This window comes from Lycorma delicatula, chromosome 6, assembly GCF_047948215.1.
Source record: "Lycorma delicatula isolate Av1 chromosome 6, ASM4794821v1, whole genome shotgun sequence".
Classification (NCBI taxonomy): domain Eukaryota; kingdom Metazoa; phylum Arthropoda; class Insecta; order Hemiptera; family Fulgoridae; genus Lycorma; species Lycorma delicatula.
The window spans coordinates 2,193,308-2,294,577 of NC_134460.1; the positions used below are offsets into that span (position 1 = coordinate 2,193,308).

Sequence of the window (101,270 nt, forward strand, 5' to 3'; positions counted from 1 at the left end):
TAGTACTTTTATTGATAAGCAAAATGAAAAACCATTTAAATATTTTTGAACAATTTAAAACAAAACAATTTTCTCTAAATACATTTCATCAGGACTAATGAAAGATCTGCATAATGCCCCAGAAAGGCTTATTTACATAATGTCCCAGAAAGGTTTTTTAAAGTATTTCTATAAAAGATTTTTTGAAGTATTAGTAGTTGTATTTTTTTATTTTCCTGGCAGTTATTACTACATAGTATACACTATAACAAGGAAAAAGTAAAATACTTCATGCCAAAAATTACCTTCCCCATTTTTTGGTTTTTTGATCTCAGGAGGCCATGAAATGAAATAAGTCTGTCTCTTCTTTTAACTATATTTTCAAAATTCTTCTTTCTACATAAATTTTCCACAACACGTCTCCATTTATCATTTTATCCACCCATCTGATTTTTAACATTCTCCTATAGAACCATATTTCAAAAGTTTTTAATCTTTTCTTCTCAGGTACTCCGATCGTCCAAGTTTCACTTACGCTTCAAATAAATACTTTCAAAAATGTTTTCTTGATGTTTAAATTAATTTTTTATGTAAGCAAATTATATTTCTGACTTTGCTTGTGTTATTTGGAATTTTATATTGCTCCTGCTTCATCTATCTTTAGTAATTCTACTACTTCGCAAAAACAAAATTCTTCTACCTCCGTAATCTTTTTGTCTCTTCCTATTTTTAAATTCAGCAGTCCATCAACAAATTTTTACTACATTTCATTTTGTTCTTGTTTATTTTCATGCAGTAGTTCTTGCGTAGGACTTCATCAATGCCATTCATTGTTTCTTCTAAATATTTTTTATTTTCAGCTAGCTTCTCAGCTTTTTTATTCTTTTATATCATCAGCAAATCATAGCATATTTATCTTTTCACCTTGTACTGTTACTTTGGATATAAATTGTTCTTTAACATTATTAACTGCTAGTTCTATATAAAAATTAAAAAGTAACAGGGATAGGGAACATCCTTGCCAGACTTCCATTTTTACTATGGCTTCTTTATGTTCTTCAATTACTACTGTTGCTGTTTGGTTCCTGTACATGTTAGCAATTTTTCTTCTATCTCTGTATTTGAACCCTAATTTTTTTTAAATGGTGACCATTTTATTCCAGTCTACGTTATCGAATGCCTTTTCTAGGTCTATAAACGCCAAGTATGTTGGTTTTTTTTTCTTTAATCTTCCTTCTACTGTTAATCTGAGGCCTAAAATTGCTTCCCTTCTCCCTATACTTTTCCTGAAACCAAATTGGTCTTCTCCTAACACTTCTTCCACTCTCCTCTCAATTCTTCTGTATAGAATTCTAGTTAAGATTTTTGATGCATGACTAGTTAAACTAATTGTTCTGTATTCTTCACATTTATCTGCCCCTTCTTTCTTTGGTATCACGACTATAACACTTTTTTTGAAGTCTGACGGAAATTCCCCTTTTTCATAAATATTGCACACCAGTTTGTATAATCTATCAATCGCTTCCTCACCTGCACTGCGCAGTAATTCTACAGGTATTCCGTCTATTCCAGGAGCCTTTCTGCCATTTAAATCTTTTAATGCTCTCTTAAATTCAGATCTCAGTATTGTTTCTCCCATTTCATCCTCCTCAAATTCCTCTTCTTCCTCTATAACACCATTTTCTAATTCATTTCCTCCATATAACTCTTCAATATATTCCACCCATCTATCGACTTTACCTTTCGTATTATATATTGGTGTACCATCTTTGTTTAACACATTATTAGATTTTAATTTATGTACCCCAAAATTTTCCTTAACTTTTCTGTATTCTCAGTCTATTTTACCAATGTTCATTTCTCTTTCCACTTCTGAACACTTTTCTTTAATCCACTCTTCTTTCGCCAGTTTGCATTTCCTGTTTATAGCATTTCTTAATTGCCGATAGTTCCTTTTACTTTCTTCATCACTAGCATTCTTGTATTTTCTACGTTCATCCATCAGCTGCAATATATCGTCTGAAACCCAAGGTTTTCTGCCGGTTCTCTTTATTCCGCCTAAGTTTGCTTCTGCTGATTTAAGAATTTCCTTTTTTAACATTCTCCCATTCTTCTTCTACATTTTCTATCTTATCTTTTTTACTCATACCTCTTGCGATGTCCTCCTCAAAAATCTTCTTTACCTCCTCTTCCTCAAGCTTCTCTAAATTCTACCGATTCATCTGACACCTTTTCTTCAGGCTTTTAAACCCCAATCTACATTTCATTATCACCAAATTATGGTCGCTATCAATGTCTGCTCCAGGGTAAGTTTTGCTGTCAACAAGTTGATTTCTAAATCTTTGCTTAACCATGATATATAATCTATCTGATACCTTGCAGTATCGCCTGGCTTTTTCCAAGTGTATATTCTTCTATTATGATTTTTAAATTGGGTGTTGGCAATTACTAAATTATACGTCGTACAAAACTATAAGTCGGTTCCCTCTTTCACTCCTTTTGCCCAGCCCACATTTACCCACAATATTTCCTTCCTTGACTTTTCCAATGCTTGCATTTCAATCTCCAACTATTATTAAATTTTCATCCCCTTTTATGTTTTTAATTGCTTTGTCAATTTCTTTGTATACACACTCTACCTCTTCATCATCGTCGGCACTTGCATGTTAACAATCGTTGTCAGCTTAGATTTTGATTTTATTATTATTACAATAATCCTGCCGCTATACATTTTGAAATACTCTACTCGCTTCCCTATCTTCTTGTTCATTATGAAACCTACTCCTGCCTGCTCTTTTTTTGAAGCTGTGTTAATTATTCTAAATCTCCTGACCAAAAGTCACTTTTCTCTTCCCACCAAACCTTGCTAATTCCTACTACAATCTACATTTAATCTATCCATTTTCCTCTTTAAATTTTCTAACCTACCATCTGTTTTTAGACTTCTAACATTCCACGCTCTGACTCGTAGAATGTTATTTTTAAATTTTCTGGTGACCAATTCTTAGTAGTCCCCACCTGGAGATCTGAACGGAGGACTAGTTTACCTCCGGAATATTTTACCAAGGAACCTCCATCTTTGTTAAATGAATATGCAGAGATTTACATTTTCTTGGAAAAAAAGTAGCTGTAGTTTTCCATTGCTTTCAGCTGCACTGCACTCAGAAGATTTGAGTGATGTTGATATGGCCGTTTACCTATGTCCCTCACAACTACTGAAAAAGCTGCTGCCCTCTTTCAGGAATTATTCCTCTGTCTGGCTCTCAATAGATACCTCTCTTATATGGTTGCACCTTCGGTCCAGCTATACTGTATCACTGAGCACTCAAGCCCCCTAATTATCGGCAAGGTCTCATGAATCATAGAGGGAGTATCAATAATAAACATAATAAAATAAAAAATCACTTGCAACTTATTCTTTTTAAAATTCATATTAGCACTTTTGCAGTGCATACTGGTTTATCAGATGTATTAAAAGTTTTAAAAGAAAAAAAATTTAAAAAAAGATTGTTAAATGTTCTTTTTTAATTACAGCCAAATTATTCATGTTATTACTAATTATTTCTTCACTGCTGAATTTTCATTATTATGGAAGTGGTTTTTCAAATTAAATAGATATGTCATCAAAATGTGATCAATAAATGTATGTGATTTCATTTAGAAAATTGGTGTTGTGTATTTGTGAGCATACTAGCCAAATTTTTTAATTTTTTTACCATTAGGAATTTATAGCTTGTGGTTATGAACTTTTGATCTATTCCAATGAGTGCTTGTAAAATGTCAGGCCTAAGTTAATTGGTTTGCTTGGCATTTCTCCTGCCACCACCCCATTCGGTCGCTCTAAAGCATAAGACCGAATGTCTGTGCCACAAACAGCTACTGAGCCTTGAAACAGTTTGGCAACCAGTGTCCTAACTAGTTCTACAGCTAACCTAAAACGCGAGTGGAATAAGCATTGTACCATACACCACTCGCTTGCGTGTCCCACCTCCCACTTGTCATACATCACTAAAATGGGTAGGCGCACCTCATCGAATATTAAAAAGTACTACTATCAATAATTAAATATATGTCATCAAAAATAAATATATGACAGCAATTTGCAGCCACACCTAGGCCGCTGAATGCTAGCAAGTTCCTTCCCACCATTAAAACGCTTGGAGTGTTAATCTGGCTGGTAGCCAACCATATCTCTCGGTTAGCTTCCCACAGCAGTGAGGTAGGAGTCTTTTCCCTGGGTAAACTAAGGTTGAACAAAACAACCGCACAGCTCATCAGCTGCCAGGCGGAACCGAAACAAATATAGGTTTAAATTTACATGGTTGAAGAGCACTCAGACTCCCGTTGCCTTTAAAAACAAAGGAGAGGCATACCATCCCCCAAATCCTGTATAAACATATACAAGGATCTTCCCTTAGTCGTGGCGTGCCATTCTTGACGCCATGCTTCCATCGCAAGGCTGTAAAGCCTCCTCTGCAGGCGGGAGATGGGCAACTGTTTGAAATTTAGATCCGGTGCACTGAGATCACAGTTCCACTCTGGTACAGGCCTGGCTCAAAACCTATGCTTGTGCATCACAGAGACTGCTTCTACCACTACTTGCCTAATGTGGTTGCTAAAAAACAACTTCTCATCAAACAAAACACCCAGATACTCATGAACTCTAACTCAGCTGATTACACAGCCTTTATACTTAATACGGGGATTACGACTGTATGATAATTTGTCTGCACCCTTGAGAAGCATAAACTTCATCTTGGGCACAGAAATCTTTAAATTTTGAATGTCCATCCAGCCTTCTGCGGTTGACAAAGCCGCCTGCGCTCGGTCTTCCGACTGTAGTCGTGAGTTACCATGAACTAACTGGAGACAGTCATCAGTGAAATCCTGGACCATGACCTCTTCCAAGAATAAAAAATCAGTCAAATACCAGGTTCCACAGTAAGGGACCAAGAACGGAGCCCTGCAGTCTTCGCCTGGTGATAGACTTTTCCACAACTAGGTGCACGTCCTTAAACAGAGCTGTGCGATCAGACAAGTAGTCATGTACTAAAGCCTGCAAGGCTACAGGAACATTGCGGCGTTCCTACTCATAGAGGACAGAACTCCAACACAAGGAAGGAAATGCTGCCTCTACGTCAATAAAAACTGACAGGTCTATGTTAGTAGGTTCTTAGCTTTGCAGGAGTTATACTGAACAGTATTTAAAAATAAACAACAAAAAAACAGTTTCATTTTCATAGCAGTAATTTCCAGAATGCTTTATTAAGCAGAGTAACAATATAAGATCCAAGGCTGTTACAATTCTGAGTTGTATATATTGTGGAGGTCTGAACCCAAAAATACCTGGGTCTCAGATGGGCTTTTTTACAACCACTGGCTAGAAAACAGAGTCCCCCAGATAAATTCATAGTCGGAACCATTACCACCAAACCATACAAATGATGAGAATGTTATAGTCCGAATTCATAACTTTAGCAAATATCCACTACGAGTCTACCTAAAACCCACAGAACATAGCGATGTTTCAGTTGTTCTATGGGTTTTTAGGATTCTTTATCTCTTCATCAGGGATCAAGGGATCAAAGATGAAGGTAAAATTTAAAAGGTAAAATCTCTATACATACTGAAACTATAAATCATCCTGATTAATCTTATCTAAAGAAGGGCTTCAAGGCTATCTCCAGCAGATTGAACCTATCCTGTCCAAGTTTCTTTAGTAGATCTCAGCATTTTACAAAGAATAAGAACAGCATATTATTATTAGTGGTTGATGAGATCATATAAATTTTATTTATTTTATTTATATATATATATATATATATATATATATATATACATATAATCTAATAATGTGTAGGAAAATTTGATTATTTTTTGGAATGTAATATTGACATATTAAATATAAATATTGAAATATTATATTTTCTTAATATTTCTGGGGAAATTCTGCTAGTCTTGGGTACCTAACTAGCAATGAGCCAGAAGAACAAGTGTAACAGTTGGTATTCATTCATCAGCCCTGTGTCAATTGAATTTGTTTTTTTAAGAAAATTTTAAATTAACATAAGAAAAGATTATTTTCTTTCTACGTTAGAAGTTAAAGATCATCAGATATTTTAACTGGTTCTTTATTTTTTTTATTTTCTGTAAAAATAAAATAAAATTTTCTGTAATGTTTTTGGTTTTTTAGGTCTGTAATTCCATGAGGTGACTCATGTCAGGTCAGGTTGTCTGCAACCTGAACAGAATGATTCAACATAGAGTTGTCAACATTGTTATTTTCAGTGGAAGGAACTTAGACTGATGCCTTTTATACACCAGATGATTTACCAACTTCACAGTCTTGATAAAGACTGGGTGCAGGTAGGGTAAAACAACAAAATAATATATTTAATTTTTGTGGTAAGATGATGCATTCTCATTGTTTTAGCTCAATAAAGATATAATTAATTTATGAAAATGAATGAATAATCATTATAAAATGATTTAGTATTTAATCATTATTGATTATTTAGATAAGTAATCATTATTTAACGGTTAAATTATTTTTATAAAATAAATAAACTAGGAGAGGAAAAAATAAGCCTCCTAATTTAAGGTAAGAAATTAATTATACAATTGTACAGATTTGATTTTATTAATGTTCTCTTGGCATAAAAAACCAGCAGACTTTGAAGTTGCAAAATAATGGAAAGTACAAATTTTTCATTATAGTTAATGAACAGTTAATCTAGTTATATTTTTTTAATGCGGTTTGTGTTTACATTTTTCATAAAATTTGATTACAGAGGTTTAAAACTTGCATTACATGTGAAATTACAGGAATCTCATGATATCTATATCATAGATTTAAATGTTTTTGTAATCAATTATACACTGATATGTGGTGGCTTAAATGACATCAAAAGTAGGATTCAGATATATTCATTAAAGCTAAGGAACTCAGCTGTCTTTTGCAATTTATTTCAGGTTCCTTACTAGAAAGCATCTTTGTTTTCAATTCACATATCTCATATTGTCTAATGCTTTCATGAAGTGCTATTTTTTATAATATAGTAACATTTTCATGATATATTGTCAACTGTATGAGGGTTTTTACTTTCATTATATGTTGAGTAAATTATGATTTATTACAGTTGAGAATATTATGGAATACTTTTGACATTAAGCATTGTTAGCAGTTCATATGCCTCAAAATACATTAGGTAGTGATGCATCACTCAACAGATCAAGTAATTGTGTTATCATTGTTTAAGGCAATGAAATTTGAGTCATTTGCACACTACTAAACTGTAGTTTTATTTTTCTGTTTATTATCAAAGCCCTAAATCCTTAATTAATAAATTTCAATAATTATTTTTCATAGAGCTGTTATAAACATTCTATAATAAGATTCAAGATTTTAATTAATGATATATTTATGATATACTTGTGATGATAGTAATAAAAATGCCATAAAATTAAGACTGTACTGATGATATAAATTTACTTGCTGATTTTATATGAAAACAAGAAAATCTTTCTTCAATAATAATGCAACACTGTAGTTTTACTAGGGGAATATTTACAGAATAATCGATGCTAATTTGTTAGCAATCAACATAAAATAATTAATAACCCAAATATTATGACTACTGCCATAAGATATCCTTAACTGTCGTGTACAATATTCTCAGCTACAGTATGCATTATGCATTAGCTGCTCACATATAATTTTTTTTATAATTTGCATCCACTTCAACATTTATAACATGACAGCTATAATACTATGCCCAATTACAGCTATCCTACTCTTTTTTTTTTTTTTTAAGAAACATACTGTAGCAGGGAAACATGCCAATCCTGATCAGAATTCGAATCCAGAAATTCTGGATGAGATATAGAAATGTTACTCAGAGATTGGTGTTCATACATATTATTAAATTAGTCCAGATAAATACTGTTTATTTATGTCTTCTGCACTATTTATTCTGATATATCTACTTCAAAATCTAACGTTTTTTTTTTATTAATATTTGTCCAAATTTGTGACAGGATTGAACATATTCTACTGAACAGTTTTCTCCATTTAGTCTTTCTTATTAAAACACACAAATGAAGCACGTAACAAGAATACATTAATATTTTTTTATATTTTAAAAATGGATTACATTTTTTAAAATATTAAACATATTAATAATTCTGTGGTTTTACTTTTTTTATTAATATTCAGCGTTTAAGAAAGTAATAAAATCCTTCATGTAATAAAACTATAAAATAAGAATTCCTTACATTTTTTTCTTTTAGATCCAAGTGAAGTTCCTAAAATTAAACTGATGCTGATTTATTAAATAATTTTAAAATTTACCATATGACTTTAATAAAAGAGCATAATTCAATGCCAAGGGTGTATTTTATATCATTAAAAAATTAATAGATAGTCATAATTCTTGTTATCTAAATTATGATTGTTTTATTTTATTCATGTAACAGTGTCAATATAGTAGTGTATTCCATTAGCTGATTGTAGATCAGTTAATCATCACTTTTTAGATATTACATTTTAACAGTTACTGAAGATCAGTATATTTCTTTATCTGTTTATGATCATTCTACAGAGACAGTTTTATCCTTCTAATCTTTCTTATTAAAATACAAAGCATAAATAAACAATAACATGTTTACCAAACAGAATAGTAATATCAGATAAAACTGTTTAACTTAAAAACAAGTTTTATATTTATATTATGAATTTTGTGTGTGCGCATGCGTGCGTGCATGTTTACTGATATTAATCTTTTTAAGATTCATCTTATTCCTCTTTACTGGTAAATTATAATTAAATTCTATTAGAATAAACCATCTAGTACAGAATGTTGAGATAAGATGTATCAGTTGCTTTTGTTGTTGAGTCAAGTATGCGTGTTACGTAAACGCATCTAAAATAGTGTGCAGTGATTGAATTTTTAACAATGGAGAAATGAATAACAGTGAACTTCATAATTTTTAAAAGCCATTTTAAAGTGATGAAACTTTTTATTAAATTACATGAGTAGCTGGGCTACAAAAATTCTGTACTGTAAGTTCAGAAATTGGTAAAGCAAATATTGAGGATGAACCTTGTGGTGATTGACCAGTTTCTCTAACTGATGAGAAGCACAAAAGGAGGTGGATGAATGTTCAAAATGACAGTACAATTACACAACATATCATATCTGAATATCCAAATTGAAAGAATGAAAAGAATGAATTATTGCAAGACTGGATTACTGTAAAATTTGTTTATGATGGATGTGAGCGAGTAGAAACAAACAACAATGAAAGGAATGTTTTGAATAGCTTCTGAAATATTGACAAGGATGATGATTTCCTTTTCAATATTTTGATCAAAGATGAAGCTGGATGCACCATTTAAGATCCAGAAGAAAACAGCAGCCATAGAATTTTGGCACTATGGTTTACCACAATAAAATAGAATTTATACAAATTCAAAACCTCTGCAAAAAAATTCACTTAACATTTTTCTGGGATTTCCAAACATTGTACATGATTGAGTATCTGGAAGATGGGTCAACTATAAGTTCTGTGTACTACATATAGTTGTTAAAATACGATGGGAGATGTGTTTTATATTTGACAAGCCACGAAAATAATTCTGCAATATGATAATGCTTGGTGAACACATCTTGTGCAATTGTGGTTCTTGTGAAGTTAAAATTTATATCTATTCACAACACCCTTCATACTCACCAGATCTGGTATTTGCAACAAGAGTATTCATTTTGCCATAGATGATGAACTGTAAGGATGCAGTGAGATGTGAATCAAGGAAAGACCATCAGTAAACTTCATTGATGGAATGAGAAAATTGGTTCACTGTTGGAAGAAATGCATATTGGTAAATGGTGGTGACTACATAGAGAAATTTTTATAAATTTTACTTTTTTTTATCTTCAGTCAAAAGTTCTGTCATATACATGGTGTTTCTAAAATAGTAGGCTGACTATACTTTTTCGGATTCTACTTATAAAACTAAACAAAAAATATCCTTAGGAAAAATGATGATTTCTCCTTCGTTCTCCCACTGTCCGCCATTTTGTTATTTATATATTCAAATTTATATCTCAAGTTCGAATAGGCAAATTACATTAATATTTTGTAAGCGTCTTTGTAATAGTTTTAAAATTAGAAAAAAATCAGGAATTAAATACTTTTGCAAATTACAAAATGGTGGCCATGTTTATTTTTCAATCAATATATCTTCATAAATATTAATTTTATCAAAATTTATTTTATTTGATAAAATATTAAGCATTTTATTTTGAACAAAATGACATTTTATTTTTTTAAATCTGTTAACAAATAGCCAACTTATGACGGAAAATTGATGTAATTTTGTGTGTTTTCATGTCTACTTTGCGTTAATTCAGTTAAGTATTGTTTTTATTTATTGTTAATTATAGTATTGTAGATTAGTATCAAATTAAGTAATAATTTTCTCATAATAAGATTTAATATTAAATAATAAAACAACTGATATTAATTTTTCACTTTTGAATAATTGTACACAGCGACTATTACTGTTGATCATGTTAACAATGTAGAAATGAAACTTCCTTCAACAGGAATGGTGTTCAAAACTATTACAACCAGCGTATCTGGAGCATCAAGAATCCTTATCGTACCTTCCAAAGTAGCCATCAATAAAGATTTTCCCTGGATATATGGGTAGGTATTTTTAATGACTATCTTTTGGGTCCTGTCATTCTACCAAATCGTTTAAATGGAGAAAATTAGATAATTTTCTCCAATGAGCAATATTGCTCATTTAACCGAAAATCTTCAAAATTTTTGTAAAACCTACCTCTTTAATTAAGAGGAAATATGTGATTTCACCATGATATGGAGCCAGCACATTTCGGTCAGTTGGTATCAGATTTCCTGCATGATACTTTCCATGAAAAATTGATAGGCCACAGAGGGCCAGTGCCCTGGCCTGCCCAATCATCTGACTTAAATCCTCTTGACTTCTATCTGTGGGACTATTTGAAACATATTATTGTTTATTCAACTCAGCATTGAGGATCTTCAACAAAGGATCCAAAATTAATTTCAAGAAATCAGGAATACTCCCGGAATTTTTGAACTGTTAAGATAATGTCTCTGAAGACTGGAGACTTATATAATTTGTAATGGTGGTCACTTTGAACATCTCTGATAACTTTTAACAATTGTTAACTGTTTAATTACACTTAGTGTTCTACAATAATTAATGTAAGAATATCACAGGTAGTTGTTTTATTATTTTTTTTAATTAAGTGTATTATTGTGAAAAAATTAAGTAATTTGATACTAATTTACAATACTAGAATTAACAATAAATAAAAACAGTTAATATTTAATCAAATTGTACGTAAAAAGTGGATGACGAAAACAAACACAAAATTACATCAATTTTCTGTCATAACTCAGCTATTTAACAGATTTAAAAAAATGTCATTTTGTACAAAATAAAATGATTAATATTTTAGCAAATAAAATAAATTTTGATAAAATTAATATTCACGGACATATAACAGATTGAAAAATAAACATGGCTGCCATTTTGTAATTTGTGGGGGTATTTAATTCCTGATTTTTTTCTAATTTTAAAACTTTTACCAAAACGCTTACCAAATATTAATGTAATTCGTTTATCTGAACTTGAGATATACATTTTTAAATAAAATAGCAGACAAAAAGTATAGCCAGTCTATTTATAAGCTCAAAGCTAAAATTTTCAGACATAATTAATTGCTAAAAATATTTTTCAAAGGTAAAGTAATATATAATATATGTAATATATAATTTATATTATAAACTTAATAATTAATAACTTTTTTAATTTTATGCTATAAATAATGTTAAAGATACTCCTTTTGTTGTGTTTTGTCAGCATTCTTTTTATTTGATAATTAATATTTATTATATTATTATCATTTCTATCATTCACTTATCTTTTATTTTTTTTACACATTAATTATCCTCTCCTATCGCTGATGATCGATCAGTAATGAAAATTGCCATCCAGTATTATACTTTTTGTGACTATATGATTATACTTTTTCAACATTCAAGGGGAAAATCACTGTTTCCAGGATAATTACTTCTTTTGCGTTTATTTTACATATATGTAACATTATTAGACCATAACAGATCTGTGTGATTATGCTATTACTTTTTTTTTAATTAATATATTTTTGTAAAATCATAATATTTAATTAATATACTTTTATTAAAAAAAAAAAAAAAATTGTTTCATTTTCTCATAATATTAATTATGTAATATATGTTTTGTATATATATTCAAAATAGATTACATCATTCCAATACTGAACAGCAAAATCTACTTATATGCATGGTCATTATATTGTTCAACATATAAAAACAATTTAAAATAAAATAAATTATATATAATAATGTAATGATACATTATTACCAGTAAAATAATACTGGTAATACCAACTGAAGATGTGGGATACCATGACTTTTGGTTGTTTATATTTCATACAATAATATATATATATAAACTTCAATGTGTAGGTGGTGAGGACTTTGTTTATTTATGTAGCTCAGAATTTATTAAAAATGTTAAACACAAGCATATTGAGGCCCTTTCTCATAAGCTGAAATATTGCATTGAGTTAAAAGAAAACAGTTTCATTGTCTGGTTTTGTAAAGGTGGATTTTATTTTTTTTGGGGAATAACTTACCATCCTTTTTTTGCAAAGACTGCAATTCATAAATATAAACAACATTAAAGTTAACACTTTTAATTTTCTAAATAGAGGTCTACACAACTAATATTTATGGTGTCAGATAATGCCGATTTTTGTCTTAAAAACTCGTTCTGATTTTTGTGGGAGCCCCAAGAGTTACTAAACTTTAAAAGGGAATATAAATAAGCATAATAAATATTTAATTTTGATGACAAGCTTAGCATTCTAATAAAATACCCAGAAATTTTGCTTTTTGGGCAATAGAAATACTTTTGTTATTAATGGGGATTCTATCCGTGCGATGAACAATGTTCTACCTACTAGAGACTTGCAGTGCAATGAATTTTCCATATTTAAAGTTAACACCATCCAATGAATTCTGAACTGCTAATGAGGGATTTTCAAGCCCTTTTAAATAAATTACCTTCAGATATAGATATAGTTGTCTACGAAGAGGGTAACAAAGAATGACTCAAAATTTTGAGGCAGGTCATTAATAAAAATTAAAAAAATAGGTACTGATAATATTCCCTTATTTTATGCAAAATGCAGAATAAAAAAAAATAACTTTAAATCTTCATTAAATATAGGTGAATGGATAAACATGTACTTTTTCCTGCTCAATGCGACTGAACAGACTTATCTTCATCTTCATTTGTTTATATTTTCTTCTTCCTCTGACAACTAGAAGCAACATATGTTTTAGAACAGTGATTCCCAAACTGTATGCCACGGCACCCTGGTGAGCCATGGCCTCTTCACAGGGGCGCCATGAAATATTGTTAAAGCTTCATAATTAATTGAACCAAGACATTTACATTTGGCCTAACTAAACAAAAAACAAAGTGAAAAGCTAAAAATAGCTAGATGGTTTTGTGTGTTTTTTTTTAGAAACATATTCTGTGCCGGCACAGAATATTCTAGCGAACGCGAACCAGCAATGCACCTTCTTGATCGCACCATATAATCGTGCTAGACACATAGAGGTGCGTAAACCGTCTGTGACAGATTTGGACTATTCTGGAAGATCTTGTGAAAGGCATGTAAGCAAACGTTGCTGGTTCGATTTATAATGTCAGTCTGTTATATATAATTAGACTGTGAAGAAACGAAAATATCGTAAATATGATGACGGTTATTTAGAGTTTGGTTTTACGTCAACAGAGATTAATGGTGAAAAGAGACCACAATGTGTATTAGTATGAAAGTTTTGGCAGTGGAATGTATGCTTCCAAGTAAATTGAAGCGCCATTTAGAAGCTAATCACCACAGCATGGTTGGCAAGCCTCATCACTTTTTTGCCAGGCAGTAAGAAGAACTGAAACATGAAAAAAAATACATTTTTTAACTGTGTCAATACCAACCAAATAATGCTTTGCTAGCATCTTACAAGGTGGCTTACAGAATCTCAAAATGCAAGAAGCCTCATACCATTGCAGAACTTATTCTATAGGCTGCTGTAGATATGGTAAACATCATGGTTAGCGAGTCTGCTGGAAAGCTGCTTTAAAAGTGCCTTTGTCCAACCAATAACACAGTTACTCGGAGAATACAAAATATGGTGGAGGATATCAATGATCAGTTAATTGAAAAAAATTAAAGGAGTGGAATTTGGATTTCAGCTAGATGAGGCTATGGATAATGATAAGGATGCTCATTTGATATACTATGTACAGCTATGTTGCAGATGGTAATAATATTAAAGAAAACCTTCTGTTTTGTAAAAATATCATTGCAGGAGCGAAGGCTCAGGACCTGTTCGAGATTCATTCATATCTGAAAATAATTTGAATTGGCCAAAAGTACTGGTGTCTGTACTGATGGAGCTCACTCCATGTCTGGCTGTTATGGAGGATTTCAGGCACTTATTCAAAGAAAATCACAAAATGCACTGTAGATCCATTGCATTATTCGTAGAGAAGCGCTAGCGTCAAAGCATCTGAGTCTTGCACTGAATCAGGTGTTAGAATTTGTGGTGAATGTGGTGATGTATGATGAAAATCTGTGTGATAATATGGGAGCCGAACACTCGTCTTTGTTGTACTATAACAGTGCACAATGGCTCTCTCATAGTAATTTTTCTTTTGAATTGTGGCAAGAAATAATTTTTATTTTCCTTAAAGAGGAAGGATACAAAGATGCAGAAGATTTTGTTAATGCTGATTTTTTAATAAAACTAGTATATTTATGCAACATTTTTGAAAAGCTGAATTCCCTTAATCTCTCTCTGCAGGAAAAAACACGCACACTTTGAAGTCAATGGAAAAAATATCGACTTTTATAAAAACCTCAAAATACAGAGAAGAAATTTGAATTAAGATAAAGGCAAAGATTGTTTTTTAATAGTGCAGTAATTTTTGACGTCAAATGAACTTTTGACTTTTTTTATATCTTTTTTTATATAATTCCAAGATTCTTAATTTATATCTTTCCAAGATATAAAAAATATGTTTGAAGGGCACTTCTCACAGCTAATTATATGGTTTGAGAAATTCTTTAAAAATGAAAATTTTGATAATTTGCATGCATTCAAAATCCATTTGACTCTAATGCTTCGTCTGAATTTACATCTGTGGAAGAAGAGAATGCTATTGAGTTATCTTGTGACAACAGTTTGAAAGCAAAATTAGGTAGCATGGAATTGACAGAATTTTGGATTTCAATAAAAAACGAATATCCCCTTCTAAGTGATAAGGCTCAGTAGATTTTAATTCCATTTTCATATTTCTGCGAAGCTGGGTTTTCGGTGGTCGCTGTAATAAAAAGCAAGTATTGAGGAAAAATCAATGTGGAAAAGGAAATAAGAGGGTGGCCATGTCCAGTTTAATTCCACGATTTCAGAAAATGGGCAATGATTTGCAGGCTCATCATCACATTAATTTAATGTTAATAAAGTAAAAAAAATTTACAAAATAAGTAGTAAAAATATAATGAAGATACACAAGTTTTATTTATTTTTATTTCTTACTTATGTGTAGTCAGTCATACTTTTACTTATAGGGTGCCATGAAAAAAGTTTAATTGAAAAAGGGGGCTGTGACTCAGAAACGTTCAGGAACTACTGTTTTATAAGCTCAAAACTTTTCAGACATAAGTAATCGCTAAAAATATTTTTCAAAGGTAAATAGTGCCATAAAAAAAATTGGGTGTTTTCTATTATGCGCCTCACACTCTTCTGCACGTATTATTTATGAATTGTTTTTATATAGTTAACCATAACAATGCTTTTTCAACAGCAGTTTTTCGGAGTATTGTTACAGAGAAAATAACAAAACATTGCCTTAACTTCACAAAGAAACATACAATAGTGTAGAATATTAACAAAATGCAAACTTTAACTAAGAAAAACATTTTGTATTAGGTCATCCAAAAGTAGACCTTGCCATACATAAGAAGAAAAGTAATCCTATATTGTACTTTTAAAAACTATTTTACATAACTCACACATTTAACATATTCTAATCACTTAATTAAAACTAATCTAAATAATTCTTTGAATAACAGAAAATTATTACCCAGGCACATTAGTTTTTGAGCACAGAATAACAAGATAATTAAACATTACCTACGGATAGACAATACCATATCACTATCTTAACTGTAAGTTGAATAGGCCACCGCAGGTAACAGTTTAACAAAATTATTTGTCTATGACATTATTTAATAATTTAGTATGATTTTAATTAAATTATATAATTGTATAAAAATCCGCAAGAAAAAAAGTTTGCAGGATGCATAAGAGAAAAGGCAAACAAATTGTTTTAGTAGTTACTGTGCTATGATGCAATTGATTGTTTAATATATAAAACAATACTGTGATAGATTGTGGTTTTTTTTTTTTATTATTTTCTCTTTTTTTAATAAATAAAATGATTAATAAACATTTGGTAAACTGATTTTGTAATTTTCCATGAAAATTATTTTTTAGAAAATATTACAAAAAGATTATTGTACATATTTATTAACTGTGACAGAAAATGTAAGAAAGCATTATTTTCTTATAATTCATGATTGTAATTCTATTTTTAGTAAAAACTTTTATACATCTGTAAAATCTTACATGATAGAAAAACAAAATTTTTATGAGCACCCATAGCGACCTTTGTACCATTCATTGATTAATACTGTTTTAGATATAATGGTGATGTGTGAACTCAACATAGTTTAATGCCATCGGAAATAGTATACAGAAACTAAGGCAAGTATAACTTCCTAACACTAGAAATCAGATACAAAACAAGGCCCCTAGAAGATTCTTTCAATACAGCAGCATAGCCACAATTTGTAGTTTTTCTTTTACAGAAATATTTATTTCTTTTATCAGATTTTTGGTTAAGTTCCGACTGGAACTTATTTGCTCCGATATATTAACTGTACAGAATGCGTACACAACGTTGAGGTCGTGTATGGTGATTCTGTAATCCAACAACGTATGGTTTAGTAAGCAGTAAACAGCTTAAAAATTTCCTGCCATTTGATCAGCTGTTCGTCATAAACACTGGTTGTGATTGATGTAAAAATTCGGCACTCTGTTACTGATAATTTAATTATTCGAAATCATATTAAAAAATTACTTTCCAAAATAAATAGTTTCGACAGTTTGTACAACAAAATAACGGGTTGAAAAGATTGATTACAATATTTAAAAATTATTCGTTATTAAAGTAACACATAGTAAAGGTTTAAAATATTTTTTCTTAAATTTGAAGGTAAAAATAAGAGTAAGCGTTGTTAAATTACAAATATATTAAATTAATTTCTGTATTGGAAGATGGGAACACTGAAATAGGCCGGAAGGAAACATGTTTACCAGCATTTTACATGGGGGATAACATGTCTTCTACTGTGCGAGTTATGGCTTAAGTTAAATTTAATTTGCCATGGATTCTTCTATACAGGTAAACTATCTTCAAGAGTAGTTAGTAATTGTAGTAATTTTTGTATGAATTTTAACGGTTATTACTGTAGGACTAAGTGACGTTTATTTTTGCGACAAAGTTATTAAGCCGCATCATGTGCATGATTTGCTGTTTTCTCTTCAAGATGTCCTGAGCTACGTAAACTTCAATGCCCTTTACGCGTGGTATTTGAAATCGGGAATGAAACATTTTATACTGTCAGTATTTAATCTCTTCGTTTTTTCTTTTAAAATCCATCAGTTTTTATTGTTCAGTTGAAATAACCAGTGATAATTGTGTGTTATATTCTAAAGTAGGCTGAGGCCTAGGTTGTGTTTTAAATATAGCCGCAAGATTTAAGGAATGTATGGTGTTTTGAATAACTAATCTTATTTCTCTTGTTACGCATGAACAAAGGCAGTTCTCTTTTGTTTACTACTCAGATTTTAATCTAATGTTGGTATGAGTAAATTTTACTCTTGTTTTGCTCTGTTTTAATACTATAATTCAGTTTATACAATTTTCTAAAGATTACTGGTTAAAAAAAAATTGCATTTGTTGCCAATTTTTTAAAATGAGTGACAAACGTTTGTAATATAATATCTACTTCTGCAGGAAAGTACTTGTATATCGGTTAATGGTAACTTTGTTTTGTATTAAGTTAATTTTTCCTAAAAAGAAGTGTTATAGAGCATTCATTTATGATGAGGGATGGTTGAGTTTTCTGTTGCTCAATTATTAAATTTGTTATTCTTGATTGATGTGATATATTTTGGCTTTAAATTTTTTTTATATTTTTTTTTTAACATTTCATTCTTTTTACTGCCTGAATTTGAGTTTTATTGTTTTATTTTGTAGTTAAATATTCTTTGCATATATTATCTAAAATCTATTTTAGGAATTATCTGATGAATGATTTATTAACTGCCACAGCTTTGTTTATGTATCATGTCTTAATTTATACTCTATCCAGCCGTGAATGTTTTGTGGTTTATTTAATGATTAAGCTTCAGGAATAAGGCTGTTATTAGGATAAATGCATTGCCTGTACACGATGTAGTTTACAATATTTTACTGGATTTATGATTAATTCATTTTAATATAAAAATAATTTTTTTTTTGTTCTAATTTAGTTGCTGATAATCAAACTTTTAATGATAATGTACTGTTTGTATATGATAAGCATTTTTTGTGATCAATTTTGTTGGTTTTATAAACTGTATGCTGAAACGTAGTTTGTAGGCAGATTCATACTTGCGCATTTTATTCTAGGCTATTAATTATTGTTGGGCAGCATTTCTGTATTTTAAATCTGATATGTAAATATTATTCACAATAAAATTAATATTATTTAACCTATTGATAATTTAGTGTTTTGACAATCCAATTTTTTTAAAAATTAATTTTGTAGATTTTATTTAAAATAAAAAAATGTGTATTTGTAAAAGTATAATTAAAAGATGTTTAACTAAATTTAATAATTTTAATTTTTATTTGCCATTAAATATCTTGGTTTATTTGTGTTTTATGTGATAAAAAAACAGTAGCAGTAACTTAAAGTGAACTGATTTTTTTTTAACCATTTTGAAGCACATACAAACATAAGAAAACCTCATTTTATGTTAATTTTAATAATAGTGATTAAGAATATTTTTTTAATGCGAACAGCAGTGGTAAGTTTTAAAAAATTTTATACAACTTCATTTTTCCACCTTAAAATGTTTATTTATATGTGTCTGCAATATTGCCCATTAGCTGTGTTTCAGGTATTATATCTATTTGGTAGAGTGAATTGGCAATTAGAATTTTTCCTTTAAATTTGATATAAATCCAGTAATTTGAATAATTTTATTAGAATCGAAAATCTCAAATTTTACAATTCCCCACTTTTTAAGGTCAGAAAAACTGAAATTTTATTAGCAAATAATCATAGTTACTATTAAAATGTTATTTAGCTGATGAAATTTAGATTAAATCATACAATTTTTTAAATTGTTGTTGTACGTGTTTTAATTTTTTGAAAGGTCCCTTTAGCTACATTACTTTGTCAGTAGTTGATTTTAATAATTATTAATCAATTTTTGTTTGAGTAAGTTCATATAAATGTACTATATTGGATAAAATTGCACAAAATGATTAGGGTTTTGCACAGTTCTTTGTTAATTTTGGTTTCTGTTTTGTATATGTATAAAGTGCTTTTAGATGTAATTTACATGATATGAATCATTTCTTTAGTCAGAACATTGGAATTAATGTATTGTTTTTGTTACTGTCCTGTTGCCATAATCCTTGATAAATAACGACATATTAATTAGACACCAGTTATTATGAGTCATGTATAAGAAAATGTGCGCTATACAAAGATAAGTAAAACAGTTGTTTTAAAAATTTGATATGACTAATGTTTTGTTTATATTTGATTTTCATTATGTTTTTTATTGTATGCAACGTTTTAACAAAACATACATATTTGACAAATATTCAAAATAAGAATTTTCTTGAATATTGTATATGCTGGAAGTTTCCATAAATATAACAGTTTTTTGTTCCTGCATTAACTAGTTTATGAATCTGGACCACATCTAGTCCTGCCTAACTTAGATATTTGCGGTTCTCTTTTTCTTTTTAATTCAATGGAACATGTCCCAATAAGCTAACAAAATAGTTTGAAGTAGATTCAGTTTATAAATAATTTTTTGATTACACTAAACTGGTTTAAAGTATCTGAATTGCAGAGATTAAATGATATCTTAAAGATGTAGTAATATTTTGTTAAATTATTTATTAAAGTAGGAAAAAGGAGGTTAGGGATGCTTATAAAAGGATAGGAATTAATTGTTTTGAATTTAATAAACGATGCACAGTTATGCTGCAAATGATATAAGTATGGTATGTAGATGTCTAGAAGAGACCTTTTGAGTGGTTTTAGGATAGATAAAATGTAGAAAACTGTGATCTATGCTGTCATAACTTAGTTTTTTTTCAGTGCTTTGCTGAAGCAAATAATAAATCAGAATGGTATGTATTCTTACCAGATATTTACCCATTCAAGTTAAAAATTGGGAACTGTGTAGAGTACATCACAATAACAGAAACCAAAAATTATTGTCAGTATATTTTAAATATCTAAATTTATTGATTCAACAGTTACGTATTTTTAGCATGAATATTCTAGTATTTTCAACATGTTAAAAATAATATATATTATATAATAATTATATGCAATTATGGACTTTGCTCTTACATTTTTATATTAATATGCTACTAAAAATAGTTTTGCAATAGTATAACAAGACTGGACCTGAGTAACGAATTCCTGCTAATTAAGAAGAAAGTAGTAGAAAATATAGTAATGGGAGAAATCCAGAAAGAGACTAAAAGAAACAATCGTCTTTTGTAATACTGCCCATTGACACAATAAATCATTGTTTGTTCTGTAAGAAGAGTTATCTGGCCATTTTATGGAATGCATGGGAATGAAAGGGCTCGGTTGATTGTTCTCACACTTTGGGCTGGGTCTGGTCCGGCAGGTAAAGAAGACAGGAGTATAAATACTCTGGGGAAGACCAGTTAAAAGCGCAGATCTGTGAACCAGTCTTGAGACTTTACGAAGTCAGTCCAGCAAGGAGAATCTGTGAGATGTCAGTCAGCGAGAGAATTCTGCAAAGACAACAGTGAAGAAGTGAATTTCCAGTGTAAATTAAGTTTGTACGATTAAGGTGACGACCATGAGTAATTCCAGTAAACAAGAAATACTATCTGTGAGTTATACTGTAAGACTATAAGTGAAAGAGACGTATGTACTAAATTTCATTCATAAACTGTTGGGGTAGTGTTATTTGTGAACAGCAAAGGTATTTGTGTGAAAAAACGTATACTTATATTATCTATTGTACTATTAATACAAGGCTAATGGTTAAGTGTTTACGGTTCTGGTTTTCACTTTATTTATATATCTGTAATTAAATCCTGACAATACTTGGAATTTTTTTGTATGTAATCTCTGTTTATTGACATTTATGATTGTTTGTTATTGACATGTAATATTATTGTTTACTGTTGATATTATTGTGCTTGTGATTTATTGATTATTTATTATTTTTCATTAATTGTTTTGTTATTGTAGCTTATTATTATTACTATTGTCATTATTATTGATATCTTGTTTTATGCTTTTAAACCAATAAACTGTAATTATATAAAATAATCATTCTAAATTGTCAATCTCTCAATATCCTGATTGAGCTGCAAAGATGCGACAATATTTTAAAGAATTGAAAGAGATATTTAAACTAAAGAGTTGGGAATATGAAAAAAGCATTCATTTTCCCTCAAAAGTAGTCTTTGAAAGTGTCACTATTCTGGTAGTTGAGGGTCATTGTCAGGTGTTTCTGGATGTTCATCATTTTATAGCTTGACGGTAACTTTCAACAAAGCATGAAGCCTTGATTTATATTCAGGATGCAACCTGCAAAAGTTGAGTTGAGCAGTATGACAATTTGTTGCCATATATTTAGTAAAAATTACCTAAAATTAATTCACAACTATTACACACAAAATCATTACATGATACCATTTACAATTCAAATAAGTAACAATTCCATGTACTGAACTTAATACAATATCGGCAAACATAATGTATTTCTGCTTTAACTTTCGCTAGTTAACTTCAGTTATTAAATTGGCTGATTCTTTACATTTTTGATCTTTGATAGCTGTTTCACAAAACTGACAGCATAATCTTTCTGATAATAAAAATTAAGAACTGTGATTTATTTTTGACAAAATGTTATTCTAAACCAAACATTTATAATATTACAAAAAAGTAATGGTGGCAAACTTTTGTTAAAAACTTTTGAAATCTTTCATTATGTTGATGTTTCAAAATGTAGATAGCTGTCAACTGCTTGAAGCAAGAATTATAAGTCTTTTCTGTTAAGTGGCAACACCTGAATAAATTATCCTTCATATTTTTTATTATTCTGTATTATAGCTTTACAATATTCTTAGTTCCTTATTTTATTTTTTATTTTTTGATATATTTTACATATGTACAGCGCGTATGTTAAAATACCCATTTGTAAAAAGATAATCTTAAAATTTAAAGAAAATAACATTGTAATTAATTGAATACTGAATCATTATTATTGCTTTTGTTAATAAACTGGTGCTGCCTGTGGCCAGCAGGCCGGTTACTATGGTGGATATCAGCAATATGCAACAATTACGTCATTCCAGCCTATAACCAGGCGTGTTCACATTATTCCCAACAAAAACGTAAATCTTTTACAAAATTTACTTAAATGAGAAAATAAAATTTACGTCCATCGTAAATTGCATCAAAAAATAATCAGAAGCCATAATATTTATAAAGTTTGTTTTTAATAAATTAGATAATTATTTTGTAAAATTTTCTGATCATTACCTATCGTTCACTAAACACGTGTTATGTATTTTTAATTAATAGGTAGTCTTTTAAGTTTTACTATTCTACCGTAATTTCTTTTTGAATTATAATATTACTAAATAATGAAAGAGTAGTTAATGCGATTTTGGAGAAAAGCAGAGTAAAATATAAATATTGAAAAATATTAATAGAAAACAATATTGTTGCTAGTAACTAAATCTGTTACCTTCACTTTTTAGTTTAGAAAATGAACTGTTAATATAATTTTTTAAATAATATGTATATATTTTCTTTTTACTAAAGGGCTTGGAGTTCCTGGACTTGACGGGAGCCAGTGAACATGAGGTTGGAGAATTGAATAATGTCTTGTATGGAGGAGGAGCTTCTGCTGCGTGTGCAGTTATACTGCCCTGGACACCTCCTCCAGCTCATTGGACCGATCATGTTGTACATCAGCCCTATCCTGGTATGTTTTTAATTTATTTGTTCTAAAATGTAACATAGTAAATAAAAATTGTACATTGATGCTATGATTCTTAGTAATTAGGAGTTGAAATATTATTTGTAGGTGACTGAACTGATATGAAAAATTGGGTTTTATAAAGTTGTATGTGCTAATAACAAAAATTTATTTTGCTAAAAGTGTGTTTTACATACACCGGTATGTTTTATTTTTTGTCTTATTAAATAAACCACAGAGGAATAATATGAATCTTAAAAATATTAATTTCAATAATATCATTTTAATCCAGTATACTTGTATTTTTTAGAATTTCTTTTAATAGTTATAACTACAGCATCTGTTTAATGTAAACAGTAAAAATTGAACACAAGTTAATGAATCTGTTGCAGCTAAATTATTACAATTTTGTAATGATGCAGGTAAAAACTGTGAAAAGAGCTGTGTTGTTGAAATGTTATAAAGCCATTATGTATTATCTGTATAATATAACACATTGTGTATCTGTTTTGGATTTGTGGAATAAACAGTATAATCATGTACCAGAAAATGAAAATAGGAACTACATAATAACTTATATTTCGTTATATTTTTCATTATTGTCCATTACTATGGAAAATATATTAAACAGTTGTATCTTAAAACAGAATTTTTGTATCTTAATGATTAAAATACTTTTAAGATTAAGATGTATACTTAAGATACTATCTTATTTTATACTTAGAAGTAATAAGATAGTATTACTTTAAGATAGTATCATTTTAAATAATAAGATTATTAGTGCTTTATAATTTGTTTATAAAAAATACGTAATCTTTAAAGCCCCTCCTTGTTTCTCTACAGACTTGATATTAGTATGATTCCCTTTGTTAACAACTCTTTAGATCAGTTTTGATGCTACTTCATTCTAATTATTTAAGTTTTGTGTACTTTTAGGTAAGATTATAAGGCCCAGTTTTCCTTAATGGGGACCTCAGTGTAGGTTTATTGTACTTCCATTTAATGGAAGGGATATATATTCGCAAAGGATTTTGTTTGTACAGGTCCACACTTCATCACAAATCTGAAAATTTATCTCTTGTAATTATGTTTTAATTTTTTTAAGTCTGTGTAGGAAGAATTTTGGATGTGTTATTAAAGAGCTTTTTATTTATATGAAAAATACTTATTTTTGGAGTCTCATGGACCTCAGCAAATTGAGGCTGCATTTAAATAAAACAGAATGTTTTTGCCTATTTAAGACAGTGCTGAGTCGATTTGCTTGCAAACTGGTCCTTGTAAAACAAGTAAAGACATGGTCATCTAGTTTTTCATGAATAGCTTATGCTTTATTATTAGCAATATTGTTCATTATTATAATATAAATATGTATATTTATTACACAGTCTGGCTGTGCCCAACGTGTCTAGCCAGGGGGCTCTGCCCTCTGGGTCCCTGGAGCCCAGGTTGGCTCAAGCGAACCCTAAGGACACCCCAGCCAACTATATGGTTTATCTTGGTAACAAGGATATATAAAATGATTTTGTAAAAAGATTTAGGTGTACAGGTGGCTGCTGAACAGAAAGTTTTACGCGTTTAGCAATCTGTAAATGTAAATCTTCAGTTACAAAGCAACATATCTTCGGTAGAAATTTTAATTGTGATCATCCAAGTGTCAATATTCATCGATGGCAAAATCAGTTTGAAACGACTGATTTCTGTGTAAATTGAAGAGTATGGGACAACTGAAGTGCCTGAAGAAAATGTTAAATCTGTCAGGGAGTCTACTGTATGTAGTCCTAAAAAGTATGTTAGGAGGGCCAGCTAAAAATTTGCAATTTCACAGAGAGGTATGTTTTAAGGAAACTCTTTTTTATGCATTCATACTATTTTCTTTCTTTTTCCTTTTTAGCCTCCGGTAACTACCGTTTAGATAATTCTTCAGAGGATGTTTTAAGAAGTTGCTTATTTGTATATTCTGTGTAAATGGCTCTTTTCTCAACTGCAAGAGACCAGAGAATTTTTTTTATTTGGCTACAAGATATGCACTTCCCCATTAAGATAACTACCTGATTAGTTGATTTTTTCCTCACCCATTGGATCAGTCAGCATGGACCTAACCTCACAACAGCTTTATTTATGGTGGCTTCCAAGGTCACCTGATTTGATTCCATGTGATTTTTTCCCTCGGGGTTAAAGTATCTTGTGTATGTGCTTCTGCTATCTATCAATTTGAGACACATAATTGCGCCTCAAATCAATCAATAGATAAGAGAATTTAAATTCTGTATGACTAAAAGTGCCCATATTGATCATTTCTAGAGGAAAACTAACTCATGTTATTTAAGTCAAAGTTAAGAGATATTAATTACCTTCAAAATCCTGATATTCCTTGTATGCGTATATTAAATAGAATAAGGAAAAATTAATGATGGCAAGAATCTCGATTTATGCAATTACTCAGTTCTTTTTGTTAACTGAACTGAATATTTTTTTATGCTAATAGTTTATTTCTCATGTGATTAAAGTTAATTTCTTTGTAAACTATTATTTTTTTAAATTTCATTTATTCCTTTATATTTTTTACAATGTAAATATAAAATAAAAAGACATACAATGTAATGTCTTGAAAGTTTTACGATTCAGATTTGTCTCTATACAGTGCACTGTATTTATCTACAATGATTTTCTCCACTTTAATTTCAGTAACTATTTACAGCGGTGAACAAATTAATCTGAACACAGTATTTTTAACAGAAAATTTTATTTTTAAAAAAAAGAAAAAAATGTTTATAATCATACTTTACTCAAATTTATTAGTTTGTGTCCTGTTTTTTTTTAATTTCATTAATTTTCTTTGACATTTATTCCACTAAGGTAGAACAATGATTTTTGATTTCTTCATCTTGAAACCAAACCTGTATCGCTGAACTAAGGTCATTTCTTGTGCTAAATTTATTTTCTCTTTAGTATGGCCCATAAATTTTCAATGGGATTTAGGTTAGGGGAGTTGCTTGCCTGGCCACGAGAGCACTTCAATTTTTTGGTTTTTTTTTGAAGAACTTTTGCTTTGTTTGACATGTGACATGGTGTAAGGTTCTGTTGGAAAATGAGTTCTGCATAAGCGGGACTATTTTTCTTTGGCATTTGTTAATGTATCGGTCCGATTTCATAATCTCATCTGAAGGTGTAAGTGCTCCTGGCGTAAGGTGTGTGCTGGCGTAAGTGACTTTCTCCCCTTGGACAAAGAAATGAATCTTGTCTGAAAAAAAAACTTTTTTCCACATCTCAAAATCCATTCTTTACGTTCCTTTGCCCAGGTCTCCAAACAATCCTTCCCCAATGCCTACATTCTTCTTCAAACTGTCATCAGAAACATTAGTCCCACTGGCTCTCATCTTGGATTAATTTTGTTTTTGCTTTTTAGTAATCGATATTGTGTAGGCATGGTTTTCTTTTCTTTTTGGAGAGACGGAACCAGTTTTCCTTAAACCTTTTCACGGTTTTATTTACAGTACCTAACCCCGTACTACACTCATTGGCAATCTGCCTGAGTCAGTTGTGTTGGGACAGAGCAACAATTTTCGACCACTTTCGTGGTTGTATTCATTGTATTAACTAGGAATAAATAAGACTTATAACGGAAACTAACAAGGTCAACAAAAACTAATTGACAATGAATTATAAAAGCACAAAAACCACTAATTCTGTTTGTATATGTACTAACAACATAACCTGAAACACCAAACAGCAAGCAGTCTGCCACAGAACAAAAATTCCATTTGTGCAGATTAATTTGTTCGCCACTGTATATTTAATTTTTTATCTATTAAAAATTAATAACAAAAATGTCTTGTGTGTGTAGCGGCAGTTCCTCCAATGGTTGCTGGTGTGCAGCCCCCGCCACCTCCATTGGGTCATGCTGGCCCTCCGTGGGTTACATTGCCACCTAATTCAGGTATTTTTTTTTTTTTTATGTTTTCAGTTAGTATTTTTGCTTTTCTCTTTTAGTTTTTGGTAACTTGAAAAATTTATCACTGCTTCTGTATCTATCTGTTGCGCTTAATTGTTTGTATTATTAAAAATAAACTGTGTTTACTTGTGTTACTGTTATTATATATTTTTTAATTAAATTTTTTCCATATCTAAACTAATGTTCATTTTTGTTCTAACCTTGTATTGTGAATTGTGTTATTTATATGTAAAAGCATGTATTATGCAAAACGCCATGGAGGCGCTTTAATTTATTGATAATATATATAAAGTGTCTGTATAATTGATATAGAATTGATAGAAAGTTGATTCAACATAAAATGTTGAGGTTTATAAAGTTAAGAAGTGGCAAAATTTTATTTATTATTATCTAATTAGCATTTAAATAAATATTAACAGGCTTAATTATATGTGTAAGTAAATTTGGTTTTCATACAGGAATACATCTGATACATTATGATATATTTTAACTACATGTAGGTAATTTTTTATTTATATGTTTTAAACAATAAAATAAGAGTATGAAAATTACTGCTATTCAGTGGTTGTTTTATAAAATCCTATTTATATTGGCACTGTAGAGGTGTTTCCTCATATTTAATTATGTTTTGTTATGTGCTAATTTTTATGTAATCATTTTTTTTTTCATATGGTCTTTTCCCATCCAAGAGTAAAACCCACATTCTCTGAAAAGTAACTAGACTACAGTTTGGCAAATGAAAAAAATGCACCTACTTGTGCAGTATTAGAATTTTTTAATGAATTGTAAAAAAATGCAATTTGTACCAAACCACGGCTTGCCTTCCTTTCTATAGTAGGTTATAAAGAACTTATTGAAATGACAATTTTTGACAAGACACATGAAGTGTCTTTTTCTAGTTTAGATCTTGATGATTTATAAAAATAACACTAACCTAAGTTCAAAGTTAAATCTAATGGAAATGGGTAAAGGGCTTGTAATAAATGTAAAAAAAAATAAATGCATGAGGGGTGGTAGTGGAGGAGTGATTTGGAAGGTTGGTGATTGAAAAAAAAAATTTCCAATACAAAAGTTGTAGAACATGCAAAAATTTACAACTTTTGTAGAGGTCACTTATAAAAACTTAACCTCAAAATTTCTGAGAAAAATGCAAAAAAAAATTTTTTCGTTTTATAATTTTTCATTTCTGCAAAAATATAATTTTGATGAAACTTTGTAAAAGTATACTTTTCTGTGTTTTAAATAACCACAAATTTTTTTAATGTCAACTTTCACCGGATATTACAATAATACCATTTTTCTTTTACCCCTTTTTAACCCTCCACCACCCCTGCTCGTGCATTTTTTTTCCGCTTATAAAAAGTCCAGGTAACAATTTTCTTTTTCCTTCTAAATGAGTTATTTTGATCTGTCTAACAAGACACTTCATTTACATTCATGCATATCATCCTCTGAAATAATACTTAAGGTGATTCTGGAGATGAAACAGAAAATAAAAAAGTTACCTAATATTAAGCATTGATTACAGCAAAAAAAAAAAACAAATTTCATTTAGACTATGTACTTTTTTTACAATTTTGTGATTAAGATAGTTTGAGAAACTTAAAAGTGAGATCTGCTGTTTTGCATAAAATTCGAAAATAAAATTCTTAGATTCAATCAAAGAAGATTTTTTTTACATTCATATGTAAAAAAAAAATAAATAAAAAATTGGTTGATTTAGAACCTTTTCCCCTTTGTTGAAATCAGTTGAAAGTATCTAATAAAAGGTTAAGACACAATGACTTTTTAAAAAGATTAAATTTTTATTTTTCATAATTATAAATCCACTAGTATTATAATACTTGTTGCAGTGTGTACTGTGTTAGATTAAATTTTATATTTTGTATTTATTCGTTGCACACCCAGTAATCATTAATAATTAAAATAAATATTCACAGGATAACATAAAAATTTTGTACTATAAGTGTAAAATTTATCAGCTCCAAGGACTGCCTTATGATAATAAAAAGATTTGGATAACTTTGAAAAATTCTTAATATCTTTAATAACATTTTTAATTATAAATAAATTGGTTACCGGTTAACTCAATGTGAATTGAGAATATCTGAGCTTCCATATTCTAATATGCAGATTGGTAAGGAGCCACAGTAGCAAATGATGTCGCCATTTCAAAAATATGATAGAAAATTTAATGTGATCTGGATTATATTAAGAAAAAAAAATCATCAGCTACAAAAGTGCACTAATTATATTAGGCTAATTAATAAACTCAACAAAGTAAATTAGAATAAGAATGAGCCACGTGTTCTACATAAACTGTTTTTTGTTTTGAGAGTAAAAAAAACATCTAATTTTGAGCAGATTGTTGGGTAAAGTTAACAAAAATAAAAGAAAACGCAGCTCGTATTTGCCAAAAGAAATTGGACTTTAATTGGAAAGAAAACAAATGATTTTAACTTAAATGATAACCTTAAAAAATAAAAAAAAATTATGAAACTAACATAACTTAATGATACTTAATAAATATCAGCTGAATTAACATATGAACAATGATATTAAAAAAGAAAATACATGAATATACATTTTTCAAATACATATTTTGAAAATCTACAATTTAACAAAGCCTGAAAACAAGAGAACATAAAGCAACGTATTTACAATTATAAACTTAGAAAAACATAACATCAATAAACATAGTATGACTGGAAAACTATTGCATTACTGACATATACTGTAATATTGAAAAAATTAGCAATGTAATTAACTTAGAAAAATAAATTACAGTAAATCTTAATTGGCACTGGCCTTATCTAATTTATGAACATCATCAAACTTAGCATTAAATAATTAAAACTAACAATAATATTCTAGTACAAAAAAAGTTAATTACAATAATCAAATTGAAATAAGTAAACTTATAAGTAGAGTTCATATTAGTAAACAAGCTTTCTTGAAAATATAAAATTACAAAGAAGTCCTAAAACATAACTGCACATCTGGAGTAATTTGCTTTAGGTTAATTTAAGAGAAGTAATATGAATACAGTTCATGAGTAGAAAAGAAATAATCTCGGCGATTAACAAGTTACAAGATTAAATTAAGAGTTAATTACAATAACAAAAAATGATAATAATTAAGCACGTAAAATAGGTTGCAGGTGAACAATGACCCAACCTTATATAAGTCACCTGTCGTGACTGTACTTAAGTGAGTAAATGGTTTTTTAAACTAAACTTGAAATTGAAATTGAAACTTGAAAGGCATAAGGTATGATGAACTGAATGTTCCACAAATTTTAATGATAAAATAACTGTTTAACGTAATAAATAATGAAAATTGAACTTGCCTATAGCACACAAATATTAGCAAGAGACGAACTCGTGAATGAAGGTAAATGAATACATACAGTAATCCTGGGCGTAGTCCGCAGTGGTGTATCAGGAATGCAGGAGTGAGATGTGGTTTAGAGGTAGAATAATATGTAGCATCTCAGATATGTAGCAACGAGTTTGGAGGGATTCTTCATCGATGAAAATGTAATCAGCAGCTCGAGAAGATTCGGCGTCAATAGAATTGGCAGTATGTAGTGATTGAAACACTTTCGACAGAGACGTAATATAGTGAATTTGAAGAATAACTTAACAAAGAAACAACGAGGCTGGACGAACATAGAAAACTGTGAAATCACGAAAAACTGATGAGTAGAACTAGAGAATATTATGACAGAGAAATACCGCAACGTTTATGAAGACGAAGAAAGTATTAACATTATACGAGGGCGTGGTGAGAAGTAGGGGAGGCGAACAAAGCAATGGACAGAAGAGTGTGTGTGTTAACAAGAGTAGTGTCTTAGTGTTAGTATGAGAACGATTAGAGAAAACGTGCGGAATTCGGGAACGAAGACAAAACAAAAATAATGTACAAGCAAGCAGACCACTAAAGAATTACGTAAGAGTGATAAAATAATTTCTGAATATGCAAGTTGAAGAAATGACATCAGGGCAAACAAAGAGAAATAGACTTCTAGGAACTATGACAATATTGAAATTGGTTGAGAATAAAAAAACACTTAAGAATAATATATATTAAGACTAAACAGCAATAAAATAATGCGTAATAGAAATAAGCTAACACCAATATGATGATGCAACAGTCAGTCAAGCTGGAGCCTGAGAGAAATGATATCGAAAACAAACCCAAACAATCTATTTTAAAAATACACGTAGATAAGCCTTACAAAAATGCAAAATAAAATTACCAAGCCTGTAAACTGCAAGACTCTACCATAACCTTGAATTCATTGGAATAAAACGACTTTACGCAAACTGCGTAAACACAGATAGTAAATATTTTTCTTTTTTGAATATTGTTTGAAGGTTTTATCTTAGTGTTATTATGTGAGATAAGTTGGAATGATTTTATAAGATGAAATTTCTTTTTCTAGTTTAGATCTTGATTTATAAAAATAAACACTAATCTAAGTTCAAAATTAAATCTAATCTAATATCAAATTGTAGTTCATGTTGTAGATTACCGTATATGAGTGTTATTTTTTTTCAAAGTCCGATCAGTCACGAAATTAAAACCACAGTGAAAATAAAAATTTTTTTATTTGTAACAAGTACTTAAATAGTTATGCTATTTCTCTACGTAGTCACCACTCCGATTTAGACATTTGTCATAGCATGGTACCAACTTTCCAATACCCTCGTCATAGAACGAAGCCGCCTGTGGTTTCAGCCATGTTTCTACGCTGGTCTGCAGCTCGATGTCTGTGCCAAAATGTTGTCCTCCTAGCCAGCGTTTCATGTGAGCAAAGAGGTAAAAATTGGATGGAGCCAAGTCCGGTTGTAGTGTGCGGCCGAGCATTGTCATGGAGAAAGATAATGCCTGATGACAACATTCCTCTCCGTTTATTCTGAATTGCCCTTTGTAGATGTTGAAGAGTCACACAGTATGAGGCTGCAGTGATGGTTGTGCCATGTTTAATGAATTCCACCAAGAGAACTCCATTTTGCTCTCCCAGAACACAGCCGTACACTTTCTGTTAGAGAAGGTTCGCTTGAACTGCTTTGGTTTACTGTGAGAATGAGAATGCATCCGCTGTTTGGATTGTCATTTTGTTTCTTCAGTTTCGAAATGGACCCATGTCTCGTCCCCTGTGACAATTTTGTTCAAAAAATCTTCTCCTTCATTGTGGTAGCGCTGGAGAAACGTTAGGGAGGTGTCCATTCTCATTGTTTGCGGTCATTTTCTCAATCTTGCACACAGTTTGCGGTACTGAAGTGTCTTACTCACATTGGTGTAGAGAACTGACCTTGAAATTTCAGGAAACAAATCGCTCTATACAGAAATTGTGAACCGACAATTTTCTCGAATCGCTTCGCAACACATATGCGCAAAGGTTCATCTAATTTTTGCGTGGGTTTTTATTTCACAACTGATCAGACCTTGAAAAAAAATAACCCTTGCAATATTGTTGAAGATTGCTACTTGTTATATATAGTAACGTTACTATACTTGGCAGCTTTAATCTTTATAACAGGAACATAATCTTGTTTTCAAGTTTTAGTACTGCTGTGATTCTCTTTTGTTCTTAATTCTTTACAACTTGTATTAGTTTTTTATTTATTACTGTTTATGGAATAATGGTATCTAGTAATGTACTTACTGTAGTAATAAATTATTTACTACAGTAAGTACATTATAAGTCAATAAGATTGAGAAAATCTTTGTGAGTATGGAATCTTTGTAACAAGATGAAATGTTGCTGTTACATTATTTTATAATAAGATTTTATTTCTTTTGAAAGTTTTTTTTTTTCTATAATTTATGTAATTTCTATACATCGATAGATATAATTTTTTTTTCTTTTTGTGTATACCAGGAGAGGAACCAGTTAATGGTGGATCAGAAGAGCCTGTAGATGGTGTACAAATGATACGTCCTACTGTGTCTACAGCATTACCACCTATATATCCACTTATACACCAGCCTAGTGTGATTGTTAGCAATGTGACAGCCAACGTTAATGTACATAGCTTTCAACCTATGACTTATCCAACAATGTATTCTAATACAGCTGAACCACCTCCTGACTCTCAGAGTAATGCACCACGTAGACAGCGAACAAATAAAGTGGCAAAGAGACCTGAAACTCAAGTACGGAGAAATGTAGATTCACCACAAGGAAATTTTACGAGTCAGTTTTCTCCTAATGCCCAACCATATATCCCTCCCCAGGCATCTTATCCTTATTATCAGCATCAGTCTGCTGCTGGAATTCCATCACCTCAGGCGATGGCTGGAAGTCCACTGTATTTGCACCCACCACCTATGCAGTTTGCAGCACCATTAATGATAGGTCCTTATCCTCCTGGCGCTGTCTATTCCACACCACCGCGGCCGATTGAACAGCAAGACGTCAAGGAAACAGTGCCTTATCCTCCACAACAATCACAGGATCATCAAGATCTTGCAGTTGCTGTAACACTGCCCGCCTCTGTAGTACCGATCATACGTCCTTCTCTACCAGCAGCTGTTGATTTGTCTGTATCAACTACAGTCAGTCAACAAAATAAAGAAGAGGAGGATGAAGATGCCCCGGTTGTAAGTGCAGTAATAGAAAACAGTAAGATGGCCCAGTCAGCTGCTGTTGTGGAGAAAGTTAAAAATGAAGAACCGGTAAAAGATAAATCTCCTGCTCCGGTTCTGGGAAGTGGAGTAAAACCTGTAGTGACATCGATATCTTCTCTAAAACCACCATTTCAATCAAATAAGGAACGAAAACCATCTGCCAGTGAGGAACCTGCACCGGTTTCAGAAACACCGCCTTCTGCTCAAAATCAAACTTGGGCTGCTCTTCTATTTGGTTCACAGGCACCAGATAATGAGCCAAAACCAACTGCAGCTATAAAACCGACGATGCAAAATTCTATTCCACTAGCTACTACTTTGAATAATATCAGCGGTAGTCCTTCTGTTACTGTTAGTACTAGAAGTCCTAATGTGAGTAATGTTGTTACTCCTTCGAGGAAGTCTATGCCCAACATCAATGCAAGTGGCAACAAAAGTCTTCCATCACCTTGCATTTCAGATGATCCTCGTCTTCTTGAACTCGGTAGTAAGTATTTTACTCGTATCTGCATTTAATCTTTGTTTAAACTGTGTTTGGTTATGAAACTATTTTTTTATATATATAAAATTATAAATATTGTTTTTAATTAAAAAGAGTGCGCACGCGTAAAATACTTATAAATATATATGTATTTACATATATAGTATATTTATATATATTTATAAATATATATATATTTATTTATATGTTTTTTCATTTTTATTTAATTTATAAAGTATTTTGCATATTTAAAGCTGTATATTCTCTGTACTCTTAAAAAAAGAATTACTTTTCTTTTACAACAAAGTAGTTTCATAACCAAACATGTGTCTAATATATATATATATATATATATATATTAAATAAAAAATAAATTTCATTTCTTTTCTTTTCTGTTGTGGCTACACTGCTTGACCACACCCATTCATGCCTGTGCAATGTGAAGTTATTGTTCTTTGATTATTTGGCAATTGTGCTATAAATAGTGTTTTGTGAAAGTTAGTTTCATTTTTTAATGAAAAAATCATATTTCCATACTTTGTTCTGTGTGTCACAAATATATAATTGACATAACTCAGAGAAAGTGTTTGAAAATTGTTTCTTTTTCTGAACATACCAGTATAACATCAACAGATAGCTTCTGAGTGTAATGTTGAAATAGGGACAGTAAATAACTATATAGTTTTTATTTTCAAGTACTTTTCTAGTAAAAGGACTTGAGATTTAAGATATTAGATTTTTGACCCGTTGTGTCAGATTTGTTGACAACATAAAAACCGGAGAGGAAAGAAAAGCTACAGATAATCTCGCTGCTTTGAGGAGTTTTCTTGATATCATTATCTTAAATTGTAATGAATATTTATTTCACTCTTTTAGTTTAGATGAAATGCTAATCTTTTACTGAGGGCGATGCAGATTCAGGATGTACATCCTAAATAAAATAAGCTTGCAAAATATGGGTTAAAGGTTTACATTTTAGCTTGTTTTAAGACTTATTATGTGAAGTATTTGGAAATATATGCAGGTGTTCAGCCGGTCAGATCCTTCGTAGTCTGTAATAGTCGATAAAGGACCCTGTAAAAGGCTTAGATAATATCTGACAATCGGTTGGTTTAATTCCTATAATATTGAAAAATGACAAGTCTCACTGTTGTAGAGATGTTAACATCAATCTGCCAGAATTTTTAATAAAAAAAATCAAAAGAACACTATTTTACAGTTTGATTTTTAGGAAAACCTCACATTAGTTTCACATGTACCAAAATGCAAAAATGTGTGTTACTTTTCTCATTAGTGTATGATGATAATGAAAGTCAAGCATGACTACTTATCACAACAAAACTAAAGGTGGCGTTGACATTGTTCATGCTATGTGTGCTGAATATATGGTAGTACAGGGAACGAAACTGTGTCCTTTTTGTTTTTCTTTGCGTTTTGAATATTATTGCACTAAATAGTTAGTTATACATTGTACTCTGTTCAAACTTTGAGACTAAAAGGAGAAGAAAATATTTCAAAACCTTGAGAATAAAGCCTTACGTGGTGATGCGCACAACAGAATCTCCCAAGTGAATTTTAACATATTGCTTTCAAGCCTTTTTGGTGTAGAAGAAGAATAGCTTATATGCAACAAGGCTTATTTATGTGAAAATTGCAAGGTGTGTTTGTATTTGACATATGGAAATGGTGTGTGGAGACTGCTTTGAAAAATAAAGAATTTACTATTAAGTATCTTGTTTATTTATCATGCATTTCTGTTCTAATTATGTCAAATCAAACCTTTCATTGTTATCTTTGTAAACGAGAATTAGCAGCCAGTGGAACATATTTACATGTGGCAACTTTAGATTTTGACTTACTGCAGCTGAACAGAAAGCTCATCAGCCAGCTAAAAAGCAGCTTTTAACACCTATAATATGTAAAAAAAAGATTCTTAAGACCAAAGCACAAGTTAACTGGACCAAAGAATTAAAGAAGACTGGAAAAATTATGTAACATTTAAAGAGCAAAGGGTTCAATATGTTGGAATCAGATGGTAATACCACACTGGCTTATATCCAACAATCAATTAAACATCCCCAGAAAAAGAATGAATTTGGGGTTGTTTCACATTTAAAAAGCCCTTGTTCATTACTTTCCAGTAGGTGGTATGTTGAAAAATGATTGATATCAAGATTCTGAAGGAAAGTGCTCAGCAAAACAAATTTTCACAAGACAATGGAACGTTCTAACAACATCTGGTGCCTTGTCATACTGCCAAAAAGTTTTCAAAAAATGAAACAGTTCCCTTGTGGCTAGGTAATTTCTCAGACTTAAACCAAACTGAATGTATTTAGGCAATAGTCAAAAACGACTTTTAATAATGAATTTTAAAATAAATGTTAATCTTAAAATATAATGTTATCATAAATATGGACATTATTTATATGGCATTTTTCATGACATTTATATGGACAAATCATGGCATTTTTCATATGCTACAAAATTCCATTTCCATATCACGTCCACAAACTTGAACTTTGTGCTGATATCAAGAGAAAAAAATTTTTTGCCAAAAAATTGACCTCATTAAAGCAATAATATCTGTATGTTTTATGATGAAATCAAAATTGAATCTATGTCAAATCATACAAAATGATTAATCTGAACATGTGTTCGGATTAATTTACAGTGCACGTGTATGTGTGTGTATGTTTACAAACACAACAAATCTTTGCTATCTGTATCATATGCATTTTCTGATGTTAATAAACATTAACCTGAAATTGTTTTGGTATTTGAAAAATGGCAATCGCTTCAATTTTGAAATCTTTAAGAACTTGTAAATAAATTAGAATTAATAAAGTAGATTAAAAGAACAATTTAGTGTAGAACTTAAAACTTAAATAGTCACTCAAATTTGCTCTAAATTTGATAATTACAAAAAAAATTAAAAATATTTATAGAAAAGGAGTTGTTTAAGAAACTCATGACAATCAGAAAAATCACAAAAACTATAAAATGGACCCAAACCATTAAATACTGTTTCGTACAGATAGTTAATGGCCATATAATATAATATAATGATTTACTAAATAAAACTGAATTGCTTAAGCCAAATTCCAAGTGAAATGTTAAGCAAAATGTGTCTGGTAAAAATAAAGATTTTACTAAAACAATTGAGAAAGAACAACTTCAAATGTTTCTACATTATTTGTTATTAACTCTTTAAATATCAGGTTTCATTTCCATGATTGGGTAATTTTTAATCTTTGTTAATGATAATCTGTCTGACAATGTTTGATTTTTGTTTATACATCAAACAGCTAATGAATACCTGTCTAAAACTCGCTAGTATCATATCACATTGTAATTGTAAAACAGTTACTAACACTTTTATTCAAAATTGCATGTGTGCAGTGAAGCAGAAAAATGCAATTGCTAACTTGGTTCGGCTTATTCCAATCAGTCACTGAAAACAAGTATCTCAGATTTGGTAGTCAACAAAGTTAATATATTAAATGATTTCCATATAACCAGAAAGCTAATTTAAATTTCAAATACAATTCCAGTAAACCTTTTGGGCAGGATAAAGCAAATTCATGTACAACTTCAATAATTTCCGTAATGATGATGAACAGGTTGGGAATAGCAGTTGTAAGCTATTAAACAGCATTTTATAATCGCAAAGTGAAATAGTTTGGCAAATTCAGCTTTAGCAACTATTAGGAAATCGAAAAATATCATTTGATATAGTAATAGGAAAAAATGAAAGTAGATTTAAAAGTTTAATAGATAAAAATTTGTTACAAAATATTGTAAAAGTTCATACAAGTCAGAATAAAAAAAAGTCTAAAAAAATCATTGTCGAATAAATTGAATTTATAGTGGCTTTTTAAAGGTGAGCTGTTTCCAAAATTGTGGTGTTTGTTGATCACGGTTTGAAACTGAAAGATATAATTCAATATTAAAACTTACTGCTGCAGAGACATATTTAAAAGTGGAGGTTATCATAAAGAAGGAAATTGCGTTAATTTTGTGAGTAAATGTTTGTAATTCTAATGAGTTCTTAGAAAAGTACAAGATAGTAAGGCAGTATTTAGGGGCTATATTATTCTCTATATAATAACAGATAGGTTTTTATAATGTTATAAGATAGACGAGCTGTAAAATATACTATACTAGTAGTAGTTGTAATTAATTCTGTGCTGTATAATATTGCTAATGTATATAAGACCAGAACTTTGGACTGATGTGATGAAATTGTCATAGTTTTAAATTGTGTCTGCAATTTCCTTGATTATTTAAACAAATGTAATAATACAAAATTTGAAGCACTTGCAGTTTTCAACACTAACTAGTATATATTTATATTAACTACTTTATATTTTACGGTAACAAATTTATAACATTCTAATAGTTATACCAGATGTGTAAATTTGAAACTGACATTTGCCCATAGATGGCCCTGGCTATCTGGTAAATACTGGTAAATACTGTCAAACCGCATCGTTGGTACAATTTTCTTTCTTTAACAGCCGGCAAAGATTTTCAACTCACAACAATACAAGTTTCATACAACAGCATAGTTTCAATAAGTGTTGAACATGTCAAGTTTTGTAACCTACAAACTACGATTTGCAGACTGCATTGATTTTTTTGTAATCATTTAAAAAAACTGCTGTAGAATTGCATTGAATGCTTGTCGAAGTTTACAGTGAGCATGCTCTTGGTAAATCACAGTGATTTGAGTGGTTTAAAAAATTCAAAAGTGGCAATTTTGATGTGAGAAACGAAGAATGTGAAAGACCACAGAAAAAGTTTGAAGACAGCAAATTGCAAGTGTTTTTGGATGAGGATGATGCCGAAACGCAACAACTTGTGGATCAATTAAATGTAACATGAGAAGCCGTCTCCATATGTTTGAAAGCCATGGGAAAGATTCAGAAGATGGGAAAATGGATTCCACATGAACTGAATGAAAGACAGCTTAAATGAAAACCTAAAAACCACTTGTGAAATGCTGCTCGCCAGATACAAAAGAAATCCATTTCTCCATCGAATTGTGACGTGGTGAAAAGTGGATATATTTTGAGAATCCTAAACTCCAGGCGAACCATTATCAATTTCAAGGCCAAATCGCTATGGAAAGAAGATAGTGTGCTCAGTGATTGGTGGGATCAGAAGGGTTTGATCTATTATGAGCTGCTAAAACCTGGCGAAACCGTTAATACTGAACACTACTGACAACAAATGATAGATTTGAATCTAGCATTGGGTGAAAAACGACCAAAATATCAAAAAAGGCAACACAAAGTTATTTTGCTTTATGATAATGCACAATCACACACAGTAAAACCAGTCAAGGGAATGATTGAGGCATTCAGAGTTGGGAAATACTTTTGTATGTGGCTTACTCACCAAACTTTGTTCCATCCGACTACTATTTATTTACATCAATGGGACACGCACTTGCTGAGCAGTGCTTCACTTATGAAATTGTACGAAAATGGTTCGATGACTGGTTTGCCTCAAAAGAGTAACATTTTTGCATTCATAAATTGTCAGAGAGATGGGAAAAAACGCATAGCTAGTGATAGACAATATTTTGAATAAAATATTTTTTATCATTTTCATACAATAAATGTGTATTTTGTATACAAAGATTACGGTTTCATATTTACAAGTCTGGTATTTTAAAATCCTTTTTTTCTTCCTAAATTTGATATGAAGTTATGATTTGATAAAGTTGAATTTATTGATGCAGTAGAATATGATTTTTGATTGAATACTTTTTAATGATTTATTATTTATAAAAGTCATTGCTGTGTAAATAATTTTCTACATCATAGTTTTATTTTGCATTATAATTAAGTAAATTAACATTTGCTGTTTTTAATTGTGCATAAATTAAAGGGCACAAAGTTTAATAATATGTGTGAACACTTTTATTATTCATATTATTGTTTGTAATCTTTTTGATTAGTTATTATAATTTTTTTAATCTACTTTCTGATTGCAGTTTTGAAATTTTAATTGGTCAACACTAGCCGATAAAAAAAACTTATATGAAACATATTTGTAAGTTTCATTATATGCTTTTCATGACTTAAATACATCCGTCTCTATACATTGACGATTAATTTGAAAAAATTCTAAAAATTTCAAAGAAAAAGAAAATTTCTAAAACAATTTTTAGAAATTTGTGGAATATATAAAAATTTTAATTTTCTTTAAAAGATTTCTCCAGTTTGTTTTATCTGAAGCAGATGATGTTTATTAAAACTGAAAAAATATGAAAACTTATAGAATTAATGACCAGTATATTTCAGTCATTATCCTTTTTATACAGCCAGGGATAGAAAACTATGATAGTGTTGGGTGGGTATACAGTACAAAAGTTGAACCCCCAACATTGCATCAAGAATGTGCTGAATGTAGGTTCTTGATAGCTTCGTTATTAACCTAGCAGGGTCAGATTTAACACCCGCAGAATAAAATTATGCAGAGGGGTTCCTTGTAAGAATAAGGAAAGGGAAAGGGAATAAGGATAAGGTCATTCTACCTTCGTGGAACACTTGTAAAAGACAAAAAAAATCCCACCTGAAGAAAAGTTCTTTATCCGAGCAATGGATGCACTCCCTCCTGAAACCTCTTTTAACCAGGCAAAAAGCATCACATATTTTAAGAGTTGTGTAACAATTGGATTGCCATTTATTAACTGTTCAGCTACACTCCACCGCAAGTTGTGCAGTTAACCTATATTTTCTTAGTACCTACCCAAATTTATGTAAGTTTTTTATATTAATCACGGTTAGGTTTTGTTAAGTTAGCTAAAGATGATCTTGTGAAATAGCTCTTTAGTTAAACCCAAGGTAACAAAAAACGTGATGAGACGCTTTGCTTTTAACAGCCTATGTATCCAAATTAAGTTTGGAACCTCCTGAAAAAAAAAAGAAAAGCCGATTCATTTCTGGTTATGTGGCAACTCTGATGGCGACTGTCTTTCTTTGGCCAAGAAACAAGAATGGTGGCTCAACCGATTTTCATAATTCTCTTAACTCTTTGCTGGTCTTAGGTGGAATATTTTGATGTAGCTGACGTGCACGATTTAGGGCCTTTGTTGAATATTCAGATACAAACATTTTGTCTTGTTTTATTTCGTTCTCTACATAATATTTCGCAATTTCATGTAATTTTTTTTTTAGTAGTATTCTGAAATGATAATGCTAGTTGTTAGTTTTAATATAGTGTAATGCGAGGGATTTTCATGTGTATGGTAAGTTGTTTATTTATGGTGTTGTGTATAGTTGGACTGTGAGCACTTTATTTCTTATTACATCGTGAAATTCTTTAAAATATAATAATATATAAATTTATAATTATGTAAATTTTTTATGTGGGTAAAATAAAGCTAATTGTGTAAGTATTTTGTATATATGTGTGACTGAAAGTCTGCAAATATTAAATGTGTGCGTGCATGTGCAGATATATTAAACAGAAAAAATAAAGTAAGATAACATTCATTTCTGTAAAAAAAGAAACCAGTTTTAAGAAAAGATAAATGATTATGGAAGTAGGAAGAGTAGAGAAGGTGAAGCATGTCACAAGGTATTTGGTTGCAATAGTACTTGGTTGCAATTTCTGTAAGATTTTTATCTGTTATTTAATCCAAGTAATTAATGCAACATTTTTCTTTTCAGATTTCTTGGTACACTATCAGTTGGAGCATAAACCGGCTGCTCTTCAACCTCGAGGTTTAACAAACCGCAGCAACTATTGTTATATTAATGCAACGCTCCAAGCTTTGTTGGCCTGTCCTCCATTGTACAATTTGATGAAGGCAGTAGCTACATTTAGGGGGAATAGTATTAATAATAATAAAGGAAAATCATTTACTCCAATTATTGACAGCATGTAAGTGTTAAATTATTCAGTAAATTATTTTTTGTGAATTAAAAGATTTTTTTATTTTATTTTAACAATAGTTCATTATTTATTTCTTAGTGTGGCAAAAATTATTTATTGACATCAGTTGCTTCAGGATTTTTTCAGTGTATCCAGAAGCTGGCCATTTTAATTTTTATTGTTAAAAAGTGTGCTTCTGGTGGGAACAGTAAATCAGGTGTGTGTAAGGCCCTATGCAATTAATGTATGGAGACTAACTGGTTATCTTGAGTATATATATATATATATATATATATATATATATATATATGTAAGGTCTGTAAATGAAGTAATGAGACTAGTTTTTTTTGGGAGCCAAGTGACAACACTGTGAAGTTATAGTAAACATAGGGTTATATAAATAGCTGATTTATATTGCATATTAATATTTTTAGTCTACTGTTGCCATGTAAAAACAAACTTTTTGTAAAATGAGTTTTTGTTGAGCGTTAACAAAAATGAGTGATACTAATTATGAGCAACTTTGTGCAATCAAGTTTTGTGTTAAGAATGCTACTGAAACTTTTTCAAAATTGAAAAGTGCATATAGAGATGACGTTCTATCACAAGCCCAAGTTTTTACGTAGTTAAAAGCATTTTCAGATGGCTGGGAATCAATTGCGGACAATCCACGCTCTGGAAGATCGTTAATGTCAGAAAGTGATGATAATGTTGAACAAATCAGAGACTTTATATGGTACGACTGACGATTAACATTCAGAATGATTACATAATAATTAAATTTGAACCATTTGACAGTCCATCAAATTTTGATAAATTAATTGGATATGAAACAATTTTATGTAAAATTGGTCCCGCGATCTTCTCAGGCGAATTGAAACTTATCCTGATTTTCTAAAAAAAATGTTATTACTGGTGATGAATCTTTGATATTTGAGTAAGACTCAGAAACAAAACGCCAGAGCAAGGAGTGGCACACTTCAAACTCACTACATCTCAAAAAAGGAAAAAATGAGCAAATCAAAAATCAAAACCGTGCTAATTTGTTTCCTCAACAGTAATTGCATTGTCCATAAGCAGTTTTGTTTTTGTCTACAGGACAGACTGTGTAAATCGATATGCTTACTGAAAAATTCTTGAAAGAATGCAGAAAAGAGTTTCCCGCATGAGACCAGCAATCAAAGACAACTGGTTGCTGCATCATGGCAATTTGTCACACTGCACTGTCAGTTAAAGAGTTTTTGGTAAAGAAAAACATTTATGTAGTTCCTCAACCACCTTATTCACCTGACTCTAGTCGCTCCGAATTTTTCCTGTTTCCAACTTTAAAAAACACTTCAAAGAAGGACACCATTTTGGAACAGTAGAAAACATTAAAAAAATGTAACCGATCATCTGAAGGATATTCCGGTTTCTGAGTTCCAACACTGCTATGAAGAGTGGGAAAACCATTTGAAGCGTTGCATGGCTTCCCAAGGGAATTGTTTTGAAGGTGATAAGTCAATAATAATTGGATTGTAAAAAAAATTTTTTCTGAACCAGTCTTATTACTTTATTTACAGACTGTGTGTGTGCATGTGCATGCATGCGTGTGTGTATGTTTGGTAATAATACTTTCTTTAAAATTATCTTAGTTTTTTATTCTTTGTTATTAACATTGTTGAAAATTCATTTGTTAATATAAGCATTTTACTTTTGTGCATAATAGCAAAAATATAACTACTAAAAAAATAATTTTAACTGAATACTATAATCTGTTGTACTGTAATGAATGAGCCGTTGAGGTATTCAGTTAGTATGTTGCTTCGTTACTAAAGCACGAAAAAAGTAAATTGTTTTTCAATCATATTTGTGAAACTTGAGAATTTATTACAAATGTTCTTTTACTGTATTGTATCTTGCTGAAGTTGTATTTGTGAAGTACAAAGCTTTTACTACTATGTGTCCACTTTGTTACTTCGTTATTACATTAATTGTTATGGTTATCCTTAATCAATAATTACTGGTAATGGCAAACATGAAACCTACACCTGGAATTATTTAGATTTGGTGATTATTGCAATCATTTATATTTGACATTTACATGTATTTTTTTTTGTCTGAAACTAATTGATAGACCCCACTTTAATAAGCCGGCCATTTTAACGTTCTAGTGTTAAAAAGGTGTGCTTGTGGTGGGAACATTAAATCAAGTGTGTGTATGGCCCCATATTATTATTTTATGGAGACCAAAGGGTTTATCTTGAACATGTAGAGTTCTTTACTGATTCAACTTCAGTTGATTTAACAGCACTTGCATAAACTGTCAGTCTACGCTGTATGTAACAGCTTTTACAGATTATTACAATGTTTGTCAATATATTCCCTGTGTAGTGATGTATTTAATAATTTTCTGAGGAAAGAAGTATATAAATTTTTAAATTATAAATTATTAAAAATTATAAATTTTTTATAAATTAAAAATTATAAATTATTAAATTTATATTTTTTTAATATGTTTTTTTTTTGTTTGAAACTAATTGATAGACCCCACTTTAATAAGCCGGCCATTTTAACGTTCTAGTGTTAAAAAGGTGTGCTTGTGGTGGGAACATTAAATCAAGTGTGTGTATGGCCTCATATTATTATTTTATGGAGACCAAAGGGTTATCTTGAACATGTAGAGTTCTTTACTGATTCAACTTCAGTTGATTTAACAGCACTTGCATAAACTATCAGTCTTAAGCTGTATGTAACAGCTTTTACAGATTGTTACAATGTTAGTCAATATATTCCCTGTGTAGTGATGTATTTAATAATTTTCTGAGGAAAGAAGTATATAAATTATTAAAAATTATAAATTTTTTATAAATTAAAAATTATAAATTATTAAATTTATATTTTTTTAATATGTTTTTTTTTTGTTTGAAACTAATTGATAGACCCCACTTTAATAAGCCGGCCATTTTAACGTTCTAGTGTTAAAAAGGTGTGCTTGTGGTGGGAACATTAAATCAAGTGTGTGTATGGCCCCATATTATTATTTTATGGAGACCAAAGGGTTTATCTTGAACATGTAGAGTTCTTTACTGATTCAACTTCAGTTGATTTAACAGCACTTGCATAAACTGTCAGTCTTACGCTGTATGTAACAGCTTTTACAGATTATTACAATGTTTGTCAATATATTCCCTGTGTAGTGATGTATTTAATAATTTTCTGAGGAAAGAAGTCTATAAATCTCCCCTCCCGCTTTAATTAGTTTATTTTGTGCTAAACAGCAAAACTGATAAAGTTTGTATGTGGCCTGAATGTTATAGTGCAGTGTGGTGTATGTTGAATAAGGTTAGTTGCTTTTTGTATTTTTATGGAAGTTTTATGTGAAGTAAGATTTTACAGTGTTATGATGGGAGTGTTTAGTAACTATAGTTTTTATTTAAATATTGATGGAAGCTTCAATGAATTAAGAAGAATTGCTTATTGTATTAACTCTGAATATCTTTCACAATCAGTATTTTTCAGTTTACTCTGTTAACTAACAAGCTAATTAATGTTTTCAGTGGGTTTATCATCTACTGAAGTAGACAAGATGATGGGTTTTTGTGTGACTTGTAAGATTGTCTTAATTATGATTAATTAGTTTTACGCCCACCTTGAAGTTTTTCTATCACAACTTCTGCTCCGTTCATTTTCTTCACTGGGTCAATCCATTTGAAGTGATCCAAGGGTGGTTGCATGAACAATTAAAAAAAAAATTGAAATTTACCTCTTGTTTCCTACATGTCTCAGGCCATTTTTGTTATGGTGCGCACACCTATTTTTGTGATTGTGAGGGTTTATGGAAAACGTTATAACTAAAAGACTTGATCCTGGAAGGATAAAACAAAAGCACTTTCTTAATATTTTCTCAAGGTAAAAGATTGGTCTATTAGTTTATTTACCTATCCCTCTCCTTTCTGTGAGAAAATTACCGATAAAGTTGAACATGAAAAACTGTGAAATTTCACTAAAGTAATTTTTTCAAGAGGCAAGGACAGTTTGAATTATTGTTATATGTAGGTATATGTTAGTAATTTTTCCATTAATAATACTAAGGATGATCTTACACCTAAATTTTTATGTATTTTTGAAAGCAATAAAAATGAATTTTTGAAAAAAAGATATGTAGGCTACTTATTGAAATTTCAGTTTGGGTAAGTTTTACAAGCATTTTTTTAAAATTTAAATTTTGGCTTCAAATGACTCTTGGGGCTGGTGAAGAAATCTCAAATTTGCACAACTTAGTGTTTTTATAGGTGTTTATGGCAAATAAAAATGTTTCTTGTGTATTGTACTAATAAAAAAGGTATAACCTCTCAAAAATCATGAAAAACCTGTTAAAAGCAATGCCATATTGACTCATTAAATAAGTACTTCCAAGGGGTTTTTTGTCTTCTTGGAACTTGTATTATTATAGTTGAAGTAGACTTGTTTGAACCATTAACTGCAGTGTTCATGTTATAACAGGTGCTTGAAGTCATTTCCAGTTATCAGGAAAATTCATGTTACAAAATACTCATTTACAATCTGACAATCTGATATTAGTCAGTTACCTGTTCACATCTGTCTGAGTTTCTCGAATTTCATCCTGTATTTGGAAGTGTTTATTAAATAAATAAGTTTTACTTAATAAGATTATATTTACAAATTTTAAAATCAGTTAAATTTTTTAATTATTTTAAATAATTTCACTTAAAACGATGGAAGAACAGTGTTCCATAGAATTTTGTATGAATGTATTCATTTTGTAATCAAAAGATGAAATACATAAAGTATTTTTTGATTAAATCAGATAAATAGCTAAGCTTTCAGAAACTAAAAAACCATTTTGAATGCTGTGTAAGAGTTGTTGGTACTGGAAGCTACCACAATTATGTTCCTCTGTCAGAAGGCAATATAAGAGTTAGTTTACTTCAGACTCCAAGGACTATGAAGACCATCCTGTGTCAAGTATTGTACCACTTTGAAAAAGACTATTATTGCTTGAGTGTATGACAATCAGTGGCGAAATAGAAGCGGTGGTAGATATTAGCCTCAAAAACGACGATGTGCAGGTTCATTTTTCCACCCAGCTGGAGCTACGGTACATCATTTTTCAAAAGTGTCAACAAGCAAAGTCCTGAGAAAGTTGAGATCACTAGGACTAACTACAGTGATTGGTCGTTTTCTCACAATTTCAAGAAAATTATTAGAAATAACAGCTGTTTGTTAACCACACTAAATAATAAACGGTCATTGCTACAAAACAGGCTATTTCATTTAAGAATAATTGAAATTTTGCTACAATTTATTTTTTCTTCAAAGTGTTAACAGAAATAAACCAATATAGAGATAAAAATGAATTCTTGAAAAAAGATGTAGGCTACATATTGAAATTTCAGTTTGGGTAAGTTTTACAAGCATTTTGAATCAAAATTGTGTTAGGTATTGGTTAAGTTATCATTAAATTATGACCTATCATTAATTTAAAAAAGCTATTTTAAAAATATTGAAAACATTAATTTCAACAACATAGGGGGTAAAATATAAAAAATGTAAAGTAGACAAAACCCTCTTGGAGCACTTATTTAGTGAGTCAAAATGATATTGCTTTTAATAGGTTTTTCATATTGCTTTTTAATAGGTTTTTGATTTTTGAGAGGTTATTACTTGTTAGTAATTAGTTAAAAATAATTAGTACAATACACAAGAAATGTTTTTATATACTGTAAGTGCAAATTTGAGATTTTTATCACCAGGCCCATCAGAGTTATTTGAAGCCAAAATTTGAATTTTTAAAAACAAATTAATTCAAATAGTGTATGCCATACTCACTTGTATTCAATGAGTTGTCACACACACTTAAAAACTCATGTGACACTTCCCTTGGACCTGACAACATTGGCCTTGGTATGGTGTCACACCTTCCTAATTCAATGCTACAACATCTATTGGACATTTATAATGGTTTATCTCCAAAGAAGTCTTCCTACCCGGCTGGTTAGAAGCCATTGTTATACTGGTACTTAAACCTTTCTTTTCCTGTTTAGCCTCCGTTACTACCGTTTAGATAATTCTTCAGAGGATGATATGTATAAGTGTAAATGAAGTGTAGTCTTGTACATTCTCAGTTGGACCATTCCTGAGATGTGTGGTTAATTGAAACCCGACCACCAAAGAACATCGGTATCCACGATCTAGTATTCAAATCCGTGTAAAAATAGCTGGCTTTACTAGGACTTGAACGCTGTCACTCTCGACTTCCAAATCAGCTGATTTGGGAAGACGCATTAACCACTAGACCAACCTGGTGGGTTACCGGTACTTAAACCTGGTAAAGACAAAGCAAACGCCTCAAGCTTTACAGCCTTCTTTGCTTAACAAGTGTTTTATGAAAAATAATGGAGAGAATGGTGAACCTGATCCCATCATGGTGTGGCATTACCAAGTCACGATCAGGACTGCCACCAGCGGAGGGAAGCCATGCCCCCGGTCACACAGGCTACCATACCCGGCAGCGCAGCCACCCCCGCCAGCACGAGCCCCCAAATCGAATCGCAAACAATACCAATATAACCATGGCATGATGCCAGTGCACCTACCTCCAACCAATCCAATGCCTAAGCCGTAACCCTAGTCACCTGGGATCCTCCTACCTTGATCAAGTACCTCAATCAAACTCCTTCTGCAGACCTATACATCGCAAGGGCGCAAAGAAAATCAGCCACTATAGACCATTCCTTGTGGATCATCTGGTTGGTAGAGAGATCCAGAAAGGAATGTATTCTTTCAAGTTCCCTAACAGCTTGTGAACATTCGACCTTGTATCAGGGACAGTCGTAGAGGACGTGGTCCACTGAATCATCAGTTCCACAGTCCGGGCATTGACTTGAATCCACCAAATGAAACCTAACCAAACTCGCCCAAAAGGCACCATTCCCAGAGAGAAACCGTGTGATATACTGATCAGGGGAGACCTGTCTAATCGCACCTAAATTAGACTATAGGAAATATACCATGCATGTAACGACCTGTGGGGGATTCGTCACACCTGATCTGCCAAGACGCAAAGCCCCGGTCTTCAATCTCCTGCCATTGTTCTGACATCAATAAGTTATTTACCTTGGAAATGTAACATTCCTTGCACTCATTAGCCAAGATATCTATTGGTGTGACTCCGGCTATAACACAGACTGCCTCCCACAAGACTGTTCTCTAACTGCCTATAACAGTCAGCAAGAGGAGTCGCTAGGCCCGCAGCAAAATGTCAGTGCAATACCTAAAAGCCGTGCAGTAGCCCAGAGAGGCGCAGCATACAGCGTAAATGCATCTGCGGCTTGCCACAGGTGCATTTAGATCATGCCCAGTTGCAAGCTTATTGGTTGTATGTGTTGAGCTGTCAATTTGGGATAGACGGGTCCAGCTTTTAGCCTTTTTTTCTCCTCTTATTTTCTCCTGCTCAAAGGAGAGCCAACTCATCCGAAGTTTTACTCAATAACTTGGGAATCCTAATTTACAAAGGTATAAGGACTATCCATGTTGTACTGCAGCTGTAGATGTTTGTACCTGATGTCTACTGCATCTTATAAATGTCAACACCTATTTTTCCAACATATCCATGCTCATATCCTCCATGGAGAATCAACCCTACAAATTTTATGTTTGACCTTATGATGTACAATAAAGGATCAACACCACCTACTGTCTTCCAGCAAATGTTTCACTATGTTCTCTTCACGATAAACCCCCCAGACACAGTAGTAAACACTGATGGATCGAATTGGAAGAATTCTGTTGGTTGTGCATTTGTTGTCAATGATATAGAACTTGCATGTTTGGTCTACCTGGTATTAAGAATGTGTTAAGTACCAAAATATCCTTATTTGCAGCGACTTGTGTAGTGCACTCCAAGCTTTAGATGATTTCTACTCCAGACTTTCTTTGGTCTCTGAAATCTATAATGCAATCATTGAGTTGAACCATCGCAACACACAAGTGAGTCTGTTGGTTTCCTAGCCATGTGGGAATTCCCGGTAATGAATGTGCAGATTCCGCTGCTAAAAATGCATGTAGTCAACCTCTTTTCACCACTCGTGTTGCTACTTCTGACTTTATCAATTTTATAAAACAGTCTCTTTGTGCAAACTGGCAAGGTGACTGGAACGGGATAACAAACTCTGGCATATAAAGATTCTGTGTTGTCATTGGACTCCTCATGCAGAAAGTGTGAGGAAGTGTTCCTCTGTCGATTGCGATTAGGTTGAGTCACACACTAGTATCTGATTTCAGCAGGACATGCACCCTTATGTGCATGATGCAACTGCCGCATGACTGTGGGCCACGTACTTGTGGATTGAATATGTTATGCGACGTTACATTGTAAATTTAAATTACATAAAAGCATTTACCAAATTTTGGGCAATAATAAGGAAATTTTAGACAGGGTGTTACTATTTTTATGAAGAGTTAAAATTTTACACAAAATTTAAAATAATAAATTATTTTTTATTCTAGTGCTGAATTATTTTAACGTTTTTGTTTTCTGTTCATTTAATTGATTTTTTTTTTACTCTGCTTCTCGTTTACACCCCTTTTGGACTTAAACTTATTGAGTTTTATAAATTTTCTATATTTCTTTGTTTGTTTCTCTTTAAATAAATGTTACCTTATTAAGTTTTCTACTGTGATATTAGTTTATACCTTTTTATTCATTGTTTTTATCTTGTTATTAGTTGTAAGTTTTAGCTTTTTAAATATTTCAGTTTTTAACCCAGATTTAGTTTGTTAATTTTTTTTAGTCTTTTCATTATCTGAGTTGGGGCTCTTTACACCCACCCCTCTTGGACTTTTAAATTCTTTTTATTTTTAGTTTTAAACTTATTTTTACATCTGTGATATTATTTTTGTGTTTTAAAAAATGTGTTAAGTGTTTTTAAAAATAAATTTTTAGCTGTGCTATTAGTTACAACATTTTTTAATTTTCATGACTTTTCTTCAAGAATTTTCTTTTATACATTTTTTTTTATCAAAGTGTTTTTCGTCCACCAAAAAATAAAAAAAAATAAATTTTTAGGAGGTGATTGATTGAATTTGTGACAGTATTGAAGGGTTATGTGAAAGTAAAATTTAAGTTTATGGAAGGCTAAATTCTTGAATTTTAATTATTAATTTTAAGGCTTTTTTTGTTATTGGTGTTTATACAAATGCAGAGAGCATTATGTGAAGGTGGGACATGTGTAGATGCAAGGGTGGATTAGGGTTCTAGATACATGTGGTTTGTTTAATAGTATAACATTGACGTAAGAGTTCTCCAATATAACAAAAACTAGGAAATATGAAAGAAGGGTAGGGGAACAAGTATTAGTTCCCCATCAGTAGTGCCTGGCCATAGTTTCTTTTTTATTATCTGTGTAAGTATAAAGTGTATTCTATTTACATTTTGTTTGTTATATCTTATTATTTCACTGTCAGGGTGTATGTTTGGGTGTTAAACGATTAGCTAGCCAAATAATGAAAGATATCATTTATACACCTTTATGGGCATATAAGGTTGATCAATTAAGTAAACTAACAAACTAGCACCCTATATAAAATAAATAACAAATAAACTACCAGATTTATATTAGTATGATGAAGTGAAATTTTTCATTTTGAATGACAAGGAATTCTGTAATGATTAGATGCTCTTGAAAGTGTACTTTGTTAATTTATAAAGAATTTTTAATCAGTCGGTTGAAATGCAAGATAATTTTGCTCTGGCTATTTTTGTTAATTATATGCGATAAGATATTATTCTCTGCTTGGTTTTTGTTATTTGTAGCGAAGTTATTTATACGGAAAACATTTTTGTAATTGTGAAGGTAGTACTTACAGGTAAAATATTTTCCTGAATAGTAAATCGCTCTATCGGCTTGGTTAATGACTTCAGCCAAGACTAGTAATGAGTAGCTACTACAAAAATATGCACCTGTGTGAATTTTCTATTAAGAGAAAAGAAATTGAATGGAACCTGTTTAAATATTATAATTGTTTTTCTGTTGTAAATTTTAAGTTTTTTTTATTATTAAGTCTGTTCCTTACTTGAAATATATTAAACCTGTTTTTTTTATTAATTTTATAGGGTAAAGTTTATGAATGAATTTGAAGAGATGAGCAGCTCTGGAAATCTTGTAAAAAGTCGACGTGAAAAAGCACAGGCAAGGAAAGAGGAACAGAGTCCAGGTGGAGGAGGTGGCATTGAAGTTGTAACTGGTGCAGCGTTTGAGCCCACTTATGTATATAAAATGTTAAATGTTATACGAAATGATACTGCATTTCCTGTTGAAGGTCGTCAAGAAGACGCTGAAGAATTTCTTTCTTGTTTATTAAATGGTCTTAATGATGAGATGTTGGAAGTAAGTTTATTTTGTTTGAGAAACTTATTTTGTGTGTATTCTAATTAATCAGTTTATAATGATTTTGAAAGAGTATTTATATTATAGACGTAGTAAAAATACCATATGTAATACCATAAGTAAAAATACCATATGCCAGAACTTTACGATAAAGACTAAACTAACAGAGTATAAAAAAAGTATGATGAAGTGCAATTTTTCATTTTGAATAACAAGGAATTGTGTAATGATTAGAGGCTCTTGAATAAATTTATTAATTTTTTTATTAATTAAGTTTTTAATTAGTAAAGTGTTTTTTTATATATTATTATGACGTTTTGGAACATAGTGGCATATTTATATGTAGTTAAACTTTTAAGTTAGGACTTAGTCATTCCCTTCTGTATTGTGATTTGTGCAAGATAGAATACTAAACAAGAAGTAATGTGTAGTATATGTATTAGTTTTCAATCCTGTTAGTTCTCAAATACCTTCTGCTCTATAAATAGTGATCTCGACTACACATTTATAAATAGTAAGCTATTTATTTAGACTGCAAATAAAATAGTAAGTAATACAGTAATAAAATAATATAAAATATATATTATATAATAATATAATACAGTAAGGATATTAAATAGACAACATATTTATATAAAAAATGAATGGTTAGGGTTGTGAAATTAAGGAATTGTAGATATGTTTATAGAAAATATTAACCTGACTAGGATTTGAGGAGTTAGTCATGAGATTTTAGTATAATTATTTCCTTTTTATGAAACTAGCTTATGAATTATTGTTAGGCATTTAAATATTAAAAATTTGCTGTTTTTTTATCATAGAAAGTCTTATTATTTCTACTTTGTGTATCTCTTATTTTAAATGTATTTAGTGCATTATGTAGAAGAATCATGCCTTTTGATATTCATTCAGTCCTGCTAAGGATAAAATGAATAGTAATTATATTTATCTTGACCTTAATTCTTTTGAAACCTTTTAATAAAAATTGATCATCATTATTATGTTTGTTACTTGACTTAGCCCTGTGGTTTGTCAGCGAGTGATTATCATTATAATTGATTTGGCAACTGTTCTGTAACAATACAGAACCCTGGTTCGATTCTACATAAAGCTACAGTTACTTTGATTACATTTTTTTTGTTATTGCTGTTTTTTATTCCAGTTGTTAATGTTATCATAGGAATGGTCATCTTTAAACCGGATGAAACCAGCTTTTATTATGCATACAATCTTTTTAAGGCCTGTAATACTTATCATATTGTTGTAATCAACTGTTTAATTATGTTCAACACATACAGTATTCTAATCGATTCTATTGATCACTGCAGTTTTTTTAATGTATTTTTGTATGAAGAAATGAAGAGTATCAATAAACAAGAAACTAATAGAGTTGGAGAAATTGATTGCAAGATCTCAATTATATCAGGCAGTTTTTAGCTAACTGGGCTATCAAACTTATTAAAATACTGTTTCGCAGTTTAATTTTGATGTGCATTGTTTTTCAGCCATGTTTGTAAAATGAATTGCTAATACAATTTGGTTTATTCATCTCTTGTTTTGAATCTGGTTATTTGAGAATGCTGTAGTGTTATAGTTGGTTGTTTTCAACGAGAGGGAAAGTTTAAAAAGCAAAAAACTTTGACTCACTTGCAAATGAGTATCCAACTAGATTTATTACAGCATTGACTGTGTGGTTACAAGCCAATGATTGATGCTAAAATAGCATGTAGTGAAAATGCAATCAGCATAGTTAAATTAAGGTGATTATTTGAACTAAATTTTCAAAGAATGTCTCCAATTTTGTAGAATGTGTCCCACATCTCAGTAAAAAATGGAGAAATTTAAGAATAAAAAAAAATGGATATTCAATGTTACTAATTAGATATTAATGGCTTATGAGCACAGTGTGAAATTTGTGAGCATTTCATCATATTTAGTTTATTTACTTAGGAAATAAAATGGAAACTCTAATAGTTTTTTAAGGTTGTATGCTATTTTACTGTTCATTTATGAAGATAAAAAAAGTTAACTTAGTATTTGTGGGCCATTTCCAAATAATCACTTTATAAACAATTCGTTCAAGAAAAAATACTATTTTTGGATTTTTATTCTTAAATTGTCGACAAAGATATTTGTTATATTCTAAATCATGTTTAAAAAATATTGTAAAACAATATACAGCAAAATTATTTATAGCAAATGAGCAAAATTTCATTAATTTGTTAGATAGTAAATTTAATCATGCTGAGGTTTTAACAAAAGTAGAAACTTGTGAAAAATCCTAATTTCTTTCTTTAATTTATTTTATACAAGTAAGAATTTTAATGCTTAATTTCTTTATTTTTTACAAGTAAGAATTTAATGCTTACATAAACAAATACAGTACATATAGAAAATGACATAAAACCAAAATGTTTGACATTATGATATACCAGTATGCAGCAGTATTATTGTGAGAAACTGCTTTTCAAAACTATGCGACATGATGGTGTTTGTGAATGTTCTGTCTATTCAAAAGTTTGATTACATAATGACCCTGTATCCTTCGTTTATAAGGTCCATGTTATAATATAGGTACCTACATGAAATTTAAAGCATACTAGTGAAGCAGTGGTGTATGATGCTGCTGACCCGTCGTATCAACCAGTATGGTTCCCTCATTCTTCATTGAACAATATATTATTGCTAATTTATTTTACAATAATTGTATGCAGTAGTACTTAATGCAGTAATTTTATTATTAAAAGTATTTAAATTATAATTTAATTAAATCTTAAAATTAAAAATTAAATGACAATGCGGTTTAATACTTTTTAGAAATTCACATACTTATATTTGTATCATAGATAAATTTTATATAGAATAGTTAGGCAAATTTTCAGTTCATCAAGAAGTCTTCATATTTTTAATTTGACAATGAGTCGCAACAAGTTCAATTAACAGAACTTTCAATTTTTTTTTGTCTTCAGTCATTTGACTACCCTCTACATCCTACATCCCTAACAATTTGTTTTACATATTCCAAACGTGGCCTGCCTACACAATTTTTTCCTTCTACCTGTCCTTCCAATATTAAAGCGACTATTCCAGGATGCCTTAGTATGTGGCCTATAAGTCTGTCTCTTCTTTTAACATTTTACCAATGTTCATTTCTCTTTCCACTTCTGAACACTTTTCTTTAATCCACTCTTCTTTCGCCAGTTTGCATTTCCTGTTTATAGCATTTCTTAATTTCCGATAGTTCCTTTTACTTTCTTCATCACTAGCATTCTTATATTTTCTACGTTCATCCATCAGCTGCAATTTATCGTCTGAAACCCAAGGTTTTCTACCGGTTCTCTTTATTCCGCCTAAGTTTGCTTCTGCTGATTTAAGAATTTCCTTTTTAACATTCTCCCATTCTTCTTCTACATTTTCTACCTTATCTTTTTTACTCATACCTCTTGCGATGTCCTCCTCAAAAATCTTCTTTACCTCCTCTTCCTCAAGCTTCTCTAAATTCCACCGATTCATTTGACACCTTTTCTTCAGGCTTTTAAACCCCAATCTACATTTCATTATCACCAAATTATGGTCGCTATCAATGTCTGCTCCAGGGTAAGTTTTGCAGTCAACGAGTTGATTTCTAAATCTTTGCTTAACCATGATTTAATCTATCTGATACCTTGCAGTATCGCCTGGCTTTTTCCAAGTGTATATTCTTCTATTATGATTTTTAAATTGGGTGTTGGCAATTACTAAATTATACTTCGTTCAAAACTCTATAAGTCGGTCCCCTCTTTCATTCCTTTTGCCCAGCCCGTATTCACCCATTATATTTCCTTCCTTGCCTTTTCCAATGCTTGCATTCCAATCTCCAACTATTATTAAATTTTCATCTCCTTTTACGTGTTTAATTGCTTCATCAATCTCTTCGTATACACACACTACCTCATCATCATCATGGGCGCTTGTAGGCATATAGATGTTAACAATCGTCTGTTTAGGTTTTGATTTTATCCTAATTACAATGATTCTATCTCGATGCGTTTTGAAATACTCTATTCTCTTCCCTGTCTTCTTGTTCATTATGAAACCTACTCCTGCCTGCCAATTATTTGAAGCTGAGTTAATTATTCTAAAATCACCAGACCAAAAGTCGCCTTCCTCTTCCCACCGAAGCTCACTAATTCCTACTACATCCACATTTATCCTATATATTTCCCTTTTTCAATTTTCTAGCCTACCAACCTTTTTTAAACTTCTAACATTCCACGCTCCGACTCGTAGAATGTTATTTTTTAATTTTCTGGTGACCCCTTCCTTAGTAGTCCCCACTTGGAGATCCGAACGGGGGACTAGTTTACCTCCGGAATATTTTACCAAGGAAGGCGCCTCCATCATTGCTATATGAAAATGCAGAGAGCCACATTTTCTTGGGAAAAAAGCAGCTGTAGTTTTCCATTGCTTTCAGCTGCGCAGTACTCAAGAGGACTGAGTGATGTTGGTATGGCCGTTTGTCATTGTGACTCACGCCCCTAACAACTACTGAAAGAGCTGCTGCCCTCTTTCAGGAATCATTCCTTAGTCTGAACAACTACTGAAAGAGCTGCTGCCCTCTTTCAGGAATCATTCCTTAGTCTGGCTCTCAACAGATAACTCTCCAATATGGTTGCACCTTCGGTCCAGCTACTCTGTATCCCTGAGCACTCAACCCCCCTCACCAACGGCAAGGTCTCATGATTCATAGAGGAGGAACTTTCGATTAGGATTTAGAAAAATAAAACACCACATTTTACAAAAATAGAAGCAAACAAAGTTCACTAAGATATCTACAATAGAAAATGTTGACATCCATATTGGCAAAGTCTGAGTTTGCTGTATCATTACTTTTCGCTTTGTTATATAATCTTTGAAAGCAGTTATAAAAGAAACTATTACATTATCAATTATGTATTACTGTCAAATGTATTCATCTTCCACTTTTCTTCGTTTTCCAATTAGGTTTTCCAGTGCGATGCATCCATTTCAGAAATGTTTCGTATATGTGTTTAAAGTATTGTCTGTCAGTGTCAAAAGTGATGTTGTGGCTGTCAACATCATCTTTTACTTTAGACCACATTATTTAAATGGGACTGTAATTTCAATGAGTCACAGCATAGTATGGGAGTAATCATAATTCATGTCCATATTTCTTTGCAGGTTTTTCAAACAAATACTTGTACTTCTCTTTATTTTCCTTAATTGTAATGTTGAAGTTTTACCACAGCGGAAAAGAATGATTAGTGTTTTCATTCTGGTCCTGCATTTTGTATTTTCTTTAATTGAGTGAAGTAATTTTTCTTTTCATGTATTGATATGTGTTTTCTGAAATTACCAAATTTTTATTTTTCTTCCCATTTTAAGTAATTTGCTGAATATTCATAATCATGATAGTCACCGCATTTTGCATTTGCTTTTCAGTGTCTGTAGAAATTGGGAGTTTAATTAGTCTGTTACCTGAACCATCGCTCAATGATTTAGTAGATATATGATTTGCTAAAATGTACATATCATTGTATCTGTTGTCAGTTCTGAATTTTATCATCAATAAGCCTATTTTTTGTAGGTGTAGGGGAAATAACAAAGAAAATTTTACTATTAAATATCCTCCAAGGTGAAACCACACTCTCTGAGAAAAACTCTTGATTTAAAATGTCAGTGTTGCCCTCTACTGAAGTTGGTGAACCCTTTTAGCATAATCAGCATTAGTTAGCTCATGGAAAACCTGAATTCTGTATGGATAAAATTTCAGCATTCTTCGTCACTGCAGTGTGTGGGGGCTTTTAGTGAAATGTTTTTTCCTGGCCTGGTCTTCATAAAGATTTACGAGATGTAACTACTGCTTTTATGTCTTGTACAACCTGCATCATTTGACGTTTGTGTGCGGTATGTTTCTGGTGTAACATTGAATTTTTTTCATGGAATTTTTTAACACTGAATAATACTTTTCACTGATACCTCCTTTAAAAATTTTTCCCTGTTCATGATGCACAACATGAGATTTCATCTGAATAAGTTTGCATCACATATACACATTCTTCAACAGTTGAACTGCATTTTAACAATCTTTTTATGCTTTACACAGACTGGAAATACTCAAAATGTTCAGAAAATAAACAGTTCTCTTTCCATTGCAGCTCCAGTCTTACAAACATCTTCCATATTATGTTTCCTGTTTTGCAGTATTATCTGCATTTTAACAAAAGCAATCTATTATAAACTATTTACTGATGTGGCTTCTTTTAAGTTTGAACACCCTGTTATGTATTATATATGTTGTGTGTATGTATGTCTGTCTGTTGAAATTTACTTACGGTCCTTATTATGTCCATACAAAAATGTTTAGCTGTGGGATGGTTTTTATGATTTACATGCTTTCTGGGTGTACTGAATGATAGTTTCCGGTTTGGTATAAATGTAATTTAACTTTTAAGTATTTTTACTCGCTGAAGCTATGATTGGGAAGCCATATTTTTTCTTAATTTGAAATAATGTGCCAGTCGTCTTTTTCTAATTTTCCAAATTATCTGTTGGTTTTTCTTTTTAAGTTCATTCATTTTCCATGAAACTAAAATAAAAAGAATTTAGAAAAATAAACCGTCATTAGTAATAACTTATCCTATACAAGGTACACTATTGCCGATGAAATAAAACAAGCAGCAGGAGCGCCAGAAGAAATGAATACTATGCACAAGCAATAACTTATATTTCATATAAAAGGGAAGTACTTCACAGGAAATATTCACTTATTATGTAATTCTGTCGCAATGCCTGCACATGGACTACAGAGGTTGACAGTTATTTTTTGGGTTATAAATAAATTAATAGTGTTTACACATATGAAGAAATAAGTTAATTGAATTATTTCAATAAATTATTGAAATTATTATTTCAAAGAAATGAATCGGTTTTGTGGATCGGGTTAAATGATGTTACATGATCATTCTTGCTTAGATTTGAGATTGTAAGAGTTTATACTAATTGACTTCATGTATAAAAGTAGTTTGTAGACCCCACTTCAAAAAGCCGGCCATTTTAATGTCTTAGTGTTAAAAAGGTGTGCTTCTGGTGGGAACATTAAATAAAGTGTGTGTATGGTCCCATATTAATTAATGTATGGAGACCAAAGGGTTATCTTGAACATATATAGAATGAAGTTGTTTAACTGTCACTTAGTATATTTTTGTGTTTGCTAGATTTCATTGTTTTTGTTTACAGCTTCAAAAATTAGCAAACAATAATATGAGCAATGGTGAAGTTACAACAAATGGTGAATTATATCAGGAGCATGATGGTGAAAATGAGTGGAAGGTAAGTAATGTAAAATATATAATTTTTAATCCTGAAAATTATTTGTTAACAATAAAACTTTATTAACTGCAAAATAAAACAAAAATAACAGTGATCAGTTTAAATGTAAAATGTAAATTATAATGAATGTCCTAAATTTTAATTTATTGAAACATCAATTTAAGAACGTACTTGAAGACATGTGTAATAATGTGGAAACATAAAAAAAATGGTCTGTAATTGATGGAAACGTAAAATAATGGAAAAGATTGTTGTGTATTTTTAAGAATCCAAACGAGCTTTTATAAAGTAATGGTGGGAAAATATAATCTATTATAGAAGGAGTTTTACAACATTTTTTAAGAATGAGTGTTCTTTTGAGCCACCGAGGTTAAGCGATGGTGTGAATGAGCCATTCATGAATAATATAGAACAATTAATAATAAAAACATTATAATTTTCTATGTTTTTTTGTCATATGGTAATATATAAAACGCAGGTTTCATAAATTTGCTGCATATGTAATTGTGTAGTTTTATTCTAAATTTTGTATTGATGTGGTCTAGGTCTTCTTCCTATTGTATAGCAATTAATAATAGAATCATTCATCATACATGACTTCAACACAACATGCAATTCTGAGAATTTAATTTACTTATTTTTAATCTACTCTAATCGTTGTGCTGTGAAAAATCATATGTCACACATCACTTGTAATTATGTTTTAGAAGTGGTTATTACAGAAACACTCATTGTGTGACTTGTTTTTAAATCAGTCATTTAAATTTTTAATATTTCAATAAAGTTATTCTCTTTTAAAATGCCCAATAGGAGGAAAAGGTATAGTAGTTCATAAGGCGAGGGAAATTGTATTCAGTTATAAGATTTCTTTTTAAAAAAAAAAGTGCTGGAACTAGAATTGTTAGGAAAACCGAAGTGCTTAATATGGTTGTTCAAGCAACAAAAATATCAAAACAAACCGTCCAAAAAATTGTAGCAGGAAGAATTGCCACAGTTACTGTGTGCAAACTAGATTTGTTTGACACGGTTGCTTTGTCATTTATTAAATAAGTTTTATGTAATCGAAAAATGAGTCTACTGTGAAGAGAATTAAACAAAAAGCACGCAAGTGAAATTAATTTCAAAGGGAGTGAAAGATCTTTAAGGAGAATATTATGTGAAATGGGATTTATGAAAAAAAAAACAGAAGACAACCGGAAAATACAGTTAGAATGGTATGACATTAGAATGCAAAGAATGAAATTCAACGACAAATTTCCCTGTTTCACTAAGGAATAGTCATGAGACACCAAAATTGTGGATAGACACAACAAACTTCATGGGGGACTGAAAACACCAGTATCCAAGGCCTCGCTATTAATAATTGTTCATGCTGGCCGGCTGTAATAAAGGATTCATTAACAGTGCTTTATTTATGTATGAGTCAAATAAGAAAAGAGATTATCACAAATCGATGGATTCTGAAAAATACAAGAAATGGTTATGGGAGAAGTGAAATTTCCAACTTGCCACTTTGTACTAGATAACACATTGTTTCACAACGTTCTGCTACAAAAGTAGTCAAATTCTAACTCTTTGAAAAGGGGTATGATAAAATAATTATAATAAGTTTATTTAAAAATATATAATTATTAAAAAAACAAAGCATGGTTTAGCTGTTTAATGGTTAGCCGAACAACGAATTAACTGTTCTCCTGCTTATGACAAAGACTGACTTATAATAGAAAAAATAATTAAGACTGACTACCTACAATATTAATTGGGGTATTAAACTAATTTTAATTAAATAGCATTGTATGTATTTCTGGTTATAATTATATAATGTTTTCAGTCGGCCTAGTACTGTGCCAAATGTTTGCTGAATGTTAGTAGTTTTTTGTGCCAACTTATGTGCCGATTGTTATAATTGAGTTTACAAACTGTATTTCTGAAAAATTATTTTGAAACTGTGTGTTTGATTATAAAATGCTTTAATGCTTTTTCTATAACAGTTACATTTTTTTGAAGAATGTAGTTTAGGTTAAATTTTTATTAACTGTAGATGGATTATAATGTTAAAATTTTGTATTACAAGCATTTGGTTTATGATAATAAAATATAGGAAGTCACAAATGCTAGGAATCGGCCATCAGTTACTAGAAGAACAGAAGTTGCACATACACCGTTATCGCAAATATTCCAAGGTCAATTACGATCAAGTGTACAGAGGGTTGGAAATGAATCAACAGATAGTATACAGCCATTCTTTACTCTACCACTGGATATTGAGGTAGTTACATTTTCACTTCTATTTTTAGTTATATTTTTAAGGTGTATAAAAGAATTGAAAATTAAGTTTTTATAATTCCTCTGATTTAATAATTAATTCAAAAAAATAAATTAAAACTGTATTAACTGAAATACAGTTTTCATTTATTTTTTTGAAGAGATGGACTTATTATTTTTAATAATTGAGAGAAATTATTTTTTACTTTATTGTGGATTTTAAATTATTGTAATTTTTAAAACTTTCTTTTTTTCAAAATCTGTGCTATTATATTTGATATATATTGGTGTTTGACAAAATGTTTTGCTAAAACATGAATGGCTTCTTTGTAGTCTGTTTAAATACTGTATGACTAAATTCTGAGTATGTTGATTGATGTACTTTCATCATTTAGGCTCTCATTTTAGGTAAAAACATGTTTATTGAATAATATATACTATTACTTCTTGTTTTAATTGCAGAAATGTGATTCTATGACATCGAACTTCCAGCATAGATAAATACATTTTTGCTTCGTTTTACATACAGTTAAATTTTTAGTAATAATTAGTAATCGCCTAGAATGGTTAAAAAAAGTTATTACCAGTACAAGATTAGATTTGATGGAGTAGTAAGCTAAATGAGTGCATGTAGAAATGAATGTGCGTGCACGTATGCACACAAGGGGTGTTCAGGTCAATGTGGGACTACTAATTTTTAACAAATGTAGAAACACACATATGATAGTAAAAAATATACTTTTATTTCTCTATGTAATCCCTTGCTACACATTTATCCCAGTGTTTCACAAGTGCCTGGATACCTGCAGTGTAGAAAGATTTGTTGTCAGAACCAAGATAGGATTGACTGCTTAACCTCATTATTGCTGTTGAAATGCTGGCCTCCAATTTCAAGGGCCTGAACAGGTGAAAATCGCTGGGAGCAAGGACCAGATTGTAGGGTGGGGGTGGCAATATCTCTCAGCCAAGATGTTGCATGCATGTCGTGCAGTGGGCTGTATGCAGTCGTGCATTGTCCTGCAGAAATTGAATACCTTTGGTGATTGTACTAGGCCATTTTTTTTATACAGATCATATTGTGCACATTGTTAAGAACATTGCAGTAGTACTCAATAATGACTCTATGGGGAAAAGAAAATGACGTGAATGATCCCATTTTTATTCCAAGAAACTGAGACCATAACTTTGGTGACTTCGAACCACCTCAGTCGGAATCTAAAGAAGAACCTACTTCAATAAAAAGCACCAGAAAAATGGGCATTGATGGATTGTGCCCAACAAACTTGTGTATAAATAGTTAGAAGCCATCACTGGTACCATGCGTAAGAGGAGACTAGGATTTTTGGGGACATATCATGAGGATGAAAGATTCAAAACTTCTGAAACAGCTAGTACAGTACAATTTTGACTTGAAAAACACCAAGACAGATGGTTCAAATTTAGCAGATGGATCAGAGAAATTAAGAGGATTTGAAAGAAATTGGTTTTACACCATTAGACACCACAGATAACATAAAATTAAACAAGAAAATCAAGAACAAAAACACTCGCTTCACACTCAAAAGAAAAAACTCTCTGCACAAAGATCGAATATATGAAAAAGTACTAGGACTGCAAGTCCAAACAGTCTCATCAAAGAGACTTTGATAATGGACTGACTGAAGTGATACTATGCGGTCATAAAAGATAATAAATAAAACATGTACTTATTTTAAATACCGTTGATACAAAAAATGTAATTCTATAAAGATAATAAGAATGTTAAATAAAATAAACTGTGCAGATAATATAATATTTATTACAGTAATGTAACAAACAATACACCATGTACGTGGTTTATTTTAGTATTAATAATATCTTTATATACACAGCTTAATTAAATGAATTCAATCATGACAGAGGATGCTGAATCCCGCAAAAGTACTTTCATGTTAAAAAGATATTAAGCTCAGTAAATAGTAGATAATTAAATAATATTAACAATCATTAAAACCCACCTTACCAGCACATTAAAATATCCTCTAGATCTTTCGACTTACTTGAAAGCCATCATCAAGAGTTAAAATATCAAATCAAAGTCAAAAATTTTAAATAAGTTAAAATGTGTAAACAGTCATACTGTCCGTTCCTAGCAGTATACTCACAAGACTTCGGACTGGCGGAGTATACTTTGCAAGACTATACTGTTAGGACTGGACAGTCATGACTTACCACTCTGTTAGTCTAGTGATAAACTCAACTTCGCAAATCAGCTGATTTTGAAGTCAAGAGTTCCAATGTTCAAATCCTAGTAAAGGCACCGGTGTTCTTTGGTGGTTGGGTTTCAATTAACCACATATCTCAGAAATGGTCGACCTGAGACTGTACAAGAATACACTTCATCCTATGTATACATACATTTTTTTTTTTTTTGTCTTCAGTCATTTGACTGGTTTGATGCAGCTCTCCAAGATTCCCTATCTAGTGCTAGTCGTTTCATTTCAGTATACCCTCTACATCCTACATCCCCAACAATTTGTTTTACATACTCCAAACGTGGCCTGCCTACACAATTTTTCCCTTCTACCTGTCCTTCCAATATTAAAGCGACTATTCCAGGATGCCTTAGTATGTGGCCTATAAGTCTGTCTCTTCTTTTAACTATATTTTTCCAAATGCTTCTTTCTTCATCTATTTGCCGCAATACCTCTTCATTTGTCACTTTATCCACCCATCTGATTTTTAACATTCTCCTACAGCACCACATTTCAAAAGCTTCTAATCTATTCTTCTCAGATACTCCGATTGTCCAAGTTTCACTTCCATATAAAGCGACACTCCAAACATACACTTTCAAAAATCTTTTCCTGACATTTAAATTAATTTTTCATGTAAACAAATTATATTTCTTACTGAAGGCTCGTTTAGCTTGTGCTATTCGGCATTTTATATCGCTCCTGCTTCGTCCATCATTAGTAATTTTACTTCCCAAATAACAAAATTCTTCTACCTCCATAATCTTTTCTCCTCCTATTTTCACATTCAGCGGTCCATCTTTGTTATTTCTACTACATTTCATTACTTTTGTTTTGTTCTTGTTTATTTTCATGCGATAGTTCTTGCGTAGGACTTCATCTATGCCGTTCATTGTTTCTTCTAAATCCTTTTTACTCTCGGCTAGAATTACTATATCATCAGCAAATCGTAGCATCTTTATCTTTTCACCTTGTACTGTTACTCCGAATCTAAATTGTTCTTTAACATCATTAACTGCTAGTTCCATGTAAGATTAAAAAGTAACGGAGATAGAGAACATCCTTGTCGGACTCCCTTTCTTATTAGGGCTTCTTTCTTATGTTCTTCAATTGTTATTGTTGCTGTTTGGTTCCTGTACATGTTAGCAATTGTTCTTCTATCTCTGTATTTGAACCCTAATTTTTTTAAAATGCTGAACATTTTATTCCAGTCTACGTTATCGAAAGCCTTTTCTAGGTCTATAAACGCCAAGTATGTTGGTTTGTTTTTCTTTAATCTTCCTTCTACTATTAATCTGAGGCCTAAAATTGCTTCCCTTGTCCCTATACTTTTCCTGAAACCAAATTGGTCTTCTCCTAACACTTCTTCCACTCTCCTCTTAATTCTTCTGTATAAAATTCTAGTTAAGATTTTTGATGCAAGACGAGTTAAACTAATTGTTCTGTATTCTTCACATTTATCTGCCCCTGCTTTCTTTGGTATCATAACTATAACACTTTTTTTGAAGTCTGATGGAAATTCCCCATTTTCATAAATATTACACACCAGTTTGTATAATCTATCAATCGCTTCCTTACCTGCACTGCGCAGTAATTCTACAGGTATTCCGTCTATTCCAGGAGCCTTTCTGCCATTTAAATCTTTTAATGCTCTCTTAAATTCAGATCTCAGTATTGTTTCTCCCATTTCATCCTCCTCAACTTCCTCTTCTTCCTCTATAACACCATTTTCTAATTCATTTCCTCCGTATAACTCTTCAATCTATTCCACCCATCTATCGACTTTACCTTTCGTATTATATATTGGTGTACCATCTTTGTTTAACACATTATTAGATTTTAATTTATGTACCCCAAAATTTTCCTTAACTTTCCTGTATGCTCCGTCTATTTTACCAATGTTCATTTCTCTTTCCACTTCTGAACACTTTTCTTTAATCCACTCTTCTTTCACCAGTTTTCACTTCCTGTTTATAGCATTTCTTAATTTCCGATAGTTCCTTTTACTTTCTTCATCACTAGCATTCTTATATTTTCTACGTTCATCCATCAGCTGCAATTTATCGTCTGAAACCCAAGGTTTTCTGCCGGTTCTCTTTATTCCGCCTAAGTTTGCTTCTGCTGATTTAAGAATTTCCTTTTTAACATTCTCCCATTCTTCTTCTACATTTTCTACCTTATCTTTTTTACTCAGACCTCTTGCGATGTCCTCCTCAAAAATCTTCTTTACCTCCTCTTCCTCAAGCTTCTCTAAATTCCACCGATTCATCTGACACCTTTTCTTCAGGTTTTTAAACCCCAATCTACATTTCATTATCACCAAATTATGGTCGCTATCAATGTCTGCTCCAGGGTAAGTTTTGCAGTCAACGAGTTGATTTCTAAATCTTTGCTTAACCATGATACAATCTATCTGATACCTTCCAATATCGCCTGGCTTTTTCCAAGTGTATATTCTTCTATTATGATTTTTAAATTGGGTGTTGGCAATTACTAAATTATACTTCGTGCAAAATTCTATAAGTTGGTCCCCTCTTTCATTCCTTTTGCCCAGCCCGTATTCACCCACTATATTTCCTTCCTTGCCTTTTCCAATGCTTTCATTCCAATCTCCAACTATTATTAAATTTTCATCTCCTTTTATGTGCTTAATTGCTTCATCAATCTCTTCGTATACACACTCTACCTCATCATCATCATGGGCGCTTGTAGGCATATAGACGTTAACAATCGTTGTCGGTTTAGGTTTTGATTTTATCCTTATTACAATGATTCTATCGCTATGCGTTTTGAAATACTCCACTCTCCTCCCTATCTTCTTGTTCATCACGAAACCTACTCCTGCCTGCCCATTATTTGACGCTGAGTTAATTACTCTAAAATCACCTGACCAAAAGTCGCCTTCCTCTTCCCACCGAACCTCACTAATTCCTACTATATCCACATTTGTCCTACCCATTTCCCTTTTTAAATTCTCTAGCCTACCAACCTTTTTCAAGCTTCTAACATTCCACGCTCCGACTCGTAGAATGTTATTTTTTAATTTTGTGGTGACCCCTTCCTTAGTAGTCCCCACCTGGAGATCCGAACGGGGGACTATTTTACCTCCGGAATATTTTACCAAGGAAGGCGCCTCCATTATTGCTATGTGAAAATTCAGAGAGCCACATTTTCTTGGAAAAAAAGCAGCTGTAGTTTTCCATTGCTTTCAGCTGCGCAGTACTCAGAGGACTGAGTGATGTTGATACGGCCGTTTAAGTCGTCCTGACTCACGCCCCTAACAACTACTGAAAGAGCTGCTGCCCTCTTTCAGGAATCATTCCTTAGTCTGGCTCTCAACAGATACCTCTCCGATATGGTTGCACCTTCGGTCCAGCTACTCTGTATCACTGAGCACTCAAGCCCCCTCACCAACGGCAAGGTCTCATGATTCATAGAGGAGGGTATTCATACATATCATCCTCATTCAACCTTTGATGTAATACCTGACGGTGATTCCCAGAGGGTAAACAGAAAAAAAAATCATGACTGTTTACACATTTAAACTTATGATTTTTAATTTTTGACTTCAATTTGATATTTTAACTCCTGATGATGACTTTCAAGTAAGCTAAAAGATCTAGAGGATATTTCAATGTGCTGGCAAGGTGGGTTTTAATAATTGTAAATATTATTTAATTAACATATCAGCGGTACCATGTTTGAGAAAATAATAAATAAATAAATATATTTTTATATTCTATCATAACCACCTAGTACAGAATATTGAGTTAAGATATATATCTTGCCTAATTTTATCATGAAAGTACTTTCACAGGATCCCGCATCCTCAATCGTGATTGAAATAATTCCATTTCAATATATATGTATGTAGAATGTGTGGTGTGAGTGTTGTAATTGTCTTAGGTATCTATTAAATTAGTTTGTTTACATATACTAATCAATATCTTGTAAAACATATATGTTAAATGATGTTTACTATTAACTCTCAAATTTGTGCACTGTACATCTTCCTTTTTAACTCCTTTATCAGAGCTGTTATTTATATGCTTAGTTTGCATTAATGCATTTTCAGCTCATGAGTACAAACTATTTTACTTAAAAACTTGCTTCTTATCTTGGATGAGGGAGCATAACTGGTGTGAACTTGAACATTTATTACTGTACAAAATTGCTAAATGAGGTTTAAGATAATTTAATTGTCCAAGATATAGAAAGATTTTTAACATCTTTGATTTAACACACTTGAAAAAATTTATATATATAATTTAGAAAGCTTTATTAAAGCTTATATATCTCAATTTGAGGAAGCTTGCTGCTGTTGAGAATAAGTGACTTAGCAGCACCAAGCTTACTTGACAATTCAACAGTTTACAGTAAAAACAGTAACAGCATCAACTTCCTGCTACCAAAAATCAACGTACTATGAATGTGACATCAAAAATAAAAAAAATTGTTTTTTGTTAATTACTTTCAAATATTAATGTAGTTTGCCAAAACATTGATTCTAAAATTAATAATTCATAAAAGAATTATTTTAATTTTTATGGGTATAAGTAAGTATACATGAACTTATTTAAATCAAAAATATAGGAAACAAATTTTCCGACTTTGTAATGCTTAACAAAGCGAACTCAAATTTTAAAAATTCACATTGAGATCCTTCTAATTAAACAAGACATTACAATATGTACTGAAACTTTGTTTCTACAATATTATAACTTTTTCCAATTAGAAAATTTTAACGTGTGTTGAAACAGATTTGAAATGTTGCACTAAAATAGAAGAAATATCTTAAAATAATAAATAATATTGTACGAACAAAAATAAAAAAACTATCTACATCTCAGGACTGCACAGATGTCGTGAAATAACTAAAAAGGCCTGTAAAAATAAATAAAAAAATACATAGATAAAAATAAAAGTATAAAAAACAATTACATTGCAGAGATTAATATTGATATTACCCAATCGGATAATATGAACCAAGACTTTTGATAACTTTCTTGAAGGTGATACTTGTCATTATAAGCCTTAATTTTAAGAAAATAACTAAATCTTCAAATGATTCTGTAACAGAAGAATCTTGCTATGATAATTTCTACAGTAAATCAATTACATGTAATATCAATTTTTTTAAATATGCATATGCTTTTCCCTGATCATTATCCACTTTTAATATTGCCTGAAGCTCAAATGTTAAATGAAAATAGAAAATCTGTTGAAATTTCTGTTAACTATAAAGTCTTAGAATTCAAACCAAATAAAGAAACCTGGATTGTGTTCTTTACGGATAACCCTGAAAAAGTTGCAAATAGTTCATTAAAAAGTTAAATGTATGACAATGTTATCGACGGGCGTAAGGAGGAAGGATATAATAATGAATAAAATAAGCCTAAAAATGGATTACATCAGGTTTAATCTTCTTTACACTCTACGAATATAATAGTTCCAACACTTTCTTCAAGATGTTGGATCAATTTAGGCAAATAAAATAACTATAGCAAAAGATGCAAAACTAGTTACCTACCGTATTCAAAAAAATTCAAAATAAAGCTTGTGGCATCTATATAAATGTAAACATTTTAAAAAGTAGCTTTATAAATATACCGCATGAACATATTTTCATTCAGTCTATGGATAGGAAAATTTATTTGGCCTTCTACTTTGAAAGCAGAAGTTAAGTATTTAAGTTAAGGCAGAAATTTTATCTGTAGAAAAACTGTCACAAACTACAAACTGACATCTTTAATATATACCACATATAAAAAATATTAGAAAAGTTATTCATAATGAATTTTCAATTAGTAGTAGTATTATTTTGACAAGTCAATATTGTTTTGTTAAAAACAAGGTCACAAAGGATGTTCTAGGTTTTATTACTAATTTTATTTATGAAAAATTGAACTTAGGAAAACCGGTAATACCTTTTTGGAGTAAATCATAAAATTACAGCATTCTTCCGGCTGTGGCATTAGATGTAATTATAAGTTACTTGTTGAATAGAAAACAAATATCAAATATTAACAGCTCTGAAAATTACAGCATTCTTCCGGCTGTGGCATTAGATGTAGTTATAAGTTACTTGTCGAATAGAAAACAAATATCAAATATTAACAGCTCTGAAAATAACTGGTGTAACCCAGGTACTTTGCTTGGACCTGATTTTTTTTCTATTATGTATTAATGTTATTTTGGACATCTGATAGGAAAATTACTGTCATATCAGGCGTGATATTGCAGTTTGAATACCGGTAAAACATGGAAATTAGCTACATTAAATATGAATAAAAACCTAAACTGAAAATATTGACAAAAAAGAGAATAAGTTTCCACTACCATTAAATATTAGCAAACCTTTCAATTAGAATCCCATAAAAATATCACTACAATGAACTGAAAAATCAATATTTGCAATCGACTAGGGGAATAAGAAAGAAGAATATTACACTTAAAATGGTAAACAGAGCATATATAAAAGAAAAATAGTAAAATTATCTTTTCAAAATATGTAATAAATTGTCAAATAACCAAAAAGCTTTAGATATTAGCAAAAATATGAATGGATGCAAAATTAAGAAATTGCTTATATGAATACCTTTTACTTTATTTTTTACATTATTCTCCAGTCCCATGAACAGGTAATATGTTTACCCTATACAGGTAACATGTTTTAAGTACTATTTGATGTATAGTACTTAAAAATGTATAATTTGTCACTGGAAGTAATAAATTATTATTCAGGGACATATTGATCATTCACAAGAAAAGAATACCCCGTCACACATTATAGGCCTTAATTTAAATTGTGTTTGCAGAAGTGGCATATTTTTAAGATAATGTTTTAAAATTTTAATTCATTTTTGCGCTTTTTAATGTCGGTTTGGAAATTTCCAGAAGGCACAATCTGTAAAAGAAGCATTGGATAGAATGGTCGGAAAAGATGTCCTAGAAGGGGTAACGTGTACTAAAACAAACCAGGAAGTTGAAGCGTGGCAGCAAGTAACTTTGGAACAGCTTCCTCTTGTGCTGTTGCTGCATCTCAAGTGTTTTGACTATAAGCTACATACGTGTTCAAAAATCATCAAGACTGTTGAATTCCCAATTGATCTTAAAATTGAACAGAGTGAGTTTAAAAATTCAGTCTTTTTTTATTATTATTATTAAATAGAGTTGTAGTAATGATAAACATTTTGAATTGAATAATTGAAAAATATGCTTCAGTTTGTTGTAGTCTAGTCTCATCTACATTGTTTTTGAATTAAAGGTTTTCATTTTTTAATTCATGATCATAGATTTTTACTAGAATTTTGTTCATAGATTTTGTTTTTGATTCATATATATATATATATGAAAATTTTGTATTATGATAAATTAGATATTTTTGTCTTTAAGTTTTATTTTTCTTAAATTAGAATAAATTTTTGCAGAGTTGATGTCTACTGTTGTCAAGAGTAAGAACAAGAAGACATCAGGAAATACTGGAAAAGATAGGCAGTATAAATTATTTGCAGGTAATTTTGAGTTGTGTATCTTATTTTACTGTTGATATTGATTCTTTAACATAACCATCTTGGCTTATGGCAAAGCTTCTCTGCCAGTTCTGCATTCTTCAATTTTTTGTTTGTGGTCTTGTTATATATATTTGCTGCTTACTTGATGAGTTTGAATTATACGAAGGCTATTCAGAAAGTAAGGAACATTTTCACCTGACGCCGCCAGGCGCATGCCAATCACATATATATTGGTGTGCTCGTGCTCGGCGCCTCATTAAGCGTCCAGCTGTGACAACGGGAATATCTCCGCACTGCCCATTTTTTTTTAAATACAAATTTGAAATGTGTGCCGCAATTGAAAATCCTGCCAGTTGTGAGGTACGGTCTGTGATTCGTTTTTTGTTGGCAAAAAACTTAAAACCAATAGAAATTCATCGGGAACTGTGTGAAGTGTATTAGAACAACGTAATGAGTGAAAGTCCTGTCAGGAAGTGGTGCATTCAGTTTAAAAATGGCCGAACAAACATTCACGATAAAGAGTGGACGTCCGAGCATTGTGACTGACGATCTGGTCTCAAAGTTGACAAAAAGATTAGTGAAAACCGCCGTTTCACAATAACTGATCTTTCTCTATGTTTCCCACAAGTTTCATGGACTTTATTGTTTAAAATTGTTTCACAGAAGCTAGGCTACCACAAATTTTGTGCAAGATGGGTGTGTCGCTGAGTGGTTGAGATCACAGGCGGCAGAATTCTATGACACAGGAATTTCAAAGCTTGTCCACCGCTATGATAAGTGCCTGAATTTGTATGGTGATTATGTTGAAAAGTAGCATTTTAATCCCTCTTTCACATGTATATGTTTTTCTTGTACTTGGTTTTTTAAAATTCCAAAACGTTCCTTACTGTCTGAATAGCCCTCGTATTTTTAATTTCTAACCCTCTGTATCGTAGAAGTGGTGCGCTAAAAATTGTTCATGCCAGAAATTAATATTTTTCATCATATTTAATGGCCATAATTCTGATGGTTTTATTGGTTAAAAAATTGTTTTAAGTTTTTCACAAGATAAATTGAATATAATAAAAATAAATAAATTTGTACTGGTCACAAAGATGAATAGCCTAACATTCAAAATTCTCCCAGTATTCAAGTGATAAACTACAAATAGGAAAGGGGGAGTGGTTTTTGTTTCTCCACAATCCGATTAGTAAAATTGTATTACCTGTCTAAGGTGATGTAATTAATAAAGTCTACTGTAACCACAATTATGTAACAGAATTGTCAAGCATTGAAATCAGTAATGTGTATGTGTAAAAAAAATGGAAAAGAATTTCTTCATAAAATTCTCTAATTTGTTTTTGAGATTGTCTCAAGGTAAAAATTAAAATTATCAATAAATCTAAGAAGCTTATTCCTGAGATAGGAGTGCAACTGGGGGAGGAAGTATGGTGATGTGAGGTATTACCTGTCACAATTCCTCTCTGGTCACAGAGGATTTGGTGTATACATACACAGGTTTAAAAGAAGGGAGCTCCCAAATAGTGTGTACTGCACTCAAGAGGACACTCCGTCCATCACACCTGTTTTAAATGTGCACGTTATGAGGATCTAAAAGCAAGATAGCACACGAGATTACCCTAGAAATTACAACAAAGTATATGTTGAGAGGTAAAGAGGAATGGCTGACAGTAGAGAGATTTGTGGTTGAGGTTATTCGAGCAAAAGTGGATTACGAAAAGTGGGAGGAGTTACTTTAAGAAGAAAAAAAAGACTAAGCTGCTAAAAAAAAGACCAGCTGCTAGGGCAGGGCTCGGGAACAGCAGGGCTCGGGCACCAGCATAGGCCTGGTGTCTCTGGCCTTAGCGGTTAGGGGCAGAGGCAAGATGGAAATAAGGAAATGGTCTGGAACTGGTGAGTGATCTGCCATGCTGGATGTACTGCCAGTAGGGGGGGAGCTACATAAGAGTCGCAAAGACACCCTTGGGCTGAGTAATACTAGATTATTGAGCGGGCCCAGGGGAGTGTGAGAACAAACACAAAAAAAAAGTGAGTTGTACGTAAGTTTTGAAAAGCATGAACAGTCTGATTGGCTTTCAACCACTAAAAATGAAAGCAGATCATATTTCTACATCCTGCTGTGCTGCAAAATTGCTAAAACGTTAAACATTATCCAAAGACTGATTTCAGTTCAGTAGTTGATTATTAATGATGTTTTTGGAATAAGATCAGAACAGGTCCATGTAACTCTAGTGCTTATGACCGGTTGTGTAAAAAAAAAATAAATAAAATGTAAGTTAAGTGTGAAAAATGTAAATTTATCTATCAACACAGTTGTCGGGTGTGAATTATGGAGATAAAGTCCAATTTTCACATGGAAAGACCCTGTATTCTGCCAGACCCAAAATCTACATAAGGGAATTATACATCATGAATACCATTCAGCTGATCAAACTGTTTTCTCCCTCTGCATTTAAAGACTAGCATTGCATGCGAGTGGTGAATGTATTCTTTCAACAAATTTGATGTTACATCTTAACCGTGTACAACAGTTTCATGCAAAGCATAAAATTCTATAGGTCAGAGAAAAATGAATCCCATCTACCAGACTCGGTCCTTGTTACTTTCTTTTTCTTCGTAAAAGTAAAAAGTAGGTTTTTTCGGACATAATAATTGAAGTGAACACGTCACTGAAAGTAAACTGGAGGAGCAAGGAGCATATGACTTGGTGCATGCATGGTATGTTCCTACAACTTCTGTCCAGCAGAATTGCTCAGTTGTTTTGATCAAATCTCATTGTTAACGTTAAAAAAATTATGTTGCTTAGATTAATGAATAAACTGCTAACTACGATAATAGAACAGAACTTGTTAGCTGAAAGATGTCTTTTAATCCTTTGATGATCTTCAATTTTGGTTACAATTTGTTACTTAGTAATAACTTTTTTTTCTTATAAAAATATCTTCTGTATCTGATGATCAACTGTTAAGATATTTATTGTCAAGTATAATTTAATATAGAAATGTTGTTTTATTTTCTTCAGTGGTTTACCATGATGGCAAAGAAGCAACTAAGGGACATTATATCACAGATGTGTTCCACGTTGGATATGGTGTTTGGGTTCGTTATGATGATGCTACTGTAAGGTCAGTTTCAGAAAACCAGGTATTGCACCCTAAGAGTCCACGTGTTCCCTACTTATTATATTACAGACGACAAGACACAATAAACATCTCTCAATCTGCCAGGTAATGAAATAATAATATATTTTTTTTTTCTAGTTCCCTGTTTCTAGGGATTTTTTTTAAAGGCAAGGATTAGGTTAGATAAAAAATGTGTAATAAAAAATACTGCAACTAATCTGTACTTCAGTCACAAAGCATAATGCTGAACACTAATATGATGCTTAAAAACTTCTGGGTGTCAGTCCCAGTTAAAATAGGTGCATAATGAGAGTGCCAGTGCTTGTTTTCCTCTCACATTTATTTGCCGATGGTGCTTACAGCCTTCCACAGTTTCTGTTAACTAAATTTCAAAATGCAAGTTTGCTTTGTCAATCGTAGAAGGTCTGTAAGGATTACTTGCTTTTAAACTTGTACAGCATTTTTTTCCTAAGCGTTCAAGTTTTCTCCTAAGGTCTGTGATAGGTTTGTTTGCTATGTTTTCCAAGACTAAAATGGGTGTGCTATTAAGGTATGAAAGGAGAAAATGCTAACTGGTTTTACCCTATCGATACATTTACTTTACCAAAGTGGAAAATGTATTTAGTATTATTAATATCTGTAATCTGTGGTCATCGGTTAGTTAAACATAAGCTTCGATTTGTGGGTTTTCTTCAAGTTATTGCTTGAGACATCATTTGTGAAACAGTCAGGTTGTAAGAGATGTTTACATTCCTTAGATCTGATTGTTTTTTGTTTTGAATTAAAGAATTTTTAAACTGTTGATTTCTTTAAATATGTATAAATTTTAGAATTATGTTGCTGTTCAAGATGAATGATAGACATGTGCTAAGCTAGTACCATCAGGTACTATTATTAAATCTTCTATCGTAGTACAATTTTTTTACACATATAAATTTATATAGACAGTGTGAAAATTAGTACAAAATACTTAATCTGTATATTTTTTATCCCTGTATATTTTTTTGGCAGGGCTTTTCAGTTTGTCTTAAATTAAATGAAGCTTTTAACTATTAAATAACATTGTCTGATAATGATTTTTTTTTATCAAATGCTTAGTCTAGATTCTCCTTCCATAGGTATCTATTGATTTTCTAATTTAACAATAACCAATAATATTCACGGTGAAAAATTTTGCCTTTAATAAAAATTTGTTTTATTTTACATTTTTTTCATAGTACCCAATAAATAGCTTAAAATGGGTAAAAAGATAAATGACTTTAGAAATAAAGTATGCCTTGGCATAACTGATAAACGTGTTTAAATCTCGATGATATTTTACTCGTTAGGTTTTATTATTTTAAACATCTCAGAGATGGTCTTAACTCTAAAACCTACTTTACCTTAAAAAAATTACCTTGCCTTTTTTTCAGTAGTTCAAATTTTATTAAGAAATTTTTTAGTACTGCTTTTAATCAACATGTTTAATCGTTGAAAAAATTCATGTAACGTGAAACAATTTTGATTTAATATATACTTATTTAATATATATTTCATTTTTCTTAATGTATTCTAACAGAATACATTATCACGGATGATATTTAAAAATATGATACTGCAATAGTTTGTAAATTATTCATAGAAATAAATACAACGGTAAAGTATGACCGATGCACAGCCATAATCTTATGAAAATAATTTTCTGTAGTATACTGTGTTCAGCATAAGAGCTATCCTAGCTGTTGTTTGTAGTTGTGAGATTTTACTGCGTGCGTGTGATATTAGTGCAGTAGTAATGAAAGTCCACCGGGTCGGTCTAGTGGTGAATGCGTCTTCCCAAATCTGCTGATTTGGAAGTTATTTTTACATGGATTTGAATACTAGATCATGGATACCGGTGTTCTTTGGCGGTTGGGTTTTCAATTAACCACACATCTCAGGAACGGTCGAACTGAGAATGTACAAGACTACACACTCATTCACACTCATACACATCATCCTCTGAAGTATTATCTAAACGGTAGTTACCGGAGGCTAAACAGGAAAGAAAGAAGAAAGAAGGAAAGAAAGTAGTAATGAATATACCAAGCGACTCGATTTGTTAGTCCTCACCAGTATTTGTATATTGTGTTTTTGTCAACAGCGATATAACTTTAAATACAGCTACCGATGTAACGATTAAATAATGTAAAAATCAAGTAATTCTTCACGGTTTCCATTCGGTGTCTCTCACTTCATCATATGCTAACAAGATGGAAGCGTTATCATTAAACATAAGCGATTCAGTCGGTCGAGTTAAATGTTCCATTTGCATTCAATGAGTTGTTACACGCACTTAAAAACTCACGCGACACCTCCCTTAGACTTCACAGTGTTCTCACATCTTCCTAATTTGGCGCTACAACACCTATTGTGTATCTATAATGATTTATTCTCCACACAAGACTTCTCACCGGTCTAGTCAGAAGCCATGATCGTATCGGTACTCGGTAGTGCTGGAAAAAGATCAGCACTTGAAAGACAAAGCATATACCCCTTTAGCTACCACCCTATCTCCTTAACGAGCGTTTTACGTATGCAAAGTGAAGGACAGAATGATGAACTGCAGGCTTACGAGAGACATGTGGTTTCCACCAAGAAAGATCTTTCATTGACAATTTAGCGGCACTGGAAGCAGCTATTCAAAATGCTTTCCTACTTTGCCAGTACCTCATCCTGCTACTTTCTTTGATATCAAAGATGGTATTCTAAATACTCAAGGGCAATATGCCTACTTTATTAGGGGAAGCATAGTTTGCTTGCTGTAGCCATCAACAGTATACTTATATGTTCCTCATTTGTTGATGATTTTGCTATATATACTACATTCCATTCAACAGCCGCAGCAGAGAGACCTACTCTACAGTACTCTATATCTCGCATTGAAGCTTGGTCCAAGGTTATCGGCTTCACCTTGTCACCTGAGGAAACAAAATGTCTTCTTGCCTGCGAGACCCTTTCATTCTGCAAATTTTCCTCAATGGAGCGTGAATTTTTATTTTTCCTGATGTTTTAAGATTTTTTTGTTTATTTTTTGATAGGCGCCTTCAAACAAAACATGTTCTAAACTTCTAGATACTGTTTGTGCAGTGCTGTCCAAGCTTTAGAAGATTTGTATTCTAATTATCATCCTCTTCTTACCTAGATGTATAATACGGTCGCCGAGTTGAACCACCACAACGCATGGGAGTTTCTGCTGGATCCCTAGCCGTGCAGGAATTCTGGGTGATGAACATATACACTCTGCTGGTAAAGACACTTGTAGTCAACTGTCCTTCACTGCTCGTATTATTAAATCTGACTTTATTAATCGCGTAAAATATAATTTCTTTCTTTTTCCTTAGCCTCCGGTAACTACCGTTTAGATAATTCTTCAGAGGATAATATGTATAAGTTAAATGAAGTGTAGTTTTGTACGTTCTCAGTAAGACCGTTCCTGAGATGTGTGGTTAATTGAAACCCGACCGCCAAAGAACACCGGTATCCACGATCTAGTATTGAAATCCGTGTAAAAATAACTGGCTTTACTAGGACTTGAACGCTGTAACTCTCGACTTCAAAATCGGCTGATTTGGGAAGACGCGTTAACTGCTAGACCAACCCGGTGGGTTACGCATAAAATATACTATTCTTGCAAAGCGGCACGGTGATCGGATTACTACAGTTAATCGTAGTAAACTAAATTTTTTGCGCGAGGAAATTTGGCCAAGAGGAAGCGGTCCCTGCAGATCTGCAGATTGTGTTCGGGTCATAGACGAGTTACTCATGCCTTTTGATGTTGGGAGAAACACACCATTACGCATATGATGCAACAGCTGCTTGACTGTGCGCCTTAACCTTGTGGATTGCATAAGTTTTCACAGCCTTGTGTCTTATAAGTATAGATTGCCCAGAAACATTCGGTGAATCCTGGGCAACAGTAAGGAAATTTTAGACCGGGTATTATTTTTCCTTAAGGTTGTCTGTTTATACTCGACTATTTGATTTACTGTAGTGTGTATCGGCTCTTCATACTAGTTGCTGTGTACAGTTGGAAGTTTTGTTCTGATTAGAAGTAAAATGTAATAACTATTTGTTTATTGCACAAAATGTGTCCAGGTGATGATAATGGTGAAGCATTTTTCACCCGGTAAAACAAAAAAAATTCAGTCTGTGTAAGATGAAAACATCAAAATATATAATTTGTTCATATAACTTTTGAAATCGGTTACAATCTGTTTTATGAATAGGTTGAAATCGAAATGGATTGTTAAATAGCGATTGTCTGTTTTAAGCAGTCAGATTTAAAATTTGGTGATATTCTGTCAAGGATTTAAATTTTTCTTCTTGATTAATTTTTTTAATTTGTCCTGGAGGTAGAATTAGGCAAATTTCTTTGGTCAAAATAATTACTCTTTTTTCTGTTAACATTAAGTTAAATATTACATCGATAAATGGGATAACCAAATAATAATAATAATATGATTTGTAGCCTTAAGAAGTTTAAAATTTTGGTTTATTTTTTCAGGTCACAGAAGTCTGAATCATAGTGATTGTACCAACATAGATAATGAGATATCCGTCATTTTTTTTTTTTGATTAAGTAAACTAATTTTTTAAATGATTCATAGTAATTTAAAAAAAGTAATTGTGTATTCTGTATTTAAGTCATAAATATTTATAAATATGTGTATTATATAGTATATGTTAATAACATGAAAATGTTTTAAATTAATTGTAAATGGATTGTATATAAAATAATAACAATGATTTTTTTTAGATAATAACTATATAAAAATGCTATTTGTATTGTGTAGGATTAAATTACTTAGTTTATATATATAATTTTTTTTTTGTACACTTATCATTTTTTTTTTATGTAAATAAACATCAATGATTTAATATTTTGAATTAGATATTAGATTTTCTTAAGAGAAAATAACTACGGTTTGCTTTTGTTTGTTTTTCAGAAGTAAATTTTTTAAATTGTTTATAATGTACTGTTATACTGACATTAAAATCTGGGAGTATTTTGTCTGCTTTAATTTATTATATTTCACTGTTGAAAATAAAATATTTTTATAAAATTATTAGTTACATCAATAAATAAATAAAAAAATGACTACTACTTTATATTTCTTATAGACTAGTCAAATTAATAATAAAATGTTATAAATTTAACTTAACTAATATTTTATCATATTATTATTATAAAATATGTTAAAATGAGAAGAGTATTTTGTAAATATTGTATTTTATTATGTATTATAGGAAAAATAATTATTGCATTTATGTGAATTAATATTTTTACCGTGCATATATATATAATATATATATGTGTGGTGTGTATTAGTATTTTTGCTGTTATTTTTATTGTACAATTTTTTTTTTGAAATGTTTGCTGCTATGTATTACTTTTTTAAGATAACAAACTGGTAAGTGGTATAAACACAGAAATTCAGGTTATATTTTCTTAAGGTCTGTTTTATTAAATGGATATATTCTTGTTAGTAATTTGTTTGTAGGAAAATTAAATTTGACTCTGAAAATGTTCGACATAAGCTGTATGTTTTTGTGAATTCAATTTTTTTTTCATTATTCAATGTTTGTGTTTTATATAGGTAATTATTTATTTTATATCAGTTACTCTAATAATCATTTATTTTAGTTTTATATTTTTCCGTTTTTCATAAATGTAAGACTGATGTTTGTACAATTTCAGATTTTTAAAAGATGTATTATTAATTATTTTTAAACTATGGTACATTTATAAGAAAATTTTTAATGATTATTAGCTTAAAATAAAAATTTTATTTATTAATAATATCTTGTGTGAAATTTTTCTTGTTTTAAATTACCATATATTTTTATGTCTTATTTTTTGTCTTATGAATAATAAATAATTTTTGCCTAAATTAACTGGTCAGATGATAGATTGTAGGATTAAAAAATGTGAGTACGGTAACTTATATTCTTTACATCCAATGAAGGTTTCACATCTTGTCTTCCATAGTCTGTTTTATAATATTATCGTCCTCCATACTTTTCTTGTCTTGTATTTTAATATTGAAATTAATTTTACGTATTAAAATATTAATAAATTAAATATTTCTTTAATGCTTGCATTCCAGAATTTTTGCACAGTATATTTTGTTTCTTTAAAAAGAATTATTGCTTCACCTAAGCTGCTTTCCAATTATTAAATTGCTTTAATTTATAATAATTTGTCTGCTGATGTTTCACTACCTGCAGATATATGTCCTACTTAATTTCTATATAAGTACATCCTCCTAGAACATTTTAACTTTTCGTGAAAATGAGGACATAATATTGTAAAGTTGCATCCAATTTATAGTGCTAGTAAGTTTTTCTAATCTGTTTAACCTTGATATTAACAGTGGAACTCCATTTGTGCCGATTAATTGGAGGGAAAAACACTGATTCATGTTTATAAATGACAACATTTGGATCTGATAAAAGTAAAAAAAATCCATAAGCCTATCACCTAAAGCGCATTTTAAACTGGAAAATTAAATTAAAAAACAGGTGAGTTAAAAGAAATTTAATTCAAATTGTACAAAATCTACGAACCTATTTAGTTTTATTAAATTTTCAAGGAAAATGCTACATTACACAACTTCATTATCTGGACTGATGCGATTAAATAAAAGTATTTTCCATATATATATACACTTAGGTACGTGAAAGTTTCTTTTATATAAACCAAAATAAAAAGTATATGTATGATAACAATAATTAAGACGGGTCACCCGAATTACAAATAATTATTTACATATTATTATTTACATATACTTTTTATTTTGGTTTATATAAAAGAAACTTTCACGTACCTAAGTGTATATATATGAAAAATACTTTTTAATCGCATCAGTCCAGATAATGAAGTTGTGTAATGTAGCATTTTCCTTGAAAATTTAATAAAACTAAATAGATTCGTAGAAATTCTACCTAAATTAAATTTAAAGGATTAAATTATTTTAATTGCTCAGTTATGCATTTAATTTGTTAATTTATAATAGTTTTTATTTGAAAGCAAATATTTTTTTTACATTTTTAATGGGTTTTCCTTTCATATCGGTTTTTGTTCATATTTAGTAAATGATTAATTTTACTTAAGGTGTGAAATATGCTGTCATAGTACAATGTCCAAAGATTGGCATGGGAGACCTGCAACATATAATATAAATGATCCTCTCCCAATGTTTGTTCTATATACTGAATGTGTGGGAAAAAAATGTTTTAGCTAGGTTGTTAGAGTTAATTTACCAATGTTATTATTAATTTACAGTACTCTTAAAAAAATATTAATAGGAAGATTAATAAAAGCGTTATTACATTAAAAAGGATTTATTGGGTACTAAATCATAACGGTTTACAAAAAGGCATAAAAGTCTTGCTAATATTTTTAATTAAAAAAAGAAAATATATTATAATTTTATAACAAGTAACTTAATTTAAAAATTCCATTTCCTGAAAAGTTTGTCAATTTTTAATAGTTGATTGATTTGAATTTTTTCCTAAATTGATATTATTCTGACCTTTAATTTGTAATTAAATAAAAAAAATTAATAATTTAATTCAATAAATGATTAAAATTATTTATTTTTAATTTATTATCAATTCATAATTTGATTTGTCAGTTGAATATTGTTATTGATATTCATTTAACTGCACTGCAATCTTAACGTCAAATCCGATTTTTGTTAGGACAGCATTTAATTGAAGAAACTTTATAACGAACCACAACATTGCATTTCATTTTCTGTTTATAACTTACTACAGAGAGTAGCGTTTTTAAGCTTTTTATTTTGCACTATGCAATTCCACTAAATTAAATTGTATAATTATAAAAAATTATTTGCTGTAATTTGGGAAAAATATTTTGCTAAAATGCATTCTTGGTATGAAAAGATTGTAAATACTACAGTAAAAATGTCAAACTATGGAGTAAGGCATTGATAATAATCTGTATAAAAAATTTATTGTCAAGAGGCTACCAGTAAGTATTTTTGTTAAATATGTTAATATCTGCACGGGAGTCTGGTTTTGAAAAATATTTAAATGAATGAGATTATTGAAAAATTGTGACTTGTATGATGGGGCACTTACCATTACCGCTACATAAAGATTCATTATATATACATAATGATTATATATATATATATATATATATATATATATATATATATATATATATATACACTTCTTTTGATAACCAAAATTTTGAATTCATTGTAGCTGCCTTAACAGGTACAATTTTTTTTTTATTAATTTCATCTTCAAATCAATTAGTTTTAAGAAGAATATTAGCTCTTATGAAAACTAGATGTGCAGCCAACTGTTTATAAAACATTTCATAAAGAGTTAGTTTTAAAATAGGTAAGAATACTACAGTATTATTGATCAAACTAGCAAAATGTATCCTATTACCTGTAGCTGAATGATTATTTTAATTTTTGTTGTATGAATTTAAAGTATTTTTATTCCTGCCAGACTGGAAAAAAGTTTGATACTTTATTAGAATTAAATGCTTTTATTATAATTTTTTTCACTGGACTACAAAGAAATGTGTTTGTAAATGAAATGTTTTGTGTTTTGATATGAAGTGCACTTAGAACCGCCCAAAAACTGGTTACTTGTAAACATTTAATATGTATATTTACGTGTATAAAGAATTATCTGTGATTCTATGTTCATTTATTTGGCTTGTAGGCTTGCTTTTCATTTCAGTTAGTCTTATGAATTGTATTATATATATTTTTTTTTTTTATATAACAAAAATATAATATGCATGTTTTTGTATGCTTTAATACTGTAAAAGTTAAATTTTTATTAACATAAAAAATGTATAATTGAAAATTAAATATAATTATAATTATATTTATGATTTTGATCTTTTTTTTATTTTATTTGTTATAAGAACTTTTGGTATGGATTAATATACATATTATTTTAAAAAAAAGAAAGAAAAATGAATAAAATTACAAGAAATAAAAAATAGTGAATTAAGTAAACAGATGTATTTGGGTAATCATTTGAAAAATTACCAAATTTATTCACCAGCTATCATTCCCATCGTATTTTTGTTTGCAGGCATGTACACGATTCTTTGGGATAACCTTTTTAAGATTATTTTCAAAGCGGTTGGGGTAGGTGTAGCAGAGAGGGTGGAGAGGACCCCACCCTCTAGTAGCTACACCTACCCGAACTAAAAAATCTTAAATAGCAATGGTAACATTAAATTTTATTAATTGACAACCTGAAAAAAAATAATGAATTTTGGTGAAAAAAATCTGCTTTACCCCTTCGCTTGTTAGGCAAGAAAAACAATTTGGGGATACTACTTTTCAAATTTCAGTCCAACAAAAATAACTATAAAATTACGTGACATTACTTCTTAAACCATTTGAAATAATCATAATCTGTGAATTAAAACTGAATTATTTTTTAAATTGCCAACATTTTTTTTTAAATGAGACGATGTACCTTGTGACACATCATTGGAAAGGCCTTTGAATGACAAGTAATTTGGTACAAATAAAATAAAAATTGGTTCTCTGGTAGTGAAGTTATGATTAAACATGTGGTTATTTTTTTAGATTATGTTGGGATACAGTGTTATTGACTCAAAACATTAGGTCTGAAATCGTTTGTTCTTGTTAAAAATATGGGTTTTAGGTTTCTCCATTATTGAAAAAATGTACCAGAAAACACAGCATTATTACACCAGTTAAACTTATGTGAAACAGGTTATGATTTTCTGCCAATTATTGAGATCCTAGTTCCTATGGTAAATTTTTGCAAATTGTTTTCTTTCATATTGTATGTAGTTAGTGACAAAAAGTATTTGTTGTATTTATTTCATCATGTTTTATTTAAATTGTGTCCTTTAGTTAAAATTGGCATTTTGTTTGTGTTTTTGTTCTACCATTTGGCCTTTCATTTTTTGTCTTAGTAAATTTGCCTTGCTAAAATAACACAATCTGGAAGAAAGGATTAAACTAATTTTTACTTACGGAGAACAAAATAAATTTGCAAGAACTGCTTAAGTGTTTTATGAATAGTATCCAAATAAAAATGTTTCTCACTTATAGTGTAAAACTTGTGAATCTGTCATGAATAAGAAACGTGCAGGGCAAAAGGTTTTAGATGAATTACCTTTGGTTGAATTCTTGTTGGGAATTGTAGTAGCAAATTCTCAGAGCTCAATTTGTAAAGTATCCTGTGAAACTGGTTTCTTACAGTTATGTTTTCACTACATTAAAATTGAATAAATTTTTATGTATTAGATTCAACTGAATGAGGATGATGCTGACAGAAGGATTGAATTCTGTGAAGAAATGATTCAATTGATAGACAGCAATCCAATGTTTATGAAAAATATTTGTTTTTCTGACGAATTCAGCTTCTTTCTAAATGGCTTTGTTAATAAACATAACTGCCAATACTGAAGCAATGTAAATACTTATGTTTTCAATGTTGGAAACATGCAGCAGCCGGAAAAAAACAAATGTGTGGGCCGGGATTTACAGTGATAACATAATCAGTGTAATATTATTGATGGAAATGTGACAGGTGACAAGTATTTGCAGTTGCTGGATGAATTTATTCGCCCACTAGTAGTCCTTGCCTTAGAAAGTCAGTTAGATGACAATGGAAATATATTACTTGCTTCAGTTTAAGTAAGATAGAGCACTTCCAGTTCGACAATGGTTGGACTGAATGTTTCCTGGACATTGGATAGGTGGAAGAGGAACAGTTGAGTGGCCAGCAAGATCTGTTGATTACACCACTTTTTTCAAGGGGTCATTTAAAATCAATAATTTATAAAGAAATTCATTCTAACATAGAAGAATTGAAAAATAAAATTGTAAGAGCATATAGGGATATAACTAAAGAAACTTTAATAAAAGTAAGATGGGAATTTCAACAAAGACTTTATTATTGTTTGCATGAAAATTGGAATCATTCTGAACAAATGATTTAAAAATTGATACTTTTATTTTATTGGGGTAAAAAAATGTGTTTATTTTTTCTTAGGACTCTTATTGTTAAAAATCTTCATAACAAAATTAACTAATGAATGATGTAAGCTTTATTCTTTTATTAACAATTATTCATTTATGAATTGCTTTTTATTTAATCATTAAGTTTATCTGGTAATAAATTTTTCAACATGTTTCTACCAAAGAATAGGTACCTTATTATTGGTTTTTCGTATGTTTTAATACTATGTTTTCTGGTACATTTGTTCAATACTGGAGAAACCTAAAACCAATATTTTTTACAAGAGCAGATGATTTTAGACGTAATGCTTGGGTCAGTGACACTCACTGAAATATAGAAATACTGGAATGGGAACTGCCTATGTCCAACGTGAGCGGAAAACGAATGTGAGACAGATAGATTTAGAGGTGTAGTAGTTGTCATTGTCGCACAGTGCAGCGCATGCGCATTGTACCTAACGTACCGTCCCTTCAGAAAGTGATTCCATAAAACTTAATTGTAGTTAATATTAAGTGATAAAATCTCATAATTCTATTTAATTAATATAAAAAATTCAATGCTTATGAATATTAAATAAATGTTGAGTTAATCATTTTATCATATAAATGTTTTTATAAAAACTTTCTACAATAACTTGAATTATGAAAGATAACCTGCGATTTGTGATGAGAGAGATGGTCACAAACTTTTTGAGCAGACTGTAGACAAAGAGAGGTATACCTCTAAATCAGCTATCTTTGTTGGCACGGATTTCTAACGCAAGTGCACATTACATTGTGCACTTGCGCAATGGGTGACACTGTATCCCAACTTAACCTAAAAAAAAAACAACACATTTTTAATAACTTCAATACTAGTGAACCAATTTTTATTTTATTTGTACCAAATTACTTGTCATTCAAAGGACTTTCTAATGATGTGTCAAGGGTACATCGTCTCATTTAAAAAAATATAAGTTTTCAATCCTTGAAAATTTAGAAAACATTTAAGGGAAAAATTTTATTAATTTTCACAGTTTTAATCCACAGATTAAGATTATTTCAAGTGGTGTAAGTAGTAATATCATGTAATTTTATAGTTATTTTTGTTGGACTGAAATTTAAAAAGTTATTACCCCAAATGATTTTTCTCACCTACCAAGCGAAGGGGGTAGGTGGATTTTAATTTTGTTTTCACCAAAATTCATTATTTTTTCTGGTTGTCAATTAATGTAATTAAATGATACCATTGCTATTTAAGGTTTTTGAGTTGTGGTAGGTGTAGCAGAGAAGGGTGGGTTCCACCCCTTTGAAAATAATTTTAAAAAGGAATGGTGTTCATGCCTGCAAACAAAAATATGATGGTATTGATAGCTGTTGAATAATAAATTTGGTAACTTTTTCAAATGATCACCTGGTATACATTTTTACTTGCTTTCTATTTTGCTGTTGTTTTACATTAACACAAGGCAAAAGTCTCTGTCGACTTTGTATAAAATTATACATCAGATTTAAATGTAAAATTAAAGCTCTTAATTCTTAGAAAATGTAAATGAACTACACTATATTTAATTTTATAATTTGTATTTTTCATCTTATCACATAAATTAGATTGCAGTGTAGGAAGAGTCACATTGAAGTTAATATCTCTTACATTATTGATTGTGCTAACTTCACCAATCCGTGATTAACACGCTTCTGGGCTGGTGAACCAGCAATTATTTACAATATTCAGTTAAATAGTAAATTGAAATTGCATAGCATTAATATTATTGGAATTACATAACTGATGTTGGGTCGCACATTACTGTTTAAAAGAGGCCATGTGAACCAAAGGGTCATGGGTAAACTCTTGCTTCAGAACCATCATGATTCTTCTAACATGTCTATAGAGGCCACAGAATTACTTTTTGGATGAAATAAAGATTTAATCCAATTTTATCTTTCTTGTATAAAATATTTATCATGCGTATACTTTAATTTATAATTTTCTCATTAATAGGGAAACCCACTTTTAAGTTGCGCAGCCTCTGTTAAAATTCTGGTTTTAGGACTAGCAGTGGGTGTTAACAGAACAATAATGTTTGCTAGAAAATTACAATTGTTCTATTTTAAAAGCAATCTACTTTATTTTAAGAAAAAACAGCTAATAAATGAAATAGTTACTCATTTTTTTCTAATAACAAAACAATAGCCAGAACATACATTAAATTAGCAATACCTATAATAAGAAAATTATCATGTATAAAATTAAGCTATGTAAAATTACAATTCTTTTTAATTTCGTTCTTCCCTGTAAAATAAAACATTATGAAAAAAATAATGTTTTTCTTGAATTATGTGATTCAAAAAAATAATCGATCTACATACATTCTTGGCAAACACTACACATTGTTTGTACTTTTTTTAAGAATGACTTTTACGGCTCGTAGTTTTGACTACATTCCTTATAACATGCCTTGCATCACCCTATGTTTGTTTTAACTAATTTGTGTATTGCAGCAGACTCTGGCTTCACAGAATTGTTATTGATAACAGTTTCCCCCTACCAACTGTGTACAATGGATTTCCTGAAACTGATGATTTTGATTTTTTTTTTTGTAATTGCTTTGTATAATGAACAATAGGACATTTACAATAGCTGTATTCAGAATTAAGTCGAAAACAACCTTGCAGTACCATAAGACAGCCAGAATGATATACACTTATTTGGTTGGATAGATCAATAAAAGACTTATTCTTATTGTAATCCAATACTGCTTGTTATTTCTTTATTCCATTCATGTATGATACTACATTATCAACATATTAGTTGTGAGCATAAGTATGTTTCTTCTTTCGTTCCATTGTAAAACTATCTTTTTTGATTGTTTTCAGCTATTTCTTTAATTTTTTGTTTATATTTTCAGGATTATATTTTCCGTCTTTATGCAATGTTCCTACTAAGCGAGTTTAATGTTAATTCATGAGCAAGTGGTACACTACTACCAATTATCAACATACATGGTTCTATCACAATCTAGGTAGTTTTTAGCCAACTCCAAAATAACATTGGCCGATATGCTGCTAGGTTTTATGTTTTGTTTCTTTTCCAGCATAAATTTTATAACAAAGGCTGTAATCAAATGGCGTTCAAAACGTAGTTTGAGCACCTTCATACCGTATGCTAAAGACTTATTTTTCACGAACTGGCAAAAAATAACTTCCCTCTAGAAGGAGTTATACTCATCAATGCACTTATGTTTTTTTTGGAATGACAGCTATTTTAAAATTCCCCACTATCATTTAGTACCAGATTTGTCACTTTCACTGTTTTATGAAACCTCATCACTGTTAGGTACATACACTGGGTCGTCACCACTAGAATTAAGATCATCTAATATCGAATGAATTTTGTCATCCTCAAGTCTCCTCTTCTTTTATTTGTTCAATTGTAGGTTTATAAGTTAATTATAAGTCAGAAAATTACATGTTCTGAAAATCTTTAAAACTGCGATATATCAAAATTTTAAAAGAAAATTAACTGCTTAACAGCCAGTGGTGCATAAACAAACCTTTTCATAAATATTTTTTTTTTTTTAATTTCTACAAGATATTTCTATACTTTGTACAATTTGTCTTTATTTTCTTAGGTGTTGAATCACAAAACTAAAATTATATGGTAATAGGTTTTTAATTATTGAGTTTATTTATGTATCAACTTATACAGTATGTCGAGTTTGGACAGTATGTCTGAACTAAATAAAATAAAATTACAGATTAAAGATAAATGAAGTTACTCACATCAGCCCTCTACATAGAACCCTTCTCTAGAACCCTTCACTTGTTGCAGCGCCAGTAGAGCCCATCAAATGCTCTCAAGAAATCACTTTGTGGGATCACCTTCAACTGCTCAGGTTTCATTACATCTTAATAGAATTTAGAATTCACAGTTTGATCAGCTTTGGCACAAATTCATGATGAATGAGGCCCTTCAAGTCAAACTATGCAATCAACAATGTTTTCACTCTTGATTTTTGTCGCCTAACTTTCGCCGGTCTTTCTGCTCCAGGACTACTCAACCGAACAGCGGATTGACGCTTCATTTGTGGATCATACATGAAGCACCAGCTTTCATTCCCAGTTATAATTGTTTGTAAAAAATTCGGGTCTATCGGCAGTTTCAACGAAGTCTTGAGCGCAAGAAAGGCGCATGTGTTTTTGTTCTTTGGTCAAGAAGTGTGGAACGAAATGAGAGCACACTTTTTGGTGGTTCATTTTTTTCTGTTAGAATTATACATACTGCATCTTCACCGATGTTTAGCTCTTCTGCTATGGCCTGAAGGATAAGATGAGGTTGTTCGAACAGGAGTGCCACACACTTTTGCAACGTTTTTGTTGTGAACTGCTGCTGACAGCCTCCCACTTCATTCGTCATCATTCAACAACTCTACCATCTTTAAACCGCTTCCACCACGTGTATGTTGTAGTGCAAGATGCAGCTTCATCATCGAATGCCTGCTGTTTCATTGAATAAGTTTCAACAAAAGATTTTTGAAATCGAACACAAAATTTTATCACGCTTTTCTGTTCCATGTCGTGAGCTTGCACAAGATCACATGAACACAGCATACACAGCTGAATATAACTCAAGACTGGAGTGACAAAACGTGATGAAATTTTGTATACACTTGCCAGACATCGTACTACATAATTCCTTGGTTGTCTTCTGAGAGGTGGTGCTATTTGTATTAACTGCAGAAATTTAGTTTAGGAACTTTTCAGACTTACTGCGCACTGTATTTTATGAGATCGTGTGATCCCTTTCAGTATAAGGTATATAATGATCACAGTATACTTGTTGAAAATAATATTTCTATTTTATTTGCTTATTTAAGTGTTGCTTTTATTCATCAGTTCATGAAAATTATTTTTTTTGAAAACTGATGATGTTAAAAATAATGGTGCAATGATGCACCTTTGCCTTATGGAGTATTGAATCACACTTTAGGCGTGCAACATGTTATTCTTGCATTACAAATAAAAACTGCAATCCTGCATTATACTATTTTTATGTTTGAAGTTTTATGTCAAATTTTTGTTTTTTCTATCATTTTATTGCATTCATACAGTGTTTTCTTTAAACATTACATTCTGTTTTGATTTTAGTATTTTTATACATGCCATTATTTTATAAAATTTTCAGTTTCTATGACTGTGCTCAGTCAATTTTATACTTTAGTGAAAAAAGTGTTTATTTTGTGATATGCAATATATTTAAAAGTATTAATTTTGTTTTATTGAAGAGTAAGAATTTGTTAAGGTGTGAAATTTGAAAAACCATTGACAATTGAATAATTGCATTGCATTGTAGAAGATAAAGATAATATTTCATGAGCAACTGCCATCGATGCAATCTATATTCCATTTAAAGTTGATGACTTACTGACAAAGAAGACACGGATGAAGTCGAAAAACGCAATTTATGATGTGGTTTTTTTTCATAATTTATCTATTTATGAAGAAATTGTGCCGTACTTTGTTGGTAGACATTTACCAAAAATGTTTATCAAGGGAAAATCAATTAAATTTGGGTTTAAACTTTGGTATTTTTGTAGTTCAGATGGTTATTTGTACCAATTTATTCCATGCGGAGGACAAACGAAGAAAAATTTGAATATGGTGTTGGGACAAAAGTAGTATTAAATTTGTTAAATGTTTTAGCCGATCCTAATGAATATATATTTTTTTGACAATTTCTTTTCTTCATATGATTTGTTTAATTTATTGAATGAAAAAGGATGTTTTGCGACTGGCACTGTCAGAGAAAATAGACTTCCTAAAGAATTGCAGAGGTACATTTATTGAAAAAACAAACTTCACAGTTGCTTGATGGAATGATAATGCAGTGCTGACAGTTGCCAGTGTAACAATAATGGCAAATATCCATTATCAAATATGAAAAGATACAGCTGGTAAAAAAGAACAGATATGATGATGCTCAGCCATTAATTATAGCAGAATATACTAAATGTACGGGTGACATTGATTCCGATGACAATGGTATTGGAAATTATTGAATTCGAGTGCGTGGAAAAAAATGGTGGTGGCCATTGTTTACAAATGCTGTCTATTCTATTACAGTAAATCTATGGAAAATATACTGACTTGCAAATAGTATTAAAATCAGTCAAATTGATTTTAGGTCTTCTCTTGTTTTATCGCTGATAAACGGTGAAGAAATAAAAATACCACAAAGCAATGTGAGAATGAAGAAAAAAGTAAAAATAATTTTCCTTCACCATCAATGGCAACCAAGGGTCATCCATCAAATAATAGTTGGCCAGATATTCATAATGATTAAACGGGGCATGTTATTTCAGAACGCATGAAAAAAGTTAGGCAAAGATGTAAGTTATGCAAAAATCATACAATTTTTTTGCGTATAAAATGTAAAGTGCAGCTACATTTAAATGTTTTCAAGAATTTCATCTGCAGCAAAGCTAATGAATGTGGCATATAGAGTCTCTGTGTCCTACAAATTAACTGTACATGAGATTCCAAATGGGATCTCATGGCTTGGTGGTAGCGATAAGTGAGACTAATTGAGACCTCATAGCCAGCTAAAAAGAGTTTGAAAAATCTTCGGGGACAATCGTCTACGTTTACTTCGGGGACAATCGTTTACGTACTTTCACTGACAGTCTGAATAAAAACATGTGTACCGACTAGTTTTTAAATGCAAAAAATAAAGTATATAGACTACTTGCATATTTTAAAAGTTAAAACACGATGTATGTACTGCTTTTCATTTAATAATCAACTTAAGATGTAAATTTAATCGTTCAGAAATTTGAATTTACGAATCAATTTGACCCTGTGGGGACTTATTGCTCATCGGTTTATAACTAAAAATTAGATGTGCCCGCTATGTGTTAAGAATTAAAACAATGTTTTGTTACACTCAGAACCTCCTTTGTATTGCTTTTATAATTTGTATAAGGTTACTACATTGCAAGAACAGAGCAATTTTTGTAAGGGTAATCAAACAGATAATTTTATTTTGTATCATTATTTTTAAATTTAACATGCAAAAGAAATAAAATAATGAAGCGTGCTAAATTATATATGCACCTCGCCTATAGGATAGCATTTTTACTGTTATATAAAGCTCTACATATAATTCATAACATTTGGTTAATTCTTATATTGTAATTAACGATTAAACTTCAACTTTACACCGCTAACGAAAAAAAATATAAAGAGCAGATTAGATTATGAAGCATCTAACACTTTAAAATAATTCCAATTGTTATAATAAATGTTTTCCTATGTCTGTCCAAGAGGTTGCATCCCAGGAAGTAAACTTGATAGTGACCCCATCATCTCAAAAAAAGCACAAAAATACATCCTCATAAGTCTTCATGTATACTGCTTATGGTAATAATACAGACTGAGGGAAATATGATAATATATTTCTGGTATAACAACGAATGAATTTATTTACCCTGTAAATCGCTATTCATCATTTTCTAAAAAATAAATTAGCCAAGTTTTTATATGAGATTCTTCTATACGGGTCAAAAATGTTTTTTTTTTTGTATCTGAAATTACTTGACTGAGTATTCCATGAGTGCCATCCCATCCCTTTCACTTTATGACAACAAGGTTTGCTTCTTTTTTTTTTTTAATGGCTTTGGCACTGTGACTGTTGTGCTAAAATAGTATAGGTACTACAAATCAATACAGCAGCAATTTTATTTAAAAGGGAATAGCTTTAATTTTTTCATCGTTGGACACAAATGAAGAAATCGCTTGCGTGAAGATGAGCTGGATAGTTATGCAAGAATAAGTGCTTTACTTCATTTTCATTTTTTTTAAATATGATCATAAAGCTAAGAAACAAGAAATTAATAACACGTATAAAAAATGGTAGTACTCATTTACATATTTTGAGGTTTTTATATAAAACTGGAATTTGTATTAAATTAACATTTTTAAAAGATTGAGGTGATTTATTTTTTTAATTAAATGTTATAGGACGTTTTCTCTTTTAAGAAATAACTTCTCATGAGAAGTGGATCATAATTTTATGTATGAGTATAAAATGCCAATATGTTTCCTTCTTTGTGTAAGGTTAATATTTTTATTAATTGTACTTAAATTCATTAATAAATGAATTTTTTTTAAATAGGAAAATATTGTGCCAAACAAATGGTAGTTTGTATGTTATTAGTAACATAATATTATACCTCAACAGATTTTATTGCCGTTGCTTAGCTTTTTTTTCATTTTTAACATATACTGTAATTTTTTTTAATAATTGTAAATTAAATAATAGTTACTAAAAGTTTAATTAATAATCCCTTCTCCCACCATTGCTAGTAATATTTATATATGCATATGTATGATTATATAAAAATATATTTGTATATAGTTATATAAATATATAAAAAAATTGCATCTTAAAATAATTTAGTGTATTGTGAATAGTGTTGTGCATTTAAAAAAAAAAATATTTTGTTAGCAATCTATCCTGTGTGTGTGCGTGTGTGTGTATTTATATATATATAATAAATTTTATGTTATTACATTTAATTGTCACATGTATCATCAGAAGTGTAAATTATAATAAAAACAAAAATTATCTTTAAAACGTATGTAAATATTGTAAATATAAACAAACGTTAAGATAAATCCAAAAGTGTTAATAGGTTTAATCGCTTAAAAAAAATAAGGGAAAGATTTCTCTATTAATTTGTTGGAATAATATAAGATTTTATAAAATTATTTTCATTCAATGAGCGGGTTCTTATCTTGAAATCATAAATCTTATTTCGATTCATTTCAGTTTAAGTTAATTTGGTTGTCTAATATATTTTTTTACGGGTCAGGTTTCTTATATCACAATATTAAGACTTGGTTATAAACAATATATATATATATATATATATATTTAAATTAGAAGATCCTACCGACAGTTTATTCTGAATTTTATTTTCTTTTGTTGGCACGATAAAGAATTTGAATGTGCATTTTAGTTGCCTTTGGAACACATCCAAAGATGACTTCACTTAATGAAAACAAAATTTTTGGGGTGGTTAAAATTTTGAACAGATTTTTTAACTAACGTTAAAATTTTGAACAGATATTTTTTCTAGTTAAAAAATAATAGTAAGACTTTCATAACTTTTTTTCATGTACATATTAAAATATAGAATTTTTATATCCGTCTCCTCAATATCTTACCTGAAAGAAAGTAAAGCTACCAACTTTAAATTCACTTATTTAAACAACGTAGTTTTATTTTTGTAAAATGTCAGTTTTTACAGAGATCTCACAGAACTGAATTAATTACTTATTAAGTTTACCTTATACTAATAATTAATTCATCTTTCCATTTTGTTACAGATAGAAATTTCCTGTTTTGTTGTTCACTTTTAGAGGTTCACAGACACAGATACAGAAAATGTTTTTTGTTGAAGTTAATTAGAGAAAAAAATCCATATCCATGATACCATATCAGTTCATAGATGTAATTAAAAAATAAAATCATTGAGTAATAGCTTGAAATGATTCTTATTTACTCAGTATGTCCTAAATTTAGTTCAGTTTTTTTGGTTTATTATAAATGCAAAAAAAATCTTATAAAAACTACTATATAAGTTAATACTTATATATATAGTACTATATACTACACGGTTTTATATATAGAATAAGAATAACATTAAATTTGTCCTAAAAATAATGTATTATTGCTTCTACACAGGTTGTTTTTTAGATTACAATATATTTTGATGAGAAACTTATTCATATTAAAAAAATAAGAATATGAATAATGAACTAGGAAATTCATGATTAATGGTTTAACTTCCCTGGCGTAGCTGTAAAGCTATGTTAGAAGAAAGGAAAGTATAAGTAATCGGTCAAAAAATGGAGTAGGGTTTCTTTTTGCATTTCTTGATGTTTCATGACTCAGGGACTCCAAAAAGGAGAGTAATGTTCATACATATATTGACATATTTGAAGCTTCTTAACTTTTAACTAGAAAAACTGATTTTTATGAAATTTGGCACAGAGACTTGCATACGGGGTAATTTGTTGGTAAAAGTTTATATCAGTATCTCCAGATGGTAGGGTAGATAGTTTCTTTGGAGTCAATACTTCTCTTATTTAAAAAAAAACTTTCCTTCCACATATTGAAAAAAAGTTTTTTTTTATCTATTGCGTATTTTTTAACCTAGAATTTTTTTCTGTTTTCCTAGCACAGTAGTAATGCGGATGGCCAGAAAAGTTCTTTGGGGTTGGGCGAGCTGATCAAAGTTGAAAAATATCAATTTTTTGACATTTTTCATGTATAATTATTTTTTAACTATGTAAGAATAAATAACCCAATGCCAGGAAAGTATAACATTTCCAGTCCATGCTAGTAAAATGTATCATTAAATATTTTGTATAATTCATATATTTACTAAAAGTATATGTTATTTATTGATATGTTTATTAGTTAACTATAATTTCCTGGAGAAAAGATCATTATAAGAGATTAGTAGCAGGAAGTAATCCAGTTGTAAGAACATACATCTTCGGTAAGATTTCTCAAATTATAATTAAATGTTTTTCTATGCAAGAAAATTCTTATATTATTTCAAGAGCAGAAATCTTTTGTAACATGATATTAATACAATAAAATACACTCTAAAATCAACATACATTGAAAAATAATAAAAATGTTAAATATATTTTATTATATTACTATTATTGTCATATAAAATAAATAAATTGTAAATAATTTATTTTCAGATTATTTTAATTTAATATGGAAGCATCATAAGCACTTCATAGCTCCTAAATGTTGTAGATATATAATTAAGTTTATAGTAATTGTAAATAAGAAAAAATCTTTATGATTTTTATGTGGGTCAAGTTATTTTGTCTTCCAATTTATCATTCAATACATTTTATTTTAATAATGGCCTGGATATTTAATGTTTATTATTATTATTATTATTTAAAGTTATTTCTGTTGATAGCAAAATAATCAGTGCTCTTTTTGTTTTTACTTATTACATAGTTATTAATAAAATGCTTAAGATAGTTTTTTTTAGTTAATCAGTATTTGAATGTTGTGCAAAAACAAATATATATATATATATATTTATTAATAAAATCAGGTCAGTTTTCTGTGCAAATTTATTAAATTAATATGATTGACTGTTGTATTATAAAATCATTTTTGAAAATATATTTGTGTAAAGCGTGCTGTTTGCAAACATATGCAAATTTGTTTATGTGCCTTGTTTAATGAGGTGTTGAGTAATGTTATTTGGTATGTTTCAATGAGACGCGCTTATAAATTAAAAAAAAGAAGTATATAATTGTACAGTTTTAAATAAACGAATGCACACAAATAATATTTATTGTAAAAATTAATAATGCAAAGAATTGTTAGAAATTTTACCTCTAGTTAAAGTGATATTTTTATTACTTATAATGATTATACGTACTAGCATTATTTATATTAATATATTTTTAGTTAGTTTTTCCTTTTTTGTAATAATAATGATAATAATAGAAAAAATATTCGTTAAATTATGTTTCAATTGTAATTTATTTGTTTGAATATTGGTTAATATAAATTATTATTTACTATACTGTAATGTAATTTAAGTTTAAATTGAGTATATTACAGTAATCATTTTTACATTACAAATAATATTATTTTCATTGTTTGAATCCTAATATTATGAAAATTAATAAAATCGGTATAAATTTCAGCATCTTATAGATTTTTTTTTGTTATCTGTAACTTAGCATTATCCTTTTACTGAAGTCAACATAAATTTTTATGATAAAATTTAGATAGAATTTACTTCAGGAAGTATGCATTGATGTATCTACATGCATTTTAAAAATTGCAACCTATAAAAGTAAGAACAAATTCAGGTGAGCAGAAAGTTGTATAACTCCTATGGAAAAAAAACACATGGAAACAAACAAATGAAAAACTTTATTATTTTATAAGAAATATATATTAAATACTTTTATAACTTACAGTAATTTTTTTATAACAAAATGTTTGAAATATTCTCTGTAGCTAACATAGCATCACTACAGTTTTTTCATGTTAGCAGCCACTGTTTTTAATGGTTGCAGTCTTGATGTGGAATATTTCAACTTCAGTGTTTGTTTCACTCTGTTAATTGTGCAAGTATTATTTTTTAATGTTTTTTTTTAAAAAAATAACCCAGTAGAAAAAACTTGTGGAAGATGAATCTGATAACCTGGCTGGTCACAGACTACAGAAAATTATTTTTTTCCCAAAGAAGTTGAGTAGCAGCAATATTGTGATATTCCCTATGCAGGTTGTTGCACCAACTTGCTGTAACAAGCAATCAGTTCATCTTCTAGCAGTACTATGAAGTCAGTTATTATCTACTGGTAGGGTACAAATGCTACTGTTTCTGTGAAGAATATTTAACTTTCTCTAAAAAAATAGTTTTACTTGTTCTCTAATTTATGTAAATTTGAAGATGAAAAAATTTAATTTGGTACAGCAGGAAGTGCTAGTTATGTGTATTTAGTCATGCAAGTTAAACAATTTGCAGAGATTTCTGATTTTAAGATTTTAAGTGATTTTTGTTCAGTTAAAGAAAAAACCTCGATCGGTTTTTAAAAAAATTGTTAGCAACATCAAGACTTCCTACTCTCAGAGAAGGAGCCAAGCCTTTTTACTGGTTATTATATATTATTATATTCTATTCTCTACCAGTTAGTTACTCATAGTAACTAATTTAGTTACTTTGACAAGTGGACCTGTCATAAAAGATTTCTAGCCAGAAACACAGTTACGCTTGTTTATCTGTGTTAGTAAGTGTACTTCATTTTTAATTTCCGCTGTACTTCACATGGTAAACGTTATATTAGAAGATAAAAATATCATATTCTCAGTTGTTTTCCCTCTATTGGTGTAAATTTCAATGTGTAGATACTCCTATGTGTATACTACAGGTTTTTTGTAAGGCTAGAATATACAATGATTTAGTGGTATTAGACATTTGGTTTTTACAGGTAAAATAAACAAACTACAATTTAGTGAAACTAAATAATTTTTTTTAATTTGCAAATTATTTTTATTGTGCGTTTAAGGTAAAAACTTGTTTAAGTCTGCATTTCGTGTAATTTCTTTATTTGAAATAAATTATTATGATGTTATTTGTAAATAAATAACTACACTTTTTTTTTGTATTTATTAAAGAAATTTATCTAAAATAAAATTTTACTAATGGGGAATATTATAATCAATAAAATGCATATTCTATAACAATTCATAGGCATGCAATACTTGCGATTAAAATATTCAGAAAACCCATCATCATATATTCTGGTAGAATTTGTGCCTTGAGTGGATTAAGAAAAAACTGTTATATTTTTAATTGTTAGTACAATGCAAATGTTTATTTTAAAATTAAATCTATTTTATTTTGGAGATTACAGCTCAGAAACAAGTAAATGAAACCGCAATGCATGGTAATTAAATTTTACTGCTGTATTTTTAAAATAATGTGTTAAAAATAAATTATAAATTATTCATTTTTACTGAAACAATCAACTGAAACAAGTTTATTACTGTATGTTACCAATTTATCAACTTGTCTAAAATTTAATTCTGCAAAATCCTCTGTTATGTAATTGTAATTCAGGGACTATCTAACTGAACATTTTTATATTTTTGGCTGATTCTTTTTTTTTAATATTTAAAAGATTTAGTACAACTTGTTCACAGAATGTTATAATGAGAAAATACATATGAGGTTTGATAAAAAAATACACAGAATTTAAAAATTTTTCCAGGCTCTATAAGTCTAGTTATCACAATTTTTGTTGTTGTGTTGATACACTTGTCCCTAATGTATGTTTATATTGGTAGCCATTTTGGATGCTTAGTTTATTATTGGTTTTCGAAAAAGTTGTATTTGTTTTGGTATAGTCGGCAATTTTTGAACTTGTGGAAAAAGGAACATAGAATTTGCATTCAAATTTTTCTTTAAGATTGGAATAAAGTGCAGCACCAGAATGGAAATGTTGAATGCTGCATTTGAAGATTCTTTTATGAATAAAACAAGCGTTTACAAGTGATACAAACATTTTCATGAGGGCTATGAAGATGATGATGAGCGCTCTAGACAACCCAGCACATTAACAATCAATAACATCGAAGTGAAGAAAATGATTGTGGACATTGCCAAATTACTATTGAAGAGTTAATAAAGATTACTACCTATAAGAATATGCTACTTGTGTGAAGCAATCCAAAGAAAACAACCAAATTTGTAGCGAAACAATTCAAGGCAATTCCACTATGATAAGCAATTCCTGCTCATAAGTCATTATGTATTTGTGAATTTTTGGCTAAAACCAATACCGTTATGATGCCTCAGCCTTCATGTTCACCGAACATGGCCCCTTGTGACTTCTTCCTATTCCCCAAGCTAAAAAGAACCATGAAAGACAACATTTTGCCAACATTGAAGAGATAAAGACAGAATCAGTGAAGGAACTAAACATCATTCCAGAAATTGCATTCCAGAGGTGTTTCGAAGATTGAAAAAGTACTGGCACAATTGTATTATATCAGAAAAAATGGGTACTTTGAAGGTGAAAAAATCAGTAGTGATGATTTTTTGAGAAAAATTAAAATTCCACTTATTTTTTTTTATCAGACCTCATGTGTGTAAAACTGCTATAAACATTACACAAGACATCATGGCCATTTAATAAGGGAAAATATGATATTTTTTTCTTGATGATCTCACCACAAAAACTTAAAGCTTGTCTGTGAAATATGGAAATGGAATTTTGTAGCACATAAAAATGCTTTGCCTGCCTGGGATTTAAACCTGGAACCTCCAGATGAAAGGCTAATATAAATGAGAGAATCTTTTGCATCAGGTAACACCACTTTCGTCTCAGTGTAAGCTTACAGT

General features: G+C 30.4%; 1 protein-coding gene across 2 annotated transcripts; it reads left to right on the forward strand.

Annotated features, from left to right (window-relative positions):
* The first annotated feature begins 6,288 nt into the window (after nucleotides 1–6,288).
* On the forward strand, nucleotides 6,289–81,124 carry Usp10 (ubiquitin specific protease 10). Of its 2 annotated transcripts, none has more exons than XM_075369987.1 (12): nucleotides 6,289–6,345; nucleotides 23,328–23,490; nucleotides 27,329–27,421; nucleotides 33,327–34,562; nucleotides 42,239–42,452; nucleotides 52,561–52,834; nucleotides 60,074–60,166; nucleotides 62,268–62,435; nucleotides 71,563–71,791; nucleotides 72,096–72,179; nucleotides 75,202–75,406; nucleotides 79,827–81,124. In XM_075369987.1, exons 1-12 carry the CDS (start codon nucleotides 6,304–6,306, stop codon nucleotides 79,846–79,848), a joined length of 2,823 nt encoding a protein of 940 aa, XP_075226102.1. In that variant the 5' UTR covers nucleotides 6,289–6,303; the 3' UTR covers nucleotides 79,849–81,124. The 2 variants fall into 2 exon arrangements, with proteins under 2 accessions (XP_075226102.1, XP_075226103.1); XM_075369988.1 differs by lacking the exon at nucleotides 6,289–6,345 and adding an exon at nucleotides 17,511–17,617.
* Nucleotides 81,125–101,270: the final 20,146 nt, after the last annotated feature.

What these genes read in the sequence shown, in the direction of transcription:
- Usp10 (XM_075369987.1), top strand. Translation starts at nt 6,304, where the DNA reads ATGATTTACCAACTTCACAGTCTTGATAAAGACTGGGTGCAG. An exon ending in TGTACATCAGCCCTATCCTG is followed by an intron (nt 23,491 to 27,328) that starts GTATGTTTTTAA and finishes TTGTGTGTGTAG; the next exon opens with CGGCAGTTCCTCCAATGGTT. An exon ending in GCAGTATAAATTATTTGCAG is followed by an intron (nt 72,180 to 75,201) that starts GTAATTTTGAGT and finishes TATTTTCTTCAG; the next exon opens with TGGTTTACCATGATGGCAAA.